Source organism: Peromyscus californicus, unplaced genomic scaffold, assembly GCF_007827085.1.
Source record: "Peromyscus californicus insignis strain IS unplaced genomic scaffold, ASM782708v3 Scaffold_7__1_contigs__length_154581171, whole genome shotgun sequence".
NCBI lineage: Eukaryota > Metazoa > Chordata > Mammalia > Rodentia > Cricetidae > Peromyscus > Peromyscus californicus.
Window position 1 is genome coordinate 149,666,274 of NW_026294595.1, and position 142,412 is coordinate 149,808,685.

Sequence of the window (142,412 nt, forward strand, 5' to 3'; positions counted from 1 at the left end):
AATTGTTTCAGCAAATGCCCTGGAGGAAAAAGCTTTCTGTACGAGGCACTGAGTTCCGAGTCAACACAAAGGCAGTCTGTCTGAGGCGGGACGGTGGCTGTGCACAGGGATGAGGTACTAAAGGCTTTCTGGGAAGTCCTACCCTCTCTGCTCCAGAGGCTCCTGTCTTCACTGGTTCATGGTTACTGCAGAGCTGGGGAAGGAGACTGGAGGTACCGCAGGCTAGGATGCAATGTCATCGACCTTAGCCAGGCCAGCTGTTTTTCTTCCCCAGTGGACACTCTCCAGGATGCTACAAACTGGAGCTAACTTCCTGAGTTCTAAGGATGCTGGTTCTGCTGGTTCCAAGTTTCTCATTCTCTTTTGGAAAAAAACTTTAAAATCTTTTAAATGTCCCTCCTTCCATTCCACTAACATCACTGCCTTAAACTTTGCTAAATTTTTTGTTTTTTGTTTTGGTTTTTCAAATCAGGGTTTCTCTGTGTAGCCCTGACTGCCCTGGAACTCACTCTGTAGCCCAGGCTGGCCTCAAACTCAGAGATCCACCTGGCTCTGCCTCCTGAGTGCTGGGATTAAAGGCGTGTGCCACAACTACGCACCCACCTCCCCCAAAAAAATCTTTTGAGACAAGATTTCAGGTAGCCCAGGCTAGCCTTAAACCCACTGTCTCACTGAGGATTTCCTTGAACTCTGAAAGCTTGTGCCATTGTGTCTGGTTTTATACAGCCTTAGAGTTCCAAACTAGGGTTTCACGAATGACAGACAGCACTCTACCAAGTGAGACACATCCAAGATCACTTTTAAAAATGGATTCAGTACTGTCTCTCTGTCTGTCTGTCTGTCTGTCTGTCTGTCTCTCTCTCTCTCTCTCTCTGTGTGTGTGTGTGTGTGTGTGTGTGTGTGTGTGTGTGTGTGTGTGAATGATGTGTGGAGTTGATTCTCTCTTTCCACATTTCTGTGGTTCCTGGAAATTGAACTTTGGCCACACAGTTGTACAGTAAAATGCCTTTACTCCGGGAACCATCTCACTGGCCCTGAACCCTACTTTCTCCCCTAAATTTAAAAAGTGTACATTTATTTATTTGTGTGAGTGTGCATGTATGAGAGAGTGAGAGAGAGAGAGAAAGAGAGAGAGAGAGAGAGAGAGAGAGAGAGAGAGAGAGAGAGAGCTTTATCCACTGAGCTATCTCATTGGTCCTAAACCTTGATAGTAAATATTTTAGGTAAACTCAAAGATGTTATATAGTTATTTAAAACATAAGAGAAAAATAAATTACAAAAAATTTTAAATGATATTAAAAAGAGAATCTAATAGTCATGTTTTAAAAAGTTATTCCATTCAACCAGTTGAAAAGAATGAAATTCTTCAGTGTGAGGCCCCATTTTGCTTCAGAGATTGAAGTCAGTTCTTATCATGACCCACAGACATCCTGATCTCTTCATGCTGATGATGTGTGGTAAGGTTTGGTGTATTCACCTATGAAAGTGCGCTTTTCTGGTGTACACACCATGTGTGATTTTAGTTGAGCGTACTCATCACATGAGGGGTGAGGAGCGTTCACATGACTCTGTTGCAGCCTTTTCTTGGGGTCTGTCTTTGCTGTGTCATCCCATTACATATTAATCACTTGAAATTGCATATTGTATTGAGCTGCCTCTGTTGAAAGTTAACTAGGTTTTTTGTTTGTTTCTCGAGATAGGGTTTCTCTGTATAACAGAGTCCTGGCTGTCCTGGAACTTACTTTGTAGCCCAGGCTGGCCTGGAACTCACAGAGATCCTCTTGCCTCTGCCTCCCGAGTGCTGGGATTAAAGGCGTGAACCATCATGCCTGGCTTATTAACTAGGTTTTGAAGCACATAAATCTCTTCTTATGTATCAAGTTCTGAAAAACACTGCTGGTCCCAAGGTATGAGCTCCACAGATAATTTTACTGGGATTTGTGTAGGGATGGAGAGTTTCCCTACACAAATTCAATTATATGTATATATTTTATATATTAGATTTATTTATTTTATGTATATGAATGTTTTGCCTGCATGTATGTATGTGAACTATGTGCAGGTCTTCAAGAGTGTGTGTGTGTTACTGGGAAATGAAGCCAGGCTTCCACAGAGATCAGAAGAGAGTGTCAGACCCCCTGGAACTGGAGTTATGGATGGCTAGGAGGACTGTGTGGGTGCCTGGGGCTAAACTTCAATCCTCAGCAAGAACAAGTGCTTTTAACCACTGAGCCTTCTCTCCAAGCCCTAGTTTAATTTTTTTTAAGTGCATTTAAATTTTATTTATTTATGTGTGGGTGGGTGTATGTGTATGCATATATGTATGTATGCATTTGCATGCTGATGTGCATCCATGTGTGTGCATATGCACATGGAAGCCCATGGTTGATATCAGGTGTCTTTCCTCAGTCTCTCACTGAACCCAAAGCTCATCTGTTTGACTAGAATGGCTAGCTGTGAGCTTCAGGGTCTCTCCTGTCTCTGCCTGGCCCTGCAGCAAGGCCAGGGTTACATGCTGCCATGTCTGCCCTTGTTGGGGTGGGGGAGGGGGGCTGTGTGCATGCATGGCTGTGCATCATATCTACGCAGTGCCCTGAAGGTGGGAAGATGTTGAGTCCTATGGAACTGGAGTTATAGATGGTTGTGAGGTACCATATGGATGCTGGGAACTGAACTTGGGTCTTCTGCAAGAACAAGTGCTCTTACACACTGTGCCGTCTCTCCAACCCCTACGCCCGGATCTTTACATAGATGCTGGAGCTCTGAACTCAGGTCTTCAGGTTTGTGCTGTGGGCACTTCAATGACTGAGGCATCTGCAGAGCCCTGTGTTTAAGCTTTCATCAATGTGGAAAGAGTACAAAACAGCTTAAAGTGACTTGTCAGTCAAACAACATCAGTAAAGTCAATATGCCTTTGCCACAATATGGGTTTGCATATATGCATGGATTTGCCTTTCTAATTAGCCTGGGGTCATTGAAAACATTTTAAGTACACAGTAAAATCCAATCTCCAAACATTTATTATAATAGCAAGTGTGTAAGAGGGCCCTTCTTGTTTAGAGAAACGTATTTTTTCTCTGAGCTCAAAACATCTCAATGAAACTTCAAAACATTGAAGTATAACAAGCCCTCAAAATATGCATGGTAAAATGAGTTGAGATGTTTTGCCTGATTTGGACAGAGCATCATGGTACAGATTGAAGTCCATAAGAGTAAACCAGTGTTAACAGTGCTGGCTCAATGCACATTTAAATGGTTCAAATATTTTCCTGAAAATAACTACTGATAAATGATACAAGTTCCCTTAGGCATTTCTACAGATGTCATGTGCTCTCTCAGCTAAGCCTGCTCTGTTGCCACCAGCTGTCACACATCTTAATGGAGACCCCTTCTAACCATCAATTGATGTTTTTTCTCAACCCTTCTCTTCCTCTTCATTTTGAAGCAAGGTCTTACTGTATCACTCAGGCTTGTATGAAACCACTGACTGAATCAACCCTCTTCTTCAGTTTTCCAATAGCTGGGATTACAGGCATTCAGCAGCATGCCAGGTCTTCAAGTGTGTGTGTGGTACTGGGAAAGGAAGTCAGGCTCCCACGTTCTTCACCAGCTGAGCCCCAGCCCCGGCCCCTCTTCAGCTTCTTTAAAAATACTCTCACCTGTTGTTGTTCCGTGGAAACTATTCATAGGAGCAAATGCTTCAGCCTACACTTCACAGTCTGCATGGACATCTAAGGGAACAGCTGGACATCAAAGTGGGTCTTGTGTTTAAAGGACTCGTCACCATTCTCAACGTGTGCCTGATATTTTCAAACAAGTTTTTTTCCTTCTGGATACATTTATTTGGCTCTTGCAATCAAATGTTTTCCTATGAACTTAAATATATCAGCAGCCTTCTTTCTTGGCTGGCAAATAGATGTTTGCAAACTCACTCTCAGAGGGGAGCTTGATCATTTTTAGGTTGTGTGTTTCTTTATGATGTGCATGTGTGTATATGTGTGTTTCTGTAAGATGTATATGTGTGCATTTCTGTGTGCTGTGCATGAGTGTTTGGTGTGCGTATGTTTGTGGTGTGTGTACATATGTGTGCATGAGTGTGGATATGTGTGTGTAGTATGCCTATGTGTGTGTAGTTAGTGTGCATGTTCATGTGTGTATGTGGTGGGCATGTGTGTATGATATATGTACGTGTGTGGTGTGCATGTTTGTGTGTGTGTGATTTGTGTACATGTGTATTGTGTGCACATGTGTGTGTGACTTGCATTTATGTGCATGTGGTATGTGTGCATGTATGCAAATATGTGTAGCTGTACTTGCTAGTATGGATGCACATGGAAACTAAAAGTGGTCAGTAGAGTCTCTTCCTCAGTCTCTTCTCACCTTATGTCTTGAGGCAGGATCTCTCATTGACAGAATCTGGAGGTTGCTCTTTCTGTGAGTCTGGCTGGCCAGTGAGCCGCCAGGGTCCACATGTCTTTGCTCCACCCTAGTGCTGGTGTTGCAGGCATGTGCTGCCACACCCAGGTTTTACTGGGTGCTGTGGATATGAACTCAAATCCACATGCTTGACCTGTTAGCTCGTGACTCCCGGAGCCATCTCCCCAGCCCTCATTTTTAGTTTTTCTGAGGAAATCCCACCATGACATGATCTTCGATGCTGATGTCTCCAAGACCCACTTGTCCAGCTATGACATCATTGCAAAAGAAGCACAAGCTCCTCTATGACATCCCATAACAATGCAGGCCATACTGGGGATGCTCTGTAAGCACAACAAAGCCTACTTTGGTCTCCTCTTGTTTTGAAGTGAAGGATACATTTTCTGCTCATTTTTTGTATCATACGTGGCACCCAAAATGCTGTTGGGTCCTTGTAACCACAATAGTCTCAGTGGCTATTACTGCACATAATCAAGTCAGGCACAATCCCAGCATGGATGGGGCATTCTCAAGTCCTGCCCATAGCTGAAAAGCTACTGGCAACTGGAGGCTGCTGGGACAGTTTTCTTCTTCAGGAATGTGGACCTGGGATGGAACCCATGCTCCAGGAGACTGTCCTACACTGTGCACATACAGCACTAAGGAGACTCAGTGGGCGTTAATGTCTTGAGTGGGGTGGGGTATGAAGTCTGGAGGAAAAAGTTGAGGTGATGAGGGAAGAACTGAGGGTGAGAGAGTGGGAAAGGAGACCAGATTCAAGCATGTGAAAGGCATCTATGAAGATTAAGTAAAACACTTAGTTTATCTGGTAGAAAGGCCTTTTTAAAAATTATTTAAATAGCCGGGCGGTGGTGGCGCATGCCTTTAATCCCAGCACTCGGGAGGCAGAGCCAGGCGGATCTCTGTGAGTTCGAGGCCAGCCTGGGCTACCAAGTGAGTTTCAGGAAAAGGCGCAAAGCTACACAGAGAAACCCTGTCTCGAAAAACCAAAAAAAAAAAAAAAAAAAAAAAAAAATTATTTAAATAGACCAATAACCCCTAAGGAAATAGAAACAAATTAAAAGTCTCCCCACCAAAAAAAAAAGCCCAGATGATATCAGTGCAGAATTCTACCAGATTTTCAAAGAAGAACTAATTCCAATACTCTTCAAATTGTTCCACACAATAGAAACAGAAGGAACATTACCAAACTCTTTTTATGAGGCTACAGTTACCCTGATACCCAAACCACACAAGATGCAAGGAAAAAAAGAATTACAGACCAATCTCCCTCATGAAATTGATGCAAAAATACTCAACAAAATATTGGCAAACCGAATCCAAGAACACATCAAAAAATTATCCACCATGACCAAGTAGGTTTTATCCCAGGGATGCAAGGATGGTTCAACATATGAAAATCTGTCAATGTAATACACCATATAAACAAACTGAAAGAAAAAAAAACATATGATCATCCCATCAGATGCTGAAAAAGCCTTTGATAAAATCCAACACCAAAGGTGTTAGATCAGGAATACAAGGAACATACCTAAACATAATAAAGGCAATTTACAGCAAGCCAACAGCCAACATCAAATAAACAGAGAGAAACTTAAAGCGATTCCACTAAAATCAGGAACAAGACAAGGCTGTGCACTCTCCCCATATTTATTCAATATAGTACTTGAAGGTCTAGCTAGAGCAATAAGACAAAAGGAGATCAAGGGGATACAAATTGTAAAGGAAGAAGTCAAACTTTCACTATTTGCAGATGATATGATAGTATACATAAATGACCCCAAAAATTCTACCAGGGAACTCCTACAGCTGATAAAGTCCTTCAGTAAAGTGGCAGGATACAAGATTAACTCAAAAAAAAACAATCAATAGCCCTCCTATACACAAATGATAAAAGGGATGAGAAAGAAATCAGAGAAGCATCACCCTTTACAATAGCCACAAATAATATAAAATACATTGGGATAACACTAACTAAACAAGTGAAGGACCTGTTTGATAAGAACTTTAAGTCTCTAAAGAAAGAAATTGATGAGGATATCAGAAAATGGAAGGATCTCCCATGCTCATGGATAGGTAGGATTAACATAGTAAAAATGGCAATCTTACCAAAAGCAATATACAGGTTCAATGCAATCCCCATCAAAATCCCAACACAATCCTTCACAGACTTGGAAAGAACAATACTCCACTTCATATGGAAAAACAAAAAACCCAGGATAGCTTAAAAAATCCTGTATAATAAAACAACCTCTGGAGGCATCACCATCCCTGACCTCAAGCTCTACTATAGAGCTATAGTAATAAAAACAGCTTGGTACTGGCATAAAAACCAACATACGGACCTGGAATCGATTGGAAGACCCTGATATTAATCCACACACATATGAATACCTGATATTTGACAAAGAAGCCAAAATTATACAATGGAAAAAAGAAAGTATCTTCAACAAATGGTGCTGGCATAACTGGATGTCAACATGTAAAAGATTACAAATAGATCCATATCTATCATGATGTACAAAACTCAAGTCCAAGTGGATCAAAGACCTTAACATAAATCCAGTTACTCTGAACTTGATGGAAGAGAAAGTAGGAAGTACTCTTGAACGCAGTGACACAGGAGATCACTTCCTAAATATAACACCAACAGCACAGACACTGAGAGCAACAATTAATAAATGGGACCTCTTGAAACTGAGAAGCTTTTATAGGGCAAAAGACACAGTCAATAAGACAAAAAGACACCCTACAGAACGGTAAAAGACCTTCACCAACCCCACATCTGACAGAGGACTGATCTCCAAAGTATATAAAGAACTCAAGAAACTAGACATCAAAATAATGTTGTGGCCAACATTATAAATATGGAATTATAAATTTAAAACATTTTCTGGTTTAAAAAATAAATCTGGTCGTCAATGCAGCTCTGCGGGTCTCTCTAGTAGGGCCGGTCTCTACGTTCCTGACGGTGCTCGCCTTTATCCATTTTCCCAGGTCCTCCACGTCCGCCTCTTCTTCCTCCCATCTGTTCCATCAATGGTCCAGGAGGCCCCCCAGGACCACCTCGTCTTCCTCCGCCAAAGCCACCACGGTCCATGCCACGGCCACCTCGGAAGCCACCTCTGTCTCCACCTCGGCCACCTCTGAACATTCCTCCAGGACCGCCATGGTCCATAAGTCCACCTCTTCCTCCTCGCATGCCACCAGGACCGCCTCGGCCACGATCACCACCCGGAGGTGGGAAGGGTGGCGGGAGGAAGCCCTCGGGCTTAGGGGCCTTACACTGGTTGCATTCTGTTCTCCAGGCGAAGTTCTGGTTTCCATAGCCCGGATTGGGACACTGCCAGTCTCCAGCTCGGTGCTGGACATTTCCTCCTCCAGAGGGGTTCCCTCGGGAGCCCCAGGGCCCCCTTGCGGGGAAGCCTCCTCTGTCTCCTCCACGGCCTCCCATTCGACCCATGGGTCCTCCAGGACCTCCTGGGCCACCAGGACCTCCACGAAGTGGTGGTGGCATTCCTCTGCCCTCACGAGGTGGCATGACACCCCTCATGCTGTTCATTGGAGGCTTCTTTCGGGCAAGAGAAACTTTAAGTTTGCTTCCTTGAAAATCCTTTCCATCAAACCACTCTACAGCAGCCTTGGCAGTTGGTGGGTCTTCATAGGACACTGTGGCGTCACCTTTAGGCTTTCCTGTCTCCTTATCCAGGTAGATGTGGATCATGGGTTGCCCAGTTCTCTTGTTCATCTTGACAACCCCACACTGCTTAAAGAAGTCTGCCAGATCATCCAGAGTCACATTGTCATTTAAACCTTGCACATAAATTGCACTGTTGTCAGAGTCTTCATCAGGATCTATAGGAAGGCCTAGATCAAGATCTGGTCCTTCATCCATGGGTCCACCAGGCTTATTGAAGCCACCTCGCTCTCCAGCGCCCATTCCACCGCGTCCTCCTCTTCCTCATCCTCTGAGTCAGAAGCAGAATATTCACTTTCACTGTCGCAATGAGACGTTGGCACAATTATTTTTTTTCTTAGACTACGAGGTGGTGTTGACAGAAATTCAGTTTTGTTATTGTTCTCCAGCTGAACTTTCTCGGAAGTAGAGTGCCCCTTGCTTTTCTGAGCGTTTTTCATAATTTCAGGAACATTCTTTGAGTCAACTGGAACAATTTTTCTAGTAAATCTCTCTTGGACCCCAAACCATAAATCACAATGTTGAACCCAAGGCGTAGCTGTAGCATCCATTTATGAAACAACTTTTCATGCTGTTGATTTAACTGTGCAATTTCAGCAGAAAAGGAAGGCGAGAATTTGCTCAATAAGTTTCGTAGAGTTTTCTGGTCCAGTTTAGCTCTCCTCAGCTTCTGCAGGGTTCTGTCAGATGTTAGAACTTTTGAACTACTATGGGCTTCAAAATATTCTTCTACCAAGTCACTTGCTTTGTCTCTTTTCATCTTCTTAGCTGGGGTCCCTTTGGAAACAGGCGCTGCAAGTCCTCTACTCTGAACTCGACTCTTCTGAGAGAGCCCAAGCTCATTTTTTTTTTTCAGAGAAGAAAGCCAAGAGGTCAGAGCCAAGAGCCTCACCCTTCCTGATTCAGGGATCCTCCTCAGCCCAGAGAGCTCCCCGAAAAGGAAGCCTACTTCCTGTGTCTGTCTCTCTAGTCTCCTTGTTCTGGCTTCTGATTGGTTGTAAACCCAATCATGTGACTGCCTCATCACTGCCTGTATGTACTGCCCTCCAGGTCCTTAAAGGTGTAGGCCACCACTGCCACGCACTTGCTATGGCTCTAATAGCTCTGACCCCAGGCAACTTTATTTATACCACCACACTGAACAACCCAATTAAAACATGGGCTAAAGAGCTAAATAGAGAATTCTCAAAAAAGAATCTCAAATGGCTGAAAGACATTTAAGGAAATGCTCAACATCCTTAGTCATCAGAGAAATGCAAATCAAAATGACTCTGAGATACCACCTTACACCTGTCAGAATGGCTATGATCAAAAACATTAATGACAGTCTATGTTGGACAGGATGCGGAGCAAAGGGAACACTCCTCCACTGTGGTGGGAATGCAAACTTGTACAACCACTGTGGAAATCAGTATGGCAGTTTCTCAGAAAATTGGGAATCGATCTACCTCAAGACCCAGCCATACCACTCTTGGGCATATACTCAAGGAATGCTCAATCATACCACAAAGATACATGCTCAGCTGTGTTCATAGCAGCATTATTCATAATAGCCAGAACCTAGAAACAACCTAGATGCCCGTCAACTGAAAAATGGATTTAAAAAAAAATGTAGTACATATACACAATGGAGTACTACTCAGCAGAGAAAAACAATGACAGCATGAAATTTGCAGGCAAATGGATGGATATGGTGATATTTTAATTGTACTGAAATGTGATTTTATTTGTATGTTAATAAATAAAGTTGCCTAGGGGTCAGAGCTAATAGCAAGCCATAGCAGAAGCTGGGCAGTGGTGGTACACGCCTTTAATCCCAGCTCTTGGGAGGCAGAGCTAGGCGGATCTCTGTGTGTTCAAGGATACAGCCAGCATGGAGACACACACCTTTAATCTCAATACCAACCACAGAAGACCTGGAGGTCTGTACAGACAGGCAGTGATGAGGAGGTCATGTGGTTGGGTTTACATCCAATGAGAAGGCAGAAGAGAAAGTCAATAAAAAGGACAAACAGACAGGAAGTAGGTCTCTTGCTGAAGAGGACAGCAGCAGCAGTGAAGGGTAAGGTTTTTAGCTCATAGCTCTGACCTCTTGGGCTTTCATCTCTGCATTGGCTCTGTGTTTCTTATTTAACAAGACAGTTACATCTACAGATGGAACTTGAAAATATCATCCTGAGTGAGGTAACTCAAACCCAGAAAGACAAACATGGTATGTACTCACTCACAAGTGGATTCTAGATATAAAACAAAGAACAATCAGACTGCAACCCACAGAACCAGGGAGGCTAAATAGCAGGGGGCATCCTAGGATGACTGTGGCTTATAATAAGTTTTGGTTTTACCCAATCACTGGGCAAGCTTCAGTGAAACATTTTACTATTAGGATAAGAATTTGTACTGTATCAAGCTGATAATAGAAATAAAATAAAATAATAATAAAAAATTAAAAACTGAAAAAAATAAATAAATGAAAAAGCCCTTTCTAACTGAAAACAAGTGGGTTTCAGATGACTGAAAACTGAATCTGCCTGGACTTACTCTACAAGTGAGTCTGTGTGGATCATGGCAGATCCAATGGCTGGATTTCACATCTGAGAGAAAACCTGTGGTGTCTTTCTTTCTGAATCTAGCTTATTCGGCTAATGTGGTGACCTCAAGTTCCACCCTTTTTCCTGACACAGTCACAGTTGGTTCTTCAGGCTCTGCTTGAAGAAGAGAGCTTGACAAGATGGAGCAACTGAGGACCAGAGACCCCCATCGTCTGGGTGCTTTTCCTCAGGAAAGAAGAGAACCATTTTCCCACACCCTCCTAGCCTCATCTGTGCTTGGCTGTAACGAAAATCTGATTCACCGTGGTTCCAGAGAGACAGGCACAGTAGAGAAGGGAAATTCAGAGTTATATCTCGAAGGAAGAGAAGAGTCTCCTACCCTACTCATAGCTCTTGGATTTGCTTGTGAGCCTGGACTTGGAGGGAAGCATTCTCAGACAATGGTCACTGAGCTGGGTATACCCTCACAAGGAAGAATGAGCAGCTGTCTTCACACTTTGCAGTGTGGATTGATTGAAAGTATCTCTGTTCAAAATAGCCTGGCAAAACCCAACACGCTTTGGCTTAAGCTAGAGAAAAGAATCTGAAGACATCAGGAGTTGAGCATGCCAAACTGAAGCTGCCCTGTGCTTCTCACTCATCCCACAACCCCCACCTGGGTGTGTCTCCCAATAGGGGGTTGTCCTGCCTGTTTGCCTTGAGGACTTGATTGGTAGGCTATGAAGTGGGCTCTGATTGGCAATTCTTTTACCCTGGGACACTGGAGATCATGTCACTGACCTCAGTGGAGATGTTCAGAGTGGGTAACTTGACCCAGGAGGCCTTTGTCATGTGCCAGAAGCAAAGTAGACTTAGTTATCATGATTGGCAACAAGGCAAGCAAGCTTATTTGGTTTCACAAAATGGTACAATGCCCAGAGAGCTTCCACCACAGTTAATTAATTAGAGAGTTCCCAGGAATTAAAGCCACAGGTGGCCCATGTATTCTTCTGACCACAAAATAAAGTCCAGATCAACTGAAATGAGGCTTAGATTAAGAAACTCAAAACAAAGAAGCTTGGACCTATTGTTTAATCCCTTGTGATGGGTTCCTTTAGTGTCTGTTCAGTGTCCTGTCTGTGGCCCTTCAGTCTCACTATGTGTCAAGAAGTCTTGACATCCACATGAAGATAAAGCAATAGCAGTGTGTATGCGTGTGTATATCTGTGTGTGAGTGTGTATCTGTGAGTGTGTGTGTGTGTATCTCTGTGTGTGTAGGTCAGAGGAGAAACTTGGATGTTGATCTTTACCTTGCACCTTGTTTGAGGTAGACTCTCTCTGCTCACTGCTGCTAGCCTGCACGCTTCCAGGATCCCTGTGTATCCACCTCCCATCCCACTGTGGGAGTGCTAGGCTTGAATGGATTCTGGAGATCTGAGCTCAGGTCCTCACACTTGCATGGCAAGCACTTTACCCACTGAGCTGCCGTTCTTCTTCCTCACCTTCCTCCAAAGAGAAACATGCTCAGGGAGACAGGCATGCTCTGACCTTAGGACTACTGAATCCTAGACTCAAGTTACTACAGCAGTTGGGATCCTAGGAGTCCTGAGATCACCATGATCTACCATTTAGAGAGAGGTCCACGAAGCTCTAACACGAATGGGTCAGGGTCAAGATTGCCAATGGTAAACCCATTTTGAAGCTGTTTTTGCAGATGTAAACAGCTGGCCTTTCTGTTAGGGAGAACAGTTAGGCCTTTCTGTCACTGTTTTGCTAGGATATGGAGTGGGTGGGACCATTGCAGTCACTGCTAAAAAGAGCCTAGAACTCCCTAATCCCTCCCTGCTGGGAGCATACGGTGGTTCTGCTGGCCACTGCTTCTGGAAAACTGTCACCTTCATCTACAGTCAAAGGACACTGCAGAGCACCTGTTCCTCTCGCCAGAGCCGGGGCTAGTACAAGTGAGCCCCATCAGCAGGAACGTTTTAGATGGAAGGATACAGAAAACCTCACTAAAGGCCCCCTGGAAGGAGCCAATGGTGGGACCTCCATCAAATACTTAGTACAAAAATGTAATAGAGTCAGGTGTGGGGTGCACACCTGTCATCCCAGGAGGTCAAGGTCATCCGAGGCTATGTAGTGAGACTGAACTAGCCTGGGATTTACAAGCCCTGTCTCACAAATAAAGCAAAAACAATTTTTTTTTTTTTTTTTTTGGTTTTTCGAGACAGGGTTTCTCTGTGTAGCTTTGCGCCTTTCCTGGAACTCGCTTTGGAGACCAGGCTGGCCTCGAACTCACAGAGATCCGCCTGGCTCTGCCTCCCAAGTGCTGGGATTAAAGGCGTGCGCCACCACCGCCCGGCATGCAAAAACAATTTTTAAAAAAAGCAAAATCTGCATTTATTTTTCAAGTTTGTGTGAAGATGACCAGGTAAAGTTATATTCCAGGAAATAAAACAAACACCAACAAATTTAAAAGATGCAGTAATGTACATCAGACTGGAAATTATTAAGAATACATTCAGAATATTTTGCAATGATATGTTTTGTAAAGTTAGAAGTATCTCTTTGGGAATTAACATGTTTCTACTTAACCCACAAGTCAAAGAAAAGTCACGTGGGAATTATGAATATTTTCAAATAATTAAACTGAACATATAAGCTGTCTGTAGTTGTAGGATTCTGTTCAAAGTTCAGGGGGCCAGAGAGATGGCTTAGTGGATAAAGACACTTGTCACCTTTATCCTGACGACCTGAGTTCAATCCTCAGAGTCCACATGGTGGAAGGAGAAAACTGATTCTGTCTTCAGATCTCCGTGTGGGGGCATGTGTGCTGTGGCGTGCATCATGCCCTCTCCTACAATAAGTGTGAAAATTTTTGCTTTAAAAAGCAGTGCTTAGAGGAAAATTGAGAGTATTAAAGTATAGTAGAACAGTATCTATCCACTGACCTTAGCTGTCAACTTACGGAACTATGGAAACAGTAAACTAAACCCAAAGTTGACAGTGAGAAGTAAATAATAAAGAGTGGAATTCAAGGAAATTGACAATAGAAAAAAAAAAAACCACAGAGAATCAATCAAATCCAAAACTTGTTCTTGGAAATACTGATGAAGTCCATAAACTCCTGGCATGGCTGTCAAGACCAGAGAAAACATGGCTATAGGGAGCATCAGCAAGGAAAAACTGTGCACCTTAGATCCCAGCTGCTAAAGCGCCAGGGAACATTTGCGGCAAAATCACATGAATTAGACGAGATGAGACAGTTCATGGGAACCCATGAACTTCCCTAGCTCCTTAAGAGAAAATCGATAAGCCAAGTAGTCCTATACATGTATGTTAACGAAATTTAATTTGTTATTTTAAAAAGTCCCAATAACAACAAAAACTCCTCCAGGCCTGGCTGGCTACAGTGATGAGTCTATTAAACATGGAGGGACCAAAGAACACAGATTTTCATGTGAATTTCATGCAATCAAAATAAATATTTGAGGGTTGGTGGGATTGTTGAATGGGTAAAGCCTGTTGCTCAAGCCTGATAACCCATGTTTGATCCCTGGATCTCATGGTAGATGGAAAGAACTGATTTGAAGGTTATATTCTGAGCTTTACTTATGTGTTGTGGTGTGTATGCACACACACACACACAAAAATAAAAATAAAAATTTTTTGAATTAGATTAGAAAAGTGCACAACTTACTAGACATTGGATTCAGAAAAAGCAATGCTTAATGGGAAATTGGTCATATTAAACATGTATTAGCACATCATAAATTCTTCTTATAAGAATATTAGAAAGATAGGAAATCAATGATCTTATAAATTCTTCCAGAAAATCAAAGAGAACAAAGTGCTCATCAACCTATTTTATGAGGCTATTACACAAATGTCAGCCAAAAGGTAAATGAGACAAGAAAAAAATCCTTCAGACCATTATCCCTCATGAACACAAATACAAAAACACTCAATGACATACTGACACATTAAATTCATCAATCCATTAAAAAGGATAAATACAGGGCAGGTGAGACAGGTGTGTGGGTAAGGGTGCTTGCGGCTAAGGCTGACAGTCTGAGTGCAATCCCTAGACCTGCAGGGTGGAAGGAGAGACCCAGCTCCCTATGGTTGTCCCCTGACCTCCACATATGCACTTTAGCACTCATGTGTATACACACACACACACACACACACACACATCAAACAAATAAATAAATAAATGCAGGCACTTGAAAACTATTAAGTACCATGTCAAAGTGGGGGCAGTTATGTCAGGAATGCAAAATTGTTTCAATATTCAAGAATCAACTAAAGTATTGGGCAGTGGTGGCGTATGCCTTTAATCTCAGCCCTGGCGAGGCAGAGGCAGGTGGATCCCTGTGAGTTCAAGGCCAGCCTGGTCTATAGAGCGAGCTCCAGGACAGCCAAGGTCACACAGAGAAACCCTGTCTCAAAAAACTAAGAAAAAAAATCAACTAATATAATTTAATTGACCAGAAATGGGGGAGGGACATCTCAACAGAAAAAAATGAAAGATAATTTAGCAAAATTCAACATAAATTTATTATGAAAAAAAAAACTCCACAAATTAGGAATAGAAGTTCCCCAATCAAAAAAAGAAAAAAGAAAGAAAGAAAGAAAAGGCAACTGCAAACCCTCATATTTTGTGGTTAAAACAACAACTAAGAAATTGTTTTCTAAGATCAGGAACAATATGAAGAGCCTTGGAATGGAGCTCACTGTGCCAGAGCTTCAGGTTGGTTCATTCTCAGCATGAGAAAAAAGCAAAGGCATTGTCTTTGTCGACACTGCTCACCTTTGTGACTTGTGCTAAACATGGTACTGGAGACCTCAGCCATTTAGTAAAGAAAAAAAACCAAACAACCAAACAAACAAAAAACAGAACACTATAATGATAAATGTTTTAATTTATAATGGTAAACAACACATTTGCCACATAGACTAGTGGTCAGTCAACCCTTGACTCACAGATAATGTGACTGTTTACAGAGAAAACACCAAGAAGCTTGCCTTTCGAAGCTTCTAGAACTGGTACATGTATTTAACAAGGTCACATTATGCAAAGTAACTTCAGTTAGCTGAATTTCTATTCAGTCATGGTGAATAACTAGAAAATGAAAATATGAAGTACCATGTCCAACAACTCTGGAAATAAGGGAATGCACAGTCTAAATCTCAAACTGAAACCACTAGATACTGATGAATGTGATACAGTGCAGTGTAAACATTGGTGGTGGTCTTTTTCTTCAAAGGAGTCTAACTTCCCCCTTTTTTTTTTTAAAGTCAGGGTCTCACTGTGTATCCCTAGCTGTCCTGGAACTCACTCTGTAGACCAGACTGGCCTGGAACTCAAAGAGATCCACCTGCCTCTGTTTCACCAGTGTTGGAATTAAAGGCGTGCGCCACCACGCCTGGTACTTTTCTCTGTTATGGGTTACTTTCTTGGTGTACTTTGTCAATTTTTCCTAACTTGTGGCCACAAAGATTCGGTCTGCTATCATGGAAGAGATAGTCATGATTAGAATATTTTCTTAAAACTCACATGTAAGTTCAGTGTGATGCCAATCAACATTCTAGAAAAGATTCTGCAGAATTAAATAAACTGATTCTCAAACTGATATGTTGATGCCAAGGAACTAGAAATGCCCAAATAGTTTTAAATCAGAATAAAATTAGGGGACTCAATTCCTTGATCTCAAAAGTTACTTTCAAGCTCTAATTAACAACCCTGCGAGCTACTGATGGAAAGGTGGGTGGGTGGATGGGTGGATAGGTGGATGGGTGGGTGGGTGAGTGGATGGATGAGTGGGTATGTGGGTGGATGGATGGGTAGGTAGGTGAATGGGTGGGTAGATGGATGAGTGGGTAGGTGGGTGGATGGATGGGTAGGTGAGTGGATGGATGAGTAGGTAGGTGGATGGGTGGGTGGATAGGTGAATGGGTGGGTAGATGGATGAGTGGGTAGGTGGGTGGATGGATGGGTAGGTGAGTGGATGGATGAGTAGGTAGGTGGATGGGTGGGTGGATAGGTGAATGGGTGGGTAGATGGATGAGTGGGTAGGTGGGTGGATGGATGGGTGGGTGGGTAGGTGGATAGATGTGTGGATGGGTGGGTAGGTGGGTGGATGGGTGGGTGGGTGGGTGGGTAGGTGGGTAGATGTGTGGATGGGTGGGTAGGTGGGTGAATGGGTGAGTGAATGGAGAAATGAGTGGATGGATGAGTAGGTAGTTGGATGAATGGTTGGATGGATGGATGGGTAGGTGGGTGGGTAGGTGGATGGGTGGGTGGGTGGATGGGTGGATAAATGAATGGATGAGTATGTGGATGGGTAGATGGATGGACAAGTAGTGGGAGAAGATTACACAGAGATTGCCAATTTATTTTTGACACATATACAAAGGAAATGCAATGGAGACATGTTTGCCTCTCTAACAAATGATGCCAGGATAATTAGACATTTTATGAAGAAATATGAAATTTGAGCCAGATCTTATGCCATAATGAAAAATTAACTCAAATCGATTGGATAGAATCACAAGACCCAAAATTACAAAAGTCACAGAAGATGTAGGAGAAACTGTATCTTTGTAACGAGAAACCAGACACAGAGCACACAACCTATAAAAGAAGGTGGGACTCCATCTTTCTGTCAACTTCCTGGGGATTCTTAAAGAGGTCGCCACAGACTTTAGGATATATTTGCAAAGCATGCATATGGTAAAAAAAAAACAAAAACAAAAACAAAAAAAACCCTTTCTTGGGGATATATTATTTTTAAGCTCTGCCATTTTTTTTAATAATAAGAAAACAAATTCCCCAATATAAAAATGGACACAATATTTGAACTGAGTGCTGAGATTACAGGCCCTGTACTACCACACTAGGCCCATTGCGTCCATCTTGTTTGGCACGCTTTGACTTCATCAACAGAGGCTGGTGGATTTGTATACACTAACAATCATGTCTCCCTCATCAGCCTGTTTTCATTGTAACTTGTCAAGTCTTCAATTCTGCCTTGTCTGGCACTCACACCAAATCTCTCTTTTACCATTACTGCATGTCCAGTTACCTCCATTTCTGTCATCCTTGTATCTTTGAATTTTCTGGTTTTTCATTACAGACAGCATACTGTTGGGTCTTTGCATTTGGGAGCATTTGCTATACTCACTTTTAATAAGAATCCTGATGTGATTGGACTTATGCTACATTTGGGTCTTTATTTTTATTTGTTGTGTCTCTTTTGTTCTCCATATTGCTTTAGTTCATGTTAAATGTTTCACAAGCCACTTGATTTAATTATTGAGTTTTAGCTATTATTTCAGTCTTTTCATTAGCGATTCCTCTAGAGAGTCCAACCTTAACTTAGAGTGAGCTCATTCAGAACAATGCAAAATTAATCTCAGTGAAAAATGGAAACTTTTCTTTCATATATTTCATTTCATCCTGCACCTTCTTGATGGTATACACGAAGCAATACAGACTTACATTTAATGCTGTGTCCAGCATTCATATATGCCATTTCTGGAATTCTTTACCTTCTTGTGAATTGAAGTTAGAACTTGAAGAATTGCCTTGTTGTCCTTGTAAGACGGGACTCAGCACCTCCCTTCCATCTCTGTTTACCTCAGACTATCTATGAAGAATTGCCTTGTTGTCCTTGTAGGGCCAGACTCAGAGCCTCCTTCCCATCCTTGCTTATCTCAGACTTATCTATTCTGCCTTCAGCTTTGATATCTGTTGGATATAGCATTTGGCAGGCAGTGTCCTTCATCCAGAGTGTGGTGCAATGCACTCCTCGGCCTTTAGCCTCTGATGCTTCTGTGGAGAATTCACTTTCTCATCATCTAATCCTCTATGCTTTCAAGACTAGGAGCCTATGCAGACTACAATGTCACCAAGCCCCACTGTTTTACCTTGAGTTTTATTTGGGGGAGGGGCAGTGCCTCAGAACGTGTATGGAGGTCAGAGGGAACCTTTAAGAAGTCAGCTCTTTCTTTCCACATTTATATGGGAGGAATCAAACAGGCCACTGGGCCTGAATGGCAACATGTTGACCCTCTCACTGGCCCAATTCACATTTTCTTGCTTAACCTTTAGTGATTTTGATGAATTAATGCCTCTCAGTGTGAGGTGGTTTGGTCTACCCCTAGAGGTCCAAAATGCCAAGTTTTGAAAGTTTCCCCCAGTATTTAGTATTGCTGATTTTGGGAGGCAGAATTTGTCAACCTTACTGGTATTCTGCCAAGCAGAGAAATGGTTTGTTTCTTCCAAGTGAGCTAGGGAAGTCACTGAGGTGAACTTAGCACATGGACCATAAACTCATTGATGGTTTTTGTCTCTCTGCTTGCAGTACTGGCATTGAATTTATGGGCTCATGTGGATAGGCAAATGCCCTATAACTGAGCTATAGTCTCAGCCCCCAAATTGTGTTTTATTTAACATTGTATTTATCATTATTGTTGTATTGTGGATATATAATATATGTGTGAGAGTGCAGGCCCACATGTCATAGAACCTGTATGGAGGTCAAACAATGGATTCGTCAGGGTTCTCTAAAGTTACGAAACCCATGGAATGAATCTCTCTCTCTCTCTCTCTCTCTCTCTCTCTCTCTCTCGATAGATAGATAGATAGATAGATATATAGATATAGATAAAGTGGATTTATTAGAATGGCTTATAGACTGTGGTTCAGCTAATCCAACAATGACTGCCAATGAACAGAAGATTCAAGAATCCAGTAGTTGTTTAACCCACAAGGCTGGATGCCTCAGCTGGTTTTCACTATACGCCAGAATCCTGAACAAGTAGGCTCTAATGCCAGGGAAGGAAGGAATGGACTTGCTAGCAAGGGTGAGAGCAAGTAGGGGGGAGGGAGGGAAGGAGGGAGAGGGAGAGAGGGAGAGGTGGGAGGGAGGGAGGGGGAGAGGGAGGAGGGAGGGAGAGAGGGAGGGGGGAAGAGGGAGAGGGAGAGGGAGAGGGAGAGAGAGATTGAGATTCCTTCTTCCATGTCCTTTATATAGGCTGCTAGCAGGTGTGGTACAGATTAAAGGTGGATCTTCCTAGCTGGAAAGATCTGGATTAAAGGTTTATCTTCCTATCTCAAAGATCCAGATTAAAAATGGGGCTTCCCACTTCAACTTACTTCATTAAGAAAAAAATCCCTCACAGGTGTGCCCAGTCATTTGGGTTTTAGTTAATTCCAGATGTAGTCAAGTGAGGGCATCTTAGAGGACAATCCTTGGCAGTCAGTTCTCTCCTTCCATGGTGGTTCCTGGGATTGAACTCGGGTCATCAGGCTGGTAGTAAGCACTTGTAACCACCAAGCCATCTTGCCTGCTCTATGGTTGGTTTGTTTTGAGACAGCTTTCACTATCTATAGCCCAGTCTGACCTTGAACTCACAGTGAGCCTCCTGTCTCAGGCTTCTAAATGCTGTGTTACAGGTGTGTACCACAATGCCTGGCTCTGATTTATGTTTTGTTTGGGGTATAGTTGGGGGAAGGGTGCAGGGCAGGGTTTTTCTGTGTAGCTCTGGCTGTCTTAGAAGTAACACTGTAGACCAGGCTGGCCTTGAACTCAGAGATTTGCCTGCCTCTGCCTCCGGAGTACTGGGATTAAAGGTGTGGGCCACCACCACCCAGCTTCTAATTTATGCTTTAAACAAACACTTCAGATATTCATGTGAGTAAATTATTGATACATAAGAAATTTTCCATAAATTTGTTTTAAACAAATATTGCTGTGGGATGGTCTGTATGTCAAATGTGTTGCTGATTGGTCAGTAAATAAATCACTGATTGGCCCGTGGCCAGGCAGGAAGTATAGGCGGGACAAGGAGGAGAATAGAGCTGGGAGTGGAAGGCTGAGTGGGAGACACTGCCAGCCACCATCAGGACAAGGAAGATGTAAAGTACCGGTAAGCCACAAGCCACGTGGCAAGGTATAGATTAATAGAAATGGATTAATTTAAGCTGTAAGAACAGTTAACAAGAAGCCTGCCACGGCCATACAGTTTGAAACCAATATAAGTGTCTCTGTTTACTTGATCGGGTTTGAGCGGCTTGGGACTGGCGGGTGAGAGAGATTTGTCCTGACTGTGGGCCAGGCAGGAAAACTCTAGCAACAAATGGCGACCAACGTGGTGGCAAGAGTTTCCACCTAAAACCTGAGAAAAAAGATTCTAAAACGGAGCTAAAAACAGTTCCTAATTGTTTCTCTCAAATGAGCGGCCGCTGCCGGCTTGAGCTACTGGCGGGTTCCTAACGTGTGCGCTCGACCTGCGATATGGCAGGAATGAGGCCTCTGCAAGTGGCACATTAAGCTGCTTGATGGATTTAGCCTTTGTTAGTACAAAAAAAAAAAAAAAAAAAAAAGAGGTTTCTGGGCTACACGCTGCTTGGATAAAAGCATAGACCCACGATGGCTCCCAGAGCTGACGGTAAGCATATCGCCGCCATGTTGGGAAGCTGAGGTGGGCGGAGCCAGCAGCCACAGCACCAACGCCGTTTCAGGCTTAGAAGGCTGCAGTTTAAAGCAATAGGCTCAAGCTAATATAAAAAAATAAGCCACGTAAAGATGGCTACCACACAGAGAATCTGGATTATGTTCTCTTTGATATTCGTAACTAAAGAAAAACATTTGATTACAAAAGCTATTGAGTTATACCAAAATGTATATTTTAAAGGTACCTTGACTTCAAAATTTGGATGTAAGGATATGTTGCTTTGGAAAGGAGGCTCTGCTTTTGTTTCCACAGAAAGCCAGAGGCTATGGATTTGTTCCAGATTAAGACATATCAGGTTTGACCAGCCAAGACCACCTGAAAGGTCTCCGCTGACACCATGGCCCAGATGATCCAACATCCAGAACCGTCTCAAGGCAACTGGCTCAGATGATACAGCCTCACGGACTACTCCATGATCCTAAAATTTTCTTTGTTTCCCCAGAAGATACAGCGCCCCCCTCCAGCAGGAAGTAGTAAGAGAAGCTACGCCCAAATTCCCAAATACTCCAAGCTGACTTTGGAGATGTGTAAAGGTTAAAACTTTCCTTTTTAAGAAAAGAAAAGGGGAGGTGCTGTGGGATGGTCTGTATGTCAAATGTGTTGCTGATTGGTCAGTAAATAAATCACTGATTGGTCCGTGGCCAGGCAGGAAGTATAGGCGGGACAAGGAGGAGAATAGAGCTGGGAGTGGAAGGCTGAGTGGGAGACACTGCCAGCCGCCATCAGGAAAAGGAAGATGTAAAGTACCGGTAAGCCACAAGCCACGTGGCAAGGTATAGATTAATAGAAATGGATTAATTTAAGCTGTAAGAACAGTTAACAAGAAGCCTGCCACGGCCATACAGTTTGAAACCAATATAAGTGTCTCTGTTTACTTGATCGGGTTTGAGCGGCTTGGGACTGGCGGGTGAGAGAGATTTGTCCTGACTGTGGGCCAGGCAGGAAAACTCTAGCAACAAAATATTTTATTACGTTTCTATTTGTGAGCCAGGAATTTGCAAAGCATCCCAGCTGGATGGCTCTGGTTAAGGGTCTCACGAAAGTGTAGACAAGATGTCGGCCAAGCCTGGACCAGATGTGGAGACCTATCTCAGGCATGCTTAAGACTAGGAAGCTAAACTTTCTGGAAGCTTCTCAATGGGACTTTTCACGAGTGCATCTGGCCCCCTCTCATATGAATAGTCCAAGAGTCAATGGCCAAGAGGGAGGTCACATGTATGTATATGACCCAGGCCTCAAGTCTTCCAAGGCTGTTCTTTATCCAAGGGCAATTTCAAATCAGTACAGGCAAAGGAGACCGAGATTGAGTTCTGTCTCCTGAAGAAGTGGGTAAAGAATCTCATGGATCTAAGTTGTAAGTCACCATGTGGCTGTGAGGAGGGTGGGATGTGGTAAGCCTAGCTTCTCCTTTCTAATTATTTCTTTCATTTCTTAGATTACAATTCAATTACATCATCTCCCTTTTCCCCCTCCTCCTTCCAAACCCTCCTGTGTACCCTCCTTGCTCACTTTGAAATTCACAGCCTTTTATTCATTACTTGTGATTACATACATTTATGTATATATATGTACATATATATTTCTAAATACATAAATACACCCTGCTCAGTCTGTATAATGTTACTATATGTATGTTTTCAGCATCCACCATTTGGTTTTAGATAACCAATGGTGGGCACTTCCCTGGGGAGACGGTTTCTCCCCCTCTCGGCATTCCGTAGTTGCCTGAAGTTCTTTGTGGAGGGTTGAAGCCTTCCTGTCCACTCTGGCTTGTCTATTGTTGTCTCTGTCCAGCTCATGTTTAGGCAGCCATGTTGGTGAGACTTCATGGGTGTAGCTTCTGACATTATTAGGAGATACAATCTGACAGCAAATTCCCTGATCTTCTGGCTCCTTCATTCTTGCTGTCCCCCCTTCTGAAATGCTCCCCAAGCCTTAGATGTGGGGTTCTTTGGTAGATGTATCTGTTGGGATGAGGAACCCAGTTTCTTAAGCTGTAGTAGGAGATGCTCTACCAAGGGGATCACATGACTGAATGTGGGCACCATGCAAAATAAGGCAACAATAAAAGTTTTCTGAGGATACAATGACCAAAAATTGAAGCAAAATCAAATTTCTAATGAAATTTCTCACAGCTCTTACTGGTACTGTGGTCTGTGGCATCAGGCTGGCCTTAATTGTCAACACAGTAGGCACCTCGTCTGCCATTGTGCCACGCATTACACAGACATGCTGCCTCTCACACTGCACCCCAGTTTGAGACTACTGCCTCATGAACTGCAGTCTCTTCACCAGCCATGCAAGCTTTCTGCTTATAGAAACACAGTGGTTTAATTAAGGAAAATAAAGACAACATTTTTCTATGAACATTCCTCAGCCTGTATCAGGTTATCATATTTGGGGTTTGTATTAGAGTGTTTGATTTTTAAAAATTGGTGCTTAAGTTACTGACTTGAGTGTCTCTCTCTCTCTGTCTCTCTCTCAAACACACACACACACACACACACACACACACACTAAATGATTTCTGAGTTGGGAATAAGACAGAATTCACTACAACTTCTGAAATGGCCTTAAACATACTTCTGCCTCTTTGTACTATGTATTTATGCGAAGTGGTGTTCTTGGCATTGAAAATTATAAAATCAAAATATCAATCAACTCTGGAAACACTTAAAGATGCTCTACATCCTGTAGGATCAAATCTTCAGCTTAGATTTCATTTCCTATGCAAAAATTAACAAGCACAGAGGTCTAGTTAGTATGCAAATTTGTTTTCATCTTTAACAAATGCTAAAATCACATGTATACCAAAGGATGTTTTTTTGAGGCGGTTTCTCACATAATCCAGACTGGCCTTGAGCTTTCTGTGCAGCCAAAGATGACCTTGAGCCTTTTATTCTTTTACTTCCATCTTCCAAGTACTGGGATCACAGGCATGTGTGGTGGTAATTGTATTCCCCAAAATATTGTGTACCTTAATAAATTTATCTGGGGTCAGAGAACAGACAGTCACTAGATACAGAGGCTAGAAAATGGTGGCACTCACGCCTTTAATCCTAGCATTCCAGAGACAGAAATCCCTCTGGATCTCTGTGAGTTCAAGGCCACATTGGAAACAGCCAAGCATGGTGACACACACCTTTAATCCCAGAAAGCGGCCTTTAATCCCAGGGAGTGATGGTAGAAAGCAGAAAGATATATAAGGCGCGAGGACCAGAAACTAGAAGCTTTTAGCTGGTTAAGCTTCAGGCTTTCGAGCAGCAGTTCAGCTGAGGGGCATTGGGATAAGGACACAGAAGCTTCCAGTCTGAGGAAACAAGACAAGCTGAGGATCTGGTGAGGTGAGATAACTGTGGCTTGTTCTGTCTCTCTGACCATCCAGCATTTCACCCCAATAACTGGCCTCAGGTTTGAGTTTATTAATAAGACTCTCTAAGATTCATGCTACAGGCATGTGCTGCCACACCCAGTTTATGTGCTGGGAGTTGAATCCAGGGCTTCATGTAGGGAAGGTAAGCATTCTACCAACTGAACTACATCCCTGGGTGCTTAGGAACTGATTTAAGAGGATTCTGTGATTACTATCAGTGACTGGTTTACACACCTATTTTTTTGTTTTTTGTTTATTTTATTTATTTATTTATTTATTTATTTATTTATTTATTTATTTATTTATTTTGAGCAAAACCAAAACTTATTCTAAGCCACAGTCATCCTAGGGTCCCCCTGCCATATAGCCTCCCTGGTTCTGTGGGTTGCAGTCTGATTGTTCTTTGCTTTATATCTAGAATCCACTTATGAGTGAGTACATTCCATGTTTGTCCTTCTGGGTTTGGGTTACCTCACTCAGGATATTTTCTAGTTCCATCCATTTGCCTGCAAATTTCATGCTGTCATTGTTTTTCTCTGCTGAGTAGTACTCCAATGTATATATGTACCACATTTTCTTAATCCATTCTTCAGTTGACAGGCATCTAGGTTGTTTCCAGGTTCTGGCTATTACAAATAGTGCTGCTATGAACATAGTTGAGCATGTGTCGTTGTGGTATGATTGAGCATTCCTTGGGGGTCTTGAGGTAGATCGATTCCCAATTTTCTGAGAAATTGCCATACTGATTTCCACAGTGGTTGTACAAGTTTGCACTCCCACCACAGTGGAGGAGTGTTCCCTTTGCTCCGCATCTTCTCCAACGTAGACTGTCATTACTTACACACCTATTTTATGCACTGCTGCACTTGGGGTTGTAACGAGTCTTTTTCTTTCCCACCAGCCAACTCCCAAATAATGACACGGAGACGTATTATTAATTATGAAAGCTCAGCCTTAGCTTAGGCTTCTCCCACTCACTCTTACAACTTAAATTAACCCATATTTTTTTTTTATTAATCTATGCTCTACCATGTAATCTTTACCTTTCTCCCATTCTGTGTGTCCTACTCGTTCGGCATCTTGACTCTAGTTCCTGTTCATTTCTCTGCCTGGAAGTCCCGCCTATCTCTCCTGCCTAGCTATTGGCTGTTCAGCTTTTTATTACACCAATCACAACAATACATCTTCACACAGTGTACAAATATCCCGCAACTTGGGGTCATGTAAAAATGTCTCAGGTGAGAAGAGGTGAGGGGTGGAAAAACTTAAGAAACCAAGTTAACAGAGCCAGGAGCTGTGTACCAGATCAGTGTGAGCTACTGTAGTCACACAGGTGAGAGCTGGTGTGAACCTGAACTGAGGTAGTGGCGTGAAGATGGAGACCTGCTTTAATGTGGGACCTATGTAGTGTTTGCCTTTGGACTGCACAGGAGTGGCAGGGATCAGAGGTGGGGGGTGACTTCCAGGTATCTGATGTTGGTGACTGTGGAGGTAGCCACATGGCCATCTGAAAGAGCAAGAATGCAGATGAGTTAAGCTTGGGGTTCCCATGGAGACGCTGCAATGCCCTTGGGATCCCTAACAATGAAGAAGCAGTTTGTTGATTAAATACTCAAGTCTAGACACCTGAGAAGACATGAAAATACGAATGAGAGATCACAGCCTATAGATGGTGGAGGATGAGGAGCAGGTGAGATTCCCCAGGAAAAGAAGGAAGTAGAGGAGAGATCTATATCCATGTCTCAGGCCCAAGGAGCTGGACAGCAGGAAGAACCAGTGGGGACCCAGGGAGATGGTGCTACAGGCACTCTCTCCCCTTCCTCTTCGACATTTGGTCATTCTTTCTACTGCAAACTTAATTGTTTAAATGTACCTGATTGGGCGGAGGGGGAGGACAAGTCATGGATGTCATTTCTTTCCTTCCACCACGTGGGGCCCAAGGATCAAAATCCAATCCTCAGGCTGGTGATGAGCCCCACCGAACTGGGCACGCATTTTCCCTTTTTGCTTTATTCTCATTTTAGCCTTCACTTGAGGACCGAGTCTCAACATTTCCCTGGAAATCCTCTGCATAACCTGTTGGGGGTTTCCGCTTCTCTGTTCTCTCTTATCTCTCCTAGTGCTTGTAGGCTCTGTGCCCAGCTCGAGTAGATCTTAGCCCAGGACACCCAAGGGGTGCTCAGTAAAGATTTCTTTAATGGATCATATGAGTCCATGGGGCTTCTCCATCAGAGTTCTTAAACAAGGGAACAAATAATTTTGGAGGATTAATCATAGGTAATGAAAGCTAATGAAGTCATTCTGGATGAGTCCAGAAAACAACAGGTCAATAGTATCTCAGGCGGCAAGACCTAGAGATCAGTTATTCCAACAACAGTGATGTAGACCAAATGCAATGCTTCCATTAGGGATTGTCTGTTAACCCAATTCATAATAAGTAACCTTCTGGTTGAAGGAGAAGTGAATTAGATGATCCCTGGCTCCGTAGGTACAATTAATTATTCATACATTAATTTTTCTGCTTTCTACTCAGGTTTTTTAAACCTAAGAGGCATAGTAGGAGTTTAATAGCCATTTATTATTCCCAACATTTAAAACAAATAAAAATGAGCCCCAAACAAGCCTACATCAGGGCACTCATGAGCTGAAAACACCTTTGTCATGTGAGTTAGATCTAGATCCTCTGACCTGGGATCTACAAACTACCCCCGCCACCACTCACAAGGCAGCTCCCCAGGGTTGCCTCCAGTCCACCGGGTTGCAGCCTGAACTCCACAACCATCATCTTTGGCAGAAACCTACTCTCCTGCTGGGCTACCTGTGGGTACCCAAACTGGAAGTCCAGGTAACATCTTACTAGACTCTGTTCCTCGCTTGCCCCTCCCCCCTCCTTTTGAGACAAGGTCTCTCTACACAGCCCTGGCTGTCTTGGAGCTCACTATGTAGCCCAGGCTGGCCTCGAACTCACAGAGATCTGCCTGGCTCTGCCTCCCGAGTGCTGGGATTAAAGGCTTGGGCCACCATGCCTGGCCTCCTCATCCCTTCTTTAGCTCCAACGCTGTCAAATGCTCTGCACTTTGCCTAAGTCTCATAGACCGTGTCACTCATCGCTGTTCCCAGGGCCTTTTTTTGTTTTGTTTTGTTTTTTTTGTTTTTCGAGACAGGGTTTCTCTGTAGTTTTGGAGCCTGTCCTGGACTAGCTCTGTAGACCAGGCTGGCCTCGAACTCACAGAAATCCACCTGCCTCTGCCCCCCGGAGTGCTGGGATTAAAGGCGTGTGCCACCACCGCCTGGCCCCAGGGCTTCTTAACTAGGACTCTGGTCTCCTCACTCCCCTCAGTTAGTCCTCTTCAGCTGTCACAAATGGCTAGACACTCCAGGTGTGTCTATCCCATCACTCTCCTTAAACAACCGGGAATCCAGATGAAATTTTATGACCGTTAAGACTCACTGATGACTTGCTAACCTGGGTCTGATGCTTCAATACATCATTGAGTTACACCCTTGCAAGTGGCCTGTGGTGGCTAATCTTGGTTGTCAACCTGCATGGGTCTGTAATCAACTAAAATGTAAGGTGCCACAAAGTCCTGCGGGGGGGACTTTCTTCATCAGATTATGTGAAATGGGAAGACCCACCCTGACCACCTTGGGAAAGTCTCTTCTGTCATTACAGAGTATTGGCACCTGCTATCTCCTCTCGTTATCTCATCCCTTTGTTTCCAGGCTAGCTCCCTCGATGGAATGTAGGTTGCACTGTGGCAAGGATCATGTCCGATGTGTGTGTCATTGAGTTCTAGGTGTTAGCTAGGTGTGAACCAGGGACTTGGGAGTTATTCAACAAATACTTGTTGAGTGGTGGGAGGAAGGAATGAATAAAATAGCCCCTCAACCACGTCTGCAGACAGTGGCTGATGTCTGTACTATAGGGCTCTTTTCTCTAGACCAGTGGTTCTCAACCTGTGGATCACAACCCCTTTTGGGGGAGGGGTCGAATGACACCTTCATAGGAGTTGCATATTGGATATCTTGCATATCAGATACTTACATTAAGATTCATAACAGTAGAAAAATTACAGTTATGAAGTAGCAATGAAAATAATTTTATGGTTGGGGTCACCACAACATGAGGAAGTGTATTAAAGGGTTGTAGCATTAGGAAGGTTGAGAACCATAATCTAGATTCTCACCATCAACATCCAGAGCCCATGGTGTTAATCTCAAAGCTCATTATTTGGGGCTGCCTGCTAACTGCCAGGAATCCTCTCCAGTAACCATCAGCCTCGGTCTCCAGACTCATCAATGCAGCCAACCAAGCTTGGCGGAGTTTTTAAAATAACAAATTAATTTTTTTTTTAAACACACGTGTATAGGACTACATGACTCCAGGCCTCAGTCATGGCTTTTGAAAGCTGTAGGATCTCCTCCATTGGAAATATGTTTTAAGTCATGCTCTGCACTACACCGAGTACTTTTTGCCCATGGTAAAAGACATCGATCAGAACATTTCCGTGAGCTCTAGACACTGTCCCAGGTAGATGATGGGTGTTCAGTTGGCAGTTGCCCTGGACAGGCAAAGCTAAGCTGGCTGAAGGTTCGAGGTCTTTATAGCAAATCGAGGCTAACTGCACTTACGAGTGAGACCCTGTCTCAAAAAGAATTAAAAAACAAAACAAAACAGTGACTTGTGTTGGAAACTTTCTAAAAGCTCTGAGACTATACCAGTTCTGCTCTTGCGAGATCCTTCAAGGCGTTCCCTCAGCCTGGCAAGCCAAAGCATAGGCCACGCCCCTCTGTGGCCACGCCCCCAGCTATCTCCGCCTCTCCAGTCTTGCTTGAAGATAGGGAAAGCGGCCCAGAACCACGCATGCGCTCTTTCATTTATCGCCTCCTGCGCAGGCGCAGTGAAGACTCGCGGCAAATATGGCGGGCCCAGCGCCGGGTACAATTATGGCAGAAGACTACTTCGGAAATGCGCCGGAGTGGGGCGAAGAGACAGACGGCGGCCAGGTGAGAGGGCAGTAGGCGTCCCGCCAGGAAGCCGGTTCTCTGCCTTGTCCTCGCGGCTCCCGCGCCGGCCAGACCCGGGTACAGGGGGCGTGAACGCTGGGGTCACAGCCGGCCTGTTGACCCTTGACTCCCTGACCTCCGACCCCGGGCCCCAGCGAAGCGGGCCCGGGGACTGCACTGAATGAAGGCTTCGGGGCCGTCCTGCCCCTTTTGGGGGCCTCAGTTTCCCCATGTGCGTTGACTCCCAGTGACTCCTGGGCTGACCTCTCTGCCAGGCAAGAGCCATGGTGCCTCCTGGCCCGAGGGAAAAGAGGACTAGAGTGATGAGTGAACAGACTTTTTTTTTTGGCTTTCAAACAGTTTTGTTTCATTTTGATGTCTGGGTAGAACCCAGGTCTTTAAGTATTCTAAGTACAATGAGCTACTGAGCTACATCCCTAGGCCCGCAGTAGGACTTTTAAAAAAAGATACAAAGTAAAGAAATAGAACACTTGCCTCAAAAGTAGTGAACAAACTCTTAACGCCACACTCCAGCATCCCGGGGGGGGGGGGGGGGAGAACTCTCTGGTGTTGGACAAACCAAACTTTTTCCCCCCCATTTGGGTTAATTTCATCCATCCTTAGAGTACAGGACAGGAAGGATCTTGCAGCTCCGACTGTCCAGGATTTGGGGTGAGAGATAGGGGAGTGGCACCATTCAGTTTCCCAGCAGAGAACTATCCAGGTGTGTGATTGACATAAGCTCCTCAGGTACTTCTGGACAGTGTGCAGGGGAGCCTGGGAATTTGGCTTTTTTTTTTTTTTTAAATTTTTATTTTTTTTACAGGAAGCAAGATGAGCTTTGAATGACTATAGGATGCAGCGAGGTAGGCCAGCGGTGTAGTCGGTTATGCAGTGAGGGCGATGGAGAAGAGGAGAGGGGTTGCTGAAACTGAGGGAAGTCCTGTGTGGTTGATGGTGGAACAGGGGCTGTAGTCATTGGACACAGCTTCCAGGGGTCCTGGAGAGCTGCTGACCAGAAGGGCTTGTTTAAGACTCTGGGCATCTGTTTGTGTGCTAGAGCATCCCGCAGCCCATGGGGCCTTTTGGAGGATATAAGAAGTCAGAGTTAGCTAATATGGAGCCAAGTGCTTTTTGTGATATTTCGTTCTATGGCTCTGGAGTTGGGTGAAGTAAGGTAGAAAGACTCAAAAACCTGCCCAGGCCCATAAAACAAAGGAAGACACAAAGTGATGCCCTTTATGTCTCCTGCCACTTGGGTGACTTGTCACTGAGGTGGTCCAGATGAGAAAAATGGAAGATGTGGGAGATGGCTCAGCAAGCAGTGTGCTTGCCATAAAAGCATGGGGTCCTGAGTTCGGAAACTGGAGCCCACATAAAAGACCAGGCACAGCGGCATTTGTCTGTAACCTCAGCACTGGGGTGGGGGTGGGGGTCCCTGGAGCTCCCTTGCCAGCCAGTTGAACCTAATCAGTAAACTGAGTCAGTGAGAGTCCAGAAAGTGAACTGGAGAGTGACTGAACGAGGCACCCAACCTTGACCTCCAACCTCTACACAGAGACTACGTACACACAGGAACACATAGGTAGCTCACACAGACACAAGAAAGTACACTGTGGATTAGTTTGGTGGCTGTTTTGCATGTTTTTGTGCATGTTGAGGGTTAGGAGTCACAGAGTCTGGTCTAGATTCCACTGAATTTCAGTCTTTTTTTTTAGTTTTTTGAGACGGGGTTTCTCAGTAGTTTTGGAGCCTGTTCTGGAACTCACTCTGTAGACCAGGCTGACCTTGAACTCACAGAGATCTGCCTGCCTCTGCCTCCCGAGTGCTGGGATTAAAGGCATGTGCCGCCACCACCCGGCTTGAATTTCAGTCTTAATGACCCTGGTTTGGCTCATTGACCCTCTTGAGTTCTCCCTGATGAGAGTGATGAGCTATCAGGGTGTCCAATCTGTGACTTGGGTGTCCTGAGAGAATTATGTCACTCAACACACTCATAGATAGATGAGAATGTTCTAGTGCATTGTGAAAACACTGGACACCTCTGCAGACTGCATATGCACACATGCGCACACTGCTTCATCTCTCTTCTCTGGCTGTGCTTGGAATCGAGAAAGTCCAGAGAGTCGGAGGACAGTGGCATGAGCTGGGTCCTCTTTGAGTCCAGATGATGGAAGCTGAGAGTTATTGATTGACAGATACATAGATTAGTCGGGCTGTAGGTTGTGCATGGGGATGACGGTAGCTGAGACTGGACAGGTAAGCAGAGTAGAGTCATACTAGATCTTAGATGTTTTTCCCCTTGAAGGAGATAGGAAACTTTAAGCAGCTAGATCGGATGTGTGACTTAATGAGGGTAGCGCGATTTCAGGGGATGACAGACGGAGGCATGTGGAGGAATTGCTACAGTAAACATACAAGAGAGAAGGGCCAAACAGGACCCTTGTATGGGAGATGGAATCCGGGGTCTTGCTGGCAGGCTGTGGGAGGGAAGTGAGGGGAGGAAAACTGAAGGTACTTCCAAGGCTTCCGGTGACAGGTGGATGGTGGGAGCAGTCCTTTATTAAAATACCATTTGGTGGGCAGATCTGTTTCCAGGGAAAGACAAGATCAGTTGGACTTCAGGAGTTTGAAGTCCTGCTGGAATGTTGAGTGAAAAGAATAGTGTTGCATGGTTGAATCTGAGCAGTCAAGACAAAGGTCCGGGTGAAGCTGTAGATGTGTGAGCAGGTGCATGGCCTGGTGTTAGAGAAATATTGTGGGGGTGGGGACAGGGAAGAAGCCTGGCAGTGTTGGCACATGTGAGTGGCTCTCAGGGTGAAGCACAGCCTGTAAAGCACCCTTTACATATGCAATCAGAAGAATACATACCAGTCTTCAGAACAAGTCATCGGGTTCTATCTGCGCCCAGCACGTTGTTTTCAGAGAGTCCAGACCAGTGGGAGCAAAGTTTCTGTAAAGACCACATAGTAAATACCTTAGGTTGTATGGGGCTGTGCCACAGCTACTTAACCAGATTAGGGAAATAGTCATGGGTAATAGTACATGGCAGTGGATATAAGCATTTTTCAATAAAGCTTTATTTACAAGAACAGGAAGAAGGCTCAGTTTGGCTGTTGTTTGCTAGTTCCTGGCCTGGCTTCTACCTCATTATGTCAGTTGCCTGGAGGTTGGTCTCCTAGTTTGTGAATTCCTTCCATAGAAAAGCTTTGTCTTGTATTTTCTAGATTCCCAGTCTCCATGCAATCATTGTTACAGAGCTTGCTGTTATGACGGCTTTGCAGCCGGACAGACCTGGGGTCACTCGGTCCACCATACCACGTAGTTGTCAGCAGGTCAAGCAGCTTGTGTGGATTCAGCCCAAGACTGTGTCCAGCTCTAGCCAGGCCTGCTGATTCGAGGGTTAGTGATCTTGACTTTCTAAGAGTGACTTGGTGACTCCTACCGTCAGGATCACTTTATTGGTCTTTGTTGGAGAGCGTCATCGGGTAGTACATATGGAGTAGCAATGGGGACTGGCTGTTGAGCTGAATGTCAGTTGTTATTCTTGACCCTCCTGTAGCTCAGCTTGTGGAATCCTCACACGTGTTGACTGGTATAGCATCATGAGTGCCTTTATTTAAAGGACGCCGTGCATAGTGTACCTGGGTCACCACCGTGGGCTGGCCATACAGCCTGCTTGGTGCGGTTCCTGACCCTTTGATGTCGCCGCTTGTCCAGCCCACATCATGAAGTTGTTACAGAGTCAGATGAAACCACCTGTGTGACACTTTTAAAATGGATATCATTACACATCATTGAGGCAAGATCGCAGGGCATCTATATAAACGAACACCTCTCTGGGCTCTTGCCTTTCCCAGCAGCAGGAAGATGATTCTGGAGGAGAGGATGATGCTGAGGTGCAGCAGGAGTGTCTGCATAAATTTTCCACCCGGGACTACATCATGGAGCCCTCCATCTTCAACACTCTGAAGAGGTGTGTGAGTGCGGTGTCCACACTCAGGCCCCGGGGGGAGTTTTGTAGTGCAAAGAATGCGATCTTGGAATGGAGGCCTGTAGAGTCCCACGGCACCTTGGAAGGACCTTAAACTTGCCCATGCCCTCCTGTTCACCCCGGCTCCTCTGTGTCCACTCAGTGGAAAAGCCGCTCTTTTGCTCTTCCCAGGTATTTCCAGGCAGGAGGGTCTCCAGAAAATGTCATCCAGCTCTTGTCTGAGAACTATACAGCGGTGGCCCAGACTGTGAACCTGCTGGCTGAGTGGCTTATTCAGACAGGTGCTTGAGAGGGGGTCCCTGGCCTGACCACTCATCCCTCCTGTTTCTTTTCATCTGTGTGTGTGTGTGTGTGTGTGTGTGTGTGTGTGTGTGTGTGTCACATGTGGGTGTGTATGCATGTGTGTGTGTGCATGTGGAGGTTCAAGGTTGATTTTGAGAGTCATCTTAGATTGCTTTATTACCTTACTTGTTAGAGTGGGGTCTCAGTCAGTGTGCTGATGTGGCTAGTCTCACTAGCCGGCTTGCTGTGGGGATCCCGTCTCTGCCTTCTGAGTGGAATTACAGTGGGCTACCATGCCTACCTGGGATTTTAAATGGGTTCTGGGTGTCCACATTCTGCTCACCATGTTTGCCTAGCAAGCATTTTACGCACTGAGTCATCTTCCCAGCTCCTACTCATTCCCCGTTGAGGGACTGTTGGGTCCTTACAACGCTGATCAAAGTTCTGAGCATTCTTGGTCTCCAAGACCCAAAGGCAGAAGGACTGACTCCTCCGGGTGTACTGAGCTCTGAGCTATGAATCAGTCGCTGGGTTTGCAGGTAGCCCGCTAACGGAGTTCTCACCGAGCTGCTTCCGCAACCATGGAATTACAGGTCACACAGTGTGTGCTCAGAGTTGCCTTTCAAGAGGCCTGTTAGAGCCATCACTAAATGATGGATAATTTAGGACTGGCTCGGTGATGACTTTTAGCTAATGTGATCAAAACAGAGCCTTACTGTAAATCCACTGAACTGGGTGCAGTGATGTCACTCAAGCGCTGTCCGGAAACCAGCTGCCTCACTGCTGTCAGGGTGCCTGGATCCAAGTGTGGCTCTTGGCTGCACCTGCTCTCTCCACAGGGGCAGAGTGTACTCTCCAGCTCCTCACCTGTTGGCTCTGGCCCTCTGTCTTTGATAAGTGAGAGTCTGAAGATGTCTCTCTCCTGGCCACACAGAAAGGGTGGCCATCTCGTGGACTCCTACTGTTTCTTTTAGGGTCTTACCACTGAATAGATCTAGAGACTGTGAGGCGTCCCCTTCACCACCGTTGTGGTTGGCAGCAGCTCTGCGACACTGGCAGGCTGGCCATGCTGTTTCTGTGGCGGGGATGGGACTGCAGGTAAAGCTTCCGTCTTCTCTCAGGTGTTGAACCAGTGCAGGTACAGGAGACCGTGGAAAACCACCTCAAGAGTTTACTGATCAAGCATTTTGACCCTCGGAAAGCAGATTCTATTTTCACTGAAGAAGGAGAGGTGAGGAGTGCTGAATTTGACAGCACACCGCAGGGCCTTTGCTAGGTAGTTCTCAGGAGTGAGGTGCTTGCATGGGAGGCTGCCAGTGGTGAGGCCAAGAGAAGGCCCATGGCCTCTCACCAACTCCTGGGTGCAGGTGTGGGGTCAGAAGGCTGGTAGGGGGTCCTCCAAGAAACAAGCACTGACATAGCATTGAGCACACTGGAGATCATGGCTCAGGTCTTGTACAGAGTGTGCATAAATACTGCAGGAGACTGGGGGATCCAGGCTATGGGTCAGCTCCCGATGGTAGAGGGCAGGATAGGAAGGAAGGTGTAAGAAACGTCTCAGACTGTGCTGTAGCTTCAGGCCTTCCCTCAGGACCAGCAAATAGTCTTAAGTGACATTGTTGTGGGAGCCCCACTGTGCTCAGACAGTGGCAGGCAACAGCCACGAGAGCCCGGTCATGACACAGCCCATCGCGCACACAGGGGAGCCAAGGTACACATTTCCATGAGCCGAACCACCGGAGCTGTCCTGGTTGCCTTTCTTTCTCCTGCCGAGGGCATTGGGCTTGACAGGCATGAGTTAGATGTACATGATGTGCCCATGCTCCATGGGACTTTCCATGTGTCTCCCAGAAAGCATGTTTCCGCACCCTTCCGAGAAGTTAGGCAGATCTTCAGAAGCTGTGAACAGGCACCCAGGAAGCCTACCATTCAGCTAACTGTGTGACCATGGCAAGCCCTGCTTCCCTATAGCTGGGGACACCCCGGGATCTCTTCCAGTTGGAATGATTGCTAATGCAACACCTACTTCCGAGACTAAAGTGAGGTCTGTGGCCCGGCCCTTTGTCTCTGGCAGACCCCAGCGTGGCTCGAGCAGATGATCGCACACACCACGTGGAGAGATCTGTTTTATAAACTGGCTGAGGCCCATCCTGACTGTTTGATGCTCAACTTCACTGTGAAGGTAGGGAGAGCCCTAGAGTTCAGGAAAGAGGAGGAAGGGTATGCTCTGCTGTCTTGGTAGAGTTCTGGGTGGCTTTTCATCTTCTCGCTTTCGTCAGCCTTGCACTGAGCAGGGGAAGCAGAGAACTGGTGTCTGTGCTTCGATCAGCATTGACTATTTCAAGGTTGGGCACAGTGGAGTTTAGATTGTACATGTGTGCTCAAGGGCCTCAGGCAGACATGACCTATCTGCCTCTTCAGACACCAAGAGACTGTGAGTCTGGGCAAGTGAGCACCTCGCTGGTAGCCCAGCAGAAAGCACAGGCAAAGCTGGGGTCAAGGCCAGTGCTCACTTGGCTCACTCACTACAAACTGGCTAGCCACTCTGAAAGGTGGGGTCCCCGGGTCTGCTGACCCTTGGCTTTCGGGTTATATGGCAGCTCATTTCTGATGCGGGGTACCAAGGGGAGATCACCAGCGTGTCCACAGCCTGCCAGCAGTTGGAAGTGTTCTCCAGAGTGCTTCGGACCTCTCTAGCCACAATCTTGGATGGAGGAGAGGAAAACCTTGAGAAAAATCTTCCAGAGTTTGCAGTAAGCCCTTGTGAAAGTCAGGAGGAAGGGGCTGCCCCGGGTCAGGCTGCAGGAGATGCCCCCTCTCTGTAAAGCATCTCCAGGAGGTCATAATCCCTTTTGTCTGAATTTATCACTATGACTGAACTTTTGTCTCCCTGCAATCTTCTAGAAGATGGTGTGTCATGGGGAGCACACATACCTGTTTGCACAGGCCATGATGTCCGTGTTGGCCCAGGAGGAACAGGGTGGCTCTGCAGTGCGCAGGGTCGCTCAAGAAGTCCAGCGCTTCGCCCAGGAGAAGTAAGACATGCTTCTGCTTGCCCTGCTCTTCCTTCTTCCTCAGAAAGACTGTGGTCCTAGTCCACAGCTCAGGCTCCAGCTCAGTCAGTTCTAGTCAGTTCCTAGCTGTGCAGCTGAAGTCAGTGTAGCTTCTGGTGCCCCCCGCCTAGCAGAGTGCTGTGCTGATGGCCCTTTGCTACAGACATGGTTGCTCTGGTTGGTTGGGTGTGTGCACTTGTGCTTGCGTGTGCTAGGAGACCTCGACAGCAGAATAGCCCTGGCCTGATCTCCAGTGCCCTGCTTGTTCACGGAGTCCAAGGCGCTTCATTTTTCTGCTGCCGAGTCTTTCCTAATGAGGTATGCAGGGTGTGTGAATCCTTTGTGGAGGTTACAGCTACATCCAAGTCTTTCACAGCTCACTGTAGCTGTTGTTCCCCGGGGTCAGTTAGTCAGAAGGGTGAGTGACAGAACTGTGGGAAAGCACAGGGCTCCTGCCGGCTCAGCATCGAACATTTAAAAGTGAAAGAAAGGAGAGAGCTGTTAGTGACAGTGTGTGGCTTTCCAACCAGAGGCCATGATGCCAGTCAGATCACGTTGGCCTTGGGCACAGCGGCCTCCTACCCTCGGGCCTGCCAAGCTCTCGGCGCCATGCTGTCCAGAGGAGCCCTGAATCCTGCAGATATCACAGTCTTGTTCAAGATGTTCACCAGCATGGACCCTCCTCCTGTGGAGCTCGTAAGCTGCCTACACTTCAGTGAGGCCAGGTGCCCCACGTCAGGTGTCAGGGTGGTTTGGGGAGGCTTCTGAGTTCCCTTCATTCTCTTAAGGCCATGCATGCTAGTCCCAGTAAAAATAGTTTTTATTGATGTTGTTAGAGATGAGGTCTCACTTTCTGGCCCAAGCTGGTCTCAAACTGGGCCAACTATCCTGCCCTAGCTTCCCTGAGTGCTGGATGTTATAGGTATGGCTACACCTGGCATGAGCCCTCCTCCCGACCTCTCTGGCACTCCTGGAATTGAAGCCAGGGCCTGTCTCGCTCGGGGCACATCCTATGCCATGGGACTCTGAGTTTCCATCCTTCCCTCAGCCTTGACCCTGTCAGCACCCTCCAGCCTCCTTCCTTCCAGCCCACTCCCAAGTGTACCTCTTCTTAGATCCGGGTGCCTGCCTTCCTGGACCTGTTCATGCAGTCACTCTTCAAGCCAGGGGCCAAGATCAACCAGGACCACAAGCACAAGTACATCCACATCCTGGCTTATGCCGCTAGTGTGGTTGAGACCTGGAAGAAGGTACTGTCAGTGCTGAGAACCTGTGGGGACCTCAGACCGGTGGCCTCCTCGGCTCTGGTGCTGGGTGGGGAGTTGGGCTGCAAGAACTCTCAAGGCTGCCCAGCATTGGAAATGTCTTTACTATTGTGCACAAGATACTGAAAGAACTCAGTACCTTCAGGAATTGTGTGGCACCTTTTACACTGGGACTGACTAGTGGGATGAAACTGACTTCCCTGAGCCTCCCAAACAGTAGCCTATGATTCCTGGCCTTGTGGGCCATGTGACTGTGCAGTTGGATAGTTGAATTGACTTTTGACTCTGCAGACAGGGAAGGGGCCACATTCCCGTCCTCACTCAGCAGCTTGTGTGGTTTCAGAACAAGCGGGTTAGCATCGGCAAAGATGAGCTGAAGTCCACGTCGAAGGCCATAGAAACTGTCCACAATCTGTGTTGTAATGAGAACAAAGGGGCCTCGGAGCTGGTAGCTGAGCTGAGCACACTCTATCAGTGCATTAGGTGAGTGTGACACTCCCCCAGCCAGTTCCTGAGGTGCCAAGTCCTCACGTTCCCATGGTTCGACTGTGGAGAAAGCAAGAGGAGCTTGGGTTTCTCATTCCTAAACACACGTGGAGAACTTTAAGCAGCTGTGGCAGCATGGGTGCTTTTCAGGTCAGAAATCTGTTCAGCAGACCCTCACAGAGTAAAGAAAGGACATCCAGAATTAGAAAAACTGAGTTAAAGAAGTGTTCGTTTGTGGTAAAAATATTAAGCCAATAAGCATTGCCTGGACAGAAGTGATTTGTGATTAAGTACATAAGTGTGTCTTGGGAACTGCAACCTCTTAAGCTCATTTCCTGGGGACCGAGAAAGGGTCTGAAATAAAGTAACCATGAGCCCGGGCCGCCAGGCGCCATGCTCTGCATCGATGATTGTTCCTTTGTGATTAGTGGAGTGGTTTGAAGGAGCTGAGAATCAAATCCCTTGAGAGGAGCTGGTCTCATCAAACCACTTCCGCCATGAGCCGCTCCTGCAGGGCAGAGGGAAGGGAGTATCGCTGTGTCCCCAGACTTGGTCTGTTCTTGCTTTCCGACCCTTTATTGCTCCTTGGTGTATTGCAGCCTCATTCCCCCACTCTTGGTCAAAGGAAGCCTGTACCTTGTCTCCCTGTAGGTTTCCTGTAGTGGCGATGGGTGTCCTGAAGTGGGTAGACTGGACCGTGTCAGAGCCAAGGTACTTCCAGCTACAGACTGATCACACACCAGTTCACCTGGCTTTGCTGGATGAGGTAAGAGGGCGGAAGGGCCACCTTTGAGGTCCACAGTGGTCTGTGTCTTGGACCTTTGTCCCGATGTGAGGTTAGTAGATACTCTCTTCGGAGCTGGTGTTTGTGTCCCACGTGAGGCCATCCTTTTAAGGACCTGGTTTCAGTGACTGCAGATGTGTTTATCAAGTGTTATCAGAAGAGAGTCCTAGAAGCTGACAGGTGCTGTCCCCATCAGTGGTAAGCCACCTTGAGTGGCTGTGACAATCCTGTACATTCCCCATGTGCTGCTAGTAAGCCCAGAGAGCCAGCAGGTGCTTCAGTGACACGACTTTGGCTGTCCACAGATCAGCACCTGCCACCAACTCCTGCACCCCCAGGTTCTGCAGCTGCTTGTTAAGCTTTTTGAGACCGAACACTCGCAGCTAGACGTGATGGAGCAGGTGAGCTGCGCTTCGGGGCTTGTCAGGGCTAGGAGAGTGCCAGCCCTGATCTGCTCCCCTGACCCTGCTCTTCCACAGCTCGAGTTGAAAAAGACCCTGCTGGACAGGATGGTCCATCTGCTAAGCCGTGGCTATGTGCTTCCTGTGGTCAGTTACATCCGCAAATGTCTGGAGAAGCTGGACACCGACATCTCACTCATCCGCTACTTCGTCACTGAGGTCAGTAGCACCTGGGCTTCAGGGGTTACTCCTTGCACTAGCCCAGCCCTTTTGCCTTGGTGTCATTCATGTGGTTCTCAACTCTGAAATCCATGCTGTTGGTAATCATGTTGACGCTGATGATTTATTAAATATGTCTCACCTGTGGGACCTCTGCTGTGTCCCCTGTCCTTGGAGTTGGAGGCTGGGGTGTCGCCAGAGAAGCCCCGGGGAGGGGAGGGCCATCTCACACTGCCTGCCACCTCACTGCCTGCTGTTAAGTGCCATGCCCCACACTAGCAGGTGCAGTAACCCTGGGTGGGTCTCCCTCACTAGGTTTTGGACGTCATCGCCCCGCCATATACCTCGGACTTTGTGCAACTTTTCCTCCCAATCTTGGAAAATGACAGCATTGCGGGCACCATCAAAGCAGAGGGTGAACACGACCCTGTGACAGAGTTCATCGGTAAGGCTCCTAAAGACCCTTTACCGTGACGGCCTGCCCCGCTCCTCACCATTCTAACCCAGTGCCCGTGTTCCTGTACAGCTCATTGCAAGTCCAACTTCATCGTGGTGAACTGAGAGCATCCAGAGCTGAAGCAGAACCTGCTGGGCCCAGCTCAGGAGGACCAGAGAACTGGGTCAGGATGCTGCTTGTCAAGAGGCTCAACCAGCCTCCCAGAAGGAAGCAGGGTGTGCTGGGAAGGGGCGGGGTCTGCTGGGAGGGAGCAGGCAGCTTTTTTTTAAAAGGAATGTGTTCACCGTGTCCAGGAGAAGCGGCTAATGGTGGACAGCCCCCTCTTTGTTGTCAGTGTGGCCCTGCACCACGTCACATGCAGGAGTCAGGTGTATGCACTCCTGGGGAGGAACCCAGTAGGCCTCGGGGTAGTGAGGATCCAGCAGCTGGGACACTTCCATGAATCACCCTTAGGGTTTATGTAAGTTTTCTACCAGTGACCCAGGTGGTTGGTTGTTTTATTGTTTCAATTTGCCAAGAGCAATGATGGGTTGAGCTGTGCATGTCCTCCTGTGCTATTCCCATGTAAATAAAGCACACAGGCTCAGTGCCTGGGGGGAAGCCAGTCACTTTATTCATCACTTAGGTAATCTAGAATGGTTTCCCTCTCCCTTGGATTCCAGCATGACATCAGAACTGTTCTAGACCATGCTGTCTTCTCCAGGTGGCTGAAGGCAGGATGAGATGTGGTCCCCCTTGCCATCTCTTCTTGGGATGGCTTCTGCAGTCCACAAACTCTGTCCTCATGTCCACACGCACTGCTTCTTGCTGTCCAGTGTCCACAATCACCCCACCCTGTCACGATTTACAGTGTTGCTTCCAGAGACGTCTGCTTAAACAATGGGGTCCCCATATGTGCAGGCCTCCTCGATGGCGAGGTTGTAGCTGGCACCTACCCCTCCCTTGTAGGTGCTGGTCACGATCCTCATCCAGCCCCTCTCACCCTGTAAGAGGCAAGAACTTGGCATTAGTGCCTCGGGACACATCCCTCTGCTCACCCCTCTGTTCTGCAGACCCAGGCCCTGCCCTGCAAAACCTGGGGATCCAGACAAAGCTCTGTGACTTAGTCCTCTCGGTCAGTACTTAACCTGAGGGTGCTCTGCTCTCGGGCAGCCAATGTAAGAAAGCATGACTGTTTCCCTGTTAAGACCCCACTTGTGGCCATTTAGTAGACATGGCCGACACCGCATCACTTCAGCGTCTTCCCCTTGGCCCTGTTTCAGAGTGTTCCTGTGCTTGGAATGGTTAACAGTTAACACTGTGTCCTAAAAACCACAACCTGCAGTTTTCCTCCCCTGGACTTTGGACCTAACTCAAAGTATTCCTGAAAAATGTGGCCGATCACCATCATCAGGACCACTTGGCCCCAGCCTTGGCTGTGGAGTAGTTGGGTTGCTCAGGCTGGGGTTTGGGTAGGAACCACTGGCACCTCAGGGGATGCAAAATACTCATAGACGCACAGGTCAGCAGTAGCCCTTCACAGCTCAGACCCCAGAAGTAGCTTATGTTCTGATGAAATAGCTGGAGCTAGCCTTCCGCTCAGCTGCTGGGGAGAGGGGTGGACTCTGATCTGACCCTAAGAAAGGGAAACTGTCTTACCCAGGGTTCGCCCCACGAATTACGGACAATCCAATACTCAATCCCATCACTGCTGACACCCCAGCCAGCCACGGAGATGATGTGGTTGATAAAGGTCTCGTCCTGATGCTCAGCATAGATGCCTCCGGTATAGTTAGCCATCTTCTCTGTTACCATTATCCCGCAGCTGTGAAAAACCATCAGTCAGTAATTCGGGAAGCACATCAGCACTTGTGGGTGGCACTTGGGTCACAATAATCTGAGTCCTGTGGTAGTGATCCCACCAACATTCCAGACTCATCACAGCCAGGGGCTTCTCTACCTAACTTACACAAAGCTCCCTGGAGCAGACTGGCTAATAGCTCAGGTTTACTTCTGTAAAGCCAACATCTGTACAGGCAAAGAGGATTATGTGGTGCTCAAGCTAGGGGATCAAACTGCCAGGTGGGAAGGGTGAACAAGACACAGTTGCATGAATGTGTACAGACCCGGATGTGGTCTCACTGTCTGAGGACCTCTCCCTCACCTGATGGGACCATTGGCGTAGATCTCTGCCATCATCTTCTCCCTACCCGAGAGGGAGCCATAGTCACCCACTCTCCAGAGGGTGTAATTCTGGATGGTGTGACACTCTTTGAATTCGGTGCAGGTCCCACACTGGTTAAACTTGTCACAGTCTAGAACACAAGAAGTCAGCATGATACCGTCTCCTCATTAACCCACTAATGAAGCCTACCCCATTCTCCCCACTTTTCTAATTTAGCCTGGCATTCATTAGCTGATAGCGGAGACCATCCCGCTCTCAGGTGCCGTTTAATTATGCGCTCCTCTCAACTGCATGGAGTGATGAAAAGCCTCCCCCGGGCCGTGGCAGAACAGAAAGAACAGACTTTGATTAGTACATAGTAGGCACTCTGAAGTAGCCCTTCTCCTCTCCTGTAAAGGCCGGGAGGAGGACCTCACAGCATGCTGTAATTGAAAAACGAGTGCAATCACACTATTAAAATGTAACCAGATGATTCCACCGCTGGCTAGTGACTAAATAGGCCAATACACTTGATTTAAAGAAATGCATCCTCTTGGCTTCAGAAATATCAGAATTCGGGTTACAGGAATAGCCAAAGCAATCCTAAGGAGCAAGAACTTTGCTTGAGGCATCTTAGTACCTGACCTCAAATTACACTACAGAGCTATAGTGACAAACACTGGTGCTGGCGTAGAAACAGCCAGACAGGCGGACAAGGTAGAACCTGGAAATACCTGACAAAGCTGTGCCCCTTAATTCATGACAAGAGAGGAATACATTGGAAAAAGCCTATTTAACTAATGGTGCTGGGAAAACTGGATATCCATCTAAGAAAAATAAAATTAGATTCGTACCTTTCATCCTGTACCAAATCCATTCACATTGGATCAAAGACCTTAATTTAAAACCTGAAACACAAAGTTCTAGACAAAAATATAGGGAATACCCTCAAGATATTAGGGTAGGCTAGAACTTTCTGAATAGAACACCATAGCATAAGAATTAGCCCCAAATAACAGATGAGACCACTGGAAAAGAAAATGTTTCTGTACAGCAAAGGAAACACTCAGCAGAACACACAGCTCACAGGAGAAAATCTTTACCAGCCCCACTTCAGAGGGGCTGATACCCAGAATTTACAAAGAACTACAGACATTAAATACCAAGGAAGTAAGACTGCCAATCAAATGCCTCAGGCTGGAGAGATGGCTCAGAGGTTAAGAGCACCGACTGCTCTTCCAGAGGTCCTGAGTTCAATTCCCAGCACCCACATGGTGGCTCACAACCATCTGTAATGAGATCTGGCACTCTCTTCTGTATACATAATAAATAAATCTTTAAAAAAAAAAAGCAAAAAAACAAAACAAAACAAATGCCGAATGAAACATAAATGGCCAAAACTATATTTCAAAGAAAGTCTGGGTGTGGTGCCATGCACTTTTTTTTTTTTTTTTTTTTTTTTTTAATGGAGACACTGTGCTTCTCTGTGTAACAGCCCTGGCTCTCCTGGAACTTGCTCTGTAGACCATGCTGGCCTCAGACTCAGAGATCTGCCTGCTTCTGCCTTCCGAGTGGAGTGCTGGGATTAAAGGTGGTATACAAAGGTAAGTTGGATCTCTGTGAGCTTGAGGCCTGGTCTACACAGCAATTTCCAGAACAACCAAGGCTACATAGTGAGACCCCGAGTCAAAGAAAAAAAAATGTTCAATATCCCTAGTCATCAAGCCATCAGGAGAAATGCAAAACAAATTAAAACTACTTTGAGAAACTACCTCATCCTGGTCAGAATGACTATCATTTAGAAATCTGACCGGGTGGTGGTGGCACACGCCTCTAATCCCAGCACTCGGGAGGCAGAGCCAGGTGGATCTCTGTGAGTTCAAGGCCAGCCTGGGCTACAGAGTGAGTTTCAGGAAAGGCAAAAAGCTACACAGAGAAACCCTGTCTCAAAAAAAAAAAAAAAAAGAAAGAAAGAAATCTGAACGAAAATGTTGGAAAGAATTTTTTTTTTTGGAAAAAAGGAACCCTTATTCACTGCTGGGGGGAGGTGCAAATTAATACAGCCATTATGGAAATCAGCTTGGAGATTCCTCAAAAATTAAAAATAGAACTACTACATGACCCAGCTGTTTCACCCCTGCACATAAACCGTGAGGACTCCATACCCACCGTGGTGACACGTGCATGTCCATGTTTATTGCTGCTGTATTCACTGCAGCAAAGACTCGGAATCAAACTAGCTGTTCATCAACAGGAGTGGAGAATGAAAACCTGCCACATATAAAACTCAAATACTATTCTGAAGAAAAACGAAAGCACAAAATTTGCACAAAAAATGAATGGACTCAGCATTTATAATATTAAGCAAAGTGACCCAAACTCAGAAAGAAAAAACAGGTCACCTTCATATGCAGATCCTAGCCCATAATGTATTCAGGTATGCAAATAAACAAATGCACATGTGTACAACATGTGGAAAGAACAGAAAGATAATTAAAAAGGGCAAAATGCTTGCTAGTGACATCACATCTATAAGACATTTTGTTTAAGTCCTTTGAATGTCCTTTCAAGGAATCACACATTTGTTTTTTGTTTTTGTTTTTTCTTTTTTGGTTTTTCAAGACAGCTTTTCTGTGTAGCCCTGGCTGTCCTGGAACTCACTCTGTAGCCCAGGCTGGCCTCGAACTCACAGAGATCTGCCTGGCTCTGCCTCCCGAGTGCTGGGATTAAAGGCGTGCGCCACCACCGCCAGGTGGAATCATACATTTGAAAATACAAAAATGTGCCCTTGTGTGGCGGCGGCGGCGGCGGCGGCGGCGGCGGCGGCGGCGGCGGCGGCGGCGGCGGCGGCGGCGGCGGCGGCGGCGGCGGCGGCGGCGCACACCTTTAATCCCAGCACTCGGGAGGCAGAGCCAGGCGGATCTCTGTGAGTTCGGGGCCAACCTGAGCTACCAAGTGAGTTCCAGGAAAGGCACAAAGCTACACAGAGAAACCCTGTCTCAAAAAAAAAAAAAAAAAAAAAAAGAAAAAAAAAATGTGCCCTTGATAGGCAGCATCCTCATGTGATTTCATAAGGGGCCATTGCCTCACTGGGGGATCTGAATTGTAAATTATATTTTGTATTGAACACTCCTGTAGGGCATAGCTCTTTTATTTAATGAATACCAAACTTGTATTCATTGAACAAGAATTTTAGTTGTCCAAATAACAGAATGAGAAAGTTGCTACAAGTATGTTGATAGCTGGGCGGTGGTGGCGCACACCTTTAATCCCAGCAGCACTTGGGAAGCAGAGGCAGGCAGATCTCTGAGTTCCAGGCCAGCCTGGTCTACAAAGTGAGTCCAGGACAGCCAAGGCTGTTACACAGAGAAGCCCTGTCTTGAAAAAACAAAAACAAAAACAAAAAAGTTGATAATAACCCTAATTTTATTTATGAGAATGCCTGGGAATAGTGATTTATTGTACCAGAATCTCAAAGAGTAATATGCTAGGAAGTTGGAAATACTCAGAAACCTGCTATTTTCCACTGTATGTTATAATTCTAAAATGTATCACTGTTGCTGAATAAATGAACTTTGTTTTTTAAAAATGAAGGAAAAAGAAGAATTAGGTTTAAGGACGGGGAAATGCATCAGCAAAGTGCCTGCCATGGCGAACTTGAGGGACTGAGCTTGGATGTTCGCCAAGTGCCCACGTACGGTCAGCCTGATGGTGCTTGTCTGTAATCCCAGCCCTGGCTGGTGAAGTCACGTGGCTCTCTGAAGTCTGCTTGCCAGTCAGGCTAGCAAAATGGATGTGCTCCAGGCTCAGTGAGAGAACGAGGTGGAGCGTGACGGAGGAAGACACCCCTGAGGCTGACCTCTGTGTTGTAACTATACATCTGTCCAGACCCTTCCCAGGGACAATAGACTTCTTGAGGATTACATCATCAGTTCCCTTTGTCTCAGACACCAGTGCTCAGTGTGAGGTGCACCAGAAACATGGTGCTCAGGGGCCACATTTGTTCCTACAGAGAGAGACTGAAGAGTGGTTCTAATGAACCCAACCACCTGTGAGTCTGGGGAGGACCAGAGGGACCTAGCTTCAGCGGGATGACACCAGTTTGGGGTGGAGGAGGAAGGATAAGGCCCCATTTCACAAAGCAGTCCTCTGCCTTCCCTGCACCCTGCATCTGTTCCCCTGGTGGGGTCTCTGTCACTTCTGGGTTTACCCATCCTTGACAAAGGACTCACCCAATCAGGCCAGAGAACTCTTTTAATTCTTGGTGGTGAGGCAGTGAGGTCTGTGAGGTAGGCAAGGGAACACCATCCACACGGTGGTGAAGAGTGGCCAAGTGCCCTCCAGGACCTAAGTCCCTCAGAGCATCCTGCTGCAGCCATGAGGGAGGTCTAAGAACCAAAGCTTACAGCCACAAAGGATGGATTTGGGTCCAGGAGTTTCCTTTTCTTTGGTTTCCAAAGAAAGCAGCCCAAAAGGGGTGTACCAACCATGGATTTCTGGGCTAGACTGCTCTGCCCATTCATAATCTGTCCAGGACTGCTGGGGCAGGAACCAGGCTGGTGCTACATTTCAGCTGGGCAGGCTAACCTGCAGCTCAGAAAGCATCCACCTGCTCCCAGTTCCAGATCGTGGGAAAGGGACGCTTCCTTCCATCAGTTGCCTACCTGTACCGCCCTCTTATAAAAGGCCCATAAAACCATCCAAATGCCACATATGAGAACACACACACCATATCCAATCCTGGCTACAGGGGTGTTACTCTGCTTGTGTATTTATTATCAATCCTGGAGACTGAGCCTAGGTCCTCATGTATAGCAGGCAAATAAATGCTCTCTCACTGAGCTACATCCCTAGTCTGGAGTGCTGTTCTGGTTTACCTCCATGATGAACTCAACAAGGACCATGGGCTCCAACTTTCTGTTATCCTAACCCTAACCCACCAGGTTCAGAGTGGCATCAGATAATCCTGGAGTCTGTGCCAGGAACCACCCAGCAATTCCTGGGGGCTTCAGTCTCCACCCCCACTCTCTTCAGCATCTCAGCCACAGTATGACAGACATGGCATACTTGGGCTCTCAGCTACTCTCTCAAAAGAGGAACATGAAGGTGTACAGCAATGTGGGGGCACGGGCAGAGCCTACCTTGGTCCTTGGCCTGGTAGTTGTTGCAGGTCTCATCGGGGATGCCGTGCTTATGAGCATACGCCCACACCGGCAGGTCATTGCCTCCCTCACAGGAGCCAGCATTGCCGCAGTCGATGACGTTCTGCACCGAAAGCAGGATGGAGGGCCACGCGCCTTTTCTCTTGATGTTGATGCGGTCTGCAACAGTCAGCACTCTGGTCAGCACCACCCAATCTCCCCACAGGCCACAGGGTTCTGCCTACTGGTTCTTCTAGTGTAGAGGCCTCAGCTCAACTGTGGCTTCAAAACCATGCTCTGGTCTTCCTTGGGCAACATGATGTCTATGTGTGTCTGCAAGTGTCATGAGGCAGGGCCAGATCTGGAAGTCCCAAGAAGCACCTGCCAGGGCACCACTACAGGATGGCAACAAGACCACTTGTGTAAGGAGGCTAGAGAGCAGATACAGAAGGCTGGTGTGGGCATCTCCAGGGAAAAGCACAGCCCAGGGAGCCAGATGAGTCCCAGTGAGGGCCAGACATCAGAGCTCAGTGCTCATGTGCTGGGCCCACACGCTAAGGGGCAGCTAGGATCATCACAACATCCACTAGGGGATAGTTGACCTGCATCCTGAGAAAACATCTTGCTCTTCACTCTTGAGCTATCCACACACACATACCAGCCATGCCCCCCAGGCCTTGTCTCCAGCCTCCTCCACTCACTCCTCCCCTGAAGCCAAAGTCTATCTTTGTTTTCCCTCCATCCTATGGACTTCAGCTCAGAGTCACCTCCTATACCCTCTTCCACTCTGGTCCTGCTCCACAAGGCTGCCATCTAACAGCACAGAACCTTCTAGAACCACCCCTCATACCCTGCACACACACACACTTGATGACCTCAGAGAGCATATCACGGAAAAAAAGCAGACCTTGTCTTATCACAATTTAGACCCGTTTCTATGCCCAGAATGTACTTCCTGTGTCAACGACAAGCAGGCTCCCAGCTGCCCAAGGCACATGGGCCCATCTCTCCTGTCTCCTTACCCTGGTTTGGCTCCCTATAGCCTTTCTTCGGTACATGCCCAGCAACAGTTCACCTCTCAATGAGGGGCATCCTCAAGCCCACAGACCTGCCTTTCCCAGACTCCAACCCAAGGCCCCAGGACTTTATGCCTTGCATGCTCAGCAGCATGAGGTGGGATCCAACACTGTCTGTATGTCTCTCTTTGGTGTCCCAAGCTGCTCTTGTCCAGGTCCCTATCTTGACATCACCCATCCATCCTAACCCCTCTCCACCCTCATCTGACAGCCTCTTCCAGAGGGTCAGCAGAGGGGCCACTCCAGCCTTCTGGAAGTACCTGGGATGTCTCTTCTGCATTCAACCCTAGCAGTGTGTTTCTCAAGGCTTTCTGAGAGCCCTTTCCTCCTCTTCTCAGGTCTTTCCCTCCTGGTGACCTCAGCTAAGGCCTGATGGCAGTGACTGGCTGGATAGCCTCAGGCCTGGCGTCTTCTACATTTGACGTAATGTCGTCTTCTACATTTGACGTAATGTCTAGTTTCAACCTGACCAACTACCTGGCTCCAGGATTTGCTGGCTTCTTGAGATGACCTTTCTACACAATCCACTCTGCCTCTTCTGACTTGGCTTCCTTTTCATTGTCAGATTCCCATTCACACCTTCTGTGTGCTGAGCACTGTTCAGGCCGTAGAAGCAAGTCAGCAAGGGCAAGCTCTGTTCTGTGGACTTGTGCCATGGCACAGGAGGAAGGCAATGGGCAAGCAGAGCAGTACAGCAAGGAGATGTCCTGGGGAACATCCAGGGGCTAAGGTATCATGTACACAGGGCAGCCTGAGAGAAGTCCTGCTGTGGTGGTTTGAATGAGAATGGCCTCCATCTTCTCACATGTATGAATGCTTGGTCTCTCGTTGGTGAACTGTTGGGGAAGGATTAGGATATGTGGCCTTGTTGGAGATGTGTCACCAGGGCTGGGCTTTGAGATTTAAAAAGCCCACAGCCGGGCGGTGGTGGCACATGCCTTTAATCCCAGCACTCGGGAGGCAGAGGCAGCAGATCTCTGTGAGTTCAAGGCCAGCCTGGGCTACAGAGTGAGTTCCAGGAAAGGAGCAAAGCTACACAGAGAAACCCTGTCTCAAGAAACCAAAAAAAAAAACAAAAACAAACAAACAAACAAACAAACAAACAAAAAACAAATCCTTCAAACACTCCTCCACTGTTGGTGGGAGTGCAAACTTTTAAAACCACTGTGGAAATCAGTATGGCAATTTCTCAGAAAATTGGGAATCGATCTACCTCAAAACCCAGCCATACCACTCTTGGGCATATACCCAAGGAATGCTCAATCATACCACAAAGATACATGCTCAACTATGTTCACAGCAGCACTATTTGTAATAGCCAGAACCTGGAAACAACCTAGATGCCTGTCAACTGAAGAATGGATTAAGAAAATGTGGTACATATACACAATGGAGTACTACTCAGCAGAGAAAAACAATGACAGCATGAAATTTGCAGACAAATGGACGGAACTAGAAAATATCATCCTGAGCGAGGTAACCCAAACCCAGAAGGACAAACATGGAATGTACTCACTCATAAGTGGATTCTAGATATAAAGCAAAGAACAATCAGACTGCAACCCACAGAACCAGGGAGGCTATATAGCAGGGGGGACCCTAGGATGACTGTGGCTTAGAATAAGTTTTGGTTTTACTCAAAATAAATAAATAAGTTGTTAAAAAAAAGAAAAAAGAAAAAAGAAAAAAAGAAAAAGCCCACATCAAGCCCAAGTCTCTCTGCCTCATGTTTGTGGATCAGATGCCTCAACTACTGCTCCAGTGCCATGTCCGCTGCCATGTTCTCCACCATGATGGTCATGGACTCACCCTCTGAAACTCTAAGCAAGTCCCAATTAAATATTTTCTCAGTTGCCTTAGTCATGGTGTCTCTTCACAGCAAGAGGACAGCAACTAAGACACCATCCAAGGAGAGAAGTGTGAGGACATGAGGAGAAGAGCAACCTGCAAAAGAAGGTCCCTGTGCCTCGCCTGCTGGTGTGAGGACAAGATGGAGGAGGAGCCAGACTGCAGGCTTCAGAGGTCAGAGAAGGACCTTGTCATTGTCTAACTGGAATCCTGAGATGGTGTCAAATAAAGAAATGCGATGGGACTCAGGTTTAACAGACATATTCTGGGAATCTCTTGTCTGAGACCAGAGAGGAGCAGGGTGCTGGGAGAGACACCCACCTAGTTCCTTCATTAGACTAGTGGACAACCAAAGGACCTGTGACCAGTTTGTAGGAGCAACACAAGATGAGAGTCAGATAACCTCTAAGCTTCTCCTCAGGGCAAGGATGGGGTGTTGGTGGGTAAGAAAGGAAGGATGGCCTGAATGTCTGGGGCTGGCGGCAACAGGGATGCAGGCCGGCGGGTAGGAGCAGATGGACGCAAAAGTGAGTCTAGGTAAAGGCCACAACTGGGAACAGAAGTCAGATGTGTGGGGGTGAGGAAGCGAAGGAGCTAGAGAGGCTGGTAGGGAGGCAGAGACAAGGGAGTGTGAGACCTTGAGGGTCCGACTTCACCCCAGTGGAGGAGGCCGGGGTACACTGACTCATGAGTCTCAAAAAATGACAAAGGGTAGAGTGGAAGTAAGGCAGATGAAGGCCCCAGGGCAGAGAAGAGGAAGTGGGGGGTCCAGAATACCCAACAGGAACAAGCAATGGGATGGTGAGAGGTGGGTGGGACCAAGGGGTTCTTGGTCACCCACTGGAAGTGACCGATGAAGGGATAAAGATGACCTCCAGTGATGAGGATAGGTGACCTCATAGAGAGAAGCATGGATGCTTAACCACCCAGAGATGGCCAGAGGCAAACTGGTTCCACTGCTGCCCCGCTGGCACTTAGCCAGGGCCCTGTGAAGTCCCCTTTCGGTGTGTGCTCAGAGAAAGAGGAAGTAAGGCCTTGCCTGCTACTGATGAAGATGTCAGAGATTTAGGAAGAAAGGATGAAGCAGCCATTTTACCCGAGACACTCCACTCTAGTATTGGGGAAGGTGCAACCTCAGTAGGGCCTCGCATCCATCCAAGAGGTCCCAAGCCCAACAGCCTCCAGCCAACCTCCCTACCCTGCAACGCTCTGCACCCTCCTCATGCACCACACTCCACAGACCCGCTGACCTTTTCTGCTCCCCATCACCCTCACCCCACCCTGTGCTCTGCTGAGAAGGTCTTTTCACTTCCCCAACACCAGCCCCAAGACCCCATTCCTAAGTGCTCTGGTCCTCTGCTGCAGGCCTTCCCCACAACACACCATGCCTACTTGACGAGTACCTCTTGACCTTCCCACACTGCAGCTTCTCAGGCCACTTTCCTTCTGCTTCCTCAGAGGTTGGCAGTACATCCCAGACCCCAGAGGTGACTCTACAACGTGACACAGCTACACCTGGCTAGCTCTGGGGTACCCCCTCACCCTAAAGAGAGCGTGCAGGCTGATGGGCGGAACCCAGCTGTCACTCATCTCACAATGGAGTCTGGGATCTGAGAGTCAACTGGCAGGCAACAGGACTACATAAACCCTGCAGGCATGGGTGTTGCCATTAAACCGTTACTAATCCTCAACCTAGGCTCCACCTACAGCAGGCCAGGCCAGAAAGATACCAAATCAAGAGAGAGGACACTGCCTGTCACACTCCCAGCCAGGAGAGTCCCTTCCCCAGGGTTTTCCAGGGGCCACCTCTGCAGATGGCAAAGCTGAGTCTACAATGCTTGAGGCTGAATGGCACTTCCTGGCTCCTGCTTCCTCTTCCAAGGAAAGGCAGGCACAGCAGCCCTCTGTGCAGACCTCAGTGGGGTTCTCTCTTCCTCCTGCACCTTCTTCTTGCCCCTGTGGTGGCCAGGCTAAGATTTAAGCAAGAGAGCTGGCCATTTCAAGCTGGGGACCGTCCATCCCAAATACCAACTGCCGCTGAGAAGCAGTTTCACTTCCGTGACCCAATACAGGCTGTCAGCTCGGTGATTTTGCAATGCTGCTTCCATCTGGGTGGCTGAAGTCACAAGTTCTGGGGGAGGGGGATACCCAGGAGCCACTTGTCACAGGGTTCCAGTTCAAGCCTGCTCCACAGAGGCCCTAAGTGGGCCCACAGGACAGAACTCCAGAATGACACAGTCACATCACTCTGGCAGAGGAAAAAACCCAGCCTGAATTCTGGTACAGATTCACAGGGCCCTGGAACCCTGGGCTGTGGCTATCATGGCTCACCTAGAGGCAGCTCCGATGGTGAAGGGCAGCCACCCGCCCTGTCAGGGAACTGGCCCTGCCCTGGGCTTATCATGGAGCCCCAGGCCACCCACCTGCCATAGCACTGGTGCTACCGTGGGCCCAGCAGGAGCCACAGTACTGTGGGATGTGCTGGTTCCTGGTGACGCTGACGTAGTTGACACCATCCACATTTCTCCAATCCCAGTACTTGGGGAGATCCGAGGGGGACAGGTACTCATGAGGCCGAGGGTAAGTCCTGGGAAGAGATTACCATCATGAAAATCAACCCTGGAACACCTGGGGCCTCCCCTCCCCCACCAGGGCCACAGACCCAGGCAGCCCTTCCTCCTGGAGCCTTCTTCCCTTTCCCCAAATGTGGGAGTTTCAGAGCTTGTTCCTTCCATCACCAGAAGGGCCACCAGCAGAACTCAGCACTCTTGGAGGCTGACGGTGACAGGGCATCTCTGAAATACCCTAGGGCCCACCAACTAAGGCCAGAGAGGTAAGGGTTGCGCAATCTAGCAAACACCAAAGCTCTCCGGATGTGAAAGTCATCCCAAAAGGAAGGGATGAGATTTCCCAGGCCTACGGAGGCAGGGTGTCCCAGAGAGAAGCAAGGTCCCGGGTGGCAGGGGGCGCGCGCCTGGCCCAGAAGTGTACCCTCTTCCTCCCCAGGCACAGCCCGGCGCCCACCTTCGCCCCAGCTGGGCCAGCTGGTCCCCGCGAAGGGGCCAGTAGCAAGTCTGGCCCGGGCGGAAGTAGAGACTGGCCCGCGCCGCGCCTGCCAGCAACAGCATCAGCAGCACCAGCCGCGGCTGCTGCACAGACCCCGACGACGCCATGCTCCTGCTCCTGGCCTAATTGGATCCTGGATCACGCGCCGCACCTTCGACCCCTTGACCTGACCTGAAGACCCACGCGCTCCGGCCGCCCCGCCCGGTCCTTTAGGAGGCGCCCAAGTTGGACACACCCCGGGGGCGGGGCCTTCCCGCTGCTCCTGCCCCGGCCCCGCCCGACAGCCCCCAGGGCAGAATCTACTCCCCAGGGATCAGCCTGATCAGCAGAACTTGGGGCCGTGAAGGAGGTCCTACAACCAGACCCTGGATCTGACAATGTCACTAGTCACTGTGATCGCTTGGACTGACTGAGCACAATTGTCAAACTTAAAGAGACCCAGGCATTCTGGAGCAGGGTAGGGCTCTGCAGGCTTTCGTGGCCCTCCCAGCCCAAGATTCTTCTGTCTCCCAGTTCAGGAGTGATGGTGAAGTTTTAGGCTAGGCCTCCCCTAGGAACACACAGAGATTCTGCGAATCCTGAAGAACGAGGTATGGGTCATCCCCCGCTTTGGACCCTAGCCTGACTTCCTGAATCCCATTCCCCCAAAGGTTCAGGCTCTCCTTCACAGAGAGGGAAGGCATGATCCTTCTAGAATTATTCTTAAGGGAAATGTTCACTTGGCACATATACCGTGAGACCCTGGGGTTCTGGGAAAGGGTCCCCGTAGCCAGATCCTTCCAAGATGAGGAACCAAGAAAGAAGTGGAAGCAGGGTCTAGGTTTTGTAATTGAAGAATTTCCCCTTCCTCCTGTGCCCTATGAGTTATAGTCGACAGCCCCATGCCACAAAGCCATCTCCTCTTTTCTAAGAAAAATCTGCTAGGATTTTAGCTCAGGATCTCTCCAGATGGTGGCTGCCAGGTCCCCAGCGGCCAGCATGACACCACCATTCCTCTGCCTGTGCTTGGAGGCAGTCAGGAATCAAAATGGCTGCTTTTCTGCTTGCCTTTCCAGATCATCAAGAATTCCAGCAGGACTCAGAAAGAAGCCTGCTGGATACCAGAGCAGAACAAGGTCTCATAGGCAAACTTGGGGCTCCTCCTGAACAACACAGGAGTTTGGGTCCCTGTCCCTATAAAGTGGTCACTGAGGCAAAGTGTGGATACTGAGATCTGTCTGTTGATATCTTTCATCTTGGGGAGTCATGATAACTTTCCTCCTCCTCGAGGTGACAGGCAGGATGGTATAAATGAGACCCACTCAAGACCCAGCCAGAACCACTCCAGTCTGAACCCCCTAAGGCAGTTCTCCCCAATGGTGACCATGTATTAACCTCTGAGCCCTGAGATCCACTCTGGTGGAGGGAGGAGGAAATGCCATCTCCCACATTGGTTCCACGTGGGTTCTCTCTTGCCTCCATGACAGAAGGGGACCCCTGCAGATTCACAGGAGTGAGAAAGTCAGTCTTGGTGACTCGATGATGTCATTCTAGTAAGGTCTACTGAACTGGGGAGGGATTGTTGCCTTGGAAGAAAACAACAGAGGTTAGAGATGTAATTCAGCAGGAGAGAATGTACTCAGCATGCTCAAGGACCCAAATTCAACTCCTGGCACAAATAATGAGTAAAATAAATGAATCAATTTAAAAAAAATAAAGACTTCTTTTTATTTTATGTGCATTGGTGTTTTGTCATGGCTGCTGGGTTCCCCAGAACTGGAGTTAAAGAGAGTTGTGAGCTGCTGTGTGGGTGCTGGGAATTGAACCCAGGTCCTCTGGAAGAGCAGTCAGTGCTCTTAACCACTCAGCCATCTCTCCAGCTCAAGACTTATTTTTAATAATGTGTGTGTGTCTATGTGTTCTATATGCATGTGAGTGCAGGTGCCCTTGGAGGTCAGAAAAACATGCCTAGCACCATGGAGGTTCAGTTACAGGCAGTTATGAGCTAACAGATGTGGGTACTGAGACCCCAACGCTGGTCATCTGGAAGAGCAGTCTGTGCCCTCAACCTCTGAAAAATTAATTAATTAATTAAGAGAAAGGAAGCAAGCAAGCAAGCTGAAAACAGAGGTTTTCATCTGTGAGCGGCAGAGGTTGTCATCATCCCCCAAAAGCCAGCCAGGGTCTTGTTGGTGCAAAGTCCACCCACACATTCCAAGGCATTGCAATCAGCTTGGAGTTATCGGGCAGGCAGGCCTAGGGCTGAACTCCCGTGCTTACAGGGATCACAATGTTGTAGGCACACACCCTCAACTTATCAGCTCTTCTGGCCACGTGATGTCAGCAGCCCTGGGGTGCTGTGAGCATGCCCTGGCATTGTCACAGTACCCCACTGCACTTAGAAGCTGTTTAGCTATGAAGGACCTTCCATGAGGACATGGGACTCTGCAGTCTTGCAGGGCCCCAAGCTTGAGAGGGTTCACCTTTCCCTGGTCCCAGAAAATTGAACAGCGGGTATGTCGACCGTGGTGTCATTTGCCTGGCCTGCGGGAAATCATAGAGGCTAACGGGCACCCAGAGTCTTGCCCTCTAAGCCTTGTCACAGGCTTTCTCATTAAATGCTGCTTAAAGGGGTGCAGGTAGGAGCTGCAAGATTACAGGCTAGTGAGGTGTCGCACCCTAGATAGTTGAGTTGAAGCTCCGCAGAGTTTCCCTAACACAGAACGAAGGAGGTGATGAAAAGAGAGGTAAGTTAGAGAGAAGGGGGTGGGGAGCTCAAGATTCTCAAGCCAAAAAGGAAATGGGGCCGTGACTCACTCCCTGTATGTTATTTCAGCCCCTTGTGATGGGTCAGACTGAGCACAGCAGAGCTGCCAAGGCTCTTCACCTAGAAGTCTAGTGCCAATTGGGTGGTAGGCAACCGCCCTGCACCTGCAATCAGACCCCACTGGCTGCCCTGCTCTATCATTTTCTAAGTCCATGCTAGGAGAACCCTTCCCACAGTTCTTTGTTGTTTTTTGTGCATGTGTATGTGTCCTGTTGCAGGGACAGCCACCGATCAATCAAAACTCCGTTTACTGCTGCTGCTCCTGAAGGGCCTTAGTGTTCTCGGAAGGGCACATGCATAAAGGGACATGACTGCTAGGACCTGGGAGATGTGGGCATGTGATCTGCCTCTGCCTTGGTCCCTGCACACTGGAGGCTGAGTTCATCCCTGTGGCAGTCTCTCAGAGCAGACTCACTGGCTCGGCGGCACGGAGCCGCAGCCTGAAAGGCGTGTCCCCTTTTGACATCACTTCAGGTGTCAAGGAGGTCATTTTGGGGGTAGTGACTCATCTTCTGATCTGAGCCTGAAAGGAAGAAGGCTCGGAGCAGGGCCTGCACCTTCCTGCCTTGGAGGCCCTACTCACCCACGTGTTGCTTCTCGCAGCTGTTTTATGAGCAGCCGTGTGTCTCTGCCACCCAGGCTTGGGGCACAGTCAAGCAGGTGTTCATGAACTGGGCATGTCTCCGGAAACTACTATACAGTTCTTTGCCTGAGTGACTGGCTGTGTGCCCTGGGTTGTTCTCAGAGGGAACTGAATCATTCTAGTTCCAGGTGTTGCTGGAGCAGGTAACTTAGTCCTCTTTCGATTCTTCTTCCTCTCCCGAATGGGAAGGGGTAGATATATGTGGAAGGATGGTACTTCCAGTGAGGTCAAGACTTAGCATGAGGCTCGAGGGTGCAGATCTGAATCTGAGGGGTTTTTTTTTGTTGTTGTTGTTGTTGTTGTTGTTTTAAATATTCCATAAAGTCTCCTGGCAAACACATGATCCAAGGCCACAGACACAAAAGACTATTCATTTCTAAAAATAAGGTTGATTTTCCCCTCGTCCTAATAAAGAACAGCATGCATATTTTTGAGTTAGGCCAGGGTCAACCCACCTTCCTAGCCCAATGGGAGGGTGGACTCGAGTTCGTGCACGGTGGAGTGGCCTCGAGATCCTTTCTCTCCCTCTTCCTTTGTGCGGTGTTGTCTGGCTCCACCCTGGCGAGCTACAGACATTTCCTATTATTGCACATTCCTGAGTGGGACCACATCCTGGAGACAGCGTTTGTTTTGATGGCTGCTGACAGTGTTCCAGAAGCAGGCTGGTTTTGCAGGGCACTATGGCTTCCTCACCAGCCACAAGGCCTCCTGTTTATTCGCTCGGTCAATGGCCAGAAGCCTGTGCTAACCCACAGACATCCAGGCTGAGAAGGTCTTCTGATCCGGTGGTTCAGCTTTGTCATGGACCCTGCCACTGTCCCCAAGACCATCTTGCTTCATATCCTGACCTGCTATCGGCACGTGCTTGCCATGAAAGCAGCTTCCTGGAGTCATGTTCATGAGGTTGGCTTCAAGGCCATTATTCCGGAGCATGCCGCCTGCAGCCGAGCACCTAATATATGAATAGCTGATACAGGAATCCACCCTTGAGGTCTTTCAAAGGGGCACTTTATCTTTTGTGGGATAGAATTCACTTGCCCATTAAAGGTGGGACACCAGAACCTATTGGGTGATTCTTTTTTTTTTTTTCCAAGACAGGGTTTCTCTGTGAGTTCAAGGTCAACCTGGTCTACTGAGTGAGTTCCAAGACAGCCAGGGCTATTTCACAGAGAAACCCTGTCTCAATAAACCAAAACCAAAACAAACAAACAAATGAAAGTAAGGTAGATGGCACCTGACCTCTACACACATCATCTATTCGTGCACACACACTCATACCACACACACACACACACACACACACACACACACACACACGGACGGACGGACGGACAGGAGCTGAAAGACTGGGGTCTTCTGCAATCATTTTCTTATCTTATGAGCTGAGGTTCAGTGATGAGGCCATAGTCACCAGCTCTTCTGGAGGGAGACCGATGAAGAGGGAACAGTGTGTGTGTCCAGGCCTTGGTGCATGGAAACAGCTGGCAGCCGTCATAAAACAGAGGATGCTTGGGGGAGGAGATCTCAGAAGAGTTATCAGAGCACCAGGCTACAGGGAAGGCCCCTGTCACCTCCCACTGCCACCTGAGTACCTAAAGCCACTTCCACCAGGCCTGTCCATCACTCTTCTCTTAGCTTCTCTGTCCCTCTCCACACATTTCCCCACTCAGAGGACTTCTTATGCCTGTCTCACAACAGCAATGCCAGGGTCGACTTACCTCATGTGATGGCTAATCCTGATTGTTTACTTGATATACCTGGGCAGAGTGAACCTCAATTGAGGAATTGCCACCCTCAGATTGGTCTGTGGGCATGTCTATGGACCCTTTTCTTGGCTACTAATATAGAAATGTCCATGAGCCCAGAGGCAAGCCAGAAAAAAATGTTTCCTCATGGTTTCAACTTCAAGCTTCTGCCTTGAGTTCCCTCCATGATGGACAATAATCTATAAAAGGAAATAAACTCCTTCTCAAAGTGTCTTTGGTCATGGTGTTTATTCCAGTAAGAGATACCAAACTAAGACATCCCGGTTGTCACTAGTTTCAGGAGAATGGTTGAGGGGACCTGGTAACCGATGAGGAAGGACACAGTCTACTGAGGGCTAATTTGAATGCCGTGTACGGGAGGGCTGTTGGCAGTGGATGAAGGCATTACTTGGAGAGGTATGGGGCAAGGGCAGGATGCAGCTGTTCATCAGAAGGGAGGGAAGCATGCTGAGAAAACTCAAGGCTCCCAGGATGTCTGACTGGAAGCCCTCTCTCCAGCCAGTCTTCCGATGCCTTGGACTGAACCCTTGGCTGCATGAGTCTGAAGACCTGCCAAGCTATTCTGAAGTTGGGGTGAGTCAGTTTCTTCCCCCAGCCCCCACTTCTGGGCTGCAGCAGAGAGAGGAAGCCCATGCTCCTGTCAGCCTCCAAGTCCTTGGAGGGCAGGACCTTTTCTAAGGTCCCTCTGATAATATTTGCTAAGTAAATAGATCTTTTCTGAGACTCACACACCAGCTCATGCAGACAAACCCCGGGGCTTGAAGAACTCTATATTTTTGTTTGGTTTTGGCTCCAGGTGCTAACAGCTATGAGCTTATCTCTGTTCCCACCACAGATCATTGCTTATCAGTGGCTGCACACCTTGGGCGATGGAAAATGCAATTGAGAAGGCTCAGGATCCATTGCCTTCAGAATCACAGCGAGCAGGGAAAGTAGTGTGTGTGTGTGTGTATGTGTGTGTGTGTGTGTGTGTGTGTGTGTGTGTGTGTGTGTGTGTGTGTGTGACCTCACATGTCTGACTGTTAATGAGAGAAACCTTGGCTCACGAAGCTGGTGTCAATGTACTGAAGAGGTGACCAGGTTTCTTCATGGTCTAGGGCTGCAAGCCAGATGAGGAGGAGCACCGCATACATTTCAGTCTCAGGGGAGCAAGATGGAAAGCTCCTTTGTAAAGCTGGGAAGCCATCCACATCTTCCAGCCCCTCTCTGCTTGAAGTGACTTATTCCTCCTGTAACTTTCTTTTCAAGTTAGAGACACACATGGAAGTGGGGTGCAGAAGAGTGGGACTCAGCTCATCAGAGGGGCTGCCCACACCCACTGAGTCACTCATAACGGCCTCTCGGATGTCATTTTTCTTGCTAAGACATTAGGAAAAATTTCTGCTCCTGAATCACAATCGAACACTATAATTCAACAATCTTCTCTTGAGTTCTTCAAGGAACTTCAATGCATCCGAAGTGGAGGACCAGAAGTGAATAATCAATGAACGCTCTGAGCACTGTTTGCTCTGCATTAAGTTTCATTTGCCAAGTGGGAGTCAGGGCGTTCCATGTGACCCCCGGGGACAGCTCCTGGGAGGGAAGTCTGAAAGTGGCTGATTGGGGGCTTCTGTATGACACTGGTGTTTTCTTATCTTCTTGGTTCCATTCCCATAATAGACCCCAGAGTCATCCAGGAAAAGACTTGTTACAACCATTTTCTTGTGGCCTGCTGATTGTGACAGCCTGGAGGGGAAGGTACTGCCTGGGAAGGGGTGACTGTCCCTGTTTAAGAATCTCTGTGTCTCTGCTTGGCCTCTCACCTTGCATGTTAAAAAGAGCCCCTGCTTCTGCCCTCTGTGCCCCGGAGCAGCATCAGGTGAAGCTGTGCACTTGAATTCAGTCATGGCTAACCTGCCCTTGCCATATGGCTAACCTGCCCTTGCCATATCCCTTCCCAGGGGCCAGAGAATGATTTGCCATTCATCACAGAGGGCTACCCTTCATCTCTTGCCACAGTTCAGGGCTATGGGGTCACTTTCAGCCTGGCAGGAGATCAGACCTGAAGGTGACACTGTCCTCTCTGGGGACACTGCTCGCCTGCATCTTGAACAGGACAGTTCTGTTGGTCTGAGGTGTGGCCATATAATCACCTCTTGACTATGCCAGCAGCACATTGGCAATGGAAAGTTCTCTTCCCCCAAATGGGTGTCTTCATGAACAAGGAGCTGAGATAAGACGCTCGTTTTTGTGTGTGTGTGTGTGTGTGTGTGTGTGTGTGTGTGTGTGTGTGTGTTCCTATCCCTGGCAGTGTGACTCAGTGCTCTGTGCTCTGGACCCTGACCATCAGAGATGGCCAGGAGACTGCATCACAGGTGGTCTCCATTCAGAAAGCTGCACCCCGTTATCCATGAACACCCACCTCTGAGGTGTCAGGGTCCATCTCACTGCACTGAGGTGTTGGGGTTAATCTCACTGCACTAACTTCTCCAAAGAGATCTGTGACTTTGAGACTGTTAATCCCAGCTTTGCAAATCAAGAAATTCTCAGCCACCAGGAAGGAGATGGGTCCCTGTCAGGGGCAGCCCTGGGGACCTGCCAGTCCTCTCCTGCCCAGCATCTACCCCCACCCCAGCCTCCCTACAGCCCAGCATCCAAAGTTGAGCACTGGGCCGAGACTGAGTAAACACTGCTGATGATACAGGAATCAAAGCAAACAAGGCCTCTCTTTTTGCCAACTGCCCCATTAACAGAAAAGCCTTTTAAGGGCCCATCTGGAAGCCAGGCTTTCCCCTCCCTAAGCAAACTGAGATGACCAAGAGGAATGTGTTCAAGAGAGGGCCGCTCTGGGGGGACCCAAGTACACTGGGGCCTGGTCATACAGTGAAGAATGAAGACAGGGAAATCAAAAAGCGTTGTTGGAGTCAGTCCTGAGGTCTACACAGCAAGGCAGCATGCAGCCACACGGGTCCCTTTCAAGACTCCTGTGCAGAGGCCAGGGCCACCATGGACATGGCTTCCCACAACAGCTCACTGTGGCTGGCTGTTCCCCGCCCAGCTGTGCCTGTCAGCCAAGGTTCTTGGAACACTTTCTACTTTCAACTTAGACCACCTCTGGGGGGGGGGGGGGGGGGGGGGGGGGCGGGGGAGGGGGGGGAGGAAAGCGTCCTTGAGCACTGTGTCCCTATACACCATTACAAGGACACACTCCTGAATGAACACATTATGGGCTTTATGGAAATCTGCTTTTCTGAGCCGGGTTGCTCAAACTCACCCAGCTGTTCCTGATCACTTGACAAACACTGCTGAGGCCCTGTTGTGCATCGGATACTTTAGGGTCTCAAAGCTGATATGAGACCAGCAACCCCTGGTTGATCAGGAGATAAGGCATGCATTTGAGTAATTAGCAAACAACTGCCCATGACCATTGCACACTTCTGCGTTCTGATCCTAAGGATGTGAGGGGCTTCGAGGGCAAGGCAGTTTCCTCTGAGCCATCAGGGTCCCAAAGGCAAGGGGGCCATTAACAGTGAAGTAAGAGGGAGGCTAGAGGGTGTGCTGGCTTCTGAATTGACCTTCCCAGTGCACTTTTTAGATTAATTATATTTTATAGATTGATTTTGTGTTGGAGGACACATGCCACAGTGCATGTGGACATCAGAGGACAATTTGTGGGAGCTGGCTCTCTCCTTCTAGCACATGAGGCCTTGGGGATTGAGTTCAATTTTCAATCTTGATGGATGGTGCCTTCACCTGCTCATCTATCTCCCTGGTTCTTATTCCTTTTGAGACAGGACTTCACTATGTGGCCTAGGCTGCTCGGCCTCTAACTTGTGGTAATCCTCCTGTTTCAGCTTCCCCGGTTGATGGGATGACAGGTGTGTGTGTGTGCCAACACGCCAAACTTGTATGTATTTTTCTTCATTTCCCCCCTTCTATGTGTATATGGATGGGGGGTACATGTGTGTATATGCTTGTGTTCCTGTGTGTGGGTGCACATATGTGTACATGCTTGTGGAGGCCTGATTTTAATATCAGGAATATTTCTCTATTGTTGTTCTATCTTATTCTTTGAGGCATGGTCTCTCAGTCTAACCCAGAGCTTACCAGTAAAGCTGGTCTTCCTCTCCAGCTTGCTCTGGAATCCCTAGCTCTTCCTTTCAAAGCTGGAATTACAATTGGGTTTCCACACCCACCTAACACTTGCCATGAGTTCTGAGGATATGACCTCTGGTCCTCTCAGGTACACAAGCTCTTTAACTACTGAGCCATCTCCCATTCCCCTATAGTTGTTAATGTGTAAAAGATGCTGAGAAACACATAGAAGTGTTCACCTCCCAAGTTTGTACATTCTCCTTATCTTGGGAGGCAGATGGTTGGGGCCGGAACATCTGGAAAACGTGTGGTCATTCCGACCATGAAGTAGCCTCCAAAGCTGCAGAAGTGAGGCCTGCACTGACTTTGCAGAGAGGCCTCTCTTCAGTAGCATCTTGACGGATTTGCTCAGTGTCCCCTACACATTGTCACTTCTGTGGTCAGCTTCGTACCTGCGACCCAGCGGATGGTCTCCTGCCGTTCGTGGACCACGACACCTCAGCCAGAGTCAAGACACAGAATGCTCCACCCAATATTCATAGTCCACATTTGAATTTTGTTGGCAACCCCAAGTTCTCCCATGACAGCAGCTCCGTCTCTAGCTGTGGAATCCCACTGGGATTGGGGTCCAAAAGTAGGTGCCTTGGTCAGAAGGAAGAACTGTGCACTTGGCCTGGCCCTCTGGAGACAAGGTCTTTCACAGAGTTTCTCTTTGGTTTAGAGCCCAGGCCTTTCCACAGGCTGATTCCAGCTGGCTCTTCTCCTGTCTCTCCTTTCTTAGTCATCTCTGTGCATTGGGGGCTCCATTGAGACTGAAGAAAGTTCCTTGGAGACAGCCCCTGCAGTCCCTTGGGAAATAGTGTCAGGGTTTGTCCCCTTCAATGTCACTGGCCTAATGTACTTCCGGCCTTAAATCCAGCTTTTGGCTCCCTTGGGTCCATATCCTATGAGATGGCCTCTCTGCCCTGTCACATCATCAGGTTTCTGAGGCTCAATCTCTGAAAAAGGGGCTAGAGGAGATTTTGAGAACAGGTAGCCCAGGCTGGCCTTGAATTCACTATGTAGCCAAGAATGATCTTGAACTTCTGATCCTCCTGCCTCCACTTCCATGTACTAGGATTACAGAGATGCACCATAACCCCTGGTTTATGCAGGGCTAGGGATCCAACCCAGAGCTTTATGTACACTAGGCAAACATTCTACCAAACTGAACCATAGCCCCAGCTCTGAATTTTCTCTCTTAATAGTGATATTTTTCTGTTTAAAATATTTACTTTATTCTTAACTATGTATATATGTGTATGTGTCTGGGGAAAAGGGATATGTGCATGTCCCCAAGGCCATCTCAGTGCTGAGGCTGTTTCCCAAATTGTTCTGTAGGTCACATGGCTGAAAATAGGACAAGTCACGGATAGGCAAAATGGTGACTTGGGTAGGGAAAGCCCTTTTGGGGTGGGTCCCAGTTGCCCCCTTCAGCCATAACCCATGGATGTATGTCAGTGTCACCACCATAGCCCAAGGCTGTTGAGATCAGGTCTATGAGAGGGGCCTCAGTCCGACTCATATCTAGGAAATGACTGGGCGGAGTTCAGGACAGACAAGCACCCCTCTTACCATGACTGTGGAAAACAGGGAAGGCCTGGGGTGGGGCCTTCAGCCAGACACACCCTTAAGCCTATTGGGAGAGCAGTTGGGTGGGCTGGTCCCACCAGGGCCAAGAAAGAAACTGCACCCAGCTCACACTGACAATCCAGACTCTCCCAGACTCTGAGACCTGACTAACCATCAAGGCTAGGATGCGGGAAATCGTGCACATCCAGATTGGCCAGTGTGGCAACCAAATTGGATCCAAGGTAGGTAAGACCAGAGCAGTTTGCCACAGGTTGCTGCCAAACCGACAGATGCCCAGGTTCCCAGGAGGAGGAGGGCCTTGCAGGTTTGCAAATACTTGCTAAATAGACAGCTTATTAGACAAGGTCTTTTAGCAAAACCATTAGAGTTAGAGTGTTAATTAATGTTAATTTTGCCTGTAATTATATGTGTAAATGGGTACGGGAGCCATTTTGCTTTTAGCATTTTAGAAATGAGCTTTCCACATCTAAAACCAGTAATTTGTTTAAAGAGTTTTCTGAAGCTTTTTGGGAATTTTTCTTAATTTAAATTGTATATATTATAATTTGTGGTGTGGGGGGGTGGGGGTATGTGGGTGTGTGTGTGGTGTGTGTGTGTATGCTGTATATGTGGTGTGTGTGTGTGTGTGTGTGTGTGCGTGTGTGTGTGTGTGTGTGTGTATGTGCAGGCACGATGTCCCAGCATGCATGTGGATGTCAGAGGACAGTCTTCTCAGTTGCTCCTCTCCTTCCACTGTGGCCGCAAGATCGAACTCAGGTCATTAGGTTTGACAACAAGCTCCTTTACCTGGTGAGCCATCTACAAAGCAGTACTTACAAATATTCTTTTTGGGGGGCTGGTGAGATGGCTCAGCAGTTGAGAGCACTGGCTACTCTCTCAGAGGACCCAGGTTCAATTCCCAGCACCCACATGGCAGCTCACAACTGTCTGTAACTCTAGTTCCAGGGGTTCTGACACCTTCATACAGACACACATGCAAGCAAAACACTAATAAACATAAAATAAGAATAAATGAATCTCTAAAAGATGCTTAAAAATGTTTTTTTTTTAATTGTGTATTTGGGAGGGTGGGTGCATGCTACTGTGCACTAGTAATGACCAGAGCACAACCTGCTGGAGCCGCTTCTTTCCTTTCCATCCAGGGTTGACCTCGGGTCGTTAAGCTTGGTGGCAAGGGTCTACAGTGCTGAGCCATCTTGCCAGCCTTACTTGAAGGATTTTTGTGTTTTGGGTTCTTTTGTTAATACCTGAGCACTCCAGAGCCTTCCACCTCCCAAACATTCTTTTTAAAATCTATTCTTCGGCAATTTTAAAATTTAATCAATCAATTAATTAATTTGGTTGTTCAAGACAGAGTTTCTCTGTGTAGTCCTGGCTGTCCTGGAACTAGCTCTGTAGACCAGGCTGGCCTTGAACTCAGAGATCCACCTGCCTGAGTGCTGGGGTTAAAGGCGTGTGCCACCACTGCCTGGATTATTCTTGGGCAATTTTATACATGTATATATTGACCAGATCCACCCTTACCTCCCTCCTACCACTACCCCTGGACACTCTACATCCGTCTCCTACTCTCTCTCTCTCTCTCTCTCTCTCTCTCTCTCTCTCTCTCTCTCTCTCTCACACACACACACACACACACACACACACACACACACGAGTCTTACAACTCACTGAGTCCAATCAGTGCTACCTGTTGGGCTACTAACGAATCTTAGCTTGATGTCGTACAGGTAGTCACAGATTCTGTGAATTTGAGTGCAATGGTCATCCAGTGTCTGGAAGACATTTCCCAGTATCCTTCGCCACCCTCTGGCTCTTACATTCTTTCTGCCCCTTCTTCCTCAATGTTCCCTGAGCTGTGGTGGGTAGGGTGCATGCTTGTATCACAAAGAACATTTAGTGTGCAATAGAAAGTTACAGAGCTAATCACTTCTCTCAGGCACAGAGAAAAGTGATTAAAGCACTCTGCTCTGTAGGTGAGTTTTCCTCTCAACTCTCTGTCCCTCCTGTTGCAGCTCTGAGAGAGGCTCTTGACTCCTTCCCTAGGGACACCAGGAAGGCAGGCTCTGGAGGTCAGGATTGGCACTCCTAATTTTAAGATCAACAACGGATCTGTAGCACCTGTGGGGAGAGTGCCCAGTGTTACTGTGGAATTACTTTCATGTGTATGAATTATGTGTTTAAAAACACCATCATGAGCCGGGCGGTGGTGGCGCACGCCTTTAATCCCAGCACTCGGGAGGCAGAGCCAGGCGGATCTCTGTGAGTTCGAGGCCAGCCTGGGCTACCAAGTGAGTTCCAGGAGAGGTGCAAAGTTACACAGAGAAACCCTGTCTCGAAAAACCAAAAAAAAAAAAAAAAAAAAAAAAAAAAAAAAACAAAAAAAACACCATCATGAAAGACCTTTGTTCCTTCATAGCAGTATTGCTAACCATAGCCAAAAGGTGGGACCAGGGGCCAGCAAGATGCCTCAGTGGGTAAAGATGCTTGCTGCCAAGCTTAACGACTTGAGTTCAATCCTCAAGCCCCATGTGGTAAAAAGAGAAAACCGATTCTTACAAGCTACACTCTGACCTTCACTTGTGTTCTATGACACAAGTGTGCACCCCACCCACAACACGAACAAATAAATAAATGTAAAAAACACATTGTAAAGGTGGAGAAACCCTGAATATAATAGATGAACCCAGTGCATTTTATTCATTATCCTATTATTTTATTATAGTGAAACATTATGCAGCTTTAAAAAGAAATTCAAAAGCTTTTGGTGTGGTAAGATGCATGTTGTGAAAATTTTCCTTCTTTGTCATTTTTTTGTATGCAAATTAGGTTGTATTGAGTATGCTGTGTACCCACTTTCAAAATACCTTTCAACTTATAAAATGGAAACTCTGCCCTGTTGAAACTTGACTTCATTCTTCTCTCAGTCCCTTCCCTGACAACTGCTATTCCACTTCAGGTCTTTGTGTGTCTGCCCTTCTAGATGGACACCTTGAGTAGATCCATGTGATAGCAGGGTTGGGGTCCTCTTCATTTTGAGCTGAGCGATACCCTACCATGAGTATGGACCACATAGTGTTTAACCAAGGGGTGGGCTTCTACTGTAAGGAACACAGCTGTGAAAAAGTGAAGAAGGTCCTTTCAGTTTTTCTAATTCTTTTTATCTACCTTTGCATTTTCATTCAGATCTATATTGTATCCTGAGTATCTTCCTCCACCCCACCCCCCATTTACCCCTTTTCTTCCCCAGGCCAGTTTTACATCTACTTTTATCTTATGTATACATGCATGATTTTATATGACTATATGAACTCCAGGACACACACATAACAGAAAACATGTAAGATTTGTCTTTGGAGACCAGCTTAGTCTTCTTAATACAATGGTCTCCAGTTTCAACCATTTTCCAAAAAAATGACAAAACTTTGTTCTTTGTGGTTGAAAAAAAAAAATCCCACTGTGTATAATTACATTTCCTTTATCTAATACTTTACTCAGGGGATGGCAGGTGGATTTTATTTCTTAGCTGCTGTGAACAATGCCACAGTCTACAAGGATGCACAAGTATCTCTGTGCTGTGTTGACTTGGAGGCCTTCGGGTGAAGGAACACCCAGGAAAGTTAAAGCTGGGTTGCCTTTAACTGAAGGTCTTCGAGCTCTGGGGCAAACATTATCACTACCTGACAAACATCAGTCATCTCACATGCCACAGGAATCAGACCTTCATAACCAACAGAGAAGTGCACTGGGGAGGGGTCAGGGAGACTGCTCTGACCTTAGATGATAAGATGGAGAGAGGCCCCAGGGAGGAAGTGCAGGGAAGGACAGGGGATCATCAGCTGGAGCTGCCTTGGGATTGTGCCATCTGGTGGCTGGAGTCTCGGCCATGACTTCTTGTGGGGCCCGTAGAAAGAGCGTTAAGAAACATTTTAGGCTGAAGAGCCGGCTTAACTGGTAAAGTTTTTGCCATGGAAACAAGAAGACGGAGTTTAGATCCCAAACACCCATGTTGAGAACCACACGTGTAATCCCAGGCTCTGGGGAGGCAGAGGCAGGCAGCTCCTCGGAGCTTTCGAGTCTGATCAAAATCGATGAGCTCTGATCAGTGAACAGCCCTGTCTTCAAGAGTAAGGTGAAGGGTGAGCGAACCACCAGACCTTGGCCTCTGGTCTCCACACACATACATGCAAGTGTATGTACACCAGCAGGCACATGTGCACACCATCGTGAACATATATACACAATGCCAAGACACATTTCGCCTGCACCATCTCAGAACTTCTTTGTGCTTACTCTTCTAGTCTTCAAAGCCCATTATAGCACTGCACTGTTTTATTAAGAGTGTGGCTGGGGCAGAGGTGCCGCTTACAAAGTAGGCTTGGGAAAATACCTTGGAGATTTTGACTCAAGGGAAGGTATTTTTATTGCACTTTAATATATGAGAGTTTTCCAGAATGGTCTAATGAAATCATCCCAGTAGATCCTCTGTGTTAATAAATGCTGTGGGCCAGCAAGATGGTCCAGTAGGTAAAGGTGCTTGCCACCAAGCCTGATGGCCTGAGTTACATCCCGGGGCCCACATGATAGAGAAAACTGACTACCACTGATTGCTTTTGCACACATTAACAAACATGCATGCACACATGAATGAATGAATAAATAAAAGGAATAAAATGATTTTCTCATCAGGGTATGATGGCGCACTTAGGAGACAGAGGCAGGCAGATCTCTGTGAGTTTGAGGCCAGTCTGGTCTATATAGTAATCTCAAATGCTGTATGCATGATTGGGAGAATAGAATATCCCAAATAGTTCCAAGACATCAGCTAAGCATAATTCTGAATTGTGATTATGTCTGATGGTCAAAACACACATTATGTCAGGTTGTGCAGGAGGGCCCTGGGTATGGACTTCTAAGGTGAAGTTCATGGGGGAAAAAAAATCCCCAAGTGAAAGGAGATACCATTGTGAAATCAAATAAGAATTCAGCTTATTTTCTTTTTCCTGGGATCAGCACTTCTCCAGCTCAGGCCAAAGCAAGGTGAAATTTGAGCTCCCTCATCTGAAGTGAGATTCTAAAAGGACCAGCTGTAACGCACCAGGGTTAATAGCAAAATCCAATTTAATGTTTTCTGTGTTTGACATTCCGCTTCAGGAGCTCAGATGGTCTAAAGCACAGTCTTCATAGTCACACTTAGCGGAGGCAAGAAGAGGAAGAACAAGAAGGAAGTGTTGGGCAGGGTCAGGCAGCCTCCAGGGCAGCAACATCCTCACAGGAGCCATCCCACTCTTTCTATTACATTTTTCTTATTACATCTACTTATTTATTCATTTATTTATTTGTGTGTGTGTGTGTGTGTGTGTGTGTGTGTGTGTGTGTGTGTGTGCATGCAAGAGAGAGTACACATGCCATGTGTGCATGTGGTGGTCAGAGGACAATTTGTGGTAGTTAGTTCTCACTTTCCAGCAGGTGGGGACCCAGGGATTGAACTCAGGCCATCAGGCTTGGTGGCAAGCCCCTTTCCTGGCTGAGTTGCTGAGTCGCCCCAATGGCTCTTCCTTCCCCAGGTCTCTGAACTGATTTCTCTCCTTCTGCCCACAGTTCTGGGAGGTGATCGGAGAAGAACATGGGATTGACTGTGCTGGGAGCGACCGCGGGGCTTCTGCTCTGCAACTGGAGAGAATCAGCGTGTACTACAACGAAGCCTACGGTAGGCTGGCTGCTGGGTTAGCAGAGGCCTACCATCTGGCGAGCATGGGCAGAGAAAACGACCCAAGTGTGAAAGAGTGAAGTCTCAACATGGAACTGGCAGAAAGGCAGGGCTGCAGAGTCTAGATAGCAGGTGCCCCACTCCAGTGCAAGGGGCAGAAGGGAATGCCATCACCAATGCTAGCCAGCCATTCCCCACGGGAAGGGTGACAATCCATGCTCTTGGTGAGATAATGAACCAAACACACAGTAATGAGAGAAGTGGAGTTTTCAAAAGGTATCTTAACAGATTTGTGTCATAGTAGTCTGAGTCAGGTATGATCAGGTATAGATATTAAAATGTCTACCTACCAAAGGCCTCCTTCTAGAATACTTATGATTTTTGGATCAGTATCCCAAGGATCCATTTTGAGGAAGCATCACATTTTATTTTATTTTATTTTTTTCAACTCATTTATTTTTTCTTTTTTGGTTTTTCGAGAAAGGGTTTCTTTGTGTAACAGTCCTGGCTGTCCTGGATCTTGCTCTGTGGCCCAGGCTGGCCTTGAACTCATAGAGATCTGCCTGCCTCTGCCTCCCGCCTGCTACCGATGTTTTACAATCTTGCATCTAAGCTGTTAACGCCCAAAATGCAGGATACACAGACAAGGAACTTCCCTTAAGCGTTCAGGAGGGTGAAACCCAGCAGGGAATTAGCATAGGAAGGACATCAAGGTCAAGGTCAGCAAGCAAGGCAACAGCTACCCAAAATGGGGGCCAGGGCCCTACAGGTCCCCCTTTTACTAAAAAATGAGCTTCTGACTTAGGTTGCGTGGGACGTCAGCAGGTCACCTTACATGTCATGGAGACACCTGCCCAGGCCACACAGGCGGTCTGTCTTAGGTTGGTGAGCACCCCCCAGGCATTACCCATCTCTGAATACTCATTATCATATAGGCTCAATCGTGTGTGAGTTGCAGAGTTAACTGCTGCCAAAGATCTCAAAGTGGCGCTGGGCTTGCAATCTGTGTGTTCGACACAGAAAAGACCAACAGAAGTCCTATCCCATCCATAGCCAGTAGGCTAAAGGCAACTGAGCCATTCCCTTCCTTAATGAGCCTTACTGCAAATTGGAGTCCTTAAAAGATGGTATCCCAAAAGCAAATGGAACTTGAGTTTATAAATTTATAACTTTCAAAGCCAATCGAGATGTATATAACTACTGAATTAAATGTATCATGCCCAACAGAATGAAAAATTAACTAACTGTGGTAGCTACTTTTGCTGCCAGGGTCTCCATTGTGCTAGCTGTAGTAAGCAATTATGAAATGGCAACCCCAGAAACAGTAGCAATGGTGACCGCCACTGCTATAACAGCAACAATGGCAGCAGCAATGTCAAATTCTCTTCTGGAGTGTGTGAGCATCCACTGGCATGGACACAACTCCAGGAACATGAACCACCAAGGCCCATTTTTCTTGATCCCAGCATGACTTAAGTTGGCAGCTCTGCAAAAGAACAACTAAGAACCATAAAGAAAAAACAGGCAGCTCACAAGGAACAGAACTAATGGTCTCATAATAGCTACATTCAGGCTCACAAATTTTAAGGTATCTTCAAAGGGGACTAAATGAATTTCAGGAGGCCAATAAATGTTGCACAGAGCCACTCCTGAAAAGTAGGTACTACACCAGCTTGAAGAGGATTGTGAAAATGAAAAGGCTTAGCTGGCATGCTGCTGTTAACAAATGGAGGTCAGTGACTTTCAGGGTTATCCTTAATCTCCAAGGTGTCTGGGTGACACGTTCTCAAACATACTTGAAAAAACAGTTACCATGCATTACCTTCTGGAAAATCCAATCGCATGGCTACAGTTCCTAGGCTTATGTTAATGCTTGCCAAAGCTGGCCATATTGGGCTCTCAATCCCCATTGGCATCAGAAGGGGAGAGTTTTTCACAAGGCCCAATAGGTCTCTGCCATGTTGGGCTTCAGCAGCAGCCACAGGGCGTACGCAGCACTCAGGAACCCAAAGAGGAACCTCATTGTCCTGAGGGAAGACAAACAGAATCCCAGGCACACACCAACCCCAGATCGAGTCCCCTCCAACTGCCAGTAGAAAGATCCTTCCATTGCTCCAGAGGGTGATTTGCAACAGGAGCCCTCCAGTGCTTATCTGCAGCAGATACTCCAGCAGAATCAACTGATAAAAAAATTAAAATATATAAAACAAGGGAAAGAATAGAATGTGGAGAGGAATGAGAAGCATCACATTTTAGAAAAACAATAATATGCAGCCAGTGGTGGCACATGCCTTTAATCCCAGCACTCAGGAGGCAGAGGATGGTGGATCTCTCTGAATTCGAGGCCAGTCTGATCTACAGAGTGAGTTCCAGGACAGCCAGGACTGTTTCACAGAGAAACCCTGTTTTGAAAAACCAAACAACCAACCAAACAACCCCCCCTCAACCCCCACAACCATATGCTGAGTCCTTCCTATTAATCTGCACAGGTAAGAAGTATGTGCCCCGAGCTGTCCTTGTGGACCTGGAACCCGGGACGATGGACAGCATCCGATCCAGCAGATTAGGAGCTCTCTTTCAGCCTGACAGTTTTGTTCATGGTAGGTTTTTTTTCCAGAAGCTTCCACCAGGAAGAGCTGAGGATGCCTTCTGGTGGTACTCTGCTCACCCCACCTTTCCCCCTCCCATCCTTCTCCTGGTCACAGGTAACTCAGGAGCTGGTAACAACTGGGCCAAGGGTCACTACACAGAGGGAGCAGAGCTGATCGAGAATGTCATGGATGTGGTGAGGAGGGAGAGTGAGAGCTGCGACTGCCTACAGGGTTTCCAGATCGTGCACTCTCTGGGTGGGGGCACTGGCTCAGGCATGGGCACCTTGCTCATGAACAAGATCAGAGAGGAATACCCAGATCGGATCCTGAATTCCTTTAGCGTCATGCCATCCCCCAAGGTGTCGGACACGGTGGTAGAGCCCTACAACGCTGTGCTGTCCATTCACCAGCTGATTGAGAACACAGATGCCTGTTTCTGCATCGACAATGAGGCACTCTATGACATTTGCTTCCGCACCCTGAGGCTGACGACACCCACCTATGGGGATCTCAACCACCTGGTGTCCTTGACCATGAGTGGCATCACTACCTCCCTTCGCTTTCCTGGCCAGCTCAATGCAGACCTGCGCAAGCTGGCAGTGAATATGGTGCCCTTTCCTCGTCTTCATTTCTTCATGCCTGGCTTCGCTCCACTCACGGCCCAGGGTAGCCAGCAGTACCGAGCCCTCTCAGTGGCTGAGCTCACCCAACAGATGTTTGATGCCCGCAACATCATGGCTGCCTGTGACCCTCGCCGTGGTCGCTACCTGACTGTGGCCTGCATCTTCAGGGGTAAGATGTCCACTAAGGAAGTGGACCAACAGCTGCTGTCCGTGCAGACAAGGAACAGCAACTGCTTCGTGGAATGGATTCCCAACAATGTCAAGGTGGCCGTGTGTGACATCCCACCCCGGGGGCTGAACATGGCAGCCACCTTCCTAGGTAACAATACAGCTATCCAAGAGCTCTTCACCAGGGTCTCCGAGCACTTCTCAGCCATGTTCAGAAGGAGAGCCTTTGTGCACTGGTACACCAGCGAAGGGATGGACGTAAGTGAATTTGGGGAAGCTGAGGGTGACATCCACGACCTGGTGTCTGAGTACCAACAATTTCAAGATGTCAAAGCAGAGCTGGAGGGAGGTGAAGAGGACAGGGAAGAGGAGGCAGAAACAGAGACAGAAGATAAAGAACATTAGCCAGGAGAGAAGCTATAGGGCAGCCATTTTTCAGAAATTTCTCCAAAGATTTGTGGCTGTCCTGAAGTCCTTGGCACAACCAAGGGGGAGGATTACAGGCATATGTGGTGGTGATGGTTGGGAGTGGCAGGGCCTTTACTCACAGTTACTAGCCAGGGCTCGACAGCCATTGCATGATTTTCTTCTTCTTTTTAAATAGCAAGTGAATCTACTGTCGTGAGCCCCATTTACTTCTCACTAACTGTAGGTAGACATCCAGATGAAGTGTGTGAGTCTGCCAGGAGCCCTTTGCAGCTGATGGCCCCTCTTCAACCCTTTAGCAGCACTGCTGGGTGCCAATAACTAGAGCATCTAAGATGCCTCACCGAGTCCCTCTTTCACAAAGCCAGCAAAGCCGGGTGTCTGAAGAGTGTGTGGGAGGTTCAGGGCCAAGGGAAGTGTGAGTCCGCCTCCATGATTGCACTGTGTAGACCTTATGTACTAGTCGACAGGCTGACTGGGAAAAGACAAAGGGAAGCAAGAAAAGCCACGTCTCTCCTCTCGGCTCCCACCGTCCAAAAGACCAGCAAAAGCAAAGCATTCCAGTCCTTGGACCTTTGTTTCCCAGGAACTGGCTTCCGACGTATTTCTGTGTTTTAAGGTTCTTATTAGAGCTAGATGCCAGTAATTCACTAATGACTGTCCCTGGTTTCCTCTTAAAGGCTGTTTGTAGACGCCCTTTTCATTTCCCCTCAGCAATCACCCCTGAAGCTCCCGTACAGCCTCTCCATTTTCTGGGAAAGGGCACGAGGCATGCTCAGCAACCATTTGAATGCAGGAATGTAGCCGCAATGCCGCAGTGTCCTCCTTGGTGACAGAGGACATGGTCTCATTAGGGAACTTTTATAGTTCAGATTAATTTGCAGAAGTTGCCATAGACACTTGCAGGATGACACAGCTTTAACCATTGCACGGCTGTAATCTCACATCACAACAGGACTGAGCACACAGGAGCCAAATCACCCACTCGTAACCTCTTGATTATAGTGTGCCTAGGTCTGAGGTGCATGGGGTCTTAACGGTCTGCTGGAATCATCGAGGAGCTCCTTGACCTCTCCAAAGGGAGTTATTTGCATGAAACTGAGTTCTAGTGTCTTAGTTTGTCCCCATGATGCTAGTGATGGAACCCAGGGCCTTGGGGGTATGCTAGACAAGTGTTCTGTCACCAGCTCTAAAGTGGCAGGTGGATGGCACTCTCCTCATATATGCCCTGTGAGGAAATAATTACAATTCATATCTAGAGAAAATCAAGCCCCATTGTTGGTATGACTGACCAGGCTCCTGTTTATATAATCAAAAAAGCACAAAGTATTTTAAATACTTTCCACTTTGGTATGGATGGAGAAGCACTAGCTGTAGTGAGGTATGCACCGCTCCACTCTTCTTTAGATGCTAACAAGGTTAGCTTACAGCCCATGACTCTGCAGGAGTCAGCTGCACGCTTACCTGGATACCTTCATTCTAAACCTCAAAAGGCAGTCACACAGGTGCAAGAAAGACTTAAATTCTTTCTAAATTGTTTTTTAAATTTATGACTGTGAAGACTTGTTCATTAATAATCACTGAAGTGCAAATAAATTCCATTTTAAACAACTAAGTCATTTTACCTCCGATTCCGCAAACTCCTTTCCTTGGAGTCTGACCTCTCAGACTGATGGTCTCACCTCCTAACTGTTCTAATGGCACAAGTAGATTAAACCACCAACTGACTACAAGCCCAGGGACACTTGGTCCCTTCAGTGGTATGGTTGCCATAGTGACATCAGTGTAGCTGAAATCAACAGGAGCCCTAAGATTTCAAAGATCCCTTTGCTCTGTCTCTGACAACACTGGTTAGTAACAGGCCAGTGAGTGTCTGAGGAGAGACACCTCATCGCTTGGCAAGTCGCCCTGTCATCCTGAGGTGCTGAACCTGAGTTTATTTCATCCCAGTGTTGACTCAGTTTTTAATCTTATTAGATCAGAACGAGTTTCAGAATCTTGATGGAAAGTCAATTCTTTTATTTGGTTATTTTAATCCTTATCCCCAAGTCTCATCTCTAGTCACCCCAGTGGCTCCCCTAATAAACCATTTCCCAAACCGGAAATCCCTTAGCCCTTTGCTTATTAGTTAGCCTAGTTATCCATGGCCGTGAGTCAGCTGTTGCCATCCCTGGTAATGGGAGATGCTTCTTGGGACCTTAATCTTGGAGAAGATATGGCTGTAACTTCCTAACAACAGGACTTCAGCCCCAGGCAGATCCCAGGGCAAACCTTTCAGGGCCACTACTGTCCCATTCTATTAATGTCCCTCCTTGAGCAATCTGTGCTGAGAAGCCAATAAAACGCACTGGTGAGGTGTATGGAGGACAGGAAGCAGTCCTCCGAGCCGAGAGCATGTCTTCAACCGCACGTGAGCTGAAGCTTGGATTCCAGTCCTTTCTCTGCTCTTGAGAAGTTACGACATGCAGTCAACTCTGCAGTGGCTCTACTCAGCCAAGCGTATCCACGGAAAACAAAACACTTTGTTCCTGAACACTTAACTAACAAATGAATGGCCATTCAAACATGATCTGACTGCCCTACCCACTGAGCCTAGACTGGCCATTAGGAATCACAGGTTTTAATTGCAGTTCAGCCATCAACACAGGACACAAGGTATTGACCGGCTTTGCCTCATTCCCGGTGAGAAATGCACCCAGAAAATAACTAATAAAAGGTGAAAAGCATTTTGTCTAGATAAATTCTAATGTTAATGGCTCCGCTCTACAGGTTTGTGTGAAGTGAGATGAGTTACACAATTTGTTCCTCTAATGTGTGTTCTAATTGTTTTCATTGGGTTACGGGCTAATCGGAACCACCTACAGCCACTGCTTTAATGTGAATGCAATTCAGAGACTAGAGACACCACAACCTCCATGACAGTGCCAAATTTTCATCCATTACGCCACGACAAACAGAACGTTCACTGTGATACATTTAAACAGTGGTCCTGGTAGTTCACTGGTCATCAGATATTAAGCCCTTTCATCCTTTTAAGAAACTCTGGTTCATATGGTCACACTCATATGACTATGTGGAGAATTCCTATTTAAAAAAAAGTACAACAGAAACAAAACCCAGCAGAGAGTAAACCATGTTAATTTATTGGCATAGTCAATTTATCAACAAGGGTAGTTTTGTCCCCAGGAGGTGAGGTTGATTTCAATCTGCTATAACAGGTACCCACATGTCTTCACCTTGACGATTCAGCAGTTCATGCTTCAGTCAGGGCCTAGGCAGAAAAGAGAAAATGCAACAGTTGCTAGTCTGCAGTGCCTTCTTCACATCCACCATCAACGAGAGAGCCTGCCTGCAGGCACACAGCCTGCAACAGACACACCCTTGAGTTAATCACTTCTACTGTGACAGCTCTGTCCTATAGCCTCCTGCCCTCATGCTGGCGGACTGGGGTCCTCCCTGTTACAAGACATTAAGACAGGGGCCACACTTTGTTTTTAGGAGCCAGACATGCCTTGCTGACCCCGAGCCTCCCACAAAGTCAGGAGTCAGCCACAGACGGGCACAGTGTGACTGCAGGTGAGATGTTCTCAGCTCCCTGTGGAGAAGAAACAGCCCAACATAAATGAAGTTTTACAGGTCCAAAATCTGAGACGAGACAGACCCAAGAAAAGGGGCTCAGTTCAACACATGCACTCCTTGGTTATAATATAATATTTGTAATTCAAGATAAAAATGAAAAGTGCTCAGGGGAGAGTTTCAATCAGGCACACTGCTCCCAGCACAGACTTTGGAGCATGGATGTCATGGGCTGTGCTGCTGCGGGGCGGACACATTTCAAAAGCAAAAGCAAATGAAATCTGAAGAACATCTCTCTGAAAACCTGCCTTGCTTATCTTTGAAATAACAATGTAAATAAAGTAGCTGGGAGATCAAATCAGTCTGGAGCACCACAGTCTGAACTCACGACTGTGCAGAACTGCTTCTTCATGGCAGAGGACTGCAACTTCACATCCCAACACCTCTGCACTGGTAAAATGAGCCAGGCTCTCTGAAAGCATAAGGAACTCAGCAGAACAGGGCTCATCCAGGGCGAGCAGCCCTTCCTGTTTAATAACATGGCAAGACCCTGCTTGCAGGTGTACCCGTATGTTCAGGAAGAAGGGATGTGTGAGGGCAGCAGCAGCCATGGGGGAAGGAGCATGCAGAGAACGGCCATTTCTCAGGCTCCTGACCCGTTACATAACTCCAACAGCAATTACAGTTATTTGATTTTGTGCAGATAGATGAACCAGGTTTAATTAAAATAAGGTGGTTCTCTATCCGAGGATTGCTAACTGCACTGAAAATCAATGTGCCAATTATTCTGCTTGTCAGGGCTGCACAGGGGCTCTTTCATCATGTCAGGCGACATCTAAGACCTGTACACTCCAAATCATCCCTGCAGTAACCAGTGTCCAAAGCCACCAACTGGGAGGCAGAGTCTCAAACTAAAGTGAGTTTTGGTAAGCTCTCAAAACTTGAAGAGGCAACCCCTAACAAAGCAGGGACTCACCGGCTACTCCTTCCTCACTTTCACGATCTTCACGCTGCTGCCGGAAGTCTTCTCAGCGTTTGCTTTGAACTCGGTCTTCAGGGCGTCCCTCACTGCTTTCGCACAGATCTGGGAGAACCGGATGTAGCTAGCAAAGTGAGAGAGGATACGAGGCTTATTACCAACAGCTAGACGGAGGTGTCATGATGTGTGCTATCTTGGATTTCTTCCCATACTCTTAGTTTTGGCTGGTTACTCACTATGGCAAAATTGGATTGAAAACTGGGAAATACCAAAGAATAATCTCTACAAAGGAGACAATCAGAAATGTGCCCCCAGATTAGCTGGTATTTGACTTAGAGATCCTAAGTTTTCTTCTTGGCACTGTATCTTTTCATATTAATTTAAAATGAAGGATTTTTTAAAAATCCCACAGTGTAGGAAACAGAGCAAAATGTGAATAGCTCTCACATGAATGATTCCCCAGCTCATTTCTGTATTTCAATTGTTTTAGTTACATTATTCTTACAGAATATATGCTGTAATATATATTTTATATATAAATTAGAAAGAAATATAATTTATAAGAAATATAAATAATATATTATATATATAAATTAGAAAGAAAACTTTTGAATTAAAACAGTGCTTTTTATGGTCAATTATCTAAAGGCATTCTTGAAAATATTAGATTTTGCCTCTTGTCTGTCACTGAAAATACCTCCTAATCAAGGTTTCCAAGCTGAACGAGAAGTTCTCAGAGAACATCAACTAGCAAAGGGGCTCGCAGGCAGCTTCCTGTTTGGCAGACAGACTTCCGTCTGTCAACACCTTTCTCTTCCAAAATAGTACTTTTCACTTTTTACACTTTCTGCAATCAGGGATGGGTGGTGGCTGTGTCTCCTGCTTTAGAATTTATTTGAGGGGCTCAGGAGCAAAGGGCTTGACCTTCCCTTTCCTTGTGCACCTGCAAAGCAACAGAATAAAAATAATACCTGGCCTGCGAGGGGCTGGGAGGAGGGAAGCGAGGTGTGCAGGTGTATGGATGCCATGGGAGCTGGCTTTCCATGTGGCACTTACTACAGGCCTACCATCCTTTCCTTCTACAAAACCTTGCTCGACCTCTGTCAGGGCCCTGGGCCACTCACTTGTGGCAGGGCCGTGAGTATGACTTTCTGGAAGGAGACTATCAAGGTGTACTACCTGGAGCAGGGAAACCACGTGTCACACCTTGACCCACAGCTCCCATCACAGATGGTGGGTGCTAACATGGGCTGCTGCAGAGCTCTCCACAGTTTGGGGGCTTTCACTTTTCTCCACGACTGGGAGAGGTCACTGTGGTCACGACTCGTGTGCCCTCCTTCTGTGCAGGTGAGGAGGGCTCCGGCCAGCGTGGCCAGCCCTAGGGTGCTGTGCACGTGCCCTTCGCAGCGACCATGCGGGTGCCGCAGGCTTCCTCCCTCGAGGAGCGGCTACCTCAGTTTGGGGCCCGTGACCCCGTGACCCCGCGGCATGCCTTGTCCACGGCGACGCCATCTTGGCGGGTGGCCGCGTGGCTCGGCCGTCGCGCCGGCCTGCTGTGGCGGGCCGGGCCTCCCCAACGCTGCCCGGGCATACCTGAGTCCAGCCTGCCGCCAGTACGCCACCATGGTGTCGCGAGCGGGGCGTGTCGGGCAGAACCGCTGGGTCGCTTCAGAGTCGCCTCAGACGGGACCGGCCGCAGGAAGGTCAGGCCGCTTGAAAAGCGGAAGGGGTGGGGCGCGGACCCGCCAGTCACTGCCTCACCCCGCCCTTGTCAGGGTCGGGAGCCAATAGGGGCACCGGGCGCGCACGCCCATTGGCCGAGCGGCTTCCGGAAGCCGCGGCCGCATGGACACCTGGGAAAGCGAGGCCGCTGCGTCCCGGTCACCTTCCCAGGTGTAGTGGCAGAGGGCGGAGCCTCTCGAACCCTCGGTCAGACAGCCAAAGTTTCAGTCCCCAGGTCAGGGTTCTAAGGGGCAGGCCGGTGACCTCCCCAACTTCGCTGGCTGTGCATTTGTATTTAGACAGCCATTTAAGACGGAACTGTATTGCAAACTGAAGTTTTATATAATTTTAAACTGAATAAAATTTTAAATAAAAAACCATTAGGGTATCGGATCCTTTCCAGAGCAGGTGTGATTCATAGAAACCACACCAGATTCTTTGTCCAACACTAACATTTAGTAGTGTTCTGCTTAGCTGGAATGTTATTCCACTTGCCAAAACTAGCTTCGTTTAATTCATTATATTTAACCTGCTTTTATAAATGTCCAAAGAATTCTTAAGCTAAGCAACCCTTTAAAGTAGGAAGACAAGAATTTTAAAGCCATTTAAGTCTCTGTGGTTTTTTTTTTTTTTTTTTTTTTTTTTTTTCGAGACAGGGTTTCTCTGTGTAGCTTTGCGCCTTTCCTGGAACTCACTTGGTAGCCCAGGTTGGCCTCGAACTCACAGAGATCCGCCTGGCTCTGCCTCCCGAGTGCTGGGATTAAAGGCGTGCGCCACCACCGCCCGGCTGTCTCTGTGGTTTTATATTGCATGTGTATTAACTAGTCTCTCTAGGAAAACCAAGAAGCCCATCCCATAGAAGTCAAAGGCAGCCATCCCCGACAAGACACAGTAAGCATCAACGCAGACACCATTAGTGACTGACAATCTGTGGCTTTTAAAGCCATTCTCTGGCACCCCAAACCAGCATCAGTCTTCCAAGTGTTCCCTCAGGCCACTGTGTTCCCCCCACCCCTTCTGTTCTCACCCAACACCCTGGTGTTAAAAGTACCGCTGATCTAGGTGACAGTGATCTAGGTGACATTTGAGTCTCAAATGATGGACAGCTCTTCCCGTAAAAAAGATGTTTTGTGGTCATAATTACCCCCAAAAGTAATTATATTCAAATAACCTGACATATCATGTCTTAGCAATTATAAAACCATGATTTTGACATGTGGCAATTTATAAGTTAAGTAAATGTGAAATGCTAAGAGATGTGAACAGCTGCTCTTTTGTCTCAGGGTTCTGTTTAAGAGTGATACGACACTCAGGTAATGACTTTATTTTCTCAGTTAACATAACCAGCCCACAGTACAGCATGCAAATCACAAAGTACAAATTCAAGAAGGGAATGCCTTTACTAAGTCACAAAACTTTGGCAAATCAATACAGTACCCGTTAATACAATAAAATACTATTTTTGCTGGAGTCAGAGATTACCTTAGTGATAATTTTCACTCCAAAAATATCATTTAAATCCAAATCCAAACACTGGTTTCCAATAGGGCAAGTTATTTTATACAAATTAATGTCACTTGAAATTATACAATTTCTCTTTTTAAAGGGAGTTCCTCATGCAGGTGGTTCTAGTTCACCACATCAGTCAACTCTGTAGACGCCAGGGCAGCTGGACTGTGTTCTGGTTGGTCCGCAGCCAGGTAGTTTTCTAGTACCTAAAAGGTTCTAAGATTCTCCCTAAGGAGACTCGATCAACATGGCTTTCTTCTAAGTACTTACACAACAACAAACCAATCCGTTAATTGTTCACATGGACACAAGACTCTCCTCTAGTCAGTCCCTCAAGCCCTCCCACCACAGACGATCACTTTGATAAGAAGCTCTCCATCTTTTGATCAAAAGTCACAGCCTTACCCCAGCTCATTAAAAAAAATAAAAGAAAAAAAAAAGATCTACCTAAAATAGCAGTATCTTTTAAATAACAAATAAATATGATGTCAGCCTGAAGAGTCCTGGGGGCCCTGTAGCTGCACACCAATTTCCATTGTCATTTTTCTACCAACGCTGCTGCGGCCGCCATTGGTGTCCTTATGCTTCCTCTTGCTGATGCTGTCAATTCTTCAATTTCGGCGTTCAGTTTGTGTATCACCCATTCCATTGCTTCTCGGCCCTGAAGAAGTACAGGAATTTATTGTTATGAGAGCAAAGGCGTATGAAACGAAGATGGCAAGCAGGATGAGGGGTGCTACAGGTTAAACCTCAAGGACAGATCTCTGGCCCTTGCTTTCTTTTTCTTTTCAGTTATTATTTACCAGATACCAAAGGCTTGAGCAATTGGCTTGATCCAGAAGCCAAATTTTATTTTGTATGCAGAAGATGTTCTAGAAGAATGTACGGCTGAGTGGCAGGATGTCTCCCTGACTGTGTGACTGGAGTGGTCAAGCCCCTTTTCTTTGTATCAACACTGCAGATCAATCATGCACACAGCCCCGATCTGGTCCTTGACCTCCCCTCCCCCGCCTCACTAGCCCTCTTCCTTCCTAAGGCTCTACAGTTTCTTGAGGAATGAAGGGGGAGCACTTCAGGCTTCCTGTTGAAGGGCCTTTGCACGTGCAGCTCCGCCACCCGAATGTTCTTCCTGAATACTGCTTGCACCAACTCCTTCCCTCTCAGCACTTGGCAAAAACATCAATTATCAAACACTCATTAAACACTCATGCCTGCCTTTACTTTTCCTTTCCTAGCGGAGTGCTGTGTGATTAATGCTGCCTTCCTGAGTCCTCTGATGGCAGAGCACATTTGTTTTTCTGCCTGCGTATTAAGCGTGCCTTGATGGAATGACTCGATGAAACATGTCAAAGAAACAATGTGTTGGGCATCTTCCCCTAAACTTACTGTTTTAACATGGGGGTCATTCCAATGGAGTAACAAGTGGGGGGGGGGGCTCACTATTTTATGTACAAGACACACATGTGGCATGTGTATCAGATAATTTCATGATGGTAATCAGAAGTAAAAACGTCTACAACTGATGGGCATAACAAACTATTGCCGAGGACCAGCACTTTCAGCAGACACAGCACTGTTCACATCCAAGCATGTCTACAATGGGCCAGGCCTGGGCTGCTCTCGACGCTGGCGTGTCGACAGAGGTGTGCTGGACTCCAGAGCCCACACAAATACTGCCTAATGTTCTGCCTCTCCCTCCAGAGTGGTCAGTCAGCTGCGTTCAGCACAAGCCTTTACAGGTAGTGAACCTGGGGTGAGGAGCACTGAGGAGATGTGCCCGGCCCACTTACTTTGTTAGCGTTGGAAGAAATGGTGCTTGCCATGAGTCCTTCAAGGTAGCTGCTGAGGCTGACCCCTTTTACAGTGATGATGGCTTCCTGGGTCAGGACAGTTCTAGCAAAACAACCCACAGCTTTAGATGACTCATGGTTGATTTTCAAAGAGCAAGACACAAGAGCGCTTCACCGAGTCAGACCACCACCCCGCCTTACTCACTTCTCTGGGTCCTGGGGGTGCGGCCTGTATGTGAGTCTCTCGTCTACGGAGACCATATTTGTAAATGAGATCTACAGGGGAGGAAAAAGTCAGGACACTTTGGAAACCAAGATTAGAAAGATTTCTAAAATCAACACACAACTCTAAATCTTATTTACTAAATGCACAAAAAAAACTTAAAATAAACCATCTTGGCATTACTGGGAAACTATAATTTAAATTTCACTATTATAATTTATACTTAAATTTCATCAAACTTTTATTTGGACAGGGAGGTGGCTCCACAGGTAAAGAAAAGTGTTTCCCCTAAGCCTGATGACCTGAGCTCTATCTATCCCCTGGTAGGAGAGAGCTGACTCCCATGGCAAGCTGTCCTGACCTCCTTCACATGGTTTCCTGAGCATGCCCCTCCCCTATACTCTAAATGTAAAAAAAGAAAATGAATTTAGGAAGTTCAGGGCTAGGGTGTATATAGTACCTCCCCTCCTTTATTATTATTTATTTATTTTTAACTTTAGGATACTAGGGGATTAGACTTGGGGCCACCAACATGCTAGGAAAGTGCTCTATCATACCCCTAGCCTTAAAAATAAATAAATAAGCTGAATGGTAGTGGTGAAGCCTTTAATCCCAGCACTCCAGAGGCAGAGGCAGGTGGATCTCTGAGTTCAAGGCCAGCCTGGTCTATAGAGCTAGTTCCAGGACAGCCAGGACTATATAGAGAAACCCTGTCTCGAAAAAAACAAAACAAAAACTATATATATATATATATATATATACATATATATAAAAATAAATAAAATAAAGGAGCCTCTCTTTATGTTGTCCCAAATAGCCCTGAATGCAATCTGTAGTCATGTTGGCTTTGAATTTGTGATTCTCCTGCCTCAGCCTTCAAAGCAGTTGGACTACAGGCATATACCACTATGTCTAGCCAGATACTGCCTTTTGATAGTATATACTCATGCATATATTTCATTTGTCATCTTAGGTCAAAGAGTGAAGAATTAAAACAAAGGCAGGACTCACGTTAGTGGACTTGAGCTCCATTGTCTTTCTTACCGGGTCAACTACAGAATGCTCTTGCACGTACGTTTTCGTTCTTGCGGCACCAATAAGCTACAGGCAACACTACAGTTAGTAACCAGAGTTTCCAGTCAAGCACATCCATCTTTCACTTTAAGGTATAGATGTATTAATTATGCTGAACCAAAACCTATTGGAGGTAACAGGGACTTGCACACAGAGGAAGCCAAGACTGCCATATGCCCTACTTAATGACTTCACCAGAGGCAATCAGTAACCAGGTCGCTGATGCTGTGATGTTATACTCGCCATGGTATGATGCTGACACAGGGAAAGGGACATCTGGAAGTCAGAAGACCCCGGGAAGCACCCTGTCTAGCAGGGATACCGCATCAGTCAGTGTCTCAAGCAGCCCAGGGAGAAGCCCTGCCCCACCAATTGGCTAGATAAGAAAGTAGGCCTCACAGCTGAAGGGGCACATCCATAACAAGTACCCCTCCATGGATGCTTCCCAAGCCCACCCTCCTCTGCTGTGGTGGAAAGCAGGCTCCTTCCTCTTCTGAATAGAGACCCAATACAGAAGCCTGGATCCAAGCGCCACCAGTGTATCACACCAACTGGCATTCTAGTTTGTCACTGGTTCTATCAGCTCACCAAAGCTTGATGATTTGTCATAGAAACAGAACTACTTTTACATGGGGAGAAAGTACCAGACCATGGCCTAAATGTTGAACAGCAAGCCAAACACAATTCTTGTCATTTAATGTTCACAACCTACAAGGGCCTAATGTCACCTAATAGCTAGGACCCAACCATTGTAAATTCCATGATAGGCCTCAGACTGGAGCAAAAGCAGGAAAAGATGTGACCCCTTCTCCACTGAGCCAGCTTCCTACAGCCATGGTACCTTTAGGAGGACTGAACAGTATTTCTAATTCACCACTTTCTTAACTCCTTTATTAGGATGTAATTTCAACATGGCATCTGAATGGAACATGGTAGAAGACCCCAGCACGCTCCCAGGCAGGGTATACTTACGGACTTCACAATGGAAGGCAGGCCCCACTCTGTGCTGAGGAGTCTATGGCTGTGCAGCTTTCCAGAGGGGTCGACATGTCTGTCTAACACATCAACGCCAACCACACTTGGGTTCATGGGGTTTGGGTATTTCTGCATTGCAGCTGTGGTAACCATTTCCCACGGGTGGCTGTAGACAAACCAAAAATGGCGGATCAGGTAAGCCATTTTTCTACCACAGCAAGGTGTGCTTTAGAATGGCAACAAGTTATGTTGGGAAATAACTTTTGGAGGCATTGAGCGATGACGATTTTTTAAATGTGTACAGATTTTAGTGTGTCCAGAACACAGACTGTATGGCACACCAGATGCCTAAGAAGCAAACCCTTAGAGAAGCATGCCTCTCACTCAGTCCTTGCTTAATCTCTCCTACCTACCACTATCCACAGGTAAGAAGAATCAACAATCCAGAAAAAAATGTATTAAAAGATGATGTTTAATCTTGTGTCTGACCACAGTTCTGTTGTGGAATATTATTTTAAGGTTTATCACTTTTGTTTATGTTGTATTTAACTCTGTGAAGCTGTGTTACTGTGCCTGTCTAAAACACCTGATGGTCTAATAAAGAACTGGCCAATAGCAAGGCAGGAGAAAGGACAGGCAGGGCTGGCAGGCAGAGAGAATATATAGAGGGAGAAATCTGGGAGAAGGAGGAGCCAGAGAAGGGAGAACCCGGGGCCAGCCACCCAGCGACATAACTAGCAAGCAAGCCATGGAGAAAGAGTAAGATTTATGGAAGTTAGAGAACAGGAAAAGCCCAGAGTCAAAATGTAGATGGGATAATTTAAGATAAGGCAAGTGGCTAGAAACTAAGCCAAGCAAAGGCCAGGCATTCATAATTAAGAATAAGCCTCTGTGTGTGACTTATTTGGGACCTGGGTGGTGGGACCCCAAAAGAGAGGAAAAACAAAACAAAACAAACAAACAAAAAAACCATCATACCATCGATTTATGATTAAGCACTTTCTATTTTGTTTTGTTTTTCTTTTTAAGACGGGATTTCTTTGTAGAGTCCTGGCTGTCCTGGAACTAGGTCTGTAGACCAGGTTGGCCTCGAACTCAGAGATCCACTTGCCTCTGCCTTCCAAGTGCTGGAACTAAAGGTGTGGGCCACTGCCACCCAGCTGATTAAACATTTTCTTTATCAGTATAAGTAGCACCGTCCGGTTGTCATTATCTTTCCTCCAAATCTGGCTTCAGTTCTGAAAAGGCCACTTACTAGGAAGTGCCAAGGATGTAATGACTTACCGTGAGCACCTGCCCATCACTCCAGTGGCTGAGATCTTGTAGCTGCTTTACTTTCTTGAAAAAGGCCACAAACCTACTCAAAATGTGCCACACTCACACCTGCCTTCTGGGTATAAAAGGCACTCACTTTTCAGGAAGCCCAGACGAACCCAGTCAGTACCAAAGCTGGTTGGTCCATCTGTAGTCTGACCCCACCCCTTCTTATACTATTCATCTGTGCCCTTGCTCTCTGGAGATGGATTTCAAGCTACACCCGCAGCCACAAACCACATTGCTCTTGTTAATCTAAAAGCAAAGCAGGTGGGCATTAATCCACTTCAGTTTCCTGGAGAACCAGGCTGACAACTACACCTTGTCAACAGAAGAAAACCTCAACCCCCTTCATTTTCCAGAACCATAGACAACCAGTGACATGGGTTTCAATGTTTTCATTTGGTCAAGAATCTCCTATAAATGAGCCTTCATTCCTATTTCATCTCAAGCCCCATTCCACAGTCAATGCAGGTACGTAAGCAGAAGCTTCATAAATCGAAGCAGCCCCCAATGGCAGTGATTTGGCCAAGCCCTGATTGTCACAGAGGCAAGTATCTAAAATGATAATCAGACAAGGCCCTCTCTGTCAGGAAGCCAGGTTAGCTGCCTTCCATGCACTTACCTGTGGTATTGTGTTTCCCAAAATATTGTGTACCTTAATAAACTTATCTGGGGTCAGAGAACAGAAAAGCCACTAGTTAGGCAGTGGTAGCACACGCCTTTAATCCTAGCATTCCAGAGGCAGAAATCCATGAGTTCAAGGATACAGACAGGCATGGTGACTCATCACGCCTTTAATCCCAGAAAGCAAGCCTTTAATCCCAGGGAGTGGTGGTAGAAAGCAGAAAGGTATATAAGGTGTGAGGACCAGAAACTAGAAGCATTTGGCTGGTTAAGCTTTCAGGCTTTGGAGCAACACAGTTCAGCTGAGATTCATTCTGGATGAGGACTCAGAGGCTTCCAGTCTGAGGAAACAGCACCAGCTGAGGAACTGGCAAGGTGAGATAACTGTGGCTTGTTCTGTCTCTCTGATCTACCAGCATTGACCCCAATAACTGGCCTTGGGTTTGATTTTATTAATAAGACTCTCTAAGATTCCTGCTACATTTACCTCTTACTTCTCCCTTTCTGAAGAATTAATAAACGTCCTGGGGCTGCTGTGCTTTACTGCGGTTTGCCCCTCTGTGCTCTCCAGGCCAACTTTAAACAGTACCGATGACCTAGCTCAAACCTTACCTAGGGCACACACCATGATCACTAGTGTTCCAGCAATGAGTTCTGGCTTTATTAGTAAAAACATGATTATGTGAAAAAGACCCCGGCAGACATTCATTTAGAGCACCAAAATCCTGGCCACAGCTGGCTGACCTGTCCAATCTCACCCCTGTAAATGGGAACACTGTTAACTGACGGAGGTGGCAACAGTTATTTTGGACTCTTATAAAAGCTGTGCTGGGACATACTGTTCACTCAGATGCTGGAAGACTGAACAAGTGATTCCACACTGAGTGCTGATAATATGCCACGCCTCAGAAGCGCCCAAAAAGTCCAAGCTGTGCGGATGAAGAATGACTTGGGGTTCTGCTTGAGAGCAATGTTCTCAACATGGAACCATGGAAATGGACAGACAGCAGGACTGCAACTCAGGAGGTGAAGTGAGAGGTTCAGGGGCTCCCGTGTCTGCCATTCTGTTTCCGGAGACTCTACCCGCTAAGCAGTCCGGGCTGCTCGGCACATACTATGTAGTTCTGTGTTCAGGCCAGCCTCAGACTCATGGCAATTCTCCTGCCTCAGGCTCTGAAATGTTAGGGTTATAGGCATGCAGCACATCCTGCTTGAGATATAGGGGTGCCATAAGTGTGTGTGGGCTGGGCCCTTGATTGGGTGGCTCGGCTATCTGGAGAGAAAGCAGTGCTGGGTCTCTCCCAGGGTACCGACAGCATTTATTTGCAGATCTGTCTTCTAGGAGACAGGCACTGGAGCGACAAAAAAGACTAAGATCACGCATGAAGAGTAAGACGGAGAGGCCGAGGACCAAATTTCACTGAACACACACACTGGTAGAAAGGTGAGGAAAAGGTTCAAGGGCAGAGGAGTGGAGAGAGGAGACAAGCTGAGGAAAGAGTGCTGAGGACCGAAAGGGAGGAACCAGTTCTGCGCATGGGACTTGTTGCCAGCAACTCTAAAGCATTCAGATCCAGAAGAGGACAGGGGTGTAGAATCCCTTCTTCTGAAATAGACTATCAAAGGCTGTGACCGGGTTAAAAAGCACTCCAAGGACTACAGCCCTATGGCCCCACAGTCCCAAAAGTGTTGATTCCCTTCTGGTTCCAGTATTCTGTCCTTATGGGGCACAGGAGACCCTCAGATGCAGCTGATCTACTATGGAAAAATGTTTACAACTTCTTTTAAAATTGCCCTCAATTTTAAAAGTATTGGCCTGCAGAGATTAAAACACACCACAAAGCTACACTATTAAGGCAGTGTGGCAATAAAGGTGAAATGAAAGAGCCCAGATCATCTGGAAGTGAATTCAAATGTTAAGTCAACGATAATTATGATAAGGTAACATTTTACAATAGAGAACAGTGGGTCAGTCAACCAAGGAATGCTAGAACAAGGGGTTAGCGAGGGGGGAAAGCCCCGTGGTATCTCGTATGTGGCACTGTGAACCTGGGTAGTGTAATTCCCAACACACCACAGTCTCTGGTCCTGTTTTCCATTACAAGTTCAGAGAACCATAAAGGTACGACTGGGTGTGATGGCAGAGACTGGCTATTTGCTCAACTGTCATGGCTCATAGAATGGGAAACCAAGGTCACAAATTATCTGGAAGAGCAAGCCCTGGTCTCCAGACCTCTGGCTGTTTCTCAGGCTGACTGTCACCAAGGTTGGCATCATGGTGGTATTAACTGAGTTCATCAAGAAGAAGAAACTCCACCTGGATAGACGGCTACCTGGATGTCCGTGGGAGGTCCATGAAATGGGGGGCCTCAATCAGGCCACCCTGGACCACCATGGGTTCAATTAGGAAACCCCAGGGCACTGTGAGGCCGTCGGGTATCAGTCAGGGCACTCCAGGCCACCGTGAACCCGTCGGGGTTCCGTCAGGCCACTCCAGGCTACCACGAGGCAGTCGGAGCTCAGAACACCCTAAGCCACCATAAGGCCGTCGGGGCCTAGTGCTTTGCGACCCCTGCCGGGAGTCACTTCCGGGTCAGGCCCGACGGCCCGCTCCTGTCTTCCGTCAGTGGCGGGGGGCCCACGCCCGGGGTCACGAAGGCCCTAGCTCGGCATAGGGTCGTGACCTTGGCGGTCCCCGGGGGCCGGGCTCAGCCCGGCTTGTTCCGTCACACCCGATGCCAGGAAGCTCCCCGACGGCGCCGGAACCGGTAGCTGCGCCCACACTCACTCAAAGACGTGCTCCGAAGTCCAGATCTTCATGGTGCCAGCCGCCTGCCCGGTGTCCCGCGGCGTCCCGGGACGATGAGGCACAGAAGTTCACCGGCCCCGCCCCGTCCCGGCCGGCCGGCCTCGCAGCGCGCAGGCGCCGTCGGGCCCAGCGAGAGGGCACCCGGAAGTGCCGTCCCGCGGCCTAGCCGAGCCGGTTAGGCCCCGCCCCTCGGTACAGCCAGGCCCCGCCCCTCGCGCTCGGCACCACTAAGCCCTGCCTTCGTGAGGGCTCAGTGCGCCGGCGCAGAGCTGGGGAGCTCGGAGGCCGGCGGGCGGGCGCCGTCCTGCGCATGCACGGACCTTGGCGGCGGGACATTTTGCGTTTGGCGGGTTCCTGAAACATGTCAAGTCTTCTCTTTGGACGTGGCCAATCCTGGCGGCGTTCACCAGAGCACACTTTCTCGTGATGTTGTCTTAGAGAGTTAGTTCCACCTTTTACTTAAAGCCAAACAATTGTGGGTCGCAATCAGCGCTGTGCCCATTCTCCTTGCCAGCCCCAGGGGTCGTGACTCTTGGTGGGACAGGCTGCCCATCCACCAAGCAGGGACCACTGTCCAGCCACGGGAGCAGTCGACGAGCCTGGAGGCCTAGACAGGGTTGGAGCAGGGGCCACCGGCCCAGGCAAATTACTCTGGGGTCATAGGTCATCCCCAGCACCATACCTCATTGATGCCCACACCCTCCTGTGCATCCACAACTTCCTGTTACATATTTCTTAGCAATTACCTCTCTGAGATCATCGTGTTTATCTGCTTAACTCCCACCAGAAGTCAGCCCCAGAATGCCAGGTCTGGCCTGTCTCCAGGATGGCCCTCGGCGCCTCTGGATAACAGAGGTTCAAAGGTGATTGAAAAATGCAATAATTATTTGAGTAATGAATTAGTTAAGCCATCTCGTTTATCTGCTTGACTTCTAGTCTGTAGGCACCTGAGGGTGAGGCTCTTGCTAGGCTCGTTCAGTGATTTCCTCCCTGTACCTACCTAATAATTACAGATGACATTCGTGAGTGAATGACTAAGTGAGGGGGCAGGAGCGGATGGCATGTGGTTCTATTCAGAGATTCACCGGGTAAGGTGGACGAACTGCTTGGCTTGGGTTTTAGGTATAGCTTCCCACCTCTGCTCATCCTGTTCCCTCCATCCCGTGCCTCCCGACTGAACAATTTGCTATTTGAAATGACGGTTGGAGGAAAATCTTGGTACTTAAGGAGCTCCTTAGAATTAACTGTTTCATTTTTGTCCCTAGTTTGTTCAATTGTTAAAAACAAATAAAAGGTTCATTTAGGAGGGCAGATCATTCTTTTTTAAATAGCCAACGCCATTTAATTTTTTAAAAAACAGAAAAATTACATTAGATGGGAAGGAAATAATATGGTTGGTAGCTGCTAAGTGCAGTTGGTGGTACCTGGGCTTTTTTTTTTTTTTTTAAATATTCAGGACTTTGAGTGGTTTCTTGGGGAGGTAATGCTTTAAGGGCTGCTGAGAGGGGCTCAGCCATGATTAAGATGTGTGAAGTTATTGTTGCTGGATGTTACTGGCTCTGGAACCATCTGTACAGAACAGTCTGTCCCTGATGCCCTGGAGCTTTGTGAAGCTATTCTCCAGAAAGCAGTCCTATCCTTCCTGCCTTCCTTCCTTCCTCCCTCCCTCTCTCCTTCTCTTCCTCCCTTCCGAAAGAATGTTATTCTGTCCCGGAGTCCAAGATTTTTATTTGTCAAAGTCATACCAGAAAAATGACTTCTTTTCCACTGCACTCCTAAACACCTTTGTACCTATCTACTGATTTTGCTTCCTACATCTGGAGTAGTGGGGATGGAGGTCTGGGGCCCAAGGGTCTTTTCTGTGTCTCCCTGTGGTAAAATTGATGACAACGTTTTGGAGTTTGGAGAACAAGAGCTTCTGTCACTACCTCCTAGAGACCTGCTAAGAGGCTCACTGAGGGAGCAAAGGCAGGTATTTAGACCCCTAAGCACTATATTGTTGATGGTTCCTCTTACTGAAAGAAAAGTCATTGGTAGGTCATTAACTTGATTTGAAATGAAGTGTTTGGCTCCTGTGGGTCTGGCCCAGGGATGATACCTGTCCCCACTCCCTTTGGTGGGATATCCTGCCCAGGCTGTGGCTGGGAGGAAGAATGCAGATGTGATTCCCACTTGTTAGGAGCTTCACAACTGTAGTTTGGGGAGCCAACTACAAGTCAAGAGAAAACTAGGTGTTTGGAGAGAAAGGTCTGGACTGTGAGTAGTAACCTCAGGCCTTACTGAGATTGGGAAGAGGGGCACCAGACATTGGCTTTCGAAGAGGTGTGTGCAAGCACTGGTGTTAGTGGATCTCAGGGACAAGCCCTGACTCTGCCTCTGACTGAGCCTTCACTCCTTTGATTTCTAAGCTTCACTCATTTGCCTTCCATGTTTGACATTTTGCATCATTCTTATTCCATCTGATCCATTGTTACTGAATTTTTTTTGTATCAGTGTGGTATACAATAATCCATCATTACCCATAGTTTTGTTTTCTGTAATTCTTTGACCATCCATGGTCTACTATAGATAGTAAATGAACATTTCCAGAGGTAAATAATCCATGAGATTAAATTGCATGCCATTCTGAGTAGTGTGATGAAGTCTTGTGCCAGCTCACTCTTCCCTATCCTGGACATGTACCAGATTGTTGGACAGAGTGTCCATGCTGTATGGACCACCCACCAACACAAATCATCCTTCTCCAGTGTATTCATGCTGTATATACTACCCACTGATGTAAATCATCCCTCTCTAGTGGGTCCATGCCATGTACACTATTCATCTGTGGTTCCAGGAATCCACTGTGGGTCTTGAAACACATCTCAGAGGACAAGAAGCCACTATTGTAATTATATATGTATTTGGTACATGTCCCGTCTCTGTCACAGAACTGACACCTTGTGATTTCCCGAGTGATCCGAGTATCTTGTCACAACGGATTCCTTTAGATGTCTCAGTTCACAGTAGAGATGGTGATAAGATGATGTAGGTGGGATAGTACTAGCTTCAGGATGGAGCCAGACATGGGAAAGGACAATTGAGGGCCAGAACCTTCATCCGTGCTCCCAAACCTCCAAGGCAGAGCCAGAGATAGAGCTCTACAGCATTATGGACAAGGAGATCTGATGGGCTTTGGGTTGGTGAGTACATTCCCAGGCTGGGAGGGTAGTGTCCCTGAACTCCACAAGGATAGAAGCTCCTGTGTCCTGGACCCTTGTGGACCCTACCCCGTGAACTTCTCCGTCTGACTGTTTGTCACTATCCCTTATTATACGTGAAGGGTTTTCCCCTGAGGCCTTACAGACATCCTAACAAATCATAAATGCAAGGAGGGCATGCCCAGAGACATAGTTTATAGCTGGTCACCCAGGAGTGCAAGTGACCAGGTGGAAGTTGAGATCAGAGATCCAAAGACAGCAGAGGTAGGGGCAGTCTCAAGAGATCAGGTGCTTATAGCCTGCTTCCAAGTAGAGTGTCCTCTGGAAAACTGCTGCAGGCGTGTGACCTCCCCCCAAATCCAGTGTTTGTGTGGAGAGAGCAGTAAGAGGTGACTCTGAGAATCAGCTCTTTTGTGTAACTACTGTGCTTCCAAGAGATGGCCGGTGTCTGCGCCAGCATGGGCTAAACATATGCTAAAAGGTAGCAAGGCCCGCAGTCCTGCCATTCGTTCTCAGAGTGTCACTCACTTTGGGATAGACTGGTGCCCACCTTTACCTTTTCTTCTGACCCTTTGGGCAATGACCTTCATCTCTAATTGCCATGAGGGGTTGGATTTCCTTCCCTGTCCTTTAAAATGGACATGTTATCTTTTATCCTATTTTGTTGTGTGTGTGTGTGTGTGTGTGTGTGTGTGTGTGTGTGTGTGTGTGTGTGTGTGTAGGTCAGAAGACAACCCTGGGTATTATGCTCAGGTCTCTCATTGGCCTGGAACTCACTAATTAGGTTAGGCTGGCCAGCAATCCTCCAGTCCCAGGAATCCTCCTGTTTGTGCCTCTGCAACACTGGAATTAGAAGTATGCACATTGCCATCCATGCCTATAGTGTGTGTGTGTGTGTGTGTGTGTGTGTGATATTTCCGTGTATGCATTTGTGTTTGTGTGCAGAGGTCAGAGGTCAATGTCAGGTATCTTCCTCTATCATTCCCCATACTTCTTTGGAGGTAGACTCTCTCACTGAACCTGGAACCCACTAATTGGCTCTGCTGTTTAACTGGGTGCCGAACATTTTCACGTGGGGGTTGGGAGTTGTCCTTGGGTCCTCATGCTTCTACAGTAAGAACTTTATTGACCAAGTGTCTCTTCAGCTCCTTGATTCATGACAGAAATTGCTCCTGATGGACTCCAGACCATTGCTAGCCTCATTCCCCACATTAACTGCTCTGGGCAGCTTCCCCATGGGGCACGGGGCAGTTTGGAGACATGGTTGGTTGCCTCCACTGGTGGTGCAGTTGCTCTTGGCACCCAGTGGGCAGAGGCCAGGATGGCTGCTCAGTATCTCCCAAGCACAGCGTGGTGACAGCCACCTCAAAACAAAAAAGAATGTAGTTCCAAATGTCAATGACATCCCAGGGTAGAAATCCTGGTGTGTGGCTGGCAGGCTCTGGTAATCTGGTCCGTTTACCTGGCTAGCTTGGATGTTCTGCCCTCCTGCTTCCCAACACCACTGCACTTTATTGCGGTATGAGCAAACTGACACCTGTGGCCATATACTTCCACACCCTTGGACTTCGAGCCTGGGTTTTCTGCTCCCTGAATGTACTCTCCCTGTATTTACTCTCAACAATCTTACCTTTGAAGTTCTGTTCAAATACTCCACTCCTTAAAGGCCTCTTGGAGGCGCCTTTCATGGAACTCTGTCTGCATGAAGCCCACTCTGCTGGTACATTGCCTATCATCACGCAAGGACCACACTGTCCACAGACACAGTTTAAAGGACAAGCTCCTGTGTCAAATATACGGAAGTCCTTCTTACCCACTCTTCATCTTGGAGTCCTTTGTCACATGGCCCCACAAGGAAGCTAGGATCATTCTGACATGAAAATATATTCAATGCCAAACAATTGCCAGCTTGCAGCCTGGCGGAAACCCCAGGCTAGACCCTCACCTGCTGACTCACTTTTCTCACTGCTCTGATCAAAGAATCCTAAGAAACAAACTAAAGGGAGGGAGGTCTTGGCTTAGTTCACGTTTCCAGGTTATAGTCCATGTGGGAGCAAGTCACAACCACAGGAGTGAGGCAGCTGGTTACATTTTATCCACAGTCCAGAAACAAATAAATGAACAAAAACCTAAAAGGGGCTGGTGAGTTGGCTCAGCAGGTAAAAGCGCTTGCTTCAAAAGCCTAATGACCTGAGTTTGGTCTCTGGAACTGACAGACAAGAGCCGGCTTTGGTGGGTTGAACCTGTAAAACCAACATTCTATGGCAAACTGGGAAGCAGAGACAGGAGACTTGTCCAGAAGCTTGTGGGCTAGCTGGCTTAGCCTGAAGTACAAAGCAGAAACATGAGAGAGCATGCCTCAGCCAGGTGGAGGATGAGAGTGAGCACCTTCTGAAGGTTGTCCTTTGACTGCCACATGCCACATGAGCACTATGGCATATGCGTGTGTGCGTGCACACAGAGTACATACATACACAAAGAGCAGAGAGCAATGGATGCTTGTGTTCAGCCCACTTTCTCCTGTCTATACAGGATGAATGATGTACCCATAGCAGACAGGTCTTCATACCTCAATTAACCTAATCAAGAAAACTCCCATAGGCATGCCCAGAGGCCAGTCTCTCAGATGATTCTAGATCTCAAGTTGAAGATCACTCTAGAATTCTGTTGTCCTATACCAAGCTGGCAGTTACTACTTGAAGAGGAAGATAATAGGTCACCCCACCCCTACTCCCATGAGGGACAAGATTAGTGTGCCATGAAGCAGTGACTTGAATGATGACTTGGGAGAGAACTTTGGGGGAGGGAATAAAGTCCTTGGATGCTTCTGCAAAGACATCCATGACTGGAATTGGCCTGTGAAATGCAAATATACTGGAAACACACCTTTGCAATTGTGGGGGGTACAGATTATGGCAGAATGAGCCATAATCTTGACTCATGAATATAATGCACACTTGTAAAGCTACAATTCTAAGTTTTATTTGTTTATAGATTTTTACCTATGTATACTGTAATATATCTGTACCACTACATGTATGTATATGTACATGTAGAAATATACTACCATAATTTTATACCTATTTTTTTCATGTTAAAGTCTCAGCTAGGACTTTTTTTTTTAAACAAAAGTTAATTCTTTTCATTATTTGTTTTTGAAGTTAGGTCTCACTATGTAGACCAAACTCATAGGGATCTACCTGCCTCAGCCTCCTGATTGTTGGGAGTAAAGTGTATACCACCATGACTGGCAACAAAAATTAAATCTAAAACCAGTATACGAAAGAATCTTCATTACGACATTTCATATGTGCACATCTCTGTGCCAGGCTCCTACTCACCCTCCACTCTCTTTCCTGCCACACTCCCTTAGAAGAGTTCATATTCTGCTTTCATGCTGTATATATGTCCCTGTCTAGTTAAATCTATTGTATTAATCGGGGTTCTCCAGAGGAACAGAACATAGAGAATGAATCTATACATACATATAGAAAGGGGATTTATTAGAATGGCTTATAGGCTGTGGTCCAGCTAGTCCCACAAGACTGTCTACCAACAGAGGTTCCAGAATTCAGCAGTTGTTCAGTCCATGAGGCTGGATGTTTCAGCTGGCCTTCAGTATACTTCAGAATCTGGAACAAGAAGGCTCTACTGTCAGTGAAGGAATGGACTTGTCAGCAAGAGTGAGGGCAAGCAGGCAAAGAGAGCAAGCTTCCTTCTTCCATGTCCTTTACATAGGCTGCCAGCTGAAGGTGTGGCCTTCATTTTAAAGATGGATCTTTCCAACTCAAAAGATCTGTAATAAAAGTGGGTCTTCCCACTTCAAATGATTTAATTAAGAAAAAAAAATCTCTCACACATGTACATAGCTGCTTGAGTTTTAGTTAATTCCAGATGTAGTCAAGTTGATAACCAAGAATAGGCACCACATCTGGTTTCTGTATGTGGCAGAAAATGTGATGTTTTTATATTTCTCCCTCTGTGGTGGCTGATCTTGGTTGCCAACTTGACCACATCTGGAATCAACGAAAACCCAAGCAGCTGGGCAAACCTGTGAGAGTTTTCTTGATTGAACTATTTGAGGTGAGAAGACCTACCCTAAATCTAGGTCACAATTTCTGATGGCAGCCTACATAAAAGGACATGGATAAGGACCCTTTTGTGTTTGCCTGCTTGCCCTCACCCTCACTGGCAAGTTCATCTACCCTGTTGCTGAGGCACTCCTTCCCTGGTATTAGAACCTACTTCTTTAGGATTCCAATGTAGACTGAAGACCAGCTGAGACATCCAACTTCATGGACCAAATAAAAAGCCAGATTCTTGGCCTTTCCATCAGGAGACAGCCATTGTTGGACTAGCCAGACCACAGCCTGGAAGCTACTCTAATAAATCTCACACATGTTCTTTCCATTAGTTCTGTCCCTCCTTCCCAGTGTCCTCTTCGGTTCCCTCCTTTAGGCCCATCCCCCCTCTCATGATTCCAGAGCTACTCCCATATCATATATGTGTGTATAATATCATCCATGCTGTATGTACCTATGTATTTAAATCTGGAGTGCAGGAACGAGAAGAAACATGGTGTCTGTCTTGCCGAGTCTTGCTTATTTCTCTGGCCATCATGCTCTTAGGTTTTCACAGATGAATAAAACCGCCAGCTACTCTTGGTTTGTTTGCTTGCGTCTACTGTTCACTTGAACTTTTGGTTTTGATTTTGAATGAATTCATTTTGGAAGGGCTTCTTGGGTACCACCTTCACACCCCAAGGGAGTCTTTTCCTTTCTTTCTCTCTCTCTCTCTCTTTCTCTCTCTCTCTCTTTCTTTCTTTCTTTCTTTCTTTCTTTCTCTCTCTCTCTCTTTCTTTCTTCCTTCCTTCCTTCTTTCCTTTTTAAAAATTTATTCTTCTCTCATATATTACACCCCCCTCTTCTCCCTGCCCCTCCCCTCCCCTCTCCCCCAGATTCACTTCTCTGTTTCCCTTCAGGAAAGGACAGGCCTTCTAGGGATATCAACCAAAGGTGACATAACAGGTTGCAATAAGACTAGGAATATACCCTCAACATCAAGGTTCGACGAGGCAACCCAGGAGGAGGAAGAGTCCCAAAAGCTGGCAGAAGAATCAGAGTCAATCCCCATTCCCACTGTTCCGAGTCCCACAAGAACACCAAGCTACACAACTGTAACATATGTGCAGAGGACCTAGGTTAGACCCATACAGGCTCCCTGATTGGCAGTTCAGTCTCTGTGAGCCCCTAGGAGCCTTGCTTCGTTGATTCTGTGGGGTTTCTTGTTTGTCCTTGACCCCTCTGGCTCCTATAATCCTTCCTCACCCTCTTGTGCAGGATTCCCTGAGCTCCACCTAATGTTCGGCTGTGGGTCTCTGCATCTGCTTCCATCAGTTGCTGGATGATGGAAGCCTCTTTGATGACCAGTATACTAGGCTCCAATCTAGAAGTATAGCTGAGTTTCATTACAAATCATTTCATTGACTTTTTCTTTTTCTTTTGCCTGTCATGTTTGGTTCGATCCCAGGTTTCTGGGCTATCCACCCTTTGGGTCTTGGTCCTTCAGGCAGTTTCAGGTGTGAGCTCCCTCTCCTGGCATGGGTCTTAGGCTGGACCAGTCATTGGTTGGCAACTCCCACAACTTCTGCACAACATTTACCCCACCACATCTTGCAGGCAGGACAAATTGTAGGTTGAAGGTTTTGTGGCTGGGTTGGCGTTCCAATACCTCCACTGGAAGTCTTGCCTGGTTAGAGAAGATGGCCAGCCAGTTCAGTCTCCGTACCTCCCTTCAGTAGGAGTCTTTGCTAAGTTCACCCTCATAGAATCCTGGAAAATGCTCCTCCCCACCAATTCCAGTTGTTTCTCCCAGTACTCTCTTCACCCCGACCTGATTCCTCCTGTTCCTATCTCTACCTGCCCCCAGTCCACCCACGAAATCTATTCTATTTCCGTGCATCTCCCCTTAAGTCCTCTTTGTTACTTAGCCACTCTGGGTCTGTGGGTTGTAGCATGTTTATCTTTTACTTTACAACTAATATCCATTTATAAGTGAGTACAAACCATGTTTGTCTTCCTGGGTCGGGATGATTTTTTCTAGTTCCATCCATTTGCCTGCAAATTTCATGATGCTATTTTTTTTCACAGCTGAGTAATACTCCATTGTATAAATGTACCACATTTTCTTTATCTATTCTTCGGTTGAGGGACATCTAGATTGTTTCCAAGTTCTGGTTATTACAAATAAAGCTGCTATGAACATAATTGAGCAAGTGTCCTTGTGATAGGATGGAGTGTCCTTTAGCTCTTGAGGTAGATCAATTCCCAGTTTTCTGAGAAACCACTATGTTGATTTCCAAAGTAGCTGTACACGTTTGCACTCCCACCAGCAATGAATGAATGTTCCCCTTGCTCCACATCCTCTCCAGCATGAACTGTCACTTGAGGTTTTTATCTTAGCCATTCTGACAGGTGTAAGATGGAATCTCAGTGTCATTTTGATTTGCATTTCCCTGATGGCTGAGGATGTTGAACATCTCCTTAAGTGTCACTCAGCCATTTGAGATTCATTTCTTGAGAATTTTGTTTAGATCTACACCCCATTTTTAAATCGGATTATTTAGTTTGTTGATACCTAGTTTCTTGAGTTATATCTATCTATATCTATATCTATATCTATCTATATCTATATCTATATCTATCTATATCTATATCTATATATATCTATATATCAGCCCTCTGTCAGATGTGGGGTTGGTGAAGATCTTTTCCCATTCTGTAGGCTGCTGTTTTGTCCTACTGGCAATGTCCTTTGCCTTAGAGAAGCTTTTCAGTTTCATGAGGTCCCATTTGTTAATTGTCAATCTTAGTGCCTGTGCTATTGGTGTTCTGTTCAGGAAGTTGTCTCCTGTGCTAATACGTTCAAGGCTAGTCCCCGCTTTCTCTTGTATCAGGCTCAGTGTGTATGGTTTTATGTTAAGGTTTTTGATGCACTTGGACTTGAGTTTTGTGCAGGGTGATAGATATGGATCTATTTGCATTCTTCTACATACTGTTTGGTCAGCACAATTTGTTGAAATTGCTTTCTATTTTTCATTGTGTATTTTTGGCTTCTTTATAAAAAATCAGGTGTCCATACGTGTATGGATTTGTATCTGGGTCTTTCATTCAGTTCCATTGATCCACCTGTCTGCTTTTATGCCAGTACCATGTGGTTTTTATTACTATAGCTCTGTAGTAGAGCTTGAAATCAGGGATGGTGATACCCCTGGAAGTTCTTTTATTGTATAGGATTGTTTTAGCTATCCTGTTTTTTTTTTTCCATATGAAGTTGAGAATTGTTCTTTCAAGGTCCTTAAAGAATTGTGTTGGAATTTTCATGGGGATTGCATTGAATCTGTAGATTGCTTTTGGTAGGATGGCTATTTTTTTGGTTTTTCGAGACAGGGTTTCTCTGTAGCTTTGCGCCTTTCCTGGAACTCGCTTTGGAGACCAGGCTGGCCTCGAACTCACAGAGATCCGCCTGGCTCTGCCTCCCGAGTGCTGGGATTAAAGGCGTGCGCCACCACCGCCCGGCAAGGATGGCTATTTTTACTATGTTAACCCTACTGATCCATGAGCATGGGAGATCTTTCCATCTTCTGATATCTTTTTCAATTTCTTTCTTCAGAGACTTGAAGTTCTTGCCATACAGGTCATTCACTTGCTTGGTTAGAGTTACCCCAAGGTATTTTATTTGTGGCTACTATAAAGGGTGTTGTTTCCCAATTTTTTTCTTAGTCTGTTTGTCATTTGTATACAGGAGGGCTACTGATTTTTTTTTTTTTTTGGTTAATCTTGTATCCAGCCACTTTGCTGAAGGTGTTTATCAGCTGTAGGAGTTCCCTGGTACAATTTTATGTATACTATCATATCATCTGTGACTAATGATACTTTGACTTCTTCCTTTCCAAATTGTATTCCCTTGATCTTCTTTAGTTGTCTTATTGCTCTAGCTAGAAGTTCAAGAACTACATTAGATCGATATGGAAAGAGTGGACAGCCTTGTCTTGTTCTTGATTTTAGTGGAATTACTTTGAGTTTCTCTCCGTTTAATTTGATGTTGGCTATCAGCTTACTGTAAATTGCCTTTATTATGTTTAGGCATAAACATGTCCCTTGTATCCCTGATTTCTCCAAGACTTTTATCATGAAGGGGTGCTGGATTTTGTCAAATGCTTTTTCAGCATCTAATGAGATGATCATTTGTTTTCTTTCAGTTAGTTTATATGGTGGATTAAATTTACAGATTTTTGTATGTTGAACCATCCCTGCATCTCTGAGATGAAGCCTGATTGGTCATGGTGGATGATCTTTTTTATGTATTCTTGGATTCAGTTTGCAAGCATTTTATTGTGTATTTTTGCATCAATGTTCCCAAGGGAAATTGGTCTATAATTCTCTTTATTTGTTGAGTCTTTGTGTGGTTTGGGTATCTGGGTGACTGTGGCCTCATCAAAAGAATTTGGCAATGTTCCTTCTGTTTCTATTTTGTGGACTAATTTGAGGAGTATTGGTATTAGATCTTCTTTGAAAATCTGGTAGAATTCTGTGTCCTGGGCTTTTTATTGGTGGGAGACTTTTAATTACTGCTTCTTGTAGTCAGACTTTCCTTGGCCTGCCAGTCCACAAATAATGACCCGGAGACTTATTATTAATTATGAAAGCTTGGCCTTAGCTTAGGCTTTCCCCCAACTAACTCTTATAGTTAAAGTAATCTGTTTTTATTAATCTACGTTTTGCCATGGGGCTCAGTTACTTCTCCTCTGTATCGTATGTCCAACTTGCTCCTAGTCTCTGGCATCTCTGCCTTTCTTCTTCCCAGTGTTCCTCTCTCTCCCAGAAATCTTGCCTATTCTTTCCTTCCGAGCTATGGGCTGTTCAGCTTTTATTAAACCAATCACAACAACACATCTGCACACAGTGTAAACAAATATCTCACAACAGCTTCTATTTCCTTAGGGGTTATAGGTCTATTTAAATTATTTATCTGATTTTGATTTAACTTTGGTAAGTGCTATCTATGGAGAAAATTGTCCATTTCTTTTAGATTTTCCAGTTTTGTGAAGAAAAGGATTTTGAAGTATGACCTAATGATTCTCTGCACTTCTTTGGAGTCTGGTTTTATGTCTCCCTTTTTTTGTTTTTGATTTTATTAATTTGGATATTCTCTCTTTTCCTTGTAGTTAGTTTGGATAAGGGTTTGTCTAGCCTGTTGATTTCCTCAAAGAACCAACTCTTTGTTTCATTTTTTGTATTGTTCTCTTTGTCTCTATTTTATTGTTTTCAGCCCTCAGTTTAATTATTTCCTGCAGTCTATTCCTCTCAACTATGCTTTCTTCTTTTTGTTCTAGAGTTTTCAGGTGTGCTGTTAAGTTGCTAACATGAGATCTCTCCAATTTCGTTATGCAGGCACTTAGTGTTATGAACTTTCCTCTTAGCACTGCTTCCATTGTGTCCCAAAAGTTTGGGTATGTGGTGCACTCATTTTCATTGAATTCTAGGAACTCTTTAATTTCTTTCTTTATTTCTGCCTTAACACAGTAGTTCTTCAGTAGAGAGCTGTTCAGTTTATATGAGTTTATTGTTGTTTTTGTTGTTGATATTCAGCTTTAACCCATGGTGGTCTGATAGGATGTAGGGAGTTATTTCAATTTTTTTGTATTTGTTGAGACTTGCTTTGTGACCGAGTATTTATTTGTGTTCAAACTGAGAGAATGTTGTTGTAGGTTTTTGCTCTTTTGGGGCCTGCCACCCAGCTCCCAAATAAATCACACACAGAGGCTTATTCTTAATTATGAATGCCCGGCCTTAGCTTGGCTTAGTTTCTAGCCAGCTTTCCTTAACTTTAAATTATCCCATCTACCTTTTGACTCTGGATTTTTCCCATTCTCTAACTTCTGTAAATCTTATTCTTACTCCACGGTTTGCTGTGTAGCTGGGTGGCTGGCCCCTGGAGTCCTCCTCCTTTTCTGGTTCCTAGATCTTAGATCTCTCCTCCCAGTTTTCTCCTTCTATATATTCTTTCTGCCTGCCAGCCCTGCCTATCCTTTCTCCTGCCTTGCTTCTGGCTAGTTCTTTATTAGACCATCAGGTGTTTCAGATAGGCACAGTAGCACAGCTTTAGAGAGTTAAACAAATGCAACATAAACAAAAGTAACACACCTTAAAATATTCTACTACAGGAGAATCTTCCATGAGGTGCTGAGAAGGTCTATTCTTTTGTGTTTTTCAGTGAAATGTTCTGCAGATATTTGTTAGGTCCATTTGATTAATAACATCTGTTAGCTCCAGTATTTTTCTGTTTAGTTTTTGTTTGGACGGCCTGTCCATTGGTGAAAGTGGGATGTAGCTGGATGTTTTTCTGTGCCTGCCTGCCTGCCTCCCACAGCTGCTCAGAAAACGAACACACAGAGGCTTTTATTCATTATAACTGCATGTCCATGGCTCAAGCCTTTTGCTAGCTAGCTCTTATATCATAAATTAGCCCATAACTATTAATCTATGTATCGCCACATGTTCCATTGGCTTTACTTGTGTCCCATTACATGTTGTTCCTTGGGCGGCTTGCTGGCAGCTCTCCTTGTCTTCTTCCGGGCTCTTTCTTTGAATTTCCTGCCTGCCTCTAAGCTGCCTTGCCATAGGCCAAATGGCTTTATTTATCAACCAATCAGAGCAACACATATTCACAGAATACAGAAACACATTCACCCATCAGTGTGATATTGAAGTCTCCTCACACTATTAATGCGTGAGATTTGATGTGTGATTTAAGCTTTAGTAATGTTTCTTTTAAAAATGTTGGTGCCCTTGCATTTGGGGCAAATATGTTAAGAACTGAGATGTTGTCTTGGTGGATTTTTTTCCCTTTGATGAGTATGAAGTGTCTTTCCCCATCTCTTTGGATTAATTTTGGTTGGAAGTCTATTTTGTTAGATATTAGAATAGCTACATCAGCTTGCTTCTTGGGTCCATTTCCTTGGAAATTCTTTTTCTTTTTTTTTTTTTTTTTTTTTTTTTTTGGTTTTTCGAGACAGGGTTTCTCTGTGTAGCTTTGCGCCTTTCCTGGAACTCGCTTTGGAGACCAGGCTGGCCTCGAACTCACAGAGATCTGCCTGGCTCTGCCTCCCAAGTGCTGGGATTAAAGGCGTGCGCCACCACCGCCCGGCCGGAAATTCTTTTTCTAACCCTTTCCTCTGAAGTAATGTCTATCTTTGATGTTGAGGTGTGTTTCTTGTATTCAGTAGAAGGATGGGAACCTGTTTTTACATCCATTCTGCTAGCCTGTATCTTTTTATTGAGGAATTGAGTCCTTTGATTTTGAGAAATATCAATGACCAATTATTGTTTGTTCCTGTTATTTGTTGTTGTTGATTGTGGTGGTAGTGTGTGCAAAAGAGAGAGAGAGAGAGAGAGAGAGAGAGAGAGAGAGAGAGTGTGTGTGTGTGTGTGTGTGTGTGTGTGTGTGTGTGTGTGTGTGCAAGTTTCTCTTCTTTTGGTTTTTTTGGTGTGAGATGACTTATTACTGCCTTTTCATGGATGTAGTTAACCTCGTTGGGTTTGAGTGTTCCTTCTAGTACCTTCTGTAGGGTTGAATTTGTGAAGAGATATTGTTTAAATTTGACTTTGTCGTGGAATATATTTTTTTTTCATCTATGCCGATTAAAAGTTTTGCTGGGTATAGTTGCCTGGGTGACATCGACGGTCTCTTAGAGTCTGTAAGACATCTGTCTAGGCCCTTCTGGCTTTTAGAGTCTCTGTTGAGAAGTTGGGTGTAATGCCTTTAGAAGTTACTTGGTCCTTTCCCCTTGCAACCTGTTTTTTTTTTTTTTTTTTTTTTTTTTTTTTTTTTTTTTTTTTTGAGACAAGGTTTTTTGTGTAGCTTTGGAGCCTTTCCTGGAACTCACTCTGTAGCCCAGGCTGGCCTTGAAATCACAGAGATCTGCCTATCTGCCTCCTGAGTGCTGGGATTAAAGGCATGTAGCACCACTGCCCGGCTCCCCTTGCAACTTTTAATATTCTTTCTTGTTCTATATGTTTAGTGTTTTGGTTATTATGTGTTGGTGGGAGGCAACTTCCTTTTCTGGTACAATCTATTTGGTGTTCTATAACCTTCTTGTACTTTTATAGGCATCTCCTTCTTTTTTTATGGTTTTTTTTTTTTTTTTGTTTTTTGTTTTTTGAGACAGGGTTTCTCTGTGTAGTTTTGTGCCTTTCCTGGAAATCACTTTGTAGACCAGGCTGGCCTTAAACTCACAGAGATCCATCTGCCTCTGCCTACCGAGTGCTGGGATTAAAGTCTTGCGCCGCCACCACCACCCGGCGGGCATGTCCTTTTTTAGATGAGGAAAATTTTCTTCTATGGTTTTATTAAAAATGTTTCCTGGGCCTTTGATTTGGGATTTTCCTTCTATTCCTATTTTTCTTTTCTCCCCCCCCCCCTATTTTTCTTAGTTTTGGTCTTTTCACAGTGTCTCAGATACCCTGGGTGTTTTGTGTCAAGAATTTCTTAGATTTAACATTTTCTTTGACTGATGTATCAACTTCTTCTATCATATCATTTTCTTTATTGCTTGATTTCTATTCTGCCTTCGAGTCTTAAACCGTTTAATTTATCTGTGTGTTTGTTTGTTTTGGATTCTTTAATAGACTTATTCTTTTCCTCCCATCGTTCATTTGTGTTTTCCTGGATTTCTTTAAAGGATTTATTCATTTCCTCTTTAAGGACCTCTATCATCTTCATAAAGTTGGTTTTAATGTCATTTTCTCATGATTCTACTGTGTTGGAATATTCAAGCCTTACTGTAGTGGGACAGCTGGGCTCTGGTGGTGCCATATTGCTCTGGCTGTGGTTGATTGTGTTCTTACACTGGTGTCTAGGCATCTGGGTTTGGGATGAATATAGGTCTAGGAGCCAATTTCTGAGTTTGTCTTTGTTGGATGGTTGTTTTGTTCCTTGGTTTCTGTTTCCTCTTTGGTCTTCTGGTCTTCGTGGTCTGTATTTCTGGCAGCCAACAGGGACCACTGGTCTAGCTGGGAGTCTCTGTCAGAGTTAGGGGGCTGGACTTTTGGCAGCTAGTGTACCCTTTGCTCCAATGGGGGGGGATGGGGGTCTCTGTTCTTCTGACTCCAAAGGGGGCTCTGTAGGGATGTCTCAGCAGTTAAGAGCATTGACTGCTCTTCCAAGGACCCAGGTTCAATTCCCAGCATTCAGATGGCAGCTCAAACTGTTTATAACTTCAGTTCCAGGTGATCTGACACCCTTACACAGACACACATGCAGGCAAAACACAAATACACATAAAAATAAATCATTAAATGCAACATTCAAACTATATATGTATATTTATACACTGACTTACATGTATTATAGATACTTTTAGGTAGATAGCTAACAGTGTTATTCATTATGATTTTTTGAAACATCCTTATTGTTATTTTACCCCCTTCTCTCCTTCTGTATTTATCGCCCTCCTAATTAGACCCTTCCCATTTTTCCATTTCTTCATCAGATCACTTGAACCCTGTTGTCCCCCTCTCCATTGCTTTTTGTTGTTTTTTTTCACTCTTTGCTCTTTACTCTTTGGGGGCCCACCACCCAGCTCCCAAATAAATACACAGAGACTTATTCTTTCTTATGGATGCCCAGTCTTAGCTTGGCTTGTTTCTAGCCATCTTTTAAAAATTTATCCCATCTATCTTTTGCCTCTGGGCTTTTACCTTTCTCTTATTCTATATACCTTTCTTTACTTCTTACTCCGTATCTGGCTGTGTGAGTGGCTGGCCCCTGGCGCCCTCTCTCCTTCTCTTCTTTTTATCTTGCTCCTTGATTTTCTCCTCCCCCATTTCTCTATTTATTCTCTCTGCCTGCCAGCCTTCCCTATCCTTTCTCCTGCCTCACTATTGGCTGTTTAGCTTTTTATTAGACCAATCAGGTGTTTTAGACAGGCAAAGTAACACATCTTTACAGAGTTAAACAAATGCAATATAAAAGAATGCAACACATCTTTGCATCATTAAACAAATGTTCCACAGCATAAACAATATGACACATCTTAAAATAATATTCCACAATTGCTCCTCTGCCCCACTGCTCCACAATGGTTCCTTTTACTTTCTTGGCTTCTGCAGTTACTCCAGGATATGTACTCGAATCTGAAGATTTGGAGCTTGGAGCCTCATATGAGAGAAAACATGACACTGGGTTACCTCACTCAATAAAACCTTTTTTAGTCCCATCCATTTACATGAAAATTTCATTTTTCTTTGCAGCTGAACAGTGTCTCATTGTGTATACAAACCACACTTCATTGTCCATTCTTCAGTGGAAGAGCATACCGATTGGTTACCCAATACCAAATGGCTAGTCCTGGCAACATGCGTATACAAGTAAACACTATACAGACTAAGCATATTGTGTTTATGTATTTAGAAAACACACACACACACACACACACACACACACACACACACACACACACACACACACATTGTGTAACAACAATTAAAGAAAAAGAAGCCATGAATTAAAAGCAAACAAGGCAAGGTACATGGGAGGGGTTGGAGGGAGAAAGGGGAAGGTTTAGGGAATGATGTCATTGTATTATAATCTCAAAACAAAAATATTTAAGAAAAGCCCTGTGGCCTGGCAGTGGTGGCACATGCCTTCAGTACCAGTACTTGGGAGACAAAGGCAGGTGAATCTCTGTGAGTTCGAGGCCAGCCTGGTCTACAGAGTGAGTTCCAGGACAGCCAAGGCTACACAGAGAAAAAGAAACAAACAAACAAAAAAGGAAAAGCCCTATGACACTTAGTTTATGTCAACTTGACATAAGCTAGAGTCATCTGAAAGGAAGGAACCTCAATTGAGAAAATGCCTCCATAAGATCTGGCTGTAAGGCATTTTCTTAATTAGTGATTGATGGGGGATGGCCCAGCCCATTGTGAGTGGTGCCATATCTGGGCTGGTGGTCCTGGGTTCTATAAGAAAGCAGGCTGAGAAAGCCAGTAAGCAGCACCCCTCCATGGTCTCTGCATCAACTCCTGCCTCCAGGTTCCTGCCCTGTTTGAGTTCCTGTCCTCACTGCTTTCAGTGATGAACTGTTATATAGAGCTTGGAGTGAAATAAATGCTTTTCTCTCCAAGTTGCTCTTGGTCATGGTGTTTCATGATAGTAACCCTGACTAAGACAAACCCTAACAAGTAGGACTCTGGAAAGAGCAGTTAGAAGAAAGTTGCAACTAGGACTTAGTGTGAGAAGCTTGGAGTGTTGAGCCAAAGGGAAGGATGGGAGGGCAGCCATGTTTAGGAAGCTTTCCTGCAAAACCCTGGACCACTCTCCCCCCTGCACTTCCTGTTCCAGGTAGCCTTCATGAGATGCTTCCAGAGTCTCTCTGGCCACTGAGTGAGTGACAGAAATGATCAGCAGAATGCAGGCACAGACCACAACAACTCTTGCTTGAAGTGTTCAACTAGCCAGAAGGAGTGACCAGAGCAGAAGTCTCAGAGGTTTTGGTCCTTCCAGCCCTGGGTTGAGCCCACAAGGCCTCTGTCAAGGAAACTCATCTACCAGAAGACTCTCACATCACTTTGGACTTAACAAGACTGTGGTTCAGGGTTCATGAGATGGCTCTGCAGGTGAAGGCACCTGCTGCCAAGCCAGATGACTTGGGTTTGATCCCCAAGACCCACGTGGTTGAAAGAGAATACTGATTCCCATACATTGTCCTCTGACCCCTACACATGCCCCCAATAGATAAACAGATAACTATTTTTTTTTTCAAAGAAGCCCTAGTCAAACTCAACCTTGTTCCCACTCGAGCAGTTCAGGTGACTGTCCAGAACTTTTGTCTAGATGAGATTTTCCCTGCTTTCCATTTTTCATGCCCCTAACCAAATTATCCCTAAACTCCTGCCTCTTAGCAGTTTCAGTAATTCCTCATCCTGAGAAGCGTGGGGTAACTTCTTATGTGTGTGTGTGTGGTGTGTGTGTGTATCTGTGTATGTATGCAATGTGGAGGCCTGTCGACAACCTAGATCATTATTTCTCAAGTACTGTTCACTGTGTTTTTTGAGACAGGGCTCTCTCTGGCCTGGGGCTCAAGTTGACTAGGCTGGCTGGCCAGTGAGCCCATGGACCACCTTGCTTTTACCTCCCTGGCATAGAGGTAGCAAGGGGACATGCTCAGTACTTTTCCTCCCTTCAAACACAGGTTCTCAGGACTAAACTCAGGTTCTCATGTTTGTGGGGCAAACAAGCTCTCTCTCTCACTGAGGTATCTGCTTTACTCACAAAAGGGTGATTTTTTTTTAAAGCTAAGCCAGTTTGCCTTGTTAGCAATATCTCCCGTCACCTGGTGGTGCATCTACCTAAATTACTTCTCTCTCTTTCTATGCTAAAAGCATTTTCCATGGAAAGACTCTTTCACACACTGGTATGTAATTTGGCTAAAAACCCTTACCAGATGCTGAAATGTCATCTTGTACGTGTGCCCTGAAGGAGTTGTTCCCAAGCCCTTTTGTCTCTTATTCATCTGATTGATGTTCTTGGTTCTTATCTCCTCAGAAGAACACAGGGACAGGAGGAGGTCCAAAGCCAGCTGCCAGGCTCTGGAAGACCTGAGGAGGTGCAGAGAAACATTGGGAGGGGTGTGCGTGAACCCTGCCCTTTCTTTTCTTTTTTTTCCTTTTTCCTTGTTTGAATGATTGGAAGTCACTCAAAGGATGGCCTGCTGTTTGATGGCCATGGCCCACATGGCTGTAGGTCTTTCATGCCACCAATGGGGAGAGCATAGCAGTCTGTGAGCCAGGATTCATTCTCTTTGTGAGAGGCATAATTAGGTTTGCCCAAGGGGACAGAGCCTGCCTCTTCTGTGGAACTCGGCAGTTCTCTCCACTTGACTGGAGGCAAGGTAGTTCTTTAGCTATGCTGTAGGAGAATGGACCAGGCCTGGAACAGACTTGGGCCTTGCAGGGGGCTCTCCTTCGGCCTCCACAGGGGTCTTGGAAATAGAGACATTTGCAGCTGCATGTTGACTAGGGACAGGTTCAGATGGCTTCTTTTGAGTGACCCATTCTTGCTGATAATTACCTTGAGGACCGGTGAGAGCTAACTATCAGTGTCCAGTGGGTTGACTGGGGACAGTGAGAGTAACTACAGATTCATTTGCTGAGAGGGGTTCAGCTGCCCACAGTTTCAAAGGATCAAACTCACCTCTTTCACACCTATGGGCCGAATCCTTTCACTGGCAAGTGCCTGGAAACCATCTGGGCCGAGCTGGCATCTTGTCTTTGTCTACAGTGGCTCCAAACTTCCTATCTGTTCCCTCATTGGCCAGCCTGGGATCTAGCAACTAGGAGAAGTAGAGACTATTATTCCCACATCAGAGGTAGGAAGTGGAGGCAAAGAGCTGCAAGATGACTCTGTCCAATTCCTGGCTGGATCCTTTTGTCATTGGGTTGTTGACAAGACTAATTTGTCACTGGGTTGTGGGCGAGACTAAGGTGTGACTCAACTACAACATGAATATTTATGTCTTATGCACTTGGGTGATGTGCTACCCTTCTACATCCTGAGGGCCAGGCCAGCAACAGTGAAGTATAGCTGCTGGCAGTCGGGGCCTGGCATGCTGGGTATCCTGGTGTGCTGGGTATCCCTCACTTGTTACTGTGTGAGACGGTCCATACCAGACAATGTTCTGAACGTAAGTGGCATGTGACAAATACTGGGTGAATTCTATTTGGTGAGATGGCTCAGCATGATAATGTCAGTTTGAGTCCCAGATCCCACACGATTGAAGGAGAGAACCAATACCTTGAAGTTGTCCTTTTATCTCCATACACATGGTATGGCATGCATGTGCCCTTCCCCCAATAAATAAAAGTGTTTAAAAAAAAAGAATTTGGGATAAAGTTGGTGTTTTGCTTTATTTTGGATTTCCTGAGAGCTCCCTTGGAAGAAACATTCTGTGTATGTTTCAGAAATTATATTTAAAAGACTTGAGGGTGGGGCTTAGTTGGAAGAATGCCTACCTTGCATGTGACGAGGCTATGGGCTTGGTCCCCAGTACCACATAAGCTGGGCATGGTGACATAAGTCAGGAATTCCACGTGGGAGGTGGAGGCAAGGAATAAGAAGCTCTAATATTGTCTTTAGCTATGTAACAAGTTTCAGGCTAGTCTGGGCTCCCTGAGACCCTAACTGAAACAACCCAAATAATAATAATGATAATAAACCAACAGAGAATAAAACAAAGAAGCAGCATATAAAGGAGGAAGTGTGGAAAGAAGAGTCAGTTGTCTGCCATGAGTCATCTTGTAAGGCCTGGCCTGGCACCTTAAAATGTAATAGCATCCTACAGACAGAGTCCCAGAGCAGGGCAGCCTGACATGTGGTGCCATTGGAGGTAGAAGGTTCTTGGATGAGGCCTTCAAAAATAGTTCTTTTCCAAGGCCCTGGGGATCAAAATGCCCTTGTGGGCAGTTGGCTGCAGGCCTAGCAGGCTGCCAGGCAAAGCAGAGGCAGCTGGCACAGGCTGCGTGTCCCACTGCTGTGCCGAAACCCTGGCAGGAGCACCTGGAGGGACACTTTCCCTTGGCTCATGTTTGCTATACAGTTCATCATGGTGGGGAAGGGGTGGAGGTGGGAGCATGAGATGCCAGTCATGTGTCTACAGTCAGGTCAAGAAGCTGAGAGAGAGAGGGAGAGAGAGAGGGAGAGAGAGAGAGAGAGAGAGAGAGAGAGAGAGAGAGAGAGAGAGAGAGAGAGAGACAGAGAGAGAGAGAGAGAGAGAGACAGAGAGAGAGAGAGAGAGAGAGAGGCAAGGAGAGAGAGAGGGGAGGGGGCTCAGCTCACTGTCTCCTTTCCATTTGGTCCAGGACTCTAGCCTATGGATTGAACTCCTCACATTAAGGGTGGGTTTTCTCAGTTAAATCTCCCTGGAAACACCCCACAGACATGCCCAGGTGTGGCTCCTAGGTGATTGCAAATCCAGTTGCGTTGACAGTCAAGATGAACCATCATAAAGACTAAATTGGATTACTGATTTAAGCAGACCATGGCTGGCCGGTGCCTGCCAGTAGGCTGCACAGCCTTTGAATACCCAAGTGTCACCTGGAACAACACTTAGGAAGAAGATATTATCCTCCACTCCTATTGTCTTAAACATTGTTCTATTGCTATGAATAGACACCATGACCAAGGCAACTCTTTTAAAAGAAAGAATTTAATTATGAACTTGCTGACAGCTCCAGAGGCTTAATCCGTTATCATAATGCAGGCAAACATGGTGCTGGAAACCAGTTGAGAGCTACATCCTCAGAGAAGCAGAGAGAGAGAGAGAGAGAGAGAGAGAGAGAGAGAGAGAGAGAGAGAGAGAGAGAGAGAGAGAGAGAGACTGGGCCAGTCATGGGCTTTTGAAACCTCAAAACCCATCCCCAATGACACACCTACTCCAATAAGATCACTTCTAATCTTACTAAGCATTCAGATATCTGCGTCTATGGGGGCATTCTTATTCAAATGACCATACCCATCATATGTTCTCTCAGGGCAAACAGAACCAAGCCTGCATCCTTCACAACTGTAAACTCACTTCTCACTCTGTAACGTCCATTTTGTTGGTTGCTCCAACAGTGTGCTGGAAATGTGCCAAGAGGATTTTTTAAATAAAATATCCATCGATACCATCTGGACAATGAAGCAAACTGAACTGGATTGGAGGGATCCAGAAGCCTGCAAGAGTCCAGGGTCTTGGTCTTCTCAGGTCTGCCTGAGACAGTATATGGAGAGGGAACATCAGGCTGCCCCCTGGGCGGAGAGAATCTCTGTCACTGTACATGTATGCTGACAAGTTCCTAGCACAGTGCTGGGCACAGAACTGCTGCTCAGCAAGTATTTATCAATACATAAGGGAATCAACATGGAGTCAGTTGAGCCATAGCGTCTAAGCACACCCGGTATCACTTAGCAGTGGGGCTCAGCAGGAGTGGGAACAGTTAATGAACCTAACCAATTTACAAAATTTGGAACTTATAAAGCATGCTGCGAAGGTCCCTAAACCAGATTGAACACACAATTATAGGCAGAGGACCAGCAGGCACTCAGATCCAACCAGGGGCCTCACCAGCTCCCTTGGACTCCAGAGCATGTCTAAGGAGATCAGAGTTGGGAGAAGCAGGGCTGTGGTCCAGTGGGCTGCTCAGAGCAGGTCTCAGAGGAGGCTTGTGCCCACAGCCCAAACTGCCTTCAGTTGAAAGAACAGCTGCTGTGTTTGGGTCCAAGGCCAAGATAAAAAATGCTGATCCATATGTCCTTGGTAAGCCAATTTATGTCCCGATTTGAAGTGTTCAGAGGATAGATTGAAAAGTCCCCAGGCAGCCCCTGAGTATGGCCACACAGCTGCAGGTAAGTTCAGTGTTGGGCTGCACCAGCGTGTACCCAGTTCCTTCTGCTTCCAATTTCATCAAGGAAATATTTGACAAACAGCTTTACTGTATCTGCTGGGGAAATGAGGGAGTAAGACAAGTTCTTAAGAGCTAGAACTCAAAGTGAAACAGAAATCCAACCAGGAAAGCCTCTTTAATGGATTGTATGTTACATTAACAATGAGAGCTCGCCATAGACGGTGACAACAATGATGATGTTGGAAGATGATTATGACGACGATGATGATTATGTTTGTGCCAGTGCATTCATATGTGTACACATGTGAGAAAGCCAGATGGCAATCTCAGGAGTCTTGTCACTCACTTCCTTTGTGACAAGGTCTCTTACTGGCTTGGAGCTTATTGATTAAATTAGGCTGACTGGCCAGTAACCCCCAGGGATGTTTCTGCCTCTGCTTCCTCAGTCCTGGGACCATAGCCATGTGCCACTAACCCTGGTGTGGTGGTGTGAAAGAAAATGGCCCCCGTAGGAAGTGGCACTATTAGGTGGCGTGGCTTTGTTGGAGTAGGTGTGATCCTGTTGGAGGAAGTGTGTCACTGGGGGTGAGCTTTGAGGTTGCCTATGCTCAAGCTGTGCCTAGTATCTCAGTTCACTTCCTGTTGCCTGAGGATCAAGATGTAGAACCCCTGGCTCCCTCTCCAGTACCATGTCTGCCTGCATGCTGCCATGTTGATAATGAACTAAACCCCTGAAAATGTAAGCCACCACATTAAGTGTTTTTCTGAAACTGCAAACTAGCTCCAATGAAATGTTTTCTTTTATAAGAGTTGCCATGGTCATGGGGTCTCTTCACAGCAACAGATACCTGACATGTTATGTGGGTTCTGTGATTGCACTCATGTCTAGGGCAAGCACTTTAGTGAATGATTTACCTCCCCAACTCCGTAATGGTACCTTAAATCTACACAGACCTTTGTTCTAAGCATATATACAAGGACAGCTAGAGGATGGGAAAACAGCCACTGGTATGTATGTGTTGAGGCTCTTTGGAATACAGAGAAGGATGGAAGACCACAGTCGATGCCTAGTCTTTTTCCTTTATATTTTCAAGAGTGATGTAGGAAGCAAGGTCGTTTCTCATGTCTTCAAATGGCATCTGTGATGGTTCATGTTGATCATCAACCTGATGGAACTTAGAATAATATGGAAACAGATCTTTGGGCATGTCTGTGAGAGATTATATCACCTAGATAGTGTTAATGCATGTGGGGAGATCATCCCTAAAAGTGGGCTGTACTGTGATGGGCTGGAGTCCCAGATCAAATAAAGGTGAGAAAGTGAGCTGAGTACCAGCCGTCATGCCCCTCAGCTTCCTGACTGCGGGTGGGATGTGATCTGCTGCCTCACACTTGGGCTGTCATGATGTCACTGCTATGACAGAATCCATTACCTGGAACATGAGCCAGAGTAAAGCATTTCTTCCTTAAGTTGCTTTTGTCAGGTAGTTTGTTGTGGAAACGAGAAAATAGCTAATAGCGTAGTATTGGATATAGATTGGAATAAGGCATGTTTGTTATTGACATCAGCCACTTGGTACCTTCACCACACTGCATTCCAGTATTTGCATTTTAAATATAACTAACCAACTTATAGTATTGGTTGCATGATTACTAAAATGACAGGTTTGGTAATTATGATTTATAAGAAAACATCTTTTATGGGCAGGCATGGTGGTGCCTTGGGAGGCAGAGGCAGGTGGATCTCCATGAGTTTGAGGCCAGCTTGGTCTACAGAGTGAGTTCTAAGACAGCCAGGGCTACAAAATGAGACTCTGCCCTAAACAGACCCAAACCACCATCTTTTATGTGTTGTGGGATGTTCTGCATGCTGTGAATCTGTTGCTCTGATTGATTGATAAATAAAATACTGATTGACCAGTAGCCAGGCAGGAAGTATAGGTGGGATAAACAGACAAGGAGAATGCTGGAAAGTGGAAGGCTGAGTCAGGAGACGCTGCCAGCCTCTGCCATAAGAAGCAAGATGTACAGATATCGGTAAGCCATAAGCCATGTGGCAAGGTATAGATTTATAGAAATGGGTTAATTTAAGATGTGAGATCTAGCTAGCAAGAAGCCTGCCACAGCCATACAGTTTATAAGTAGTATAAATCTCTGTGTGTTTACTTGGATCTGAGTGGCTGCAGGAGCCGTGTGGACACAGAAAAACTCCAGCTACAAAGGGCACCCAATGAACGTGGGGCAAGAGTTTCCACCTAAAGCCTGAAAAAGAAAATTCTAAAGTGGAGCTAAAAACAACTTCCTAGTTGTCTCTCTCAAGTTAGCGGCAGCCTGCGGGCTTGAACTACTACTCTATGGCAGGTTCATGGCGTGCGGGCTTAACCTACAGCATGGCAGGAATGAGGCATCTGCAAGCCGCACGTTACGATGCCTGCGTGGTGGATTTAGCTTTTGCTTGTACAAAAAAACCCCCCAAAAACCCAAAAAACCAAAAACCAAAAACAAAAACAAAACAACCCCCCCCCCCACCACCACCAACAACAAATGAGGTTTCTGGGCTACACGCTGCTTTAATAGAAGCATAGACCCACTGCTTCCCAGAGTCAGTGGTAAGTGAGCATGGTTCCCAGAGCTGGTTGTAAACATAGTTCCACCATGTTGGGGAGCTGAGCTACGCAGAGCCAGCAGCCAAGGCTGCCATTTCAATCCTAGTAATATCACAGTTTAAAGCAATAGGTTCACAATAAGACAGATTCAGATGGAATAGTTTACAATATGTGTAAAAATGTACGTAGGCTTGGAAGAGAGAGAAAAAGGAATATATGCAGTTATATAAAGAAATAGATAGTTTTAAAAAATAAAGTCTTTAAAGAGACAGTAAAGGTAATATAAAAAATAAGCCATGTAAAGATGAATATTACACAAAAAATCTAGATTGTGTTGTCTTTGTTATTTTTAACTGCACAGAGACATTTGATTGTAAAGGTTGCTGAGTTAAACCAATATGTATATTTTAAAGGTATCTTGACTTCAAAATTTGGATGTAAGGATATGTTGCTTTGGGAAGGAGGCTCTGTTTTTGTTTCCACAGAAAGCAAGAGGCTATGGATTTGTTCCAGATTAAGATACATCAGGTTTGACCAGCCAAGATCCCCTGAAAGGTCTCCGATGACACCATGGCCCAGATGATCCAACATCCAGAATGGTTTCAAGGCAACTGGCTCAGACAATCAGCCTCATGGACTACTCCATAATCCTAAAATTTTCTTTATGTCCCCATAAGAATACAGCGCCCTCACCCAGCAGGAAATAGTATGAGAAACTACACCCAATTTCCCAAATATACCAAGTGGGCTTTGAAGATGGAATTGGCTCACTCCTTCTCTAAACCCAAGCATATTGCTAAAAGAAAAGATTGAGAGATTCTTCAGTCCCTATCAGAAGAGTCCTCTAGTGTGGGACAGAGAAAAACCAGTATTTTTATTTAAAACAGATTGATTATAAATACAATCTCTTTCTAAAGAAGAAAAGGGGATAGTATAGATATTATAGGATGAAATGGTAGATTAATGAACCTACTTTTAAAGAACAGCAACTTGTTTAGAAATGTTTTACATTGCTATGAATTTTAGTTTATTGATACAAGTTTAAACTTAATTTTGTTATACTGTATATATATTTCTACTTTTGTTTGAGGTATTATGTTTATGTAGCTCATTTAAATTGTAATAGATAACTAAAAAATACAGATTAATAATTAGTCTTCTATGATAGTCAAACTTACAGTCATGTTAAGTTTTCTAGGTATAAATAGATATAATTCAATTAGGTAGGTAATCTTCAAACACTTCAAAGATCTAAAAAATATGGCATTTAAAATGTTTTAAGAACTTAGACTTTTCTGGACAATGAGACGAATCTGCTCCTGGCAGCACCAATTTACTTCAGAGAGGAGGATGGGCATCAAAGACACTCTATATGGAGTTTATCTTCTTCTTGGCAAAAATAGCCATTTGGGCAAGAAACTGTTCTTGCCTAGACTGCTTGACAAAATGATGCATTGACTGGACATGCAGGACCCATAGGAAGGTGATCACTGAACTTTGCTTGACAAAATGGTCCTTCAGGTTCCTGCTTCACAGAGGAAACTGCCAGGACACAAGAGAAGTGACTGAGAGACTCTAGGCCTGTGGGCTGAAGACAGATGTCCCAACTTTACAAAGGAACATTAGGTGACTGTCCAGGCTGCCAGCTGTCTCTGTCTAATCTCGCAAGACTCCCGAAAGTTGCTTGCATCCTTCTCCCGTTTCTCAGGTAATATTGTATCCTTCTGAGATCTTTGATGTAGTTGAAGACTAGATAGTTATAATTTTCCTTTGTTATGATAAAAGATAAATTAGATATAAAACTTTAGACTCACAAATATAGGCTAGATAGACTATTTTCTTTAATTTTGCCAAATACAAATAGACTGGATATTATAACTGTAATTCTTGCTTGATTACTGTTTTGTTATATGTAATTTTATTATGTTAAAGTTAAATCCTTCCTTTTTAATTAGACAGAAAAGGGATGTGGGATGTTCTATGCTGTGGGATGTTCTGTATGCTGTGAATCTGTTGCTCTGATTGGTTGATAAATAAAATACTGATTGACCAGTAGCCAGGCAGGAAAGTATAGGTAAGATAAACAGACAAGGAGAATGCTGGGAAGTGGAAGGCTGAGTCAGGAGATGCTGCCAGCTCCATGTACAGCCATGAGCCATATGGCAAGGTATAGATTTATAGAAATGGGTTAATTTAAGATGTAAGATCTAGCTAACAAGAAGCCTGCCATGGCCACACAGTTTATAAGTAATATAAATCTCTATGTGTTTGCTTGGATCTGAGTGGCTGCAGGAGCCATGTGGACACAGGAAAACTCCAGCTACATTTATGTTTTATGCAAAATTAATTAAAAAACTCAAACTTGACACATTCAGTTCACACTAGCAATGATCACTTGTAAACATCAGATACAAAATTCTGTTCAAAATGTGGATTTTCTGGAAGGAAATCTTAGCAAGAGGCATATAGACTTTAAATCAAAGAAATCAGAAGCAATTTCTTTTTTAATGGATATATTTTTATTATGTTTATTTCTCCCTGTGTATGTGTTGTGCATATGCACGTACACATATGTGAGCATGTGAGTACAGGTACCTGAGGAATGCAGAAGAGAGTGCCAGAATCCCTAGAGCCAGAGTGACAGGGGCTTGTGAGCCTCCCAGTGTGGGTCTTGGGAGCTGAGCTCTGGTCTGCAAGAGCAGCAAGTGCTTTTGACCATGGGGCCATCTTTCCAGCCCCAGAAACATTTTGAAGAGAGAGTTATAAGAAACTTGACTGTAGTAAACATGCAGAAAGAGCATGTTTCCTTGTTGTCAACTACCCCTAAATGAGTTTAATGAAACTCCAATAAAAATCTCCATAGGACACTCTAGGAACCTGACAGAGTGATTCTAACACTCATTAGGAAGGCTAAAGTGAGGGGGATCATCAGGAATTCTCTGAAATGGCAAAGAGAAAGTCCTGACTCACTGGATGACACCATGGGATGTTGTCACAACTTTGAAGACACTGTGATACTGGGTTAAAAAAGATGGGCAGAGAGAAATGGGTAACTTTCAAACCAACCTTAGTGTGTGCGGCATAGTGGCACTTGAATTTGAGTGCAAGGGGAGGGGAGGAATCAGGGAGTGAAGTGCTGGGAGAGGCAGCTAAGAACCCGGGGCAAAGGGCAAGCTGGATTACCTCAGGCAGTGTGTCAAAGTCAACCCTCATCAACCAGAGAGAAAACACTAGAGCCCATTGGTCTTGAACAACTCAAGTGAATATATAGGACAGATATATATTCAGAAGCATGGGAAAGCATACAAAAAAAAAAACACTGAAAGGAAAAGAGAATGTGCAAACAGCACACACGAAGCATCAAGAATCCATTTTCTTAGTTTATTAAAACCCATACCAGTCACCAAAAGCCTACTAAATTTTTTTAGAAAAGAAAAACTCTTTAAGCAGACAGTTGACTGAAAAGGAGTCCGTCGTGAATTATGTGACTCAGTGCCCCACTCGGTGGGAGGCATTAAATGCAAATTAAAAGAGCATACTAGTTTGGGGCTTCTGAATTATGAAATCAAAATACACCATGTGTCCAGAACTGGCACCTGTGAGGTGACACAGAGATTTCCATGGACTTCTACTCAAAATATGGACAGACGTAACCTTTCTGGAGGGTGAATAGCTGGGGAAAGTCTCAAAGGTTCCTATTGGTCCTGGTGATTCCTACTGATGAAGCTCTCTGCAACTGAATATCCAAAAAACTGAACAAAGATGAAGACCACAGCGTTGTCAGTACTAGTGTAAAATTGAAAACAGAACCAAACACTCTCTAGTGTTCAAAACACCATTTGTTAGTTGGCTCGTGAAGGAAAGAAGTGTTTTATGGGGCTCTAAAGAGAAATTAGGGCCTGGGGGTCAGGAAGGCATGTGAAGAGGTGCTGAAGGGGGACTCGGGACAGTTGTGCACTTGGAATGGTGACCTGGTCTTCACATTGGCAGGAGACAAGCCAAACTCAGGATTTGGTGAAGGAGTCTCGCTCCCGCAGAAGGATTTAGGATGTGAGGACTCTGTTGGCCATCCTTGTATCCTCTCATGTTCCTATTGGTGTGGACTGAATGTTTGCTGGGAAAAGAGAGACAGTTCATTCAGATGCTGAGTGTGTTGAGTTCCATGTAACAGGGTTGAGGTATCATCACAAGCTCTTGAAGGCCCAACAGAGGTTCTTAGACAGTTGGCCGAGATTCTTCATAGGAAAGTTGGTCAGTTGTGTTTCATGACATTCAGTAGATGGTGTTTCCAAACAGCTCCATTTGGACTTCAGTCAGTAGGGGGTGCACTGATGCTGGGAATGCCGACATTAACCAAGAGTAGCACTTGCGCCTTCATATTCTGGTCCTTCATCTCGGTGACTCTCTATCTCCCCACTCAGTACTTGCTACTGTTTTCAACTTTCAATGCCATGCACACCATAAGTGATAAAACTTTCATCTACATTGGAGTTAATTTAGGGTTGCTGTTAAGGATGTTGTCAAGAATGTGATGCCTTTGAGAAACTGACTCTGTGGAGAACAACTTCAGTTGTGCTTGTCGTTCTTTTCCTGACAAGTTTCCCATCGTAACAAGGGAGAAAGTCCTAGAAGAAAATTGAGGTAAACGTTCAACATTTCACACGGATGTTAACCAAGAGTAGTGGTGACCTTTAGATAAAGGATATTTCATGAAGTGTTCATTAAAAAGGACTTAACTGTCGAAATTTTCTTTTTTTCAAATTTCTTCATGAAGTATAATTAATGAAATGCCATGGTTTATTAAATTTTAAGGAGTTGCATAGAGGAACTGAGAAGATAATAAAACGAGGTGGGTTGGTAGTATTTTGGGCACAAAAAAGAATTTGAATGGCATATTTAAAATTTGACATAGACAACAATATTGTAACAGAAGAAGGATCAAATAAGCTTTAGGCTCAAAACTTGAAAAGAATAAGCATTTCAGAAGAGAAATAAAGAGCTATAGAAGCAAAGAAAGCTCCACTAAGGCAGAAAAGTTACTGTGTTTGTCAGGGTAGAATGTGGAAGCCAAGAGGCGTCTACATTTCATTTGATAATGCATGCTCATGTGACATGATGATATAATGATTAGCAGGAAGTTTCTTTCCTTCAGGCCCTTTAAAATACTTACAAGCTGTCTTAAAGCAGAAAAATATAAGCTATGAAAATGGTTACTTGGGTGACTTGAATTCAATCAAAAGTCTAAAAGCTTTATGTAAGAGAAAAAAGAATGGAAGTCAAATAAAAATACTATTGAAGCACCCATTACAAAGCAAAAATGTTCAGTCTAATTTCTAAAATATATTTCAATAGTATGCAGAACATGAGAACATATTTTTTAAAAAGTCACAAAGTAACCCAAAATTAGAAAATACAATAGATATACAGCTGTGATAATAGAAAAAAGTAAAGGGGGCAGTCATCCAAGAGAGAACATGCAAAGTGAAAGAAATCGATGGTTACACAAGCCTGACACAGAACACGCTGAAGATTTAATAGCTGGATCTATATGCACCCAAAAATATATCAACAAAACACACAAGGAAAGGATGGATGCGTGAACGCAGTTAGAAACTAACACAGTTCAGCTTGAGGGAAGTGTTAAAGTGCTGCCCCAGACAAAGCAGACGAAGTTCTAAAGCCCAAGAATGAAGCAATACATATTTTTTTAGAATTATTCAAAGAACATTTACTAATTTTATCACTTGCTGTTTTACATCTAACTAAAATTTTATAACAAAAGCCTTGACAAAGACCCGAGAGATGGCTCAGTGGTTAGAGCACAGCCTGCTCTTCCAGAGGACCCGGGTCCAGTTTCCAGCACCAACATGGTGCCTCACAACCACCTGTAACTCCAGTTCCAGGGGATTCTTTGCCTTCCTCTGGTCTTTACAGGCTCCTGCACCCACATGGTACACATAAACTCATACCGGCACACACATACACATGAATATAAAGCAAAAATCAATAAATCTTTAAAAGAAGCAGGCACATAAAATCAAATTACAAGTTACAATGTTGTCTTAAAATATTCTTCTAAAAACCAGCTAGGATGATGGAGGGAAATCAAGAACCCGATAAAAGACATTTAGAAAATAACAAAAGTACATTAAAATTAAGCTTTACCGAAAAAGCCAACGAAAGCACGCAATATTTCTGTCTTCAGAATGAAAAAGAGAAGGTACATTCCTTGCTCAGTAAACATTGCAGAGAAGAAAAGAGCACAGAAGAGAAGTAAAAACTAAAGCTGTGATTAGGAAGAAAACGAAACAGAACAAAAAATACAAAAAACCTAAATGCTAAGGAAATCAAATTCCCTGAAGCTTTAACATAGATAAAGAGATGACAATCTGTAAAACACTCAGAAGTCAGACAGGAAGAAGAAGTTACAAGAAGTGTTTGTACATATGCTATTGTATTTGTAATTCTCTCTACACCAAATTAAAGTTCTTAAACTTGGTTCAAGATGAAGGACGCCACTGCAGATTGATTGGTAAGGGAGGAAATAAATGCAGGAACTCATTGGGGAACTAATAAGTTTCAAATAAAAGGACTCTACATTGAATTTTCAATAACAGGTTTCAGGAGGAGGTGAACAGTATGTTGCAGGAAGTGTCCCTGGCTGAGGGGAAGCAATTGGAGGACTGGATGAAGTCAGGGATACAGAGGCAAAGTCCTAAAAGCCACCCAAAAGACATTGTATCACAGAGGAAATGGAATCCTTGAAATGCAATGGTTCAATCACAAAACTAATAATATAAGACATGAGCAAATTAAATGATGATCCAAAGGTACCCATCTCCTTGGATTTTGAAAATTAACATGATAAAATTCCATGCATTTTATGAGTCAGGACTGTGAGCACAGTTTCTTAATACACAAATTCTAAAAATATATATTATACTCTATTATGTTTTATATATATGTAAGCAATTATAGAGATATTTCTCTGCAAGAAGGATGAAATTGAAGTCTAGATTCACTCAATATTGTTGTGGGATAATTAAGACACAGGGAGAAACAGAGGGCTGGCTCACGGGGCGGGACACAGCGCCGGTCCGTATTCAGGTGATGGAAGTCCAGTAACTCGGGAGCGTTTCCATGCACCAGCGCCAGCGCTCACTAAACCCATCAAGAAGGTCCAGCAAATCCTTACAAACAGGCTTCACACACACGTGAAAATGCCCTGGAAACTGCCAGAGATTTTATTGACTATGAGCCACGCTGTTCTCTAGAAGGGAAAGTTTTTTCTACCCTCCACCCCCGCCCTTTCTTCTGCTTCCTTCTCCCTGCCCCTTGGCTTTCAAGGTTTGCTTTGGTTGGCATACAGAATAGTTTCATGGTAACATTTTCATACACACGTATCAGCATGATTACGCCCCTCCCCAGTCCTCATCTCCCCTTGTCCCCCTCATGATAATCTCTGCTCACCCAACACATTTTTGGCAATTCTAGGGAGCAAGCCCTAGGGCCTCATGCCTGCTGGGTAAATACTCCACCATTGAGTTTCTGCCCCTGCCCTGGAAGTGGTATTTTCTGAGGATGGTAATTCCCTAAATCCAACTAAACACCTGGAAGACATCAAACTGAACAAACTAACTAGTTAAAGTAAATGACAGAAGACACCTTAGAAAAGAATGGATTTATAGAAATCTAAACTCTTCAGTGAATCGTAGATGAGCCAAGTGGTGGGGCTGGGCCATCCAAGTCGCATTACTTGGCTCTGGGACATCACTGTCTCATCCTTCAGCACCTGGCAGAACTCTGGTCACATGTTCTCCAGGTTACTTGATTTTTGTAAACTTTATAAAACTACATTTACCTTCCTCATGGGCCATTGCATACACTTCAGGAGTCAAAGAACATGAGTCTACCAGGCTAGATATAAAATTATGTATGGTGGAGTGTGCTGGTATACGCCTGTGATCCCACACGTGGGAGGCTGAGGCAGGTGGAGGTGAGTCTGAGGGCCACATAGTGAGACCCTGTCTCAAAACAGTTTATCTCACAAATTTCCAATAATTCAAAGATTACCCAAGCTTATGCTGAATGTCCAACATTGGAAAAAAAATACCCCAGCAAAGTTAAAACGAGGGACTAACAGAATATAAAGAAACAACAAAATACAAAAGCCTCAAGAAAACAAAATGTGGCAAAGATTTAAAGACTTAAGAAAGTGTCACAAAAAATATGAAGTTAGGACTGAGTATGCAGGAGACAGTAGTGAGCACACCCCAGGTGTTAAAAAGACAGCATGGCTACAGTGTCAGCATCTCTGCCTGGAGGAAGCGACAGCTTCTGCCCCCCCGCCCCCAGCTGCTGTGCCCTGGGCCTGACTGGCTATCAGCCCTAGCAGAAGAGAAAGTGGGCGTGGCTGTGGCTATCCCCAGTGCTTAACTCCAGACAGCGACTGCATTCACCACAAAACAAGTCACAGAGAAGCCAACCTCCGTGCTACTGAGGACCGAAGCCAGAAAGCAGATGGTTTTTAAAATATTTTACTTTTAAAATTAAATTAATATTTTAATGATATCTAAAAACTAGAAAACTGTGGGATGTCAAGGTGATTCAGCAGGGAAGGCTGCTTACTGTCAACACTGGAGTGTTGTTAAAGTTTTCCTGCTTGGCCCACAGTCAGGACAACTCTCTCTCACCTGCCAGTCCCAAGCCGCTCAAACCCGATCAAGTAAACACAGAGACTTATATTGGTTACAAACTGTATGGCCGTGGCAGGCTTCTTGCTAACTGTTCTTATAGCTTAAATTAATCCATTTCTATTAATCTATACCTTGCCACGTGGCTTGTGGCTTACCGGTACTTTACATCTTCCTTGTCCTCATGGCGGCTGGCAGTGTCTCCCCCTCCAGCTTCCTGTTCTCTCAATTTTCCTCTCTGTTAGTCCTGCCTATACTTCCTGCCTGGCCACTGCCAATCAGTGATTTATTCATTGACCAATCAGCAACACATTTGACATACAGACTATCCCACAGCACTGGAGGTGCAGTTTTGGTCCCCAGTGTCCACATGGCAGCTCACAGTTGTCGGTACTTCAGTTCCTGGGGATCTTCTTCTGGCCTCTGTAGACGTCCTCATGCATGCATCTCTCCCTCACACACAGCACATATACACACACAAATAAAATTTCAAAGTCACATAAAATTGGATACATGAACAGGCTAATATTTACTATTTCCACACATGCACAGTGTGTAATGTTAAAGATTTTTTATCTCCTCAAAAGTTTCTTGCTTTTATAATAGTTTATTGTTTATTATTATTATTATTACTGAGGAATAAGCATTGGTCATGCACTTCTGTGGCAGATGCTCTACCATTGAGCTGTATCCCTACTCCCAAAGTTTCCACTTTCTTTACCTGAAAACTTTCCAGACCCTCTCTATCATTTTGAAGCGAGTGGCGCATTGGCGTTGTCTGTAGTCACACAGGACAGCAAGCCTGGCCCTCTTGATCCATGTGACCACAACCCAGTGACCACTGACAAATCTCCCATTCAGCTCTCAACTTCAATGAAATCTTTTTCTTTTTAAAAAATATTCTAACACAGACAGCTGTGGTGTTGCACACCTTTAATCCCAGCACTCAGGAGGCAGAGCAGACAGATCTCTGTGAGTTTGAGGCCAGCCTGGTCGACAGAGTGGGTTCTGGGACAGCTGGGGCAAAGAAACCCTGTCTTGAAAAACAAAACAATGAAACAAAACCTGAAAAATTATTCTAACACAAGTGCGAAAAAAGTGTTTGTCTTCTGTGTGGCTGGCTGATTTCACTGAACGTAAGGTGAAATCACTGACATCCACGTGCTTGCAAATGACAGGATTCAATTCCCTTTTTATTGCTAAATAGTATTCCATTTCAAAAACTAAACCAAACCCATTGGCAGTTAGGATTGCTCAACATTTTAAAAATACTGGGTCTCTGTAGCTCAGGCTGCCCATGAAGTTGCTATATTCCTCAGACTGACTTCAAACTTGCTATCCTCCTGCCTCAGACTCCCCAATGCCAGGATTACAGTCCTGTCCTGTGCAGTTTATATGTCATTTAAAAATATTTATTTATTGTACACATGTGTGAGCATGTGAGTGGAAGTTAGGATGGCCAAAGTCTGTTCTCTCTTTCCATTTGTGGGTTCTGGGAGTCAAACTCAATCTGCTGAGCTTCGTGACAAGTGACGGTACCTCCTTGGCTCTGTTTGACATTATTTATAAAATGGAAACAAAGAAAAGCTTTAAATATGTGAGACTCAAATATGGCAAAGGGTTGATTATTTCAGGAAACTTCTTCAATATATACCAGTTATGCAGAATTCAGTAAATACAAAAGTCATGAGTGGAGGATATACAGAAGTGAAAGTAAGCAAACCTAAAAAGCATTGAGACGTTGGACTGAAACTATTGACAGGTGCAAAATGCTTAAAAAAAAGACGCCTTTCGGGGCTGGGTTTGGTGGTGCACGCCTTCAATCGCGGCTCTCAAGAGGCAGAGGCAGGTAAATCTCAGTGGCAGATCTTTGAGGCTAACCTGGTCTACCTTGGCCTCCCCACCAAAGAAATCTATTAATGGTGCCTGGGACTCGGTATACTGCCTACCTAGAATACACAAGCCTGGGCTTTATCACCAGAACTATATAACCAGGTGCTGGGGCACAAACCTATGATCCCAGCCTTTAGGAGGCAGAGGCAGGAGAATTAGAAGTTCAAAGTCATCCCTGGTTATATGGAGAGTTGGAGGCCAGCTTAGGTAACATGGTGCTCTGTCTCAGAGCACAGAAGGAAAGACCGTTGTCCAGTTGTATGGAGAGTTGGAGGCCAGCTTAGGTTACATGGTGCTCTGTGTCAGAGCACAGAAGGACAGACTGCTGTTGACAGGCTACAGTCACATGTACCTGGCATGGCCAATGCTCTTCCGAACAGAAATAAAAGAAGCCTGTCCACAAGTGTTTTCAGAGAATTTTACTGAGGAGAGTAGGTCTACCTTGGCTATGGGCAGCACCTTCCTACGGCCTTTGGTCCCAGACTAAAAAAAAAGGAAACCGTGGGAAAGCCAGCTGAGCGAGCACCAGCGTCCATCTCTCTCTATTTCCTGACTGTGGATGCATGTGACCAGCCTGGCCACTGTGACTTCCCCACAACATCACCTTTAAACTATGAGCCAATAAACACATCCTTCCTATAATAAATAAAATACATCTGCAATGTAAAAACAGGACAACAAAGGCATTTCTGCTTCCTGGGCCATATTCCTATGTCTGAGGAGGAAGAAGTCTGTGGCAGGGAGTACAGAGCTTGGAGATGGGAATTCTAGATTCCAATTCTGATTCTAATACTTCAGGGAGAGCATCCTTTCATATAAAGCTGGGGTACCTCCCTCACAGGGTTCAGCTGAGGGACTGAAATGATGTGTGGATAGATGGCATCCCCATGACACTCGCCTCTTCTGTAACATGGGACAGCAATTTTTTTCTCCCAAGCTTTTTGGGATACTTCAAACATTCTTCATTTATGTTGTGGGTACAGTGGTTATGGGTGCTGACCAAGGGGCTGTCTGCTCTGTACAGACAAGGCAAATCCAGGCAGCTGAGCTCGGAGCTCAGGGACACCTTCGACATATGGAGCCGTGCCTCAGGCCTTGGCAAACATAAAGTGCCCTAATTAGCTGGTGTTATGACTATGCTGTCCTGAGCCTGCCCAGAGCTCCTCAAAGGAGGCTCTACATCTGCATTCATTTTTTAAAAAATCCTTTCTATAGAACACAGGCTCAAATTAATATTCCCTCCCACGGATGAATTAATGAATGCTTGCATAAATGTTTACAGAAGGGTAATTTGTTTTAATGAAGAATCTGAAGTCACCTGAATGTCCAAAATAGGAAGAGTGGTGAAGTAAATTATTCTCCAATCATTCCACAGACAAGCTCACAACCATGACGATGGAGAATTATGAGAACATGACAAACAGACAAATATCAGATATGACATTTTGCTAGGAACCAAGGCAGAATCCTAACCAGTGCACACTTCATGGTTACAGCTCCATATCCACATTCAGAAGGAACAGCACAAGTGTGCAAGGTCATTACAGGAAGGGGATGCTGGGTGAACTTTACAGTCCTTTTAATGTCTTGGAAACATTGTGTTAGTGGAAGGTCAAACCTCCCAATGGCCATTGTTTAGAGAAAAAAAATGGGAGATGCTGTTTTGTGACACAAAAAGAATGCTGTGCACTTATTTGATCTTGACAGAGGCAGTGCACACCTGCGTAGCCTCCACCCAGGTTTAGGTCCAGTGGCAAGACCTTAAAAAACGCCCCCTTTGAGGCTGGAGAGCTTGCTCAGCAGTGAGCACGGACTGCTCTTGCAGAGGACCTGAGTTAGGTTCCCAGCATCCACATCAGGAGGGTCACGACCACCTGCAGCACTCCAGTGCCAGGGGATTCTGCGCCCTCTTCTGGCTTTCACAGGCAGCTGTACTCGTGTCACACACACACACACACACACACACACACACACACACACACACACACACACACGGGTGGGGGCAGGAAAGTGAGACTGAAACACACATACATAAAATTTTTTAAAAAATGAAAAATTGTCTGATTTGAACTGGTGAGAACAGTTTTGGTAGCTATTGTGAAAATTAACATCTAGTTAATAAACAGTATTGTTCTTCAAAAGATACAGCCGTGTGACCGCAGATTAGGTGAAATGTTTGAATGCAGAATGCCACAGAGAACTGCCTCTAGATGATGTTCAGAAGTTGACAGTTTTGTTTTTTACCCTCAGGCTCACAAAGCCAGCAGGCTGTCTCTCCACGACCCCCACCCCCATACCAAAAGGCCCGAATGGAGGAAGATCGCTTTGGAAAGACTGTGTATACCATGCAGAACTGTGAGTCTGATGCTGGCAAAGCCATGCCCATAATCTCAGGTTTCCTTGGTAAAGAGAAATGAAGCTTCATGGAAAACCTTATGCGGCCTGGGTCTTCAAGGCTACACCCCACTCTGGGGCCAAGATGGCAGGAATGTTCCGGAAGCCCCTGGGGATTAGGAGGTCGGCAGTTCCAGGCACTGCCGTTGTCTGCCCTTATTCTTTGCTTCATTTTCCTCTAAAATGTGAATATGTATTTATGTATTCCTCTCACAGCCTCTCTAACTCCCAAACCCCAAACACCGACGCCTTGTATAATTTTCCTGTTTTCTTTGCGGCTGGTAATTTATCTGGAGTGTGGCTCGACTGTCTTATCTTCCTTTCTCTCTGTGACCTGTTAAATTGCTTTGGCGGGTCTCGCCTCTCCAGAGACTGGAGACAGGCACGAAGCTTCACGCCGGACCGAGCAAGGCCCCACATCTGCGTGGGCGTGGGATGAATGCACAGGACAGCTCAGTGAGTCACCGCGATTTAGGGGACAGTGTGGAGGAGGGTGCAGACGACAAGGGCTCTGGCACCTCAGGAGACGGACGCAGGTCGGGCATCTTGACGTCAGCCCGAAGCCAGTCTTTAAAAATAGTCAAGACTCATCTATGAATCAGGATGACCCTGCAGGGAGAAAATGAAATCGATGGCGGGAGGTTACATTGCTCTGTAGAAGAAAAAGTAATTTATTCTTGACCTCAGGGGGGTCAAAGTTACCAGTCAAACTAGACTCGGAAGTACTAAAGTGTTCAGAAACTCTCAAAGCAGTTGGAGCCGACTTACCACCTAACTTACAAAACCAAAGGGAAGTTCTAGAGGCCAATGCACAGAACACACTCAGTTCAGCCTCCATGGCGCGTGGGGCTGGCTCTGCCTTGCTGCAGCATCCACTGTCTCTTGTGGGCCCTTCTGGATAATCTAGGACCATGTATCAGAATATATGGAAAACAGCATTCACCATGGAAGTTGCCATCACTAACCAAGGAAAAGCCTGTGGATCCCAGTGTGCCATAAGCTTGCATAGCTATTTACCCAGGAGAGCCCAGCATGCCAGATTTGGCCCAACTTCAGCACTATCTGCTTTAGTTAATTTAATTGGTTTTCTTCTCTTGATGGAAAATAGATATTAGTTAACTCTTCCAAAATACCCTCCCTTCCAACAAGAAAACCTCTGCGGGCATACTCTGGGCACAGTCTATACACGAAATGGTTAAATTCTCCAGTGAGTGATCCCACGCAGGCATCTAATCACAAAAATAATATTTAAACAGTCCCAAAGCTGGACACATGGCTGACATTTAATAAATACCAAATAACTAGTTGGTGCACATCTGTAGTTTTAAGTGCAAAATCAATTTTGCAATATAAAAGCAATCACCTGTGGGAAGCGGGCGTCTGCTTCATCTAGTGATTCACAAGTTGATGGTAATAAAGGTAAAAATAGGATTTACCTGCGGAACCAAAATTTTCTATTTATAAAAATCTCACAAAGGCAATAATTAAACATGGTAGTTCTTTAAAGTATGGCTTAAAATTACAGTCTTTTCAAATAAAATTAGCTCTGATTTTTTTTTTTAATTATTGTAAAGAGAAAACCCAGGAGGCTGCTGAACTTTTAAATTCCTCTTTCCCCTTTAGGAACCTGGAACAACTTAATAAAACAAGTTAATTTCATTTCCTGTTTTGTTCTTGCCTGTATGTATACCAAGCAGTTATGGTAAAGTTTGAGGTACACTTGATTTTGTGACATTTATTTATTGTATGTGTGTTTCTAGTGCACTCACATGTCATGGTGCATGTGTGGGAGTCAGTTCTCTCCTTCCACTGTGTCCATTCCGGAGATGACACTCAGGTGCTCGGGCTGGGCCGCCAGCACCTTTATCCGATGAGTCCTCATCTCCTTAGCTCCATTTCATGTGTTTTATTCCTTTGACTTAATATCCACGTAGGACTGAATCCCAAGCAGCAAGGGAGGCCGAAGGCAAGCATGCTTCATTCTATCTCTGTTGACTGAGGAAGGGCAGCTACATGTATAGTTTGCTCTGAGAATGTGTATCGAAGAGCACAGTACCACAGTGCTGCCCTGGAGATGATGCGGCTTCAGGGCACCGGAAGGAGAGCACAGTGGGGATTTCCTGGGACCAGAACATGAAAAATTAAATGTTTCAGGTTCCATTAAACATTTTAAATAAAATTTTGGGGGAATATCAAGAAAGGCAAAGAAACTGACGGGGTGACTGGAAGTTATGACTCTAATTCTCTAATTACCACCGAGTTAATATCTGAGGGAGCATCAGGGTGGGAGGGGTGACTGTCTCTTCAAGAGAAGACTCGTGATTCCTGGGGGTAAGCCGCATTCTGTGTCACGCGGTGGAAGAGACAAGCAGTGCCCTTTTCTTCTGGAACCTTCAGAAGCACAGAACACATTTATGACAAAGAGGCAGCTATTGGATTGAAGCAATTTGAATTGCAACAATTTAGAACGGTCTAAGGAAGGAGATCATCTCCTGAGCAGCCTTGAATCCTTTCGAAGTTATTTTGAACAATGAAGTCTATGTGTCAGATGAAATCTTTTAGCCTTTATCATTGCTAAAGATGTCAGTTTAGCTCTGGAGAAATAAAAAGCATCCCGTCTGCAATACTCTTACTTTTGTGATTATAAAATATTAATGGGAAGTATTTTTAAAAACGTGTTTTATAAGAAGGCAATAGAATTCAGGAACTCGATGTATCATCCACAATGTCTGGCATAAAATAAAAAATTATCTGGCATAATAAGAAAGGAATATGAGCAATAATCAAGGGGGCCAGAGTCAGTAGACGCAGATGGAATTTGCAGAAACAGGAGCTAGCTGGAAAGCCCTTCAGAGCACACAATACCTTTGATTAACATGCTAAGGACAAGAGAGCAAATGCTAACACATGAATGGAAACACAGATGTGTGTGTGTGTGTGTGTGTGTGTGTGTGTGTGTGTGTGTGTGTGTGTGTGTATGTGTGTGTGTGTGTGCACATACACATTGTTGTGTATGTGCACTTATGTGTGAGGTCTGTGTGTACATCTGGAGGCTAGAGGTTGGTGTCAGGCATCTTCCCTCCACCCCAGGGCTCTCTCCCTGAACCTGAAGCTCACTGATTGGGCTTGCCTGCTTAGCCAGTGGGTCTCAAGGGTCCTCCTCAGATTAAAGGTGCTTGCCTCTCCTCTTAGGCTTTTATAGGTGCTAGGGACTCAAACTCGGGTCCTCATGCTTGGGTAGCAATAACTTTACCAACTGAGCATCTCCCCATCCCCACAGTATGGAAGATATCAAATGCTTCTGGCAATGATCTCCAACACAGTGGGGAGAATGGGTGGTCAGCACGGTTTGCTGACAGATTCAGGGATGATATTAAAGGTTTCTTGTAACTGTAGTCTTCAGATCTGGACACTGTGCTATCTGTCAGCTTGTGTGTGTGTGTGTGTGTGTGTGTGTGTGTGTGTGTGTGTGTGTGTGTGTGTGAGAGAGAGAGAGAGAGAGAGAGAGACAGAGAGAGAGAGACAGAGAGAGAGACAGAGAGAGAGAGAGACAGAGAGAGAGAGAGAGACAGAGACAGAGACAGAGACAGAGAGAGAATCTAGGGGCCTTGCTTATTTAGGCAACTATTCTATTACTGGGCTATATTCTCAGCCTTTTTCAAACTCTTATTTTGAGATGGGGTCTTGCTAAGTTTCCCAGACTAGCCTTGAATTCTTTGTGGTCCAGGCAGACTTTGCACTTGCCAGCTTCCTGCTTCAGCCTCCCGAGTAGCAAGAGTTACAAAGCTTTACCAACTTGTAGGAGTTCTATAAAAACAAACAAACTCAGATGTATCTTGTGAGCTGGCTTCCCACAGTGATCTATTGTTCTCTGCATCAGGACCAGCTAGGGTTCTCTCCATCTTTGTCTATTGCCAAGAGAGGCTTCTTTGATGAGAGGAGAGAGCTACACTTAGCTGTGGGTGTGAGGATACATTTTGGACCACAGTTAGGAATTGTGCTGGTCTAGTCACACGGCAGTCATAGCCTCTCTTCTAAGATCCATTCCTTCAGTACTTGGTTGGGTTTCTAGTTTCAGGCATGATTTCTCTTCTGTTCAGCAGGCCTTAATTAGACAGCTATTGGTTACTGCCAAGACAGCAGTGCCGCTATTGCAATTTCAGGGTTATCGTGCCATGCTGGTTATTATTGCAGCTCATAGGTGTTGTAGCTGGATATGACTATCGACTGCTTTCTTCCCTTGGCAGCTTACACAGTTACAGCTCCTGCACCCAAGGTTGAAAGAACATTGAGGAGGAGAGGATGGGAAGATTGTAAGAGCTAGAGGGTCACAGAATCTGTGGGATTGTGTCTCCTAGAATTGCTGGGAAGCTTCACCTATAATACCTCAACAATATGGCTGCCTAAACAAGACCTGAACAACGACATCATCAATAGACATGCTAACATGTAAGGGGGATTAAGGGGCCCCACCCCTAGACAAAGAACTACAGGAAACTAATGACTCCAGAGAGAGGAAGAATTAGTTTCTCCCAGTGATGAGTCTCCTGTATTGGTTACCCAATACAAAGTGGCCAGCACTGAAATCATATACACCCAAGGCACTAAATGGACTCAGCAGGTTGTATACACACACACACACACACACACACACACACACACACACACACACACACACGTATATAAAGAGAAAAGAGGTCATCAACCAACATGAGATGGAATGAGAGGGATCATGGGAGCAGGGGAGGCGGGCTAGAGGGAGGAAATGGAAAGGGAGATACAATTCAATTTTTAAAAAGTAATAAAAATCTTAGGAGATATTTTATTTGTATGTTCTGTCTTTTACTTTAAAATTGCTGTCATGTTCGATTGTTATCACCTATCAGCCACTGAGAGGTGCAGTTTCAGGATTCTGATGGGTTTCTTAAATTATGGACATCAACTACAAATTAATGTGGGGGACTGGAGAGATGATGAGCAGTTAAGAACACTGGCTGCTCTTGTAGAGGCCCTGGGTTCCATTTCTAACACCTACATGGTAGTTCACCACCATTTATAACTCAGGTTTCTGGGAACCCAAAGCCTTTTCTGGCCTCTGCAGGCTCCAGGCACACAAGTGGCACACAGACAGACACTCAGACAAAACACTCATCCTCACAAAACAACGTAAAACAATAAAAAAAGAAAGCAGGAGAACAGTTGTTTGAGAATGTCAAAACTGGTATCAAACTATTAATGACAGGATACTTTAACTGGAATATCATTATTCTTTAATTTGAGTAGTGATGTCTGGGCTCGCCACAGTGCTAAAAGTTGATGGCAGTTAGATACTTAGCCAGCTACCAGGTGGACCCATTAGCACAGGGCAACTAAAAATCCCTGCCGAGTGTTCGGAATTTATGTCTGTCAGACATTGCTCAGTAGCTATGATGGAAAATGGGGAGCAGGGGCTGTGCTGAGGGTATCAGCCACCAGAGCCTCACTCGCCCCTCCCCCCTTAGCCTCATCTGGGACAGAAGGATGGTAAACATGTCTCTAAACCCAGACAGGGCCATGCCCTGTTCTCTCACCCTGGTAGCTGAGAAGCAATGAAACTCTCCATTTATGGCTCTCAGTAGAGACTCCAACACAGTTTATCAAACACACAAAAACATTCCTTTTTTCACATCAGAGGTTTCTGATGTCCACTTGGCTCATTTCAATTTCCGGTTCTTTCCAGACCCTGCTGTTGGGAGCAGTACTCAAATGGAGGAGATCATGCGTGTCTCAACAAATATGGTCAGCTACGTGATGTGAAACCCGAGGCTCAGTTTTTCATCTGGAGCCAGGTGTCTATTTCCTCCATTTTTCACACCGTCTTCAGTGACTCAAAGAATACTACTGCTTGGGTCTCTTCTCTGGACCAAGGTTTTCAGGGCTTCTGTGTGGTCCAGGAAATTGGCTTCCTACAAGTTGTCTTGTTAACACATAGTAGACATGAATTTGACTCTACCTGGCTCCCATGTACACAGCCCAGGGAGGAATCCGTGTGCTCCAAGACTGGAGTGGGATGATCTCGTCAGGGCTGTATCTGGCCATTGTCTGGCCCATGAGCTAAAGATGCTTGTGCTAACTTCTGACCTAAAGAGTTCTGCTTTGTGACACAGAAAAAGCCACATGGAACTCACATTTCACAAATAGTCAGGGCACATGCTGACTGTGGTGGCTTTTATGCAGTCACAGAGAGGTGAGTATCTTTAGTTGGTGACCTTTGGGCCTGCAAAGCCTAATTTGTTCACTGTTATAGAATAAGCTGTGTCTGTTCTCATGATGGTGAAGTCCTTATCCCTGTAGATTTGACCTTTTTGGGAAAAGGACTTTGCAGATAAGCAGCTGAGGTGATGTCACTCAAGTCCTAAACCAGGCTGGGGATGGGACATGTTGATGGAGTGAGTTCCTAGCATGCATGAGGCCCTGGGTTGCAGCCTCAGCCCTGACTAAACTGGATGCAGTGACATTCACCTGTAATTCCCCAACTTGAGAGATGGAGTCAGGAGAATCAGAGGGTCAAGGTCATCTTTGGTTTTATAGTGAGTTCAAGGTCAACCTGGGATACTGGAGACCTTGTCTCAAAGACCCAAACCCAAACCAAACAATAAAGTGGGCTCCCAATATGTTCTTATAAAAATGAAAAATGTAGACTATAGAAGTTACCAGAGAGGCTGGGACAGAGGTTCCCTGTCTTCACTCCGGAGGGACCAGCCCTGTGGCTTCTGAAATTTGGACACCTACCCTGCAGCCCTGTGAGGTGCTAAGTGTGTGCTATTTAAGTCCAACTGAGGCACGTTGTTATGGAAACTGGGGAAACTGACATGCTGGCCCAGGTGTACCCCTTGCAGCTCACTGGGACTTAAGAGGTTCTGATGCCAATAAACACCTCGGATGCGTCCTCAGGGTCTTTTTGTTACCACTGGTGGAAAAGCTACTGGGAGGAACCCATGTGGGTGCTTGTGGGGAGGCTGTCTCCCTCGGAACATTCCAGAACTCCCATGTGACAAGCACCTTATTTTTCTCAATAACAAATGAATCAGAAGCTGTCAGTTCACCTCCCACCTGAGGCGGCTTCTCATAGCCTCCTAGTCAAAGGTTATAATTTTGAAGGAGAGACTTTTTTTTGTGTGTGTGTGTGAAGGGTACAAGAAGTGTGAGTGCATGTGACTCTCTCTCTACCAGTGTTTTCAAAAACACACACCATCAGAAGTGCCCAGCGTAACTCCTGGACTGAGAGAAACTTTTAGCTTCTCATTTCAAGATCCCCAGAGAGAAAATGAGAACAGTAAATGGTTCAGCTCCTCGGAAGAACCTGTGAACCTTTGAATCAACCGAACGTGCTTTCAGAGCAGGACTCGGCTTCAAGTGCATAGCCCAGGATGGCCTGAGAAATGCTGTATAATGGAGGATGGCCTGAACGTCTTATCCTGGGGTCACGGGTGTGTGCTATCATGTACTGATTTCAGTTAACAATACTTAATGAAAGAAAATTACCATTGTAACAAACAAGTCCCTTGGTCATTTACAGCTCCTAAATAGGCCAACTCACTTGCCAAAGTCACTCCAGTACAAAAGTCTAGATGTCTATAAGACATAAACTATGATATGATTATTCATATTAATAAGAGGGCTTTGTGACTCTTTTGTAAATAATTGGGTTCAAAATAAATGTTCATAATAAATGTTTGGTGTTTATAAACTATTCTAGAGTATATTTTATTACAGTAAACAAAACCTCGATTAATTACAGAGAAGATTTACTGAGGGGCCCATGATGCCCTGTTCCGATGTTGGTGCTATGAGAACAGAAGATACATGGAGACATCCACTGTGACCTCATTGTGTTTGTGGAATCCATTCTCAGCCCGCTTGTGAAGATTAGAAAAGCTTACAGTTAAAGGTGAAAAGGATGGAGACTAGGAAGCATGGTTGATGAACTGAGCAGTCTTCAGTATCAGGAAACCACAGAGGGCCAGGGGTTGAGCTGCACCTTGAAGGAGGAGATAAAAGGGTTCGAGGGTGCCCATGTGGGTGCCTGGAGCCTACTGTATAGAGAACACCAGCTGTCAAGATCATTGCTATGGCAGACAGGGCTTCTCTTCTTGTTGTTTTGTTTTTGGTACCTTACAGGGAGCTCACTCCTGCTGGCAGGTGGAATCAACCAACGCTCATGAGAGATCTGAGGCAACATTAACAGAGGAGACACAGACAGAAAGAATGGGAAATTCCCAAACATAAACAGCTTATTCCCCCAAAGATTACCTGAAGTAGGAATTCACTTCTTAGAGAAATAATTCCTGTAACTAGCAGCCAGCTTCTAATAGAGAGCTAAGCCGAGAAGTCTGTTGAGGTGAGTTAGGTATCTGTGATGATCCAGAAGGCAGGAAGTCCAGTGTTACCACAGCAGACACATTTGACGCCAAGCTCACACGTCAAGATTCTCAAAGGATTGTTGTGGGCTGCAGTGAGAACCTTAAGGCCACATTCACTAGGGACACTCATTTTATTCTCTTAAGAAGAAAGAATGAAGGGAATAAACCCCATAAAGGAGACAAGAGATTGGCAAAATCCGAAGCCATCAAGAAGCCCGAAAGGAGCCTCTTTCCTACTCAGAAGCCATCTCCAGCCCTTTGAATCACACAGTAATGATCAACCAGTGTCCATCACACAGTGGCCATCATGAGTGACCATCACACAGTCACCACCACACAGTGTTGGCCTTCACAGTGGCCTTCATGCAGTGACCATTGAATTGTGGCCATCACAGAGTTTGCATCACATGTTGACATTACACCATGACATCACATAGTAGCCATCACAGTGTGATCATCACAACATGACCATCACACAGTGGTCAACACAGAGTTACCTTCTCTTGGTGGCTGCCACAATGTGGTCATCACACAGTGATAATCACACTGTGGCCATCACACAATAATCATCATGACCATCACACAATGGTTAGTATACTGTGGCAATTGCACAGTGACCACCACACAGTGACCATCACACAATAATCATCACACAGTGACCATCATACAGTGACCATCAAACCGTGGCTGTGGCACATATTGCCCTCAGGACCATGTAGTTCAGAGACGATGACCCTGCCCTGCAAGGAAGCATACCCTCCTCTTCTGGCTTTGTCCTCTCATAGCAGCTTTGCTGTTCAGAACTCTTCATGTACCAGGCAACCTTGATCTTCCCCCTTCTTCAGCTACTCTCAACCTCACATTTCTGGGTCAGGGCCTCTCACTGAACCTGGGGTTGGGTGGTTCGGCTAGACTGACTGACCAACAAGCCTCGGGGATCTGCCTGTCTCTGACTTCTCATCACTGGGAGTACAGCTGTGCACTGCCACAGTAGAACTCAGCTTACCATGCTTGCAAGGCAAATACTTTACTGGTTGAGCTGTCTTCTCAATCCTTGCATTAATTTTTATTTAAAAATATATATTTTGTGAAAATATTTACCATGATCATGAAGGTTTTTGATATCTACTTACATTTCTGCCTGGACAAATGGCTCAGCTCCTTCTAGTCAGGCAGGGCTATTCCTGTGACATCGTCTGGACCATACATGTGGTCCTCAGGTCCTAGACTAGATCTTTTACCCCACGGGACCTGAGTGTCTCACTTGTGCCCTAATCACAGGATCCTTCTCTTGGAAAGATATGCTGAAGATTTTCTACACAGACTTCTCCTTCTCATACAAGGAAAACAAAAAACCCTTACCCTGTTTACAGACAGTTTAACAGACCTGGGCCAAGGATGGTCCAGTGGAGAGAGAGTTGCACAAGGCTGTGCCTAGTTTGGTCATGGAGCAAGCATCCTGGAGACCAGGATGTGGTGATGGCATGGGTTATGCCCATGGGGGATGTGAAACAACAGCTAATAAAACAGCTCACTTATCTTTATTCTATCCTGGACTTCCTCCATCATCTGACCTGGTCCAGACTGGAACTCTCAGTACCCGTGGCTTCCTGTCTTTCTGTCACTTACCACCATTTGTCAGTAGTCAAGTTCCATTTAGTTATCCTCATTGTCTTTGTTGTTGTTTACCTTGTTTTTTCTTATTTTGGAGAGAAAAATCTCATGTAGCCTAGGCTGGCCTCTAATTTTCTACATGGTAAAGGATGACCTTGAACTGTTCTTCATGCCTCCTTCTCCTGAGTGTTGGGATTAAAGAGGTGCACTAAACTGTCTAGTTTGTGTGGTGTCAAGGAACAAGCCCAGGGCCTTGTGCATGTTAGCTAAGCGCTCTACCAGTAGAACTCCATCTTTATCTTCCTTTTCAGCTGTTGTCAAAGTGGCCTCTGTTCAGGTTCAGTCATCTTATGCCAACATGTCACCAAGGCCTCCAACAGCTTGAGACCTCTCAGTTTGTCCATATGTGGCCTCACTCAATTCTGGTCCAACGTTGCTTATGACAGTCCTCAGACTGAATGGAGAGTAATGCATCTTCCTCTGAGTTCATTCAGTGGCATCTTGCAAACCAAATGCCTTGGGACAGTCATGTAGGCCTGCTGTCTGCTTCGCTTAAGATTGCTACCTGCGGGGAAAAGAATTCACAATAATCTCCCAGGGCATAAATTGCCTTGAGTTTATCAATCCTTTGGGAAGGAGTGGGGGGGGGGCATGGAAAGCTGAGTCTGAGTTACAGTAAGTAGAATGGTAGGGACCTCTCCACTGGGGAGAAAGGTGGAAAGGCACACCGTGTGTTCAGTGTGGATGAGGTGGAGTCTGTACCTGAGCCCTTCCACCTCTCAGGCACAAAAAGGAGCAACTGTGATCAGGCCTGAGACACTTCACTGAAGGAGAGGAGTTCTTGACTCAACGAGTTCTGCTGAGCAGTCCTTTGCATCTACTAGTATTTATTCTGGAATTCTAAATTGATCTCGCAAGTTCTTAAAAAATAGGAATAGAAGTCAACCAGGCTTCAGTGACATATCAGGCCAGCACACTGGGCTAGGAAGCTCACAGAGTTAGAGGATACAAGTCCTCTGTTTGTCATGGGGCTGGGGAGGTGGCTCTGTGGGTAGAACGCCTTTTATGCAAGCATGAAGGTCTGCGTTTGGATTCCTCAGCACCCATACAAAAACTGGGTAAAGATACAAACTTTTGTAAGCCTGGCTCTGAGAGGTAGAGATGGGGGTGGTGGTGGTGGTGGCGGGGAGTCCTCCGGGCTTCCTGGCCAGACAGGCTAGCCTAAAAGGTGAACTTTAGGCTCAGTGAGAGACTTTGTCTCAAAAAATAAAGGTCAAGAGTGAAGGACTGTGGACTGCACAAGCAAGTGCACACGCATGTCCCCACATACATGCACACACATGAACACATGTACACACACACACACACACACACACACACACACACACACACATGAATGCACGAATGCACACAAGCATGCAATACACTTGCTTATCTCATTACTCCACAGAAGCACCCTATATGTATCCATCTTGTTGAGAATTTGAATCATACAACATCATACTTTAATGCTTAAAATTCAAAATAATGTATCATGTATATGCTATCCTGAGCAACTCAGTGGTGTTTCAGAGGAGAAAAACTTTGCCAATCTCCCAACAGCCTCTTCTGCCACCAAGGAGAAAAAAAAAAAACCAACAAAGAATAACAAGGATGAGCTTCCCCAACGTTCCAGAAAGTTTCTGCTCAGTTCTTCCATCGCTTCTGCAAACTGGGTGGCACATGATTTAATTTCAACTTATTAAGTCAATTACCTGAAAAATAGACACCAAATTACAATGTATACTGTTTTTTCCCCTCTCTATAGAGAATCAAATGTCACAGGTGGGTGGGATACAACAGAATTTAAAAAGTTTTCTGCTTTTGAGTGTGATACATAATTTCCAATGACTCATGGTACTTGTTGAGCTAAAGACTCCAACCTGGCTGACTCACAGCACCAAACTGAAGCTTCGAGAAGACTTTCCCATTCTGACAAGACTTGACCTAAGTTATCTTGACCATCACATGCCAGGACTGGGCTATCCGTCATTGAAACCAGCAATCCTGTTGCCTGATGACAGACTCAGCTGCCCCTCTGCTCTCTGCACACTGATTCCCTGACGGTAATGGAGTGCTCTGGCATCTTTTAAGATCTTTTTAAATGCAACAGCTATTGTCAGGCTCTAATGAAAAAGTGGGGCTCTTTATTCATCTGTAATTTTGAAAATGGCTTCATTTCTTCCCCAAGAACATTTGCAGCATTTTGGATGACTTAAGAATACCATGTTTCTTAAAGCAGCCGTGGGAGCAATGCGAAGGTCTGGGGCTGAAAAGCCTGGATTCCTTGATTTGTTTCATTTCCT

The 142,412-nt window shown here is 45.8% G+C and overlaps 6 protein-coding genes across 9 annotated transcripts; 2 read left to right on the forward strand and 4 right to left on the reverse strand.

Moving 5' to 3' along the window:
• Nucleotides 1-7,271: 7,271 nt before the first annotated feature.
• LOC128100812 (RNA-binding protein EWS-like) lies at nt 7,272-8,972 on the reverse strand. Its single transcript, XM_052723460.1, has one exon. The coding sequence runs from the start codon at nt 8,375-8,377 to the stop codon at nt 7,379-7,381; it is 999 nt and encodes a 332-aa protein (XP_052579420.1). The 5' UTR covers nt 8,378-8,972; the 3' UTR covers nt 7,272-7,378.
• Nucleotides 8,973-29,438: 20,466 nt separating this feature from the next.
• Nucleotides 29,439-41,114, forward strand: Nelfcd (negative elongation factor complex member C/D). 2 transcript variants are annotated; one of them, XM_052724459.1, is made up of 15 exons: nt 29,439-29,569; nt 33,433-33,545; nt 33,735-33,844; nt 34,967-35,076; nt 35,920-36,027; nt 36,446-36,598; nt 36,750-36,880; nt 37,429-37,594; nt 38,014-38,148; nt 38,507-38,646; nt 39,301-39,415; nt 39,739-39,834; nt 39,913-40,053; nt 40,369-40,498; nt 40,580-41,114. In XM_052724459.1, exons 1-15 carry the CDS (start codon nt 29,483-29,485, stop codon nt 40,612-40,614), a joined length of 1,770 nt encoding a protein of 589 aa, XP_052580419.1. In that variant the 5' UTR covers nt 29,439-29,482; the 3' UTR covers nt 40,615-41,114. The 2 variants fall into 2 exon arrangements, with proteins under 2 accessions (XP_052580419.1, XP_052580417.1); XM_052724457.1 differs by having other exon boundaries at nt 29,442-29,569; nt 33,430-33,545.
• Nucleotides 41,102-53,997, reverse strand: Ctsz (cathepsin Z). The gene is made up of 6 exons (XM_052724460.1): nt 53,743-53,997; nt 53,142-53,305; nt 47,795-47,974; nt 42,654-42,804; nt 42,149-42,314; nt 41,102-41,493 (listed from the first exon to the last, which is right to left on the reverse strand). Exons 1-6 carry the CDS (start codon nt 53,889-53,891, stop codon nt 41,383-41,385), a joined length of 921 nt encoding a protein of 306 aa, XP_052580420.1. The 5' UTR covers nt 53,892-53,997; the 3' UTR covers nt 41,102-41,382.
• Nucleotides 53,998-64,869: 10,872 nt separating this feature from the next.
• On the forward strand, nt 64,870-75,599 carry Tubb1 (tubulin beta 1 class VI). Of its 3 annotated transcripts, XM_052724735.1 has the most exons (5): nt 64,870-64,926; nt 70,307-70,415; nt 72,905-73,015; nt 73,121-73,213; nt 73,820-75,599. In XM_052724735.1, the coding sequence occupies exons 1-5, from the start codon at nt 64,870-64,872 to the stop codon at nt 74,200-74,202; spliced, it is 753 nt and encodes a 250-aa protein (XP_052580695.1). In that variant the 3' UTR covers nt 74,203-75,599. The 3 variants fall into 3 exon arrangements, with proteins under 3 accessions (XP_052580695.1, XP_052580693.1, XP_052580694.1); XM_052724733.1 differs by having other exon boundaries at nt 73,121-75,599; XM_052724734.1 differs by lacking the exon at nt 72,905-73,015 and having other exon boundaries at nt 73,121-75,599.
• A 1,746-nt stretch (nt 75,600-77,345) lies between these two features.
• Atp5f1e (ATP synthase F1 subunit epsilon) lies at nt 77,346-80,507 on the reverse strand. Its single transcript, XM_052723410.1, has 3 exons — nt 80,372-80,507; nt 78,776-78,902; nt 77,346-77,494 (listed from the first exon to the last, which is right to left on the reverse strand). Exons 1-2 carry the CDS (start codon nt 80,401-80,403, stop codon nt 78,779-78,781), a joined length of 156 nt encoding a protein of 51 aa, XP_052579370.1. The 5' UTR covers nt 80,404-80,507; the 3' UTR covers nt 77,346-77,494; nt 78,776-78,778.
• Nucleotides 80,508-81,785: 1,278 nt separating this feature from the next.
• Nucleotides 81,786-91,003, reverse strand: Prelid3b (PRELI domain containing 3B). The gene is made up of 6 exons (XM_052725107.1): nt 90,801-91,003; nt 86,069-86,237; nt 85,034-85,123; nt 84,005-84,075; nt 83,800-83,902; nt 81,786-82,670 (listed from the first exon to the last, which is right to left on the reverse strand). The coding sequence occupies exons 1-6, from the start codon at nt 90,830-90,832 to the stop codon at nt 82,548-82,550; spliced, it is 588 nt and encodes a 195-aa protein (XP_052581067.1). The 5' UTR covers nt 90,833-91,003; the 3' UTR covers nt 81,786-82,547.
• Nucleotides 91,004-142,412: the final 51,409 nt, after the last annotated feature.

Bases quoted from the DNA above. Each gene is read 5' to 3' on its own strand.
- LOC128100812 (XM_052723460.1), bottom strand. From the start codon at position 8,377: ATGGGCGCTGGAGAGCGAGGTGGCTTCAATAAGCCTGGTGGACCCATG.
- Nelfcd (XM_052724457.1), top strand. From the start codon at position 29,483: ATGGCGGGCCCAGCGCCGGGTACAATTATGGCAGAAGACTACTTCGGA. The intron at 35,077-35,919 runs GTGAGGAGTGCT...TGTCTCTGGCAG, and splicing joins TTTTCACTGAAGAAGGAGAG to ACCCCAGCGTGGCTCGAGCA. The intron at 36,599-36,749 runs GTAAGCCCTTGT...GCAATCTTCTAG, and splicing joins AAAATCTTCCAGAGTTTGCA to AAGATGGTGTGTCATGGGGA.
- Ctsz (XM_052724460.1), bottom strand. From the start codon at position 53,891: ATGGCGTCGTCGGGGTCTGTGCAGCAGCCGCGGCTGGTGCTGCTGATG. The intron at 53,306-53,742 runs GTGGGCGCCGGG...ATCTCTTCCCAG, and splicing joins CTGGCCCAGCTGGGGCGAAG to GACTTACCCTCGGCCTCATG. The intron at 42,315-42,653 runs GTGAGGGAGAGG...GGTTTTTCACAG, and splicing joins TACGCCAATGGTCCCATCAG to CTGCGGGATAATGGTAACAG.
- Tubb1 (XM_052724733.1), top strand. From the start codon at position 64,870: ATGCGGGAAATCGTGCACATCCAGATTGGCCAGTGTGGCAACCAAATT. The intron at 70,416-72,904 runs GTAGGCTGGCTG...TAATCTGCACAG, and splicing joins GTACTACAACGAAGCCTACG to GTAAGAAGTATGTGCCCCGA. The intron at 73,016-73,120 runs GTAGGTTTTTTT...TCCTGGTCACAG, and splicing joins GCCTGACAGTTTTGTTCATG to GTAACTCAGGAGCTGGTAAC.
- Atp5f1e (XM_052723410.1), bottom strand. From the start codon at position 80,403: ATGGTGGCGTACTGGCGGCAGGCTGGACTCAG. The intron at 78,903-80,371 runs GTATGCCCGGGC...TCACTTTGCTAG, and splicing joins TGGCGGCAGGCTGGACTCAG to CTACATCCGGTTCTCCCAGA.
- Prelid3b (XM_052725107.1), bottom strand. From the start codon at position 90,832: ATGAAGATCTGGACTTCGGAGCACGTCTTTGA. The intron at 83,903-84,004 runs GTGAGTAAGGCG...TTGTTTTGCTAG, and splicing joins CACCCCCAGGACCCAGAGAA to AACTGTCCTGACCCAGGAAG. The intron at 82,671-83,799 runs GTAAGTGGGCCG...GTACTTCTTCAG, and splicing joins TTTCTTCCAACGCTAACAAA to GGCCGAGAAGCAATGGAATG.